The sequence below is a fragment of the Silurus aristotelis genome (genome assembly GCF_946808225.1).
Source record: "Silurus aristotelis genome assembly, chromosome: 1".
Taxonomy (NCBI): Eukaryota; Metazoa; Chordata; class Actinopteri; order Siluriformes; family Siluridae; genus Silurus; species Silurus aristotelis.
Genome location: NC_139574.1, coordinates 36,511,519 through 36,627,948, shown reverse-complemented (window position 1 = coordinate 36,627,948; position 116,430 = coordinate 36,511,519). Strand labels below are relative to the sequence as shown.

At 38.2% G+C, this 116,430-nt stretch overlaps 6 protein-coding genes across 15 annotated transcripts; 4 read left to right on the top strand and 2 right to left on the bottom strand.

The window, feature by feature from the left end:
- The first annotated feature begins 43,672 nt into the window (after window positions 1-43,672).
- On the top strand, window positions 43,673-50,516 carry tomm40 (translocase of outer mitochondrial membrane 40 homolog (yeast)). 2 transcript variants are annotated; one of them, XM_083538475.1, is made up of 10 exons: window positions 43,673-43,814; window positions 45,044-45,252; window positions 45,406-45,473; window positions 45,725-45,817; window positions 46,012-46,113; window positions 47,307-47,412; window positions 48,278-48,400; window positions 48,602-48,678; window positions 48,851-48,953; window positions 49,095-50,516. In XM_083538475.1, the coding sequence occupies exons 2-10, from the start codon at window positions 45,045-45,047 to the stop codon at window positions 49,232-49,234; spliced, it is 1,020 nt and encodes a 339-aa protein (XP_083394601.1). In that variant the 5' UTR covers window positions 43,673-43,814; window position 45,044; the 3' UTR covers window positions 49,235-50,516. The 2 variants fall into 2 exon arrangements, with proteins under 2 accessions (XP_083394601.1, XP_083394602.1); XM_083538476.1 differs by having other exon boundaries at window positions 43,814-43,917.
- Window positions 50,517-50,614: 98 nt separating this feature from the next.
- Window positions 50,615-56,007, bottom strand: nsmce2 (NSE2 (MMS21) homolog, SMC5-SMC6 complex SUMO ligase). Of its 2 annotated transcripts, none has more exons than XM_083539225.1 (7): window positions 55,864-56,007; window positions 55,463-55,578; window positions 54,363-54,475; window positions 54,135-54,288; window positions 51,890-51,984; window positions 51,102-51,208; window positions 50,615-50,955 (listed from the first exon to the last, which is right to left on the bottom strand). In XM_083539225.1, the coding sequence occupies exons 2-7, from the start codon at window positions 55,575-55,577 to the stop codon at window positions 50,844-50,846; spliced, it is 696 nt and encodes a 231-aa protein (XP_083395351.1). In that variant the 5' UTR covers window position 55,578; window positions 55,864-56,007; the 3' UTR covers window positions 50,615-50,843. The 2 variants fall into 2 exon arrangements, with proteins under 2 accessions (XP_083395351.1, XP_083395350.1); XM_083539224.1 differs by having other exon boundaries at window positions 55,463-55,581; window positions 55,864-56,005.
- Window positions 56,008-56,361: 354 nt separating this feature from the next.
- derl1 (derlin 1) lies at window positions 56,362-67,932 on the top strand. Its single transcript, XM_083539103.1, has 8 exons — window positions 56,362-56,715; window positions 63,661-63,772; window positions 64,335-64,399; window positions 64,509-64,535; window positions 65,887-65,982; window positions 66,067-66,119; window positions 66,263-66,373; window positions 66,593-67,932. The coding sequence occupies exons 1-8, from the start codon at window positions 56,563-56,565 to the stop codon at window positions 66,741-66,743; spliced, it is 768 nt and encodes a 255-aa protein (XP_083395229.1). The 5' UTR covers window positions 56,362-56,562; the 3' UTR covers window positions 66,744-67,932.
- zhx2a (zinc fingers and homeoboxes 2a) lies at window positions 66,933-87,019 on the bottom strand. Of its 6 annotated transcripts, none has more exons than XR_014532711.1 (4): window positions 86,708-87,019; window positions 71,545-74,031; window positions 68,517-69,365; window positions 66,933-68,018 (listed from the first exon to the last, which is right to left on the bottom strand). XR_014532711.1 is itself a non-coding variant. In XM_083536716.1 (3 exons), exon 2 carries the CDS (start codon window positions 73,931-73,933, stop codon window positions 71,555-71,557), a length of 2,379 nt encoding a protein of 792 aa, XP_083392842.1. In that variant the 5' UTR covers window positions 73,934-74,031; window positions 84,649-84,801; the 3' UTR covers window positions 68,563-69,365; window positions 71,545-71,554. The 6 variants fall into 6 exon arrangements, 1 of the variants encoding a protein (XP_083392842.1); XR_014532712.1 differs by lacking the exon at window positions 86,708-87,019 and adding an exon at window positions 86,074-86,473; XR_014532713.1 differs by lacking the exon at window positions 86,708-87,019 and adding an exon at window positions 86,418-86,473.
- Window positions 87,020-89,257: 2,238 nt separating this feature from the next.
- On the top strand, window positions 89,258-96,097 carry LOC310724575 (protein lifeguard 1). Of its 2 annotated transcripts, none has more exons than XM_083538809.1 (10): window positions 89,258-89,320; window positions 89,763-90,040; window positions 90,309-90,387; window positions 90,581-90,634; window positions 90,998-91,088; window positions 91,180-91,217; window positions 93,719-93,806; window positions 95,304-95,393; window positions 95,482-95,529; window positions 95,659-96,097. In XM_083538809.1, exons 2-10 carry the CDS (start codon window positions 89,821-89,823, stop codon window positions 95,806-95,808), a joined length of 858 nt encoding a protein of 285 aa, XP_083394935.1. In that variant the 5' UTR covers window positions 89,258-89,320; window positions 89,763-89,820; the 3' UTR covers window positions 95,809-96,097. The 2 variants fall into 2 exon arrangements, with proteins under 2 accessions (XP_083394935.1, XP_083394936.1); XM_083538810.1 differs by having other exon boundaries at window positions 89,264-89,320; window positions 89,782-90,040.
- A 2,643-nt stretch (window positions 96,098-98,740) lies between these two features.
- On the top strand, window positions 98,741-108,290 carry fam8a1b (family with sequence similarity 8 member A1b). 2 transcript variants are annotated; one of them, XM_083538523.1, is made up of 5 exons: window positions 98,745-99,283; window positions 99,476-99,596; window positions 101,411-101,534; window positions 102,659-102,798; window positions 107,478-108,290. In XM_083538523.1, the coding sequence occupies exons 1-5, from the start codon at window positions 98,809-98,811 to the stop codon at window positions 107,620-107,622; spliced, it is 1,005 nt and encodes a 334-aa protein (XP_083394649.1). In that variant the 5' UTR covers window positions 98,745-98,808; the 3' UTR covers window positions 107,623-108,290. The 2 variants fall into 2 exon arrangements, with proteins under 2 accessions (XP_083394650.1, XP_083394649.1); XM_083538524.1 differs by lacking the exon at window positions 102,659-102,798 and having other exon boundaries at window positions 98,741-99,283.
- The last annotated feature ends 8,140 nt before the right edge of the window (window positions 108,291-116,430 follow it).

Here is a 116,430-nt window from a genome sequence, read left to right as displayed (position 1 = left end):
TACATTACATAGTGTAGAGTTGTTTTTTTTTTTTTTTAAGACTGAAGGGTCTAACTAAAACAACCACTGATCTTAAAAATGGTGAGGTCAAACAAAACATTTTCAATAAAATACAAACCCTATTAAGTCTCTTTTTTTTTTGTGAAATTTGACGAATAAAGTCAAACTTTATTAGGTGAAGCTGGAATTTTTGTTTTTGGAGTTGTTTAATCTTCCTGTTTTTCAGTGTCTGAATACACCCATTTGTTTTTATTCACTTTGTCAAGTGGACTTGAAAACTAATGTAGGGAATAGTGAATGAGGGTGTGGGTGTGATTTCAGACACAGTATCTGAGTTTCGACTCTAAACGCTGTTAATTCACAGTATACTGTATGCTATTTACACTTTCTCAAAAAAACAAACCTAAATTACTCAGAATGTATTGTTTTATAGGGGATTTTACTGTGGCCATTTTTAAGCAATTTTTTTTTGTGTACCTTTGTGTCCTGGTATGGTTTAAAATTACATCCTGACTCACAGACCCCACTGATTTCTGTCACTGCCAACCAAATTGCTCCCAAAAGAGTTTCCAAAAGTGATGTCACATACCCTGTTCTCAAAAAAAGAGTTTCATTCATCCCATCCAGACCATCCAAAGCATACAATACATGCCAGCATCAGCAAAACATAAAAGAGCTACATTCAGCTTCTGGGAGAAAAATAGGGGTCTCACGGTAGGAGTCTCAAAGTCACTTGATCATTTAAGGAATTCCTGTTTGCACTATTCTTCCTTCAAATAACCCGGAATTGCAAACCAATATCTGTTTGCCTTAACTTGTGTTATTTTTGCTGATCTACCTGATTGTTTTTATAAATCCAGAAAACCTGCACTTAAATCTGTCTACTCCACCACACAGTGGTTAGTGCTATTCAATGTTAAATAAACTACATTTACACATTTTAAAATACACCCAAAGCAGCTTACATTTGACCAGTTTCACAGGTTAAGGCATCTGCTCTAGAACACTGACAGCTTGGTGCTGGAAATTGAACCCTCACAACCCTCCAATCCATAGGTCAATTCCTGAACCATAGTTCCACCTACAACATTATTTTTGTTTGTAAAATATCGTTACCCTGTTTAGGTGTCAGAATCCAAAAACTTAATTATGAAATGTTAAACTCATAGTGTTAATTAAATCAATTCAAATCACAGTCTAAGATGCATGTACCACCTCTGCCAAATCTTAATGTCATTGCTTGATATATGGAGTCTTGGTGTTATGACAGGTGCTTGAGATGGAGGCGAACAGCTGAGTGCATAACAGAGTCAGCTAAAAACAGAGTTTATAACTAATGCAACCTTTTTCTTTTGTGACAACATACGTCAAGTTATGATTTAAGATGCTGTTCAGGAACTTTATAGACAACTGGGCAAAAGCTTAGTTAGCTTACAAGTTAAGAATGTTTCTCGTGTGTGGTCAGCACAAAATGAAAAAATCACTTAGTTAGCTTAGCTAGTGTTTTTCCCTAGATTTTTCTTTCACAGTATGATCAGTTCTCTACTCAGATTTCTGTTAAATAAAATACACAAACTATAAAACACTATAAAACACTATGAAAAGTCTCTACATAATTACTACTTAATGGTCAGTACAACTTTAATGGTTTACACCTGAAATAATGCACAAAGAACCACGTTAGCCTTTGAAGACTGAATAGGTAAAGCTAAACAATAATCAAATAACTAACCAACTTAACTACTAACTAACATCAGTGTACACAAATACACTATACCCCTGACTGAGTAACATAAATAATAAATACGATTTTATTACAATACTTGCTATTTGAAAATGCTGTATATTACAATAGCTTAAAGCATTAAAGACAAAGGTTAAAAAAAGAATAAAGTTCTATAAACCTATATGCAAATCGAGTTTAAAAACAAAACACTCCCCTTCTTTACATTGCAACCAGTGTAACCCAGTAATATAAGTAAAATATACACTTGTGTTTTAAGCCAATTGAAGAAATTCACAAAAAATTAAAATCAATCAAGTTATAAAATAAATTTTAGTTATTTGTTTGTTAAATTTAAACAATCAGAGATTGTTTTCAACATATTTACTAAACCATTGTACATTTTTTTCTTATAGTCTGTATATATATATGTGTGTGTGTGTGTGTGTGTGTGTGTGTGTGTGTGTGTGTGTGTGTGTGTGTGTGTGTGTGTGTGTGTGTGTGAGACAAATGAAGACTTCATACTCATTATAATTGCCACAAACAAGCTTGGAGGCACTGAGATATGGTCCATATGAAATTACAAACTGATCTGACTCACAGGCTGATGAAACTGGTTCGACCGATTATGTGCCTCTTACGCAAAACCAGGAGAAACAATGCTATAGCATATGACATAAGAGCAGCGTCTCGTGAATTATACACACCACTCATCCGATTAATTTGGATCGGCTACAGGGAGGTCAATAATGCTGGACAGGCTTTGCTTTATTATTAACCAGGGAATCCACATTTGGGGTCGGTGCATTGTAACAGCATACTCATACAGTTCCTGCAGCTGTGTGCATTATGCATTACATCCTTATGAAAAACAAATGAGTTCTGAATAATGCATCTGGCCAGCTAGCATTCGGAAATTTTCAGATAAACATGCCAGAGCCAACAGTTCTCTGGTAGAGGTCACTCTGAAGGCCACATAACTAGTTACAGTACAGTGTAACTGCAGGCACCAGGATTTATTTCTGTATACACATCAGGGACAGTCACACTTACATGTGCAAACAGCTACTGAAGTCCTTGAGCACTAAAGTACAAATATACAATGTTTGAGAATTGATTTGCTGAACTTTTGGCTCTTTAAACAATAGATATCAGTGCCCAAATGCCTGCCTTTCACAGAGCAACGCATGTATTTTTCAGTGACACCTCAAAAACGGTTCTCATTATGCCAAAATATTATGTAGTGTTTAGTGACTAAAACTAAGCTCAGTTTGCTCTAAGGCAAATATACCAGTGCACTGATACTACAATGCAATATATCAGGTGTATTTGAACTAACAATAATCTATCTTACAGATATGAAAGTACAGGGTTTTCCTTATCATTAAAGTCTCAGATAAGACATTAATTGGATATAGGGTTTGCCCTTGTCTTTACTCATTCAATGTCATGCAGTTTACAAGGCACATACAACAAAAATATGACGTACTATGAGTATACGTTTATTGTCTTTGACTTCTGTGCTAGTAACACTTTAGTCCTAAATAATCAAAATGTTGTAATAAATAATACCATTTGTTGCTTCATTCTGTTCAGTTAATTTTTCTTCAGAACATGCATTTTTAGTTATTCACATTTTCAGCTTTTTACAAATAATTATATTCATATATTAGTGCAAAAAACACTTGCATAATCTATGTAAACCTGAGTTATACTTAGGCTTTTTTGTGTCATATTTGTATCAAACATCAGTTTAAATGTTATAACATACTAATCCCCTAAAATCCAAACAACCCTTTTCTCAAGACCCAAAGGCAGCCCAGTACAGTGTTAAAAAAATTTCCAGTGTTGAGAGTGCCTTAGGCTCAAACCCACCTTAATGCAATAACTGCACAAGAAAGCATGAAAAGCAGCGTTGTTTATTGCTATGATTGGTGGGGTGATTTATTGCTTTCACTTGAGAGGCCACAATATTCCAAACACACTAACCCACTCAACGTGCTGCAAATAGGTCACCATCACTGCAGTTACCCCAAGGGAAAGCTAAGCAAGGGCTCCCAAACATATAACAAGAATGAGACCGGCAAAGACCATGTTTTGCTGAACAGGTCATGAGTTATGCATACCAATTATACTTCTCTTTCCAATTAGCTCACCTTTCTTGTCTCCAATTAGTTTACCTCTCTTGATCATTTTTTTTCTTGTTCGTTTGTTTCTCTACAGTAAACGTGAAAGCTGTGCATGATTAGGCTCTGAGCGCACATACCATGGACAGCAGCTGGTGTTTCTGAGTAGAGTAAGGTTTCTCTGAACTCCGATCACATTTCCTGGAACTCAAAAGGGCATTCAGAGAGAAACCAAGACATTCTTACCTTGCTAATGTTACTGCAATATAAAATTTAACAAAGCGCTAACACATCTTTCTATTAAAAGCCAATAAATATTAGCACTGCTTTAATCTCAAGGTGCTCATTGAGAGGTCCAGACTGACATACCTCATGCTTCTAACTATATCATTCCTGTAAGTTTTCTCTTTTGTCACTCAATAATACAATATGTATTAAGAAGAACAAATAAAAATGATTGTTACAATAATAAAGAAAAGTGATACTGTGGAACAATGGGTTGCATTGTCACTCCAGGGTCCTAGTTTCAATCCTGAGCTCAGGTTGCTCTCTGTGTGTTCATTTGGGCTTTCTGCAGTACCCTGGTTTTCTCCCAGTTAAAATATATTGAAGATTGGTGTACTGGCTATACAAAACTGCCCATAGGTATGAATGAGAGTGTGAACTTGTGCATTTCTTTTAAGTGAGAAACTGCTCAGGATGGGTATCAACACATCCAATGTGTCCTGGATAGCTGACTGTCTCTTAGATAGGCCCAAGTTTGTAAGATTGGGGAATTCCCTGTCTGATGTGGAGGTCAGTAACACAAAAGCACCTCAGGGGACTGTTCTTTTTTTATTCCTGTTCACTCTGTACACCTCAAATTTCCAAAACAACTCTGAGTTGCCACCTGCAGAAGTTCTCTGATGACTCTGCAGTGGTGTGGTGTATTAGGGATGGACAGGGGTCAGCTTTGTGGAGTGGTGCATCTGGAACCATCTGCTTCTGAATATCATAAAAACCAAGCAGATGGTAGTAGACTTTAGGAAGTGTGATTAAACCTGTTACCATCATATGTGAGGAGGTTGGGGTTGTGGACAACTACAAGTACTTAGGTGTTCACTTGAAAAGTAGATTAGACTGGAGGACCAACTCTAACGTTGTTCATAATAACGTTATTGAATAGACTTTATTTCCTAAGGAAGCTCAGATCCTTCGATGTATGCAGCAGGATGCTGGAAATCTTTGATCAGACTGTTGTGGCAGGTGCCCTTTATAGTGCTGTGGTCTGCTGGGGAAGTAGCATCAGTGCCAGGGATGCAGGCAAGATCAATAAAATCCTCTGCCTGGCTGAATACATAATCGGACACAAACTGGACAGATTGAAGACAGTGAGGGAAAACAGGTCACTGAACAAACTCCTGTCAATCATGGAAAATCCATCCCACCCACTACATGATCCCATACAGAGGCAGCGGAGTTCATTCTCAACAGACTGATTCAGCTTCGCTGTCACAAAGAACGGTCCAGGAAATAATTCCTACTGTTTGCCATTGCACTGTACAATTACTCACCTCTATGCAACGGATGATAATGGTAACTTATATACATATCCCTTTATTCACTGTCACCTATCTATCTATCTATCTATCTATCTATCTATCTATCTATCTATCTATCTATCTATCTATCTATCTATCTATCTATCTATCTATCTATCTATCTATCTATGAACAAGTAAATATTTTAGATTTTCTTATTGTACAGATTCTGTATAATTTTCACCCACTGTGAAGAGGGTTAAATAAACAAAATGGCTAATATTAAAAATGCCCAATGTATCAATCAGCTTGTCATGGGTAATAAGGACTTTAAAGTTATTTGTAGTTTCAAGTGATGGTCAATGTAGTTTTACTTGCATAGCGCATTTAACAGTGGACATTGTCAAATCACATTTTACACAGATAAATTAAAATAAAGTGGAAATAACACACAAAGTTCATGACATAAGTCATTGAATGCAAAATGTTTAAACCAGTTGTCAGTATCTGTCAAGCTTAAATTTCTGTTAAACTTTTTTTTGGGAAATGTTTCTTGAATTCATGAATTGTGCAGATGAATCTTGAATTTCACTAATGAAGGAGAGTAAACAGCTGTCAGGGAACCACCGGCCACGCCCCCCCTCGGCACTCAGCACACTCGCTGCGCCTCGCCTTCATAATAATCACCTTCACCTGTTTCCAATATACACCCTCCCTCCAATGCACTCACTTACCACCCGATCTACGGTTCATTCTGGCGATCATCCCTGGACTACCTGTGTTTCTGAATATACCCATTTTCCGGTACATGCTGCTCCCAAGACTAATAAACGTCCTATTTGTATTTCGGTTTCCGACTCTTGATCAAAGCGTGACTTCTTCTTCTTCTTCTTCTTTCGGCTGCTCCCATTAGGGGTCGCCACAGCGGATCATCTGTCTCCATACCACCCTGTCCTCTACATCTGCCTCTTTCACACCAACTACCTGCATGTCTTCCCTCACCACATCCATGAACCTCCTCCTTGGCCTTCCTCTTTTCCTCCTACCTGGTGGCTCCATCTTCAGCATTTTTCTACCAATATAATTCATGTCCCTCCTCTGCACATGTCCAAACCATCTCAATCTCGCCTCCCTCACCTTGTCACCAAAACATCCTACATGTGCTGTCCCTCTAATAAACTCATTTCTGAACTTGTCCATCCTCGTCACTCCCAACGAAAACCTTAACATCTTCAGCTCTGCTACCTCCAGCTCCACCTCCTGTCTTTTACTCAATGCTACTGTCTCTAATCCATACAACATCGCAGGTCTCACCACAGTCCTATAAACTTTCCCTTTCATTCTTGCAGATACCCTACTATCACAAATCACTCCTGTCACTCTTCTCCACCCACTCCACCCTGCCTGCACTCTTTTTTTTTACTTCTCTAACACACTCTCCATTACTTTGCACTGTTGACCCCAGGTACCTGAACTCCTCCACCTTCTCCACCTCTTCTCCCTGCAACCGCATCACTCCACTGCCCTCCCTCTCATTCACACACATGTACTCTGTCTTACTCCTACTGACTTTTATTCCCCTTCTCTCCAGCGCATATCTCCACCTTTCCAGGCTCTTCTCAACCTGCTCTTTACTCTCACCACAAATCACAATATCATCTGCAAACATCTTAGTCCAGGGAGACTCCTGTCTGACCTCGTCCGTCAACCTGTCCATCACCACTGCAAACAGGAAAGGGCTCAGGGCTGATCCTTGATGCAGTCCAACCTTCACCCTGAACCAGTCTGTCTTACCTACTGCACACTTCACTGCCGTCACACTGTCCTCATACATGTCCTGCACCACCCTCACATACTTCTCTGACACACCTGACTTCCTCATACAATACCACAACACCTCTCTCGGCACCCTGTCGTACGCTTTCTCTAAATCCACAAATACACAATGCAATTCCTTCTGTCCTTCTCTATACTTCTCCATCAACATCCTCAAAGCAAATAAGGCATCTGTGGTGCTCTTCCTCGGCATGAAACCATACTGTTGCTCACAGATGGTCACCTCTTCTCTCAGCCTGGCTTCCACTACTCTTTCCCATAACTTCATGGTGTGACTGATCAACTTAATTCCCCTGTAGTTACTGCAGGTCTGCACATCTCCCTTATGCTTAAAGATCGGTACCAGCACACTCCTTCTCCATTCCTCAGGCATCCTCTCCCCTTCCAGAATCCTGTTAAACAATCTGGTTAAAAACTCCACTGCCATCTCTCCTAAACATCTCCACGCTTCTACCGGTATGTCATCTGGTCCAACCGACTTTCCATTCTTCATCCTCTTAATCGCTGCTCTCACTTACTCCTTCAGGTTGCATCTCCTACACAGAACATAATCCACCTGTGTGCACCTCCCTCCACTCTTATACGTCACCCTATGATCCTCCTTCTTCTTAAAATACGTGTTCACCACTGCCATTTCCATCCTTTTAGCAAAATCTACCACCATCTGCCCTTCCACATTCCTCTCCTTAAAACCATACCTACACATCACCTCCTCATCACCTCTGTTCCCTTCACCTACATGCCCATTAAAGTCTGCCCCAATCACCAATCGTTCTTTCCTAGGTACACCATCTACCACTTCATCTAATTCACTCCAGAATCGTTCCTTCTCCTCCATCTCACAGCCAACTTGTGGAGCATAGGCACTGATGACATTTATCATCATCCCTTCAACTTCACATCCCACCTTCACAATCATCACCCTATCAGAAACTCTCTTCACCTCCACTACACTCTTACTGTACTCTTCCTTCAGAATCACCCCTACACCATTTCTCTTTCCATCCACACCATGATAAAACAGTTTAAACCCACCTCCAATGTTCCTGGCCTTACTCCCTTTCCATTTGGTCTCCTGAACACACAGCATATCTACCTTTCTCCTTTCTCCTCTCATTTGTGTCTCAAATTCTCATTTGTGATCCGCATATTTGATTTGGCACATGTTTTACGCTGGATGCCCTTCCTAACGCAACCCTCCCCATTTACCCGGGCTTGGGACCGGCACTAAGAGTGCACTGGCTTGTGCCCTCCTAATGGCTGGGTTTTGATCAAAGTGTGACAACAGCATCAAATTAAGCAATAATAAACTAGTTCCCAAAAAACAGGTTGAAAGTGAATTGTGTGAACCTTCAAATGGCAAGTATATACACACAGAGCAAAACACACAATTTCAATTTTCGAAAAAGGATGAACAACCAAGAAACTAATGAACAATCGTACAGTGAAAGTGTGAATCCTGTCTCGTGCAATCAATATAAAGCAAATATCCAATCATATAAATACATTCGTGCTGCTGAAATTCATACATGCCATACAGAAGAAATTCAGCCTTGTGCATTTTTTTGTCATTGTGATCCAAACTGTAGTTTATATCAGGAAATACTGAAACTGTGCAGCTTTATATTGACAACATGACCAAACATTTTGACGACCTTGGTTGTGAACAATGACAAAAGGACTTCTAAAATAAGGGCTTTTCTGATGCCAATTATCTGTTTATTGACCCAAATACTTATACTGAGAGAAAAAATAAGGATTTTGAGAAAAGTAGGGGCTTTTGAAAGAAATCCAATGTATTGTGCTGCTTGTATGAATTGTTTTGAGTATGCACTTAATGGTTTGCAAATATTAAGGATGATTTGAGAAATTGAGAATTTGAGAAACTGTATAGGCTGTTAATGAACTGTTAATAAACTGTTAATGAGCAGAGCTAAAGAGTCACAAGCATGCAAAGCTTTTGCATAGCGATTGTCTGCAAACTGTGTCATAGCTATTAACAGTAACAAAAAATGTATAGACTTAAATGAACTATGGCTAACAGTCTAATTCAACCATACATATCTAATACAGAATCAAATCCAAGTCTGAAATTGAACATCAAGAACAACAGGATACAGTAACCCCCCACCTTACCACGGTTCGAATCTTGTGCCCCCGGTTTATCGCGAAATTGCATTTGCCACATAACTAATTAGTTTGACTGATTTTCCCGGTCTCTGGTGGATAGTAGATAGACCAAAAAACATATAGGAAAATGTTTTTATGGAATTTCATTTTGAAATAATCAAATGTATTAATTAAAATATAATTATTAATTATAAAATGAAGTAAAAGTGTTAATACAGTACAGTACTGTATATATAAAATATTTTTTTTGGGGTGGCGTCCTTTAAATTTATTTGTATATAAACAAGTTTCTCCTTCCCTCACATCCAAAAACACATTTCTTTGGATACATTCTTCTCGAGCGAGTTCTGTGCAGCACTGCCAACAAATTCCATAACCAAATGAAGCATGATGACTGGGTGCCCTGGTTGCTGTGTGCGTGGTAAAGTGCCCTTCATGACATCACAAAGAGCTGTACTCGAAAAAAACTTTCTAAAATTTATAGTAACTTAGAAGAGGTTTATTTGTCACAGAAACATGCAGGAATACATCCAAATAATTTTTTGTACACTTTTTGCCATATTTAACATGATAATTCAACACATGAGAATTACACAACAGTGTATATAACTCAAGATGCTAATGCCTACTCCAAGTTTAATTTATGCCCTTTTGAGGAAACTACCCAAGCAGTATAATTCATTGCAGTAGTGGCATTCAAAAGATTTGGGTGTGTTTCAGTTAATTTTGCTCCAGTGTCTAACAGGAAAGCAGTGTTTATGTTCATATGTATTATTTGAATTTGAATCTGCTTAGACATTGGTATGTTTTCCATTTAATTTTAACCCAAATGTTTAGATAATACAATGTCTAAAAAGGCAATTTTCAAGTTCAAGTTTATTTCTATAGTGCTTTTTACAATAGACATTGTCTCAAAGCAGCTTTACAATATTTAAGAATTAACATTACATACAGTGCACTGTATTTAAAGAGGGTGTTTCCTCACCACATCTGCAAGCAATGATATTGCCACACAGTGAAAGATGCCACCCACGAAATTCAAGCCTTAAAGCCTGAAATAACTGCTGTTTAACCACTGTTCTTCTTTAGCTCACTTGAGAAAAAAACAGCACTGTCCTTTAACAAATTCCTGAAACACATGTTTAATAAGCCCTATTTTAGGTGACTGGACTACTGTATTTGGGGTTTTGGAGATCTATCCTATCCTGAAAAAGTAGTGATCCTGACTCTTTCTCCTCTCTGAACCTGCCTGGTCCATCTAATGCCATAATTCCATTTAATTCTTAAATTCTTTAAAGCTGCTCTATATATTTATTGTGAAAAGCTTTGTAGAAATAAACTTGAACTTCAAAATTGCATTTTTCAAACTTTGTATTATCTAAACATTTGGGTTAAAATAAAATAGAAAACATACCAATTTCTTAGCAGATTTAAATTTAAATGATTCAAATGAACATAAACACTGCTTTTCTGTTAGACAGTGGAGCAAAATTAACTGCAACACACCCAAATCTTTTGGATGCCACTACTGCAATGGATTATACACTTGAGTTTTTTTCCTAGATAGGGTTTAAATTAAACTAGGAGTAGGCATTAACCTAGATCAGTTAATTAAGGAATTCTGTGATTCATCATACTTAACTTACAATCTATCCTCAACCAAATTTCACTAGATTAAATTTTAAATCTCATGTTCTTTTATGGATTAGTGAGATTGTGTTGGATTAAGGTTGCTTTAAAAATCATCAAAAAAAGGCAGGCAAATTACACTGCTTTAATGATTCAGTGCAGGTATTGTGGGAGATAAATCTTTAAAAGATGGTCTAAATCAAACTAATGGGGTATTTAAAAAATACTGCCAAATACTGCCAAAACAGTAGTACTAGGTCCAGATCTGGCACTGACAACACATCAGGCAGCAGGAGAACCCAAATTGTTTTGCTTTCCTTGTCCAGTTTCATTTAAAAGATTTCACAAGCCCCGCTAGTGTGATTTTACAGGTTTAGTGATGACAGAACTTGATGATGACCCTTAATGATGTTCACATGTGTTTAGGGAGAGCCCTTAAGTGGTATAAATGCTGCTGTGAGTCATTCATATAAATGATTGTCATCTAAGTAAAAAGCAACCTACATGGCAATTGGGATCCAAACAACCTTGGCAGAGGGAAACAAACTAGTATATACCAATTGGAGTGGCTGAGGTTGTTTTTTTTGTAAGCTATATTAATGACAGGAATCTATGAACGCTCTTTTGTTAAATCCAGTGTCTAACTGATCAACTTATCAATACAATACCAATACATCAAATATGCATTAGCTTTAGACATCCCACTGGCTATTCTAAAGTCAGTGCAAAGACTCCTATAACCAGTGCTCATCATAGCACAGAGATGGCACTAGTTAAGGTGGTAAATGACCTGTTATTGACCTCTGATCAGGGTTTGGTCTTTTTACTTGTTTTGCTCGACCTTAGTGCAGCTTTTGACACCATTGATCACACTATCCTCTTTGCTAGACTAGAGAATGTTGTTGAAATAAAGGGAACAGCTCTCTCTTGGCTCAGGTCTTATTTGACTGATCGCTATCAGTTTGTTGATGTAAATGGTGAGTCCTCCACACTCTCTAAGGTAAAGTTTGGTGTTCCCGCAAGGATCAGTCTTAGGCCCACTGCTTTTCTCTTTATATATGCTGCCTCTGGGTGAAATTATACATAAACATGGTATTCGCTTCCATTGCTATGCTGATGATACACAGTTGTATATTTCAGCAAAGCCAGATGAGAGAGATCAGCTTAACAATGTTGAGAAGTGTGTAAAGGTCATTAGACAGTAGATGTTTTGATAACTTCCTTCTGCTCAACTCTCTCTCTCTCTCTCTCTCTCTCTCTCTCTCTCTCTCTCTCTCTCTCTGTCTCTCTCTCTCATGGTTGAGTTAAACATGCTCCTGAGGTAAAAGTGACCAGTGTTCCTGCCCCTCTCCTCTCCTCTCCTCTCCTCTCCTCTCCTCTCCTCTCTCTCTCTCCTCAGATCTGCCCACTTCATCCCGGCCTGCCTCTGGATGAGGATCTCTTCAATTGGAGGCCACTCTGTGCAGCTGGGGATATTTCACATCAACGGCCTAGGTATCCATGAAATTATAAAATAAGAACAGGAGCTTTGAGGATGGATTTGGACTGTAGTTAATGTCAGCAGTTTGCTACACTGACCCAGGATACTATAGGTTGCATTTGATCACCATCACTGCCCACCTCAACATCGTTTAGCAGTAATCAATGGACAATTGGTGCCACCCAGATGAGGATGGGTTCCCTCTTGAGTCTGGTTTCATGAGCTTTTATTAGTTCCTGTTTAAAATCCTCAGTCTTAATCATGTAAATAGCTATTCACTCATATACTCACACTTGCAATTTCTCTTAGATTGGATTTATTAAAGTTTTTGGTTCATTCTTTTTTTGTTTTCATCTATTGTTTTTGTTTCATTCTAATCTAAATCTTGTTCAGTTTTAAGTTTATTTCTTGTGCACTTTTCACAATGGATATTGTCTCAAAGCAGTTTCACAGAACGTAAGAATTATAGCAAAAACATTTAAATATTAATGAATTATGTTTAGTTTAGGTTTATAAATCCCTGATTAGCAAGTCTGGGGTGACTGTGGCAGGGAAACACTCTTTTAGATGGTATGAGAAAGAAACCTTGAGAGGAACCAGACTCAAAAGGGGAACTTATTCTCATTTGGGTGAAATCAAGAGTGTGATTATAAATCTTAAAGACTATACTAAACAGTGCAGAGAGAGAGAACTACCATGAGCACTGGAGTGTTTGATTATTTTGTGGAACCAGGAGCATTTAAATGTTCAAAGAAGTCCAATGTCCAAACTCTACATAAAGTGTGGTCCAAATGGCACTCATACGTCTCTAGACAATTCAGAATGTTTGTGAGGTCGGCATACAATTTTTGAAGGTCCATAATCTCAATCTCAGGTGGGACACATCTGTAGCTGGGGCAACCTCGGGATGCCTCAGGATGGGCAGAGAAGAAGAAGCTAGTTTCAAATTATATTCTGTTTTTTTAGTCTTAAAATCTTTTATAGCACTGGTTTTGTTGATTTTTTATTCCATTTATTCAATGTCTACAATCTGACAGTCGCACACCCTTTACCCTTTAGTTTAAATGTCAAATAGCTAGATAGACAAATGTAGATCTACTTGTATAATTATATAAATTATGTCATGCTTTTGCTGTAACATAGCTATTTGTGGGTCTGTAAGGAAGGCTCCGTTTGGTTTTGGCACTGCTCCCAGGACTGTTTTGGTAACAGTTCCTTAAGTTTCTCTACACGTTCCTACTCAGGCACAGCATGCTGATTATTCCATTGTCCCACAGGGCATTTCACAGCCATTTTCATGGTCAGCTTTTTATTTCTGTCTTCGTCCTTAACCTTAATGTATAGTTATTTATTGAGAATTTTTTCTATTTAAAGTTCACCAGAATTTAATGCATCAAGATTTAAACTGTTAAAGAGTTGATATGTGTGATATATTTCTTTTAAAAGAAATACAAATACTTTCTGTATTGTTCATTGTGTGCTAGTTGTTATAGGTGACTTGTACAAAATGCTACATACTCATGTACACAAACACTTCATACAGCACACACACAAGCTGCGTCTCTTTAGCCTGGGACCATTATATTCCTTGTGATGGCTTTGTTACAGAATTTTTAAACCTAATTGAAGCACATTGCTTTTAAAAGAGGAAGTATTAATAGTGTAAGTACTTGGAATACCTTAGTTAATATTCAGTGGATATCAACTTGGTACATTTGGTGAACTAGGATTGCTAAAAGTTCAATTGATGGTTAGATATTTGGCAGTGCTGAATTTAACTGAGTTGAAGCAACTAACATTTGGCTTAAGGCAGCCTCCTTGTGTGTGTATTTTCTGAAACCATGGGCATATATTTTTCTTTTTACATACTTCAGTCCTCCTGCTGTGTGTCAGGTGCAGAAGCTGCTTCAAAAAATAGACTTATGAGTTATTTTCAGAGGACAGTAAATCTATACTGCTATACAAGCAGTTAAGCGCATTAGCTACTCTAAAATGTATACAAGTTTAATTTCTTTAGTATTGTCCCTTAAGAAGATTATACTAAAATGGTTGCTGAAATGTGAGGGGTGCACTCACTTTTGTGAGATACAAAAAAGTGAGATACTAATTTTTAAAAAGTATCTGTATCAAGGATTTATGAGGTTAAATTCCATTTAATTTTAACAACTTTGCCTTGACTAATGTGATCATTTCTGCTAATGTATGCAGTAATCCACAATATGCTTGACTGTTTGACTATTATATTTAAATATATTTATTTATTATGTAAATATATATTTATTATGCCATCATGTTAATGACTGTATGACATTTGGCAGATAAACAGCAACATAAAAATTATAGGCTATGGGCTAGAAGATATTTAAAACCCCTGTCTTAGACACGTTTAGCAAAATCTGCCAACCTGGAATATAAAAAGAAAAAGAAACACGTGATATATGATTGTACAACAAATATAATCATCATGTGATATGTCCCTGAAGTGTGTACAGTATATGGTCCACTGGCATCAAGGGTTACTAAATGTTCATTATGATTTCACCACACTTGTGAAAAGTGATTTTCAATTCAGGACAGATATAAAACACTGTAGTTACTGATATTGATTACAATTAGAAACATACTTGCAATCCAGCTTTTTCGCTACATAGTTTATCAAAACTATTTTAACAATTATGGCCTATTAATTGATCCTGTATTAATTATAATATATTGATTAGCTTGATGTATGTTTCATAAAACTGAGTCAGTTAATTGTACCAATAACTGCTTTTATATAGAAACTCAAATACAGTATGAGCCACTATCAGTGTTCCAAAATTAGGATTTGAATGCATTACAGTTTTTCTGAGAATAACTAATGGAAAAACATTAACTTCACAAACATAAATCACAAATTTAACCTTTCTGTAACGTTGTGCTTTGACTTTAAACATAATACATTTTGACACTGAAGGTTATTTATTTTTCTGGTATTGTCCCTCATGCAGGTATTTCACATATAAACTAATTAGGTTTTATGGGTGGAGCTGTGTGAAAGTTGTGTGTAAAGCATGGGACATGACATGATATACTAGCCATTAATTTTTTTTTAAGCATTTAAGATAAAAATGTGGTGCAGAGCTGATGGCCGTTGTCAAAAGCACTTGGGTTCATTGGGTGGGATGGTTAAAAAAGGATAATACATTTTTCCATAAGAAAGGAATATTATGTGCTTATTTGCACACTGATCACACCCTGATCACAGTATCTTTAATGTTTATGCAACAATAAGGCAGTGGCAGACTGTCATGGCTAGTAAGCCCTTCTCTGCTGGCCTAAACATAGTCAAAATCACTGGCATAAGTTTTTTATAGATTTTTGTTAATGATATGTATTGAATTATTTCCAATTGTCTATTCAATTCATTTCCTAGCTTTTCTCTTGAGTGTAACCAAGTGTCAGTTTACGTTAGAGTTTCTAGCCAATCTAATCTCAGTCATTAAATCTGATGTTGCCAGGTCCAAAAAGAATCTTCCTTAAGGCCTTCAGAATCAGCAATGTGGGCACCTGGTTGTGATGAGAATTAAGCTGTTGCTTTAACCATTCAGATTTGTGACAAGCGGACAATACCATCTGCATCTGGATGGTCAGGGCACTAGTCAGAGTTCACAAACCACATCTGTAACAAACTAACAAACTCAAATATATTTGTGCCGATTTAATAGCCATTTTTTTGTTTTTTTAATTAAACAATGGCTGATGAAAAATGGGAGAAGAAATTGATTTGGTCGCAGCAGTGGCAGGCCATGCATTTGGTACCTGGGCCTTCAGTGAGGACTTACCCGACTTAATCCTTCTCTTAATACCGCCACTATTACGTTGCAATTGTAAAAAACATCAATACTATACAAAAACGCAAAATAACAACGCGTAAAGGGTAAAAACGATTTTACCAAAGCAAGAAACCCAGATATGACTCAAAACCTCTAAACTACAACCACAACTGTGCCACTTACATCATCTGGAGCAGTTAAGAATCAATATTTGTCTAAAACATGACAAAAACATAAAACATGTAAATAAATACAACCTACTCCCCAGAGATGCATACTCATAATGCATACACTCATATAATTTGCACCATTCCACAGAGGCTGTAAGCCAGTGGTACAGCTCATAGGCACTGGTCTGGATGTGGCAAATAAACCCTTTACCGTGCTAAAACAAGCTAGCTAGCTTCGGGGTTGGCCGACCTTGTCTCACGATATCTAGTTTTTCTAGAAAAGTCCGCCTTGAAAGTTTTAAAAGTATTGACTTACAAGTCTGTTGAAATACAAACTTGGTTGTAACAGTTTCCCTCTGACCAACCAATCAAAGGACGGAAAAATGCTGACGCTATTCTGGGCCCCGTGAGAAGAATTTCAAATCTGATTGGTTAAAGAAACAGACCCATTGCTAATATAGGCTAAGGTACATCGGCCAGCAGTACTGATTCTGAAGGCCCTGGGCAGATTGAATTGACATGGCAGCACATAGAGGCTGAAATCTAATTGTACAAAAAAAATCTAACATCCACATACACATACCTGTAGCAGTGCATCCAAGACAAAAGCCACGAAATGAAGGTATGGACTGTTGGGAATAAATTAATACCATTTCATGAAACAAATATTAGGATTTAGGTTGTAAATGTAGGTCAGTGCTTCTGAAAGTCAGCAGAGAAGGCCTTGCTGGCCCTTATGGCATTACTTTCCCGTTGTTAAAGATACGTGTTATGTTTGTAATTCAGTGCTCTTATATACTGCATTTCTCTATCAAATTGATGGTCTCTATAGCTGTGGCTTCATAATAAGGGGTATTAAGAGGTGAATGATTCAAGTAAAACATCTCTGAAGGCCTAGATGTGAAATGTATGGCCCATCACTGCAATAAGGATACCTAAAAGTCCATGTTTCTCTCGATCCTGTTCCTTTCTTTTTTTCTGATCCGGCCTGTATTGAACCTGACATCCTACCTCTGGATGGAGTTCTCTTCATTTGGAAAAACACTCAGTGCAGCTGAGGACAGTTCCACATGAAGAGCCTAAAGATCCAAAAGGTCCTAAATATGAATCTACTGAGCAACTCAAGAACTATGACAAAAGACTTGGACTGTAACTAATAAAAACAGTTTGCTGCAATGACTTGGGACTACAATTGGCATGAACATTTTTTGCATTTAAGTAGCCATTAGTTAATAGTTTATTGAACAGTACACCTCAACAATAATAAAACTATAAAGAATGAACATTTGTGTCACCCAGATGAGGACGGGTTCTCTTTCTGAATGGTTTCTCTGAAAGTTTCCTTCTTATACATCTCAAGGAGTTTTTTCTTGCCATTGTCTCTACTGGCTTACTCATTAGGGATAAACTTATATAAAATAAAATGTTATAACTTACCTTATCTCTGTAAAGCTACTTAGGACAATATCCACTTTTAAAGTTACTATACAAATTAAATTGAATTATGGAATTTTAGATACAAAGTAGGAGCTGAGTAATATAAAGTGACATAGTTGTTAATTTTTACACAATGACTAATGAAAAAGGACAACTGAACAGCTTGTAATCCAATTCTGTAATGCCTTGAAAATGAACAAATACTGTAAATATCACATTGAAATACAGAGAGCTTTAGTCATCAGTTTCTGTGCTTTGCAAATTAAATGTCAGTTAGATGTAAAAAAATAACTTTTATAGCTCTTGGAGTGTAAGAGAAGAATCTACAGAATTTCCCTAGTGAAACTGAGCATGTCTTTGGTATGCAGTGTTGCACTTTACCAAAGATCAAGGACAAATCTTCTTCCACATGAGCCTCTTCTGATTTCCTTTGCTCCCTTTGGAAAAGAGCTTTGTGTAATAAATTAAATGTATTAATTGAGTGAAAGTACAAAAGTACTTTCAAATTTACTTAAGTTTGCAAAGTACTATAATTTATTATGGCAATAATGTTCCTATTATAATTTTTGTCACAAGACTCTTGCATAATCCACTCAGTTTATGTAAAAAAATACTTTAATGTTACTCTCAGCACACCAATCTATTATTAGAATGATATTAATGAGTCAAACACTGATTGATATCTATTGAAATTATCATGAGCCCAAAACCTCCAGCCATACTGCTTCACACAGACAGGACATTCAGGCACATAAAGAACATATCAGATTCAGATGGCACAATATTGGTAGTCTAATATGCTTACAGACATCCACAAATGTATCTTTTCTTGAATAGCTTGCACATAAACATATTATGCATTTTTTCAGAAGGTAAGATTATGCCACCTGGTCTCAGTTCTAAGTTAAAAGTTCTATGGTCATTACAGATGGGTTCTTGAAATCCCTACAGCTTGTTAGTTTGCCTAGCCTTGCCACCTCCTTTAGGTCTGCCAAGATCATCTTCATGACATGTTGTGTTAATCAGGGATCAAGGCACTCAGATCACCTCCAGGTACTGGTCCAGTTCCAAAATAAAGCTCAGACTCTCAGTAAGCCTCACATCTGGTTATCATCCACAGAAGGTGAACAGGTTTGAGGACATTCCATAAAAACTGGGAAGATTGGGCTCAGTTTCTTTTTGGTACGAATACACTCAGGTTTTATTGTGCCACTGAAGTTCAATCATACACACAGAAAAATCAATGTACAAGAATGTACCTAAAAGAGTACAAAGGCTTTGTTGCTCCAGCTGTACCCTAGCAGAGTACAGCAATGTACCTGTGAACATGTATACATTTCTCTCATTTGTGTTGCATAAATGTTCTTTTAGAGGTATAAACAAGCAGGTACAATAATGTACCAGTGTTCAGAGGTACATTGCAGTAACCTGCTAAGATACAGCTTAAGCGACAAAGCATTTGTCTAATGCAGTAACATGCTTTTGCCCCACCCCAATGTGAGGTGGAGATGTAGCCTACAGCAGGTTATGGTCGCTGAACTGCTGGATGTCCAAGTGGTGCTCCAAAAACAATGTCGGCTTCATAAATAATTGAAGCAATTTTGAGAGCAAGGCTGGCCTGTTAGTGCAGGACAGTATCCATCCCACTCGGGAAGGTGCTGCTCTCATTCCTTGTAGTACAGGTCATAGTCTCAGAACAGCACTGGTTAACAAGTGACTGTCCAGAGCCAAGGCCAGGGAGCAGACAGACAGGCTAAACCGACCGTCTGCTTGCTGCACAGAGTCGTCACTCAGGATCCACCAAATTGAGACTGTGTCTGTCCCCCGAGCAAAACCAAAATATAGGAATTCTCGGAAAGTCTGTTTAGGTAACTTGATTAACATTAAATTAAATTTGACTAAATGCACAGCCAGCACCTCTGATCTAAAGATAGGATTGTTGAATATTAGACTTCTCACATCAAAAGCGCTTATTATAAACAAAATTATTACTGACGAGGAGTTTAAAATAACAGAAACATGGATTACATGGTTTGACAGAAACGTGGATTAAACCGAATGAATATGTAGCATTAAATGCGGCAAGTCCTCCTGGGTATAGTTACATACGCCAGCCCCATCTAATTGGCAGAAAAGGCGGAATCGCAGCTATTTATAATAATCTAAGCGTCACACAAAAGAATAAACACAAATGTAAAACATTTGAGGGGGAGTGGTGGCTCCAGCGGTTAAGGTGCTGGGTTGCCGATCGGAAGGTCTGGGGTTCAAGCCCCGGTATTGCCAAGCTGCCACTCTTGGGCCCTTGAGCAACGCCCTTAACCCTCTATGCTTCCCTTACGAGGGAAATATCAAGGTCCGTGACGTCGGAGTGACGTGGGGCTGCCTTCCCGTGGGCTCACCACCTGCAGGAGGGACCGTAAGAGACGGTGCTGTGAGGATTGGGCAGCAGTCGAAGGTGGGGGCCTGCTTAGACTGCTGCCCCCGTGAATTACGGATAAGCGGGAGAAAATGAATAAAACATTTGAAGTTCTTTACACCAACATAAAATATTTAGTGTCCAAAAGTAGGTCTAGTCAGTCAATTCCATTAATTATTATTTATAGTCCCCCAGGGCCCTACTCTGATTTTTTCATAGAATTTGCAGATTTCATCACAAATTTAGCTACTTCTTTAGACAAAGCATTAATTGTTGGTGACTTTAATATTCATTTTGATAATCAGGAAGACTCCATAAGAGCAGCAGTTGTGTCCATTCTAGATTTAGTTGGAATTAATCAGAATGTTATAGGACCCACTCATAGTGGTGGACACACTCTTGATTTATTATTAACATTTGGATAAAAACAATTAATAAAAAATTGTCATAATTGAATTGAATTTGTACTATTTTAGGCTATATTGTTTTTTCTCTCTGTGTGTGAGTGTACTTCATTCATTCATTCATTCATTCATTCATTCATTCATTCATTCATTCATTTATTTATAAAAGCACATTTAAAAACAACCCAGGGTTGACCAAATTGCTGTACAAATTAGTAGTGCTACTTCAGTGTAGCACTATGAGCCAGGGGGGAAATCACTGCACTGCAAAACACGGTAAAAAACTGGCAGTTGTGTTTGCTAAAAATGTGGCGTAAAAAATAAGGTTAAACTGGTACTTTACATTGTAAAAAACTTTTTCCTGTAAGTTAATGGTAAAATACTGTCAGCTCTAACTCATTTTATTTGCAGCAACTGACTGCACTTAAATTGGCCAATAACCATTTTTTTTTATAAACTAATATTTATAATATTTAAATAATGTGAGCATATTAGTATTTTATGTATTTTATTTAAGTCCATGAAAAAAAACTTACAGAATTAAGCAAAATCATTAAAAGTATCAAATCAAGTCAAATCTCTTGTAGATAATAGCAGCATACATTAATGTGTAATCGAACTTAGTAAAGTGCATCAATCCTGAACAGTTGCTGTCTATGTCCATGCTTGTCTTAAACACAGACTCTATGCTGCTACACAATTGTATTCCACAAAACACACACAAAAGGAATATGACTGTAAGGTTTTACTGTATTTTGCAGTTTTTTTTTTCTCTCTTGATTTTATGGTAAAGTTCTGGTAGTAATTTACTGGTTTTTTTTTTTTTTACAGTTTGCTTTCATAAATTAACCTTACAGTATATTACTGTTACAATAAATTTTATAGTGCCTTTTTTAATTTCACACAGTTTAAAAAGAGCACGTATGTGTCCACACAACAGAGTGTTGAAGAAACAGTGAAGCAGTAATAAAATTAATGAGATAATAAAGTGATTAATTAAATGAGGATTGAATTCTGATGAACACCTGTGAACAAGCAGGATCACTGATGAAAAGAGAATCAAGAGCAGAGAAACACAACTCACAGCCAAAGCCAAATATGAAATAAACTAAAAATAAAACAACTCAGCAGAGGATGATTAAACAACCCCCAAAATTGAATTCACCATAATGGAGATCAGTCCTTTAGTGTTGCTCTTGAACCTTGACATTGTAAAATTTGATTATATCAAGTCACATCACTTATGTTCACCATAATACAGTCTAGTAAAATGTCATAGCAATTCACTTAAAAATAAAAACAAGCGAAGAAAATAGTAAGAACTTTCAACTGCATAATTTTTTTGTGCGGCAATGCATGTTGGGAGTTTTGTACTTTTCTGGCACTCAGCATGCATTGTTAATTGTTAATTAGCATGCATTGTTAATTGTTAATTAGCATGCATTGTTAATAATCACCATTCTTAAATTAAGTGTTTCAGGAAGAGTTAGTTCTTCAACCGGTGCTTAAAGATAGTCAGGGATTCTGCTGTATGGACATCTAAAGGAAGGTCATTCTACCACCTTAGTGCTAGAACAGAGAAGTGTATGAAGCGCCTTGAAGTATACTTATCTCTCATTCTTTTTTCTGTAGGTTGGGTGAAGAGTGATAGCAGGAGTGATTTATAATAGAAGAGTATCTGTAAGAATGAAAGGGAAAGTTTATAGGACTGTGACAAGACCTGCAATCTTGTATGGTTTAGAGACAGTGGCATTGAGTAAAAGACAGGAGGTGGAGCTGGAGGTAGCAGAGCTGAAGATGTTGTGGTTTTCATTGGGAGTGATGACGATGGACAGGATTAAAAACAAGTTTATTAGAGGGACAGTGCATGTAGGACATTTTGCAGACAAGGTGAGGGAGGTGAGATTGAGATGGTTTGGACATGTGCAGAGGAGGGACATGGGGTATATCGGTAGAAGAATGCTGAGGATGGAGCCACCAGGAAGGAGGAAAAGAGGAAGGCCAAAGCAAAGGTTTATGGATGTATTGAGGGAAGACATGCAGGTAGTCGGTTTGAAAGAGGCAGATGTACAGGACAGGGGGGTATTGAGACAGATGATCTGCTGTGGTGACCCCTAATGGGAGAAAACAAAAGAAGAAGAAGAAGAAGAAGAAGAAGAAGAAGAAGAAGAAGAAGAAGAAGAAGAATCTTCCTCTTTTTTAATTTAGTTGATTTCGGCTAAAGTTATACTCTTTATTTATCCGCCTTCTTTTTTTCTTTGTTTTATTTTTCTCCCCATCCTATTTCCTCATTTCCTCATAAAGCATTTTACTGCATGTCGCACTCTGTATGTATGTGTATGTGACAAATTAAATTTTATTTGATTTAAAGCTGTGGCTGTAAGTCAGTTGTAGTTTTTTTTCTTGTTCTTTCCTTCACTGATTCTGCTTGTTAACAGCAGTGTTCATCAGTGTCAGAATTCACTAATATGTTTTATTTACTCTTTCAAGTGAACTTTATTAGTAAACTAATGTAGGGAATAGTAAATGAGGGTGTAGGGTGTGATTTCAGTCAGTATTTGAGTGTCGACTCTGAACACTGTTAATTAACATTCATTCTGTTTATACTTTCTCAAAAACAACAAAATTACTCCAAATGCATTGTTTTTTTTATGGGATTTTACTGTTTCAATGAAAAAACAATGTTACTGTCAAAATTTGTTCAATCTATGATTTAGATCCTTTACATCCTTATATTTTTCCAAAGCATTTTACTGATGTTCTGGATGCTGGATTTATGATCAGGGTGTAATTTTAAACTATCTCAAGACATAAAAGTACATTTCTATCAGTAGTGGTGCATAAACAATCTTTTAGTGATACAGACAAGAAGGTACAAAACCGAAGCAATGTTCAGAGGTACATTGTTATTCACTGCTGGAGTACAGCTGGAGCAATAACAAATGTATGCTCTTTTAGGTACATTCCTGTACATCGATAGCAGATCTTAAACACACACAGACATCAACAATCAGTGTTTAAGTCTCAACATCAGTGACAATAAAAAAAAAAAAAGATCAACTCCAAACATCACAGAAAAAGTCTACTGAAAAATCACAACAAACCAAACAACACCAAAACAAAAACAAATGAAGAAGATAGTAAGAACATTCAGCTACATAATTTATTCATGCTGCAATGGTTGTTGGGAGTTTTGTACTATTCTGGCACCCAGCATGCTTTGCAGCATGAATGTTTGTTAATAATCATCATTTTTACATTTTATGTTCTGATTTTTGATCTCTGTGTGTCTAACTAGAGTTACAGTTTGTCAATTTATTTTAAACTCATTACTATTATAAAGAATATGAAGTAAACTAGAAACCACCAAATAAAACAAAAGAAAAGTATTAGGTGATTACATAACTCTCCAAATAAAAATGCCAAATAAACAAATGTTTTGACTTTTCTGCTTTACAAACAGACTCACAACAGTCAGAGAAAAACTAGTTTCAAAAAGTGAAGGGTAAGAGCCCAACTAAAGCAATCACTGATCTCAAAAATAGTGAGGTCAATTAATACATTTAAAATAAAAAATGAACGCCTGTTAAGTCTTAAAGAATGTTTAGTAGATATTTGACCCAAATAAAGTCAAACTGTAATAATTAAAGCTGGTAATGATGTTTTTGGAGTTGTTTAATCTTCCTGTTTTAATTCAGTTAATTCTTTTTTAAATCTGTGGCTGTAAATCAGTTGTAGTTTTATTTCTTATTCTTTCCTTCAGTGATTCTGCTTGTTAACAGCAGTGTTTATCAGTGTCTGAATTCACTCATTTATTTTTATTCACTCTGTCAAGTGGACTTTACTAGTAAACTTTAATGTAGGGAACAGTGAATGAGGGTGTAGGGTGTGATTTCAGACACATTGTCTGAGTGTCGACTCTGAACACTCTAAAATCACATTCATACTGTTTATACTTTTTCAAAAACAACAAAATTTCTCCAAATAGATTGTTTTTTAGATGATTTTACTGTTTCAATGAAAAAAACAACAACAATCTGTTACTGTCAGAATGTGGCTATTCTTTGGTTTAAAATTACATCCTGATATTTTTCCATAGCATTTTACTGATGTTCTGCATGCAGAATGTATTATCAAAGTGTAATTTTAAACCATCTCAAGACAAAACATACATTTCTATCAGTATTGGTGCATAAACAATCTTTTAGAGATATAAACAAGAAGGTAAAACAAATATATATTGTTTTTTTTTTAGGTACATTCCTGTACATCGATAGCAGATCTTAAACACACACAGACAACAACAATAAGTGTTTGAGTCTCAACATCGGTGACAATCAAAAATGGGAAACAGAAACCAGATCAACTCTGAACATCACAGAAAAGTCTACTGAAAAGTCACAACAAACCAAACAACACCAAAAAAAAAAAACAAATGAAGAAAACAGAAAGAATATTCAGCTGCATAATTTATTCATGCTGCAGTGCATGCTGGGAGTTTTTAACACCACTTAATTACAATTGAGATTGTTTTTTCTTATTATAACAAAAGTGCTTTAGAATCACAGTCATAAAAGTCAATGGTCAAGAGCCCAAATAAAGCAACCACTGATCTCCAAAATAGTGATGTCAAACAAAACATTTTTAATCAAATAAAAACTCTGTTAAGTCTCAAAGAATGTTTTGTAGATATTTGACAGAAATAAAGTCAAACTGTAATAAGTGAAGCTGGTAGTGATGTTTTTGAAGATTAATCATCCTCTGTTTTAATTCAATTGATTTTGTTTAAAGCTGTGGCTGTAAATAAGTTGCAGTTTCGTTTCTTGTTCTTTCCTCCAGTTCTGCTTGTTAATGTCAATGTTTGAATTCTTTCATTTGTTTTCATTCACTCGGTCAAGAGGACTTTACTAGTAAACTAATGTAGGTAATAGTGAATAAGGGTGTGATTTCAAACACAGTCTCTGAGTGTCGACTCTTAACACTGTTAATTCACAGTATACAGACTGCCTCCATTACTAGCAAAACAGTCTCCCAAGGCTCTCATCCATGAAGCTTCATGCCAGCTGCAAAACTAAGACCCAGTGTGGCTCATGCACAAAATAAAGCCTGACTTCTGGGGCCATACTCGGCTCCGTAAGCACGAAAACAGCCCCATCGCACAAACCCTCCCACTGCAGACATCTCACAATGGGACCAATAAGCATGGATGCACAAACCATTTTTTCTCTCTACTATACGTCATTCACTTAGGACCAAACTGTGGAAACAACAGCTAACCATGTTTTGTACATCAGATGTCATATATTAGTGTACAGGATCTATTATTTTTGCATTACATAATATTGCATCAATTATAAGTGTGCATCAAATTTCTGTATTAAAGTCATTAGCAAATTAACTAATGACCAATTTAAAAAAATTGTAAATTAAAAATAAATTAAAATTGCTTCAGGGTCTGTCATTGTGAGTATTGTACTTTGGATCTGAAGTTTGTGAGTTCAAATCCCAGCTACACTAAGCTGCCACTCATGCAACTACATAACCCCAAAGTTGCTCATCTCACTAAATGAAATACATGTAAGTTGCTCTGGATAAGTGCATTTGCCAGATACCATAAATGTATATATAAATGTAAATTTAGTAACTTGGCTTTCCAGCTTCAGCTGCACTATAAAAACAGGTCTGCTACAAACAATGTGTTTTGTGATGTCTCCAAATAAAATTTGATAGTACAGCACCAGCTAAAAAACTTTAACTTGACACCACCATTTTATGGTATATAAAGGAACGGCTTGTAAACTGTTCTCATACAATACAAAATATCTATATAAGTTACCATGTTTAAATAGCCAGACTACAGAAAGCCTGCATGCAATGAAAAGTACATTGTAACAGAATGTTGAAATTAATTAAAGTACATCCTCAAAGTTTTTGAGTTGCTGAGTAACTTCATGGATCTTTAGGCTCTTGATGTTAAACCATCCTTAGCTTCACAGAGTGGTCTTCGATTGATTCATCCACAGGCATGGCGTTGGGAAAAATAGGGATTCATTATTGATAATACAGACCATGCTGTGACAATGTTACACTCAGTAAACAACTCTTGAAACAAAGCTTTAAACAAAAATATTGTATTCAATAGCTTTAGTAATCAATTTGTTCCTGGGATAGTTTTTATCAGAAGTGTGGCCTGAAATTCAACAGGGATTTTTATAAACATTTTAATAATGAATTATTTTTGAAATATATACAGTATATGCTATTAGAGTTTCCACTTTTGCTTGAGATCCTGAGGTAAACAGCTATAAAGCATCCTGACAAATAACTTATTCACATTCAAAAACCTTATATTTTTTTTCAAGACCCATCACCATCCACTGCCCCACCACATTACATTGGAGATTGATTCTTCTCCAGGGTATAGTAATGTAGTCAGTGGAATAACCCAGTTCACTGAAGTGTTGCCTCAATATTAACACTGTAAACTAAAGCATCATGTGTTTCTCCACATGGTTCTCAGATCTTTTGTGTTCAATAACTTAAAAAGCTGTTATAGAGTCCTACTGTGAATAAAACTCTTGCAGACAATGACAGGAAATGCATATTTATTTCCACGTCCGTATCCTGTCTTAAATAATGCCTTATGTAAAGCTATTCTTTACATCTGGATATTATTTTTAGATTCCAGTCTGGACAGGAGCCTCCGGGCACAGGAAGGGCTCAGGAGAAGACTCATGTTTATTTATTCATGCAGGCAGGAAATACAGTCCCCTTTACATGGGGTATTCTCTTCCATTAGCTCAAGTCACTAGTCTATAACTAATGCAATCAGACACTGGGTACACTGGGTAGATATTGATAAATTGATACAATAAAATTTTCTAATGTTCTATTGAGCTTTTCTTTTCTATTGTATGCTGTATTTTTGGCTGTATCTATTAATTTTTACTTTTAATTGTCATTTTAAAAAACTAACATGTTTTTATCAAAGCTGCTATTATAATAATTTTTTTTAATTATTATTATTATTTAGTGGAAAAATTGACCTTATTTTTTTTGGCTCAATGGTATATAAAAGAGTTTGCCTTAATGCTCAGGATGGTGAGTACTTAAAGACTATGAGTGCTTTTACAATACTTCTTTTGGCTAGAAGACAAGATGACCAGCAAGAAGCCTGGCAGTGGGGGGGTGGGAAGGGGATGTTTTGTTTCAGCTCTGTAGTCACTGTTGGCATACTCTAAGACACATTTCCAGACACTTGGAGCTTGCCTCCTTGCAACACAATGGTTCCTGTCCAATTTTCATTCAGCTCTCTTGTCCTAGATTTAAGCTGAAACACATCCTCTGCTCCCTGGCACATCAATCCCTAAAGCCCTGATTAGCGCACAGCAGATCCGGCTTCATCTCGGGAACACTGGGGGGGTGAGGCCGCACTGAGCAACCTTTCCAGACTCTTCTTATTACCCACTCCACTTGTTTGACCTTGTGTCCAGCTTTGCTCTTGCTTTTTTTCTTTCTGTTTGCTGCAGTGTTTTTGTTATAATAGCAGTGATTTTCTTATTGCATTTTGTCAAAGACTCCAAAGAGCTTCATTTATCAGTCTTAATTTTATCTATCACCTAGAGCCTTAACAACAGAGCCACCACTGGAGAAATCTCCATGACTGAAATATTTTGGATTTCCTGTTTTTAGAGTGCAGCTCTGGTTTAGCAACTGCACATCCTGCTCCTGATCACATATACCAGCCCTATAGTACAACATCATTAACACAGCTATTTGTGTATGTTTATTTTTGGAATTCCTTCATGCTTGGGTTTTTCAGCATTTCTAAATTATATTTGGTTTATTTTTAAATCACCCATTTTTTTCAGACCTAGTCATCTTTTGCCTGATTAACAATTACACAATAAAATAACACAATGGTCAGTCTTCTGGTTTCCTCATATATACTGTATATTTGCTTGTAATGATGATGAAGCACTTCCCTATGTTACTTCATCCTGCATATATCTGTGCATAATGCACTTGCCAGAAACAGCATCGCAGCCTGCACGACTTCACCTACTGCAGTTACTCATCACTGACATACAAAAATGACATCTTGAGATTTATCTAAAAATAGCATATCTAGTCGATCTCCTGGAGTTTACTGCACACCTTTTTTCTGCAGCAGCAACCTTTAATACAATAACAAAATTATCCTCAATTGAATCACTAAGTTAATTTTATTACATGCTAGACCACACACACACACACACACACACACACACACACACACACACACACACACACACACACACACACACACAAAGCTTTTATCCTCCATTATGGTCAGGTGCTCTTTCATAGGACATCAAACAGGTAGGATCAGATGCTGATGATTAAACTGCTGATGTTTTGAGGAGATTACTACAGGCTACGTAACATCTCAGAGCAAGATATCACGAGAATTTCCAGGATAAGCATTCAAGAGACAAAATATATATATATATATATATATATATATATATATATATATATATATATATATATATATATATATATATATATATATATATATAGACAATTTATACATTCATGCTTTTGATTAAACACCACAGCGTTTCAGCATTGTGTAGTTTTTTTATAGTTTGGTATTGGGGTTCCAATAAAAAATAAAAAGAATGCTACTAGACAGTTATACAGCACACAAACACACACACTTTCTTTTTTGTTAATGTTAATATCTGTTAATATCACCAGTTCCAGGATTGTAATTAGCAGGGAAGAGCGCAGGTCCTGATGAGTGACACCACGAAAGTAAATGAAGTTCTAGCGTTTTCTCTGTAGGCTAGCATGAAAAGATTTTAAGATGAATGTGATTACTGAATGTATAACCATAGATGAACAGTATCTCACAAAATTGAGTACACCTCTCACTTTTCAGAAGTTTTTTGTATATCTTTTCAAGGGACACTGCTGTAGAAAGTAAACTTGAATATATGCTAAAGTAGTCAATGTACAGCTTGTATAGCAGTATAGATTTACTATCCTCTTAAAATAACTCAACATACAGAAAACTGTGTCAAAAGTGTCAATATTTTGTGTGAGCACCATTAATATGTAGCACTGCTTTAAACCTCCTGGGAATGAAATTCAACAGAGCTGCACAGATTGTTGCTGGGATCCTCTTCCACTCCTCCATAATGACATCATGGATCTGCTGGATGTTAGATAAATGTCCCACAGGTGAGACATACTTAACCACTCCATCACCTTCACCTTTTACAATGAGTTGTAGTTTTGTTTCTTGTTCTTTCCTCCAGTGATTCTGCTTGTTAACAGCAGTGTTCATCAGTGTCTGAATTCATTTATTTGTTTTTATTTTCTCGGTCAAGAGGACTTTACTAGTAAACTAATGTAGGGATAGTGAATGAGGGTGTGATTTCAAATACAGTTCAAACACAATACTGTCAACTCTGAACACTGTTAATTCACAGTATACAGACTGCCTCCATTACTGGCACAGCTGTCTCTTTAGGCTCCATGAAGGTTCATGCCAGCTGCAAAACTGAGACCCAGCGTGGCTCATGACCAAAATAAAGCCTTCTGGGACCATACTCGGCTCCGTAAGCACAAAAACAGCCACATCGCACAAACCCTCCCACTGCAGACATCTCGCAATGGGACCAATAAGCATGGATGTACGAACACAACTGATTTTTCTCTCTACTGCACATTATTCACTTAGGACCAAACTGTGGAAACACCACCTAACCATGTTTTGTACATCAGATGTCATATATTAGTGTACACAATCTATTTTTTTTGCATTACTTAATATTCCATGAATTTAATAATTTGTAATTTTCCAAGTTTGCATAACATTTCTGTATTAAAGTAATTTCCTTAATTTTGTCATAGTTTGGTATTGGGGTTCCAATAAAATATGAATGCTACTAGACAGTTAAACGGCACACACACACACACACACACACACACACACACACACACACACACACACACACACACACACACGCACACACACACTTTTTCAAAGGTCTTGAGGGAATCTGCACGAATCGGTCGTGAGGCAGCTGCACAGGTTGTTGCTGGGATCCTCGTCCACTCCTCCATAATGACATCACAGAGCTGCTGGATGTTAGATACATGGGGCTTCTCCACCTTCTGCTGGGGGATGCCCCACAGGTGCTCAATGGGGTTTAGGAAACATACTTAACCACTTCATAACCTTCACCTTCAGCTTCCTCAGCGAGTTTGTTATTATGTTCAAAAACTGCCATTCTGCCCATTTTCCCTCAATGAGCCGCAGCTCCCCAGTACCAGCAGCACTCATGCAGCCCCAGACCATGATGCTACCACCACCAGGCTTGACTGTAGGCAAGACACAATTTTCTTGGTTCTCCTCACATGCTGAAGACCATCTGAGCCAAACAAGTTTATCTTAGTCTTATCAAACCACATGACATGGTTCCAGTAATACATGCTCTTGGACAGTTTGTCTTCAGACTTCCTTTTGGGACTACACCACTTTTGTTGCCAGCTATTTTAACAATAATGGCTGTTAGCTGAGTTATTTTTAGAGGACAGTAAATCTATACTGCTATACAAGCTGCACATTGACAACACTAAAATATATCCAAGTTCTACAGTATTGTCCCTTATATACTAAAATGGTTGCTGAAATGTGTGATGGGTGTGTATTTACTTTTTTGAGATACTGTATATGCAATTTAACAGTGTATCCTGGAAGCTAGGAAACAAAGAGGATTGATTGACTTTCACTAGTGATTGTTAATGGTGATGCATTTAATATAACTAAAATTAAATTTATGTGCATAATGTTTTTAGAACATTGTCACGAATCAGGTTTACAGAAAACTGGATGTTGGTTTAAATTCTTAAGAGCAAGAAAATCTCTGCCCTGACAGCAGGTGAGGAAGAAGTGTTAAGAGGAAGCAAACTAGAAATAGAATCCATTCTTTTCTTGAGTGACCCAAGATAATAAGATTATAAGTCATGCAGGAACTGTATACAATGTAAATAAAATCCTGTAAAATCTATGGGTGAACTGATACTGTTTTGTGATTTAACAGTAAAATACTGGCAGCAGACGTTAACTTATTTTATTGATAAAAAACGACTGCACTGATCAACGGCCATTTGTTTATAAACTAATATTTATTGTATATCTATAATGTGAGCATATTAGTACTGAGAATATATTTTACTTAAATCTGACAAAAAAAATGAATTGTGCAAAATCATAAAATATTAATTTAAGCCGATAACTGCAGCACACATTTATACGTGATTGAAATTATTGATAAGATTCTCACTGCATCAGTAACTACCTAATATCTCCACACAACAGAGTGTTGAAGTAACACTGAAGCAGTGATGGAGTTAATGATGAAGTTAAAATTTTTATTTTTTAATAAAAGTTTGTCAAGATATCTTGGAGGTTCCCTGGTGGTCTAGTGGTTAGGATGCGGCGCTCTCACCGCTGCGGCCCAGGTTCGTTCCCCGGTCAGGGAACCAACCCCAGCCACTCTTTGTGCCGGTCCCAAGCCCGGAGAAATGGGGAGGGTTGCGTTAGGAATGGCATCCAGTGTAAAAACATGTGCCAAATTAAACATGAGGAGGATCCGCTGTGGTGACCCCTAACGGGAGAAGCCGAAAGAAAGTGTGTGTCAAGATATCTTGGACAGTCAAATTACTATCAGAAACACTATGAAATGAACTAAAACACATCAGATAAAATCATAATTCAATAATAATATCAGCAACACTAGTTAACCAAAACCACTAAAAGACTATTTTTCTTTACTTTTCTTATCATAACAAATGTACTTTACAAACACAGTTATAACAGCCAGAGAAAGAAACAAAAAAAAAGTTTAATAGTCATGGGCCGAGAGCTCAACTAAAGCAACTACTGATTTCCGAAATGGTGAGGTCACACTAAAAATTTTCAATCAAATATAAACCCTGTTTAATTTTAGAAATGTATTGTAGAAATTTGACAGAAATTAGGTCAAACTGTAATAAATGAAGCTGGTAAGCTTGGAATTGTTTAATCATCCTGTTTTAATTTAGTTAATTTAATCTAAGGCTGTAACTGTATGTAGTTTTGTTTCTTTTTCTTTCCTTCAGTGATTGTGATTGTTTACAGCAGTGTTTATCAGTGTCCGAATTCACTTGGTTTTCATCCACTCTGCCAAGTGGACTTTACTAGTAAACTTGAATAGTTTAGTAAACTTGAATAGTTTTACAAAAAAATAATGCAAAAAGTATTAAGTTTACTTGTATTTACATTAACAGTATTTAACTGTTAAATAAACAGTAATTTCATGTTTTATAATTTACAGAATTTTACAATTGCTATTTTACATTCTTTCACTGTTAAAACTAAGAAATTTTTTTACAGTGTCATTTCTGGCTTACCCTCATCATCATTAGTCTGAGTGGTACTAACTCATACAAGTGCTCAACCAAGTTGTACTAACAACCACGTGCTGCCTGCTTTTTCCTATAGGGTTGTTTGGCAATGTTGGCTCTAAAAATATTAGAAAGCATTTGTGTAAAACATTTCTTAGACAATAAATAGAATAGATGCATTAACATGTTTACAACTATTTGAAATAAACCTACAGTATGTGCCTTGTATGATGAGATGAAAACCTAAGAATCACAACAAGGAATAGAAGGATGGGTGGGTAAGCAATGACCTCAGAAATGCAAGGTTGTAAATAAGTACAAACTTATTAAGCAGCAAACTGAAAACAGGTGAAAGTAATGAAGACACACAAGGGAGACAACCAATGACAAGACATGAGTGTTGACATGAATCAAAACAAAACAAGGGATGGAAATAAAAACAAGCACATGACACGCTATAATGCACCAAAGCACTGTAAGCTCCTAAACATGAAAAGGTCTCAAGGGGGCAAATTATTGACAGATTCCCCTACCCAGAGGTGGTCCTGCACTCATGGGAAAAATGACCACAAGATGAGCCTATGAGCAGGCATATGGCATAATAAGACCTGGTGGTGAAACTCCAACAAACTTGCCATGGTCAGGTGGTGGGAAAAGTAATGTTTTTTCCAGGGAAAGATGTTGAACTGAAGACATCCTCATTGAAATCAAGTAGTGCAGCAATGATATATCTGTGGAGATGTGGCTTTCTTGCACGTCTGCCTTGTGCATGAGCAGAGTGTGGAATACAAAGCCATCTGCTATGGACATGAACTTTGCTGAGTTGGATGCCATATTGGCCTTTGGAAGGAGCGCTGTGGATGTATTCTGTTTGCTTTTTCAGAGAGCTTTTGTAGGGAGGTTGCTTGGTCGGTCTTGGGATGTGTTTTGCAGGGTACAGTAGGTCATTTTTCATTAATCTCTAGGATTTTTCCTTATGTAGTAGACCCTTTCCCACTAGTGTGTACAGCTGGTGAGCTGGAAAAGCTTAAACTTCAGTCACAGTTCTCTTCAGGTCTGAGGTTCAACAGACTCTCAAAAACCTTGCACTGTAGAAGTAATTGATTTAGTTCCATTAAAAAGGCAGCTGAATTGTTTTGGTGAAGACACAGGGGGAATTGAATTAGTTCAATGATGGGATTGTAATCCTGGAATAACTCCCCCTCACTTACTTTCTGTCTCCATAGTGTCAGTATAGTATTCTGTAATGTATTGTGAGGCTGAGAAGGATGTAATTGTACAGTATTTAGTAAATTTATTAGACTGGCAGACAAATTTTAAAAGTAATCAATATCAGGGAATAGTAGAGATCTACAAACCGTGCTATTGGGGTAAACCAAAAACACAAATAGGTGTAGAATAACACATGGAGAATTTCCATCATGGAACAGAAGTTTTGGTACAAAAAGGTTGGATAAACAGTAAACGAAGAATCTTCAGAGGATAAATGTACAAACTAATCAAGTGGATAATTGTAACAAGTCAGACTAATGAAGACACAAAGGAGACAACCAATAACAAGACAAGAGATGAGACAAGACATCAAAACAAATCACATGTGGTAACGAAAAACAAACATAATTACACGCTAGAATTCACCATAGAATCAGAAGGAGTTTCCAGTGTCAGCACTTTGTTCCAGTCAGCCACAAGCCTAATTCTTTTTACTCTTATTACCTTCAACATTCTTTGAGACTTAACAGGGGTTTATATTTAATTGAAAATGTTTTGTTTTAACTCATCTTTTTTTAGATCAATGGTTGCTTTAGTTGGGCTTGTGACCCTTGACTCTTTAATGTTAGCTATTCTCTGGCTTGTAACATTTTCACAAGGTTGTTGATTTTTGTTGCCAGAATCTTTTCCTAAATGATAAGATACAAAACATTTTTAAACATTCTAAAAATGTTTTTTAAGTTATTTTTATTTTCAAAATGTTGATAAAATTTTCTCACAGATGGAAAGTATAATATAATATTCTGCTCAAGTGAAATTACTGTTACTTCAATGAAAGTTTACTTAGGTACAAGTAAAGTTACCGTCTAAAAATCTACTCAAGTAACAGTTAAATGTAGCTCATTTAAAATTTACTCAGAGTAAAATGTACAGAGTTCATTTTTTTTAACAGCGAGTGTGGGGAATTCTAGTGTAGTTCAAAAAGAAGAAAAGGATATAAATCTCAAACTAGTTAATTTTAATTGAAGGAACAAGTTAAAGTGCAATTTAAAACAAATAATAAACAAACAAATAAATAAAATAATAATAAAATAACATTTCTGTGCATGACAAGTCACAAGTAAGTTATGTGCTTTTACAGCAAAAAAATAAAAATTAAATCCTGCTATAATGTCATTTATGGTAATGAGAGAAAACACAAATGAAGATTCAGAACTCGGACAGTGATCGAAACGCATTGAACAACTTCTGAGCTTTCCAAGGTGATGAAGCAAAACGCTTTGATTGGACACTGCATTCTCAACAAAAGTGTGTGATTGGTTATACAGTAATGCTCAAATCTAATGCAACATCAGAAGATATATTCATTTTATTTCATATGAGGCTTAAATCTTGTGCACTGACATTTTGTCCCAAGTCCCTGTGCTAACCAGCTAGCAGGGAACGGTTCCTGAACTAGCTAACATTCTGTTCAAGTTTGATTAATGGATTAAAGTCTAAACAAAGGTATCACATTTCTACTGAAACATTTCAAGGATGTTTTGAGGAAGTTCTTGAGGTAACAATTTATACAATATTCTTAAAAAACATTGTCACACTGTTTCATGGTAACAAAAGAAGAACATTATCTACTTTAGGAAATATCCACATTTGGAAAATGTTATAAGGATGTCATTGAGATCTGAGATGATGGAAGCATGTACATTCTGGGGAGCCCCAAAAACCTGGTTCCCCAAAAATCATTATCAACTTTCAACATGTTTTCACTGTGACAGCCCTGCATAAGACAGATTCAATGACTGTTAAGTAGAACTGTATGAAAAAAGCCTGTGATGCACTGTAAATTTTATTTGACAGAGTGAATGAAAACAAATGAGTAAGTTAGGACACTGATGAACACTGCCGTTAACAAGCAGAATCACTGAAGGAAAAATACAAAACTACAACTGATTTACAGCTACAGCCTTAGACAAAATCAACTGAATTAAAACAGAGGACGATTAAACAACTCCAAAAACCCCATTGCCAGCTACACTTGATACAGTTTGACTTTAATTCTTTCATATATCTATAAAACAATCTTTGACAATTAATAGAGGTTTATATTTGAGTGAAAAAAAATCATATGACCTCACCATTTTGGAGCTCAGTGGTTGCTTCAGTTGGGATTGTGACTCTTTGCTGTTATAACAGTTAAAGCAGTAAAGCACATTTGTTATAATAAGAGGTAGTAAGGGCCCTTGTAATTAAGCAATTGTGGTTGCTTGTAATCTAGCAGTTGTTTTAGGACCTTGTTTATTAATCTATTGGAGATCAAGCTAGTGTTTGATTCTCATGGAATTTTTTTTTTCTTTAATTTCTTTTTATTTATGAGGGTTGATTTGTTGTGACTTTTTTTGTTGTGACTGATTGTTGATGTCTGTGTGTTTAAGCTCAAAGCTTTAATTTCTGCAAGGTGTACACAGAACTATTTCACAGTTAAGTGCTGCAGTATCATTGGAGCAAATGTATTAGTAATATATAGCATTTTTAATGAGAGTTAGGGGTGGGAGAGATTCTGCAAAACTCGCATACCAGGTAAATACAGGACCAGTATTGCTGATATTGGTATACAGATCAATTTCACTTGTAAAACCATGCCGTTGAAACTACATTTTGCTTGACTTTCCTGTAGAGAAGAGCAATGTGTCAAGATTTATGAGGTTATGAGGTCTTATTATTTATTATTGTAATAAACTGAATTTATAGACATGGAATTTACACAAAATTAGAGAACAACTAATGTTTTAAAAGTTAGATTAGGTGGCAGGTCTTTTACAATCATTTTGAAAGGCTCCTTGCATTCATACAGTAGCTCTTGGGGAGACACCTAGGTGAAATAGGATACAAATTAAGTCTAGCCTGAAGACAAAATATAGGAGTCCCTTTCACAGTTAATACAAAAGTGTTTTCTGTTTCAGGTTTAAGCTACATGTATATCTGTAAAATAATTAATTTACATAACAGGTATTGATTATATGTAATATTAAAATATAGTCCATATTTAATCTGTTTAAAAAAAATTATTATCTAATGCTAAAGTTACAAAATGACTACAATTTTAAATTTCATCGCTATATAGTTACTGCGCCTGGATATTCATTTCCTCTCTGAAAGAACTACGCAAGTGTCTCATTGCCAGCACTGCTGGGGGTCTGTCTGAGGCATTATCCTCCTCCTCTTTTGGTTTCTTTTTCATCTTTGGCCTTGACTGTAAGTTGTGTTTCTCTGCTTTTGTTTCTCTTTTTTTTAATCATTTTATTATCTCATTAACTTCAACACTGACACAAAAGTGCTCTTTTAAAACTGAGGATTTTGCTGTGGGATTGAAGGGATTAAATGTAAAATGGAAAGAAAAGAAAACTGTGAAATGTATTTTAACAGTAACATACTGTACATTTAATTAACAGAAGCAAACTGTTAAAAAAAATGTATAACTTAATACTGTATAACCAATCACACGATTTTGTTGAGAATGCAGTGTCCAATCAAAGCATATTGATTCTTTGTTGATCACTGTGAAAAACTCTGGAGTTGTTTAATGCATTTTGATCAATGTCCAGTTTCTGAATCTGCACTTGCGATTTCTCTCATCGTCATAATCACCAGTGTGACTTTATTTCTGTAATATGTGTACAAAAGCTCTTATTGAGATTTTAGGTGTTGAACTGTACTTTCATTTGAATTCACCACAATGGAGATTAGTGTTTGCTATAGTTGGGCTCTTGAACTGTGACAGTTAAAATATAGTTTTCCCTGGTTGCTGTTATTAATTTTTTTTTTTTTAACTACAGCTTTCAAAGCAAGAAAAAACATAAGCTGTTATGATTGGATATAATATCAAATCCAACATGAGCTAATCTAATTTCTGGCTTTCAATCAAACTATAGCTCATGTAGTTCCATACATACACACACAATAATAATAATAATAATAATAATAATAATAATAATAATAATAATAATAATAATAATAATAATAAGAGCATGTATCTCAACATTGGTGACAATCAAAAAATTGTATTTATTTAGTTCACAACAAATAACGCAAGACTGAAATAAAAGCTGCATAATTTAGTCAAATTATGTCATGCTGCAATGCATGCTGGGAGTTGGTACTATTCTGGCACCCAGCATGCACTGCAGCATGAACGTTTGTTCATATTTACCACTGTTGAGTTTCATGTGCTGATGTGTGCGTGCGTGTGTAAAATTATTATTTTTTCTTTATCCTTCTTAATAGTTTTAAAAAATTTTAATATTTTCTTGGAAAATCATATCACTAACAAAAACTTGAAATTAATTTGCTTTCCCATAAAATCAAATATGGGATGATATAAATATGTATGATAACTGTATAATATACAGTAGGTTTACTGGAGGTGCTATTTTGTGTTTTGTGTATTTGTTCTACACTGTCTCGTCTTGCACTGTTTGCACCAGATTACACACGATGCACTTTATGTGGTGAGGACGCTTACTTTAATCCTTAGCTTTGTGTTCTGTTATGTACCTTTATGTTGTTTAATGTTGTTTTATGTAACACCAGGGTTCTGGAGAAATGTCTCATTTCACTGTGTACTGCGTCAGCTGTATAGGATTGAAATAACAATAAAAGTTTTGTGACTTAGTTGAATTTAGCAAATAAGGTCATCAGATGATGGTTATATCACTATGTGTAGTTAACCATAGATTAACAATCATCAATAGTTCCTTCTAATTTTCCTTGTCAAAACAAAGGTGCATTACAAACACAGTTACAACAGCCAGAAAATTCTGATGTTAAACACTGAAGGGTCACGAGCCCAACTGATACAATCACTGATCTCCAAAAATGGTGAGGTCACACGAAACATTTTCAATCAAATAAATACTCTGTTATGTCTCAGATGTTTAGTAGATATTTGACAGAAATAAAGTCAAACTGTAATAAGTGAAGCTGGTAATTATGTTTTTTGGAGTTGTTTAATCTTCCTGTTTTAATTCAGTTGATTTTGTTTAAATCTGTGGCTGTAAATTAGTTGTAGTTTTGTTTCTTGTTCTTACCTTCAGTGATTCTGCTTGTTAACCGCAGTGTTTATCAGTGTCTGAATTCCCTCATTTATTTTCATTCACTCTGTCAAGTTGACGTTCCTAATAAACTAATGTGTGAACTAACAGTGAATGAGGGTGTAGGGTGTGATTTTAGACACAGTTTGTCCATGTAGAGTCCATCCTTAGTCGCCAGTCTATCAGAATTTTCACAAAAGGACAATCTGAAGTATTTAATGTTGAAAGTTTGTACATGTTATATCACTAACATAATTAAAGAAATTAATGTACTTTCACAATTTTGTTACAAAATATTTTCTAACACAAAGAAGCTGTTTGCTGTTATACTTGTTCATTTTAAATACTTTAAATGTAGAACAGGATTGCTGTTGATTCACACAGTCATGATTAACAAGCAGAAATAAATGTTGCACCATAACAAGACCGTCAGTTTGATTTAAATCCCCCTCATTAATAATACTCTTTCTCAGCCTTATCTAATGCAATCATTTGTCAGAAAGAATTATACTGCATGTTATAAAGATTATTTACACATCTCTACAGCAGTTACCAGTTACACTTTGTACAATAAATCAGTCTCTGTGATCATAGATTGTAATATAAAAAATGGGGAAGTATAAGGTATAATATATATATATATATATATGAGAACGTAACTTATTTTTCCATAGAAATATATTGAGTGTATTCGTGCTATTTCTGGCCTCTTCTTTGTGGCTGTCTGGCTCATGAAGGGAGAAAGGAAGTGTTGAGTCAGCTGATAAACGACAGCACATTTCCTCTTTCAGAAATGCCTGTGAGCCAGCAAGGTGCCAGAGTTCCCATGCACTGATACAGGTTTAATCCTATTTATCATAATCAGCACTTGCTAAAAACATTTATGCTAGATGAAAGCATGTCTTTAATGCAATACTATTGCACTTGCTATCATTAAGTAATTAAAAGCAAATTGCCCCCTTTGGCATATACCTTGGTATTAGCAAAGGATTGTGTTGCCCTCTGCTGGAAAAGCGTTTTTGTCTTAGATACAGCACTATTTTTTCTTTAGTGCTGTAGCCTTGCTTTTAATTTATAGTGTAAACCTTTTATTCTTTCTGTAAAGTGCGGAGACACCGCAAGCCACCAGAGCAGCTTTAATCATATTGCCATAAATTGTACGACTCTACAACTCTACTGGAGAGATAAACAAACAAACAAAAAAATACATTGCACATCTATTATTTTACAAAAGAAATTCTCTCAGCTGGTGTTTTGATAATGATGATGATGATGATGATGATGATGATGATGGAGAATACTGCAGTTTCAGTCCAAAATCTCACAGAGGTTTAAGGTGGTTGAGCTCTGCTGAGTGTAAAAGTCCTTTTCATAGATGATTTGCATAGTTTTTATCCTTATCAAACTACTCAGTGAGATCTTGTAGACTGTTAATGAAAACATTGTGATTTTAACACTACGCTCATTATTACAGAAATCTTTCATCATATAATAAAGGTGATAGTTAGAAGAAATTTATACTGATCCATAATGACATCTATCTCTGTAGTAACAAGTGAAGCTTAACCCATGACAGTAAAATGAATGCTTTTACAATCTTTATTTTCTGTCTCTGTTGTGTAAAGCATGCCCCTGAGCTTTCAGTGAGCAGTAATCCTGTCCTTTTTTTTTTCTTTGGATCTGCCCAGTTCATCTCAACGTTTTACCCCTGGATGGAGTCCTCTTTAATTGGAGACCACTCTGTGCAGATGGGAATAGTTCCACATCAACAGACTAAAAATCTATGAAGATAAAGCAAATCAAGAACTTTGAGGATGAATTTGTACTGTAATTAATATCACCATTCTACTACAATGGCGCAGGACCACAAGTCACACGAACAGTTTGAAATCTAAGCATTTTTTTTTTATTTTTTTTACAAACCTCAACAATTAAACTATAACGTATAGACCTTCAGTGCTACCAAGATGAGGATGAATTCCCTTTTGAGTGTGTTTCCTGTCAATGTTTCTTGCCACTGTTGCCTCCGCCTTGCTCATCAGAAATAAACAATTATAAGGAACAAATTGATAGGCAATACATTTACACATTCTTTAATAAAACCATGAAACCACTTTAAACAAAACAGAAGCTTTATTTTTCATTATAATATACTGAAATGTCTGCTTTCTCCATATTCCACATGGAAGACTGGCAGTTATATATATATATATATATGTGTGTGTGTGTGTATTTGAACACCCTGCTGTTTTGCAAGTTCTCCCACTTAGAAATCATGGAGGGGTCCAAAATTGTCATCGTAGGTGCATGTCCACTGTGAGAGACAAAATCTAAAAAAAAAATCCAGAAATCACAATATATGATTTTTAAACTATTTATTTGTATGATACAGCTGCAAATAAGTATTTGAACACCTGTCTATCAGCTAGAATTCTGACCCTCAAAGACCTGTTAGTCTGCCTTTAAAATGTCCACCTCCACTACATTTATTATCCTAAATTAGATGCACCTGTTTGAGGTCGATAGCTGCATAAAGACACCTGTCCACCCTATACAATCAGTAAGAATCCAACTACTAATATGGCCACGACCAAAGAGCTGTCCAAAGACACTAGAGACAAAATTGTACACCTCCACAAGGCTGGAAAGGGCTACGGGGAAATTGCCAAGCAGCTTGGTGAAAAAAAGTCCACTGTTGGAGCAATCATTAGAAAATGGAAGAAGCTAAACATCACTGTCAATCTCCCTCGGACTGGGTCTCCATGCAAGATCTCACCTCGTGGGGTCTCAATGATCCTAAGGAAGGTGAGAAATCAGCCCAGAACTACACGGGAGGAGCTGGTCAATGACCTGAAAAGAGCTGGGACCACTGTTTCCAAGGTTACTGTTGGTAATACACTAAGACGTCATGGTTTGAAATCATGCATGGCACGGAAGGTTCCCCTGTTTAAACCAGCACATGTCCAGGCACGTCTTAAGTTTGCCAATGACCATTTGGATGTTTCAGAGGAGTCATGGGAGAAAGTCATGTGGTCAGATGAGACCAAAATAGAACTTTTGGGTCATAATTCCACTAAACGTGTTTGGAGGAAGAAGAACGATGAATACCATCCCAAGAACACCATCCCTACTGGGAAGCATGGGGGTGGTAGCATCATGCTTTGGGGGTGTTTTTCTGCACATGGGACAGGGCGACTGTACTGTATTAAGGAGGGAGCTCAAAATCCGTGTTTCTCAGCGACAGGCCAGAAACCTGACTGATCTAGAGAAGATCTGTGTGGAGGAGTGGGCCAAAATCCCTCCTGCAGTGTGTGCAAACCTGGTGAAAAACTACAGGAAACGTTTGACCTCTGTAATTGCAAACAAAGGCTACTGTACCAAATATTAACATTGACTTTCTCAGGTGTTCAAATACTTATTTGCAGCTGTATCATACAAATAATTAGTTACAAAATCATACATTGTGATTTCTGGAATTTTTTTTTTTTAGATTATGTCTCTCACAGTGGACATGCACCTACGATGACAATTTCAGACCCCTCCATGATTTCTAAGTGGGAGAACTTGCAAAATAGCAGGCTGTTCAAATACTTATTTTCCTCACTGTATATATATATATATATATATATATATATATATATATATATATATATATATATATATATATATATATATATATATATGCCAGTCTTTCATGTGGAATATGGAGAAAGCAATTTAAATAAATTTTAGCTACTATACTCATACTAACTTTTTTTAATTATTATTTCAAGATCAACAAACAAAAAAAGCAAAAGTAAAAAAAAAAAAGTTAAAGGTTAAAAACAAAAACAAAAAGATTAAAATAGAAAAAAATCATGTTTTTTTTCCCCCTTACTTTAAAACATGCATAACAATGACAGGGCTTTATAAAAAAGAAAAATAATAGAGTTGCATAATATAAAATTGTAAAAGAAAATTAAATAAAAATAACAGATGACACAGGGACAGTCTTAAGGGCTTTGGTGTTGTTGGAGGTATTTAGAGTGTCCAGATTGGACAGTTCTGGACAATAAATCTTGCTTAAAAATAAATAGGTTTAAATATATAAAACCATAAATATTGTCTTCTTCTGTATGAATCAGAGTCGTGTTCAACACCCTTGAACTGAACGTGTTAACTTCCGGACTCTCTGCTCTTCACCTCTTACCTCTGAGGAAAACTCGGCAAATGACCAGTACGCATACAGCTACGGTCTCCTTCAGCCAATCAGCCTGCAGTTTTCCCATGCGGCGCCCAATCACTTTTAGAGTTTGAAGAAGTGGGCGGGCTAAGACGTTGGTCTTGTATGTTGTCCCATACATCCTACCGGCGCTTCATAGCCGTGGAACTGCACTGCATTGCACAACGTGAGTAGAGCACGAGGCCGTGCGAAGTGGTGGAAATACACGGATTTGTAGTGTTTTAATGGCGTGTAGATGAGTGGTGAGGGTCAGTGAGGTTTCCCGCAGGGTAAGAGGTTTCCTCCATGATTAAAGTAAGTGTGCCCATTGCCAAGGGTTAGCATGCTGGTTATCCAACGTTAGCATTTTAGCTCACCTGCTGTCCTGCCAAGTGAACCGTGCAACAAGCCTTCATCTGTGCTTCTTTATCGGCTGAGCTTTTGTCTTCTGTTTGGTGTTGGAGAAAAGAAAGTTGGGCAGAAAGCTGCTGGCTGTGTGTAATTTGGGGAGGGTGGATGGTAGTTTGGTAGCACAGCGTTAGACTTTAAAACTAGCAACAGTCCTGACCGAGGTCAAGGTTTCAGTCTCCTCATGGCTCCTGCTGAAAAATATAGTTCACTCCATAGGGAGGAGAAGCCTGGACTCTTATATAGTTCACTTATACAGGAAGTGAAAGCCATGAAGGATTCATCTTATTACAGACAGGCACTAAACTTAAATTCATATTTCATAACCTTCGTATCTCTGTAAAGCTTCTTTGGAACAATGTCCATTGTTAAAGTTTATTCAAATACAACTGAGTTGACCACAGTCAATAGCACAACCAAGGAATAATATATTTTCTGTGTAATACATTTGTGTGCAATAATTATTATTATTTTTAACATTTATGATTTTGGTTCTTGCTTTGATTAGACAATGTTGGGACATACATGAGCCAAAAATTCCATAAAAGCGTAGAAATATGCTTCATTTAAAGTATTTATAACCAGTATCTGAAGCTACATGTAGTTATGTGGGCACTGTGATATTGTATGTGTTACATAAGGTGTATAATCCTACAAGCTTAAATTCATATTTCATAACCTCTTTGAAACAATGTCCATTATTAAAAGTAATATACAAACACAACTGAATTGAATATAACCCATGGTACACCCAATGAAGAATAATATGCTGTGTAAAAAATGTGTGCAATTAAACAAATTAAATTTTTGGAGCATGCTTTTGTGATTAGACATTGTTGAGAAACACATGAGCCTGAAAAATAATAAATAAATGCATAAAAATATACATCGCAAAGTATTTATACCCAGTATCTGAAACTATGTGTAGTTAGTTGGACATTGTGAGATCGTATCTGTTACATCTGTTTCATAATGAACCTGAATGCATGTAATCTGTGTGTGCTTCAGCATGGGCAGTGTGTTGGCTGCCACTTCTCCGAACCCCCCTGCTTCAGGGAGTGCCAGCAGCCAGGGGGGTCCAGGCCTGACGGTGCCTCCTGGCTTCACCATGCCCTCCATGCCATCATCTCTGGGCACCAGTGCACAGGCTGGCACAGACACCGAGCCCTCTCCCTCCAACCCGGGCACGTTTGAGGAGTGTCATCGGAAATGCAAAGGTGCAGAGAAAATGTATTTGTTTGACCAGTTTTGTTTTTTGTTTCACACATTGGCCCATATGTGCTGAAATACTGCTAAGAACATACAAATATCACTGTTGAATGCTGGGATATTCTCACTTTTTTAAAATAATTTTTCATTCGGCCCTTCAGAGGTCTTCCCGTTGCAGATGGAAGGCGTTCGACTGGTGGTCAACAAGGGTTTAAGTAATCACTTCCAGGTCAGAGTTCATGCAGTCTATTGGGTTCTAAAATTGTTTTGTATTACAGTGCCTGCCAAAATTTGGAAACACTTAGTCTTTAAATGTTTTTGAGAGACACATTCATGTTTTTTTCTATTTTTAGGGATTATTTTGTCCGAACAAATGTATAAATGAACAGACTTTATTTTCAGTGTAAAATCCTCCCTTAGCAGGAATAACAGCTTAATACCCACGGACCGATAGTTTCATTCCTGCTTTCATTGTTACAGGTGAGCCATACAATTACGCTGAGTACCATGGCAGAATCCGGCTACAAGTTTGCAGCAACGTATGTTGGGAGCAAGCAGACCGGGCCTGCCGAGGTGAGCGTTTTTACTTATAATAAACCGAAAGTATTATATTTCTAATAGTCTTTCTCGAGAGTAGGTCAAGTATGTACTGAAGTACTGACAGTGAAAAGGAATTGTTTTTACACTGCCACAAGGACTAATCTAGATGTCTTATTTAGTAAAGTGTGTATTTATTTATCTAATTATTATAATTTTTTTTAATATAGTCATTTCCAGTAATGGTTGGTGACATGGATAACACGGGCAGTCTCAATGCACAGATTATTCACCAGCTGACCACACACGTCCGCTCCAAAGTGGCTCTGCAGGTCAGTCCTTCACTCACCTTAGTGACATTTTCACTTCATTTCTAAGTATTTAGACAAAATAAAAAAATGTAGTCAAAGTGTCATTAAAAGTATTCTACTATATGATTCCGCTCTGCTTTAGTAGCCTGAGCATATCACTATAAATAATAAAAGCTTTTAACAACTAGCCACAGTTTATCAATTTTTCAAGCTTTTTGTAGCTTGAAAAAATAAAGTATTGATTTGTTAATAAAAGAAAAATGAAATGAAAAAATCATGCGGGCGTTAAAATGAAATGCTGCTTAAAGAATTTGAGAAGTGATCCAAGTGTCTGACCAGCCAAGATACCAAACAGTGCCCAGCAAACTTTTTTAAACTTTCCACATTGGAACAGACCCAAAAACTAAAAACGGCAAATTTTACTAACTGTGAACAAGTAAAGTCAGTAATCAAGTCTTGATTGGGGAAAGACATTGTCATAAAACTCCAACTTGCTTATTTAATCACATCAGATTATAAATAAGAAGCCCGGCAGAAAGTTCTGGTTCAGTGAGTGAGTGAGTTTATATAATTAATAATAATATCATTATAATAATAATATAATAAGAAATATAAAGCAAATAAAGCGTAATAATTATTAAATGAAAAACGACCTATTTTCTTCCAGCACCCCAGGAAGAAAATGGTGAGTCTTCACATTAAAAACCTAATGAACTAAACTTCTAGTACAGACCACGGCCACTCCTGGTTTAAATGTGAACTACGGAGTATTAATACATCTGTTTCACATGCGGACCCCACAGAAGCCAAACACAAAGCTGGAACAACTAAAGAATACAATTGGATTTTAACACAAAGTGCTAAAGTGCTTTACTATTTCCACATATATCTGGATGCATTAAATCCCATTACATAAAGTATGGAGACTGGTCCATGGCCAGTCCAGTGGGGAAATAGTTGATTCTGTGATCAGTATCATTACAGGTGTAAAGATGGCCCAGAGGATCTCTCATTTCTGAAGATATTACAGATTACTAATGTAAAAATTAAACATGCGGATAGTGTGTGAGTAATCAGCCAAACACGGAAAGACTTTCACTAATATGTGCATTATTCAAATAAACAATCCACATAAGTCCTGCATGCGACTCTGAGCTGCGTGTTACACACTGACCCTGGGCTTCATTGGACTGAAGTGTTGACTTATGTTTCAGACACAGCAACACAAGTTTGTGAACTGGCAGTGTGATTCCGAGTACCGCGGAGACGACTTCACTGCTGCTGTAACACTGGGCAATCCAGATGTTCTTGTTGGATCTGGTATTTTTTTTCTTTACTTTCGAATGAAATAAACCGATTAAGTAACGATGCAATTATTGACTACGGCAGCCAGGGGGTGCAGCGGGTAGCATTGACGGCTTAAGGGTCCTGGATGTGAGCTTGGGCTCGGGAAGCTCTGTGTGGAGTTTCATGGATTTCCTCTGGGTTCTCCGCTTTCATTCCATACAGTGTTTACAGCATAGGCTCCAAATCAGCTATGACCCTCACCAGGATAAAGTGCTGAAAATAAATTATTTTATCGTCTAATCATCTCCTAAAAAAGATGTTTCCAATAGAAGTGTAGGCCTTTCACATCCTGACTATTTCATTTAACCGGAAGTCCTAGCACCCTTTAATCTGTATTAAATCCAATATGGGTATTATTCTAATACATTTTTTTAAGTGAAAATAATAAACTTTTACCGTTTTCTGAAAGCCATTAATGAAAAGTGATGTTTTTTGTGCATTGCATTGTTAATTTTTTCCCACAAAAAAAAGTAGAAAGACCTCCATAAGTCCATAAGAATTTAGACAGAGATGGAATGAGCTGTATAGCACCGAAATGGAATAATTGGAATAATGGAAATGGAAACCGTAATTGGACAAAGTGACAAAAAAATGTGAGGTATTTCTAATACTTCATATATGACTGCCTGAAGACTAGAACCCATGCCCGTCCTCTGTTGAGATGCTTTTCTGGGTCGTTACTGCAGCCACTTGTTTCTGGGCCTCCTCATTTATCAGGTCACTTTTGAATAAAAATATACCCGTTGAATAAAAGCTTAAAGTCTACAAACCAATCTCATCCTGATTACATTTCAGATCCATTCTGGTTGTAACTGTGTCTTCATGGTTTGTCTGTTAGGGATTTTAGTGGCTCATTACCTTCAGTCGCTGTCACCTGCCTTGGCTTTGGGGGGCGAGCTGGTGTACCACAGGAGACCTGGAGAGGAAGGCACCGTCACCTCGTTCGTGGGCAGATACACAGGTGAGCGAAGTGTCCAAACTCTAACTTCAGTGAAGTATAACAGACTTTGGGACATGCTGCCATAGAAAAAGAATTAGCTTTCTAGTGGTTGGTGATTTTATATTTAAATTAAAGCAACCCACAAGTGTTTTACTGCCTGCATATAACACCCCCCCACCCACCTCCAAGGACCTATAGCCTTTTTTACTTTTTCCCTCTCAGGCAGCAATTACGTGGCGACGCTGACTGTTGGAGGAGCAGGGGCTCATGCGTCTTACTACCACAAAGCAAACGATCAGGTGACCTTTAATTTTATACCAGATTTATTCCCATAAACTGTAGCTCATTTTAACCGAGTGTATGAATCCATTAGTCCATGCAATAACAGCAGCAGTAAAATACTTCAACTATTTTACTTCACGGAGCAAACGAAACTTTTCTCTGAAAGTCGTAAATGCTTGGTTTCTGTAGTTGCAAGTTGGGGTGGAGTTTGAGGCGAGCGCACGCATGCAAGAAACAAGCGCGACTTTTGGCTATCAGGTGGATCTGCCCAAAGCTAATCTTCAGTTTAAAGGTACAATTGAACTTATAACTTCCAGAGAAAATCCTCTACAGGAGCAATTTTTGGTATTTATATAATTATGAATAGATGTTGTAAAATATATAGTACATTAAGGCAATTGTAGTTAAACAGGTTTCCTGTGAAATTCCACAGGTTCGTTAGACAGTAACTGGGTGGTAGGGGCTACACTGGAGAAGAAGCTGCTGCCTCTCCCATTGTCTCTGGCTCTCGGCGCCTTACTGAACCATCGCAAAAACAAGTTTCAATGCGGTTTTGGAGTTACTATTGGTTAGACTTGCACCAGGAGAGACAAATCGCCTAAGATCTGCATTTCAAGCAGACTGACTGGTGCAGAGAGACCGGAGGACATGGACCAACAACTAAACAGACTCGGATTCTCCCACAATCACTGGGGTTAAACCTCACACGGACTCACGAGGACAACAATAAATCAAGCAGAAGTGAGCGCCATTTCACCTTTGCCGATCTACATCATATGAAAATAAATGGCTCATGATCAGACAACATTAAAATATTTAGAATTTTCTTTTTTATGTTTACTGCTAAAATGGTGCATACAGATTCCATAGAGGTGCAATTTTCATGTGTCCCTCTGATGATTTCTAAAGTTTGTTAGGCTCAACGTCTGCCTTTTGGACACAGTATCCACAGTCTGACTTCTGTTTAAAAGAAAACAAGATTGTCACTACATCCCTGCAACGTATTAACAACAGTTTACTCTCTGCCCCAGTCCACAGCAGTGTTCAGGTACAAAATAAAACAAAAAATTGCCAGTACAATATTTTTCATCTCCAAGTCAGAGCAAACTGTTCTCTAAAACCATGACAGTTTGCCCTTTGTCTCCCGATTATACGAAGCTGTCAGAGATTGGACTGGCCTGAGGTCAAATTTAAATCCTAGGATGATATACAATTTTAATAGCAGGTCAAATCAGGAAAGTCTTTTAAAAGTTATTGTAAATCATTATGGAGTAGCAAGAAGAATAATCATCGTCCTAAACACATCACTGGCAGACTGGTTGACCGGTCACCTTTTCACCAGGTATATGTATAGGTAAAATTCAGCAAATGACAGAGTTCTCACAAATCCCAGGAAATGTAGTGAAGGAAAAAAACTGCAGTCCTTTTCAATGAATCCAGCTTCTTCAATATTCTCTAAACTCTACAGTAAAATTGGGTTCCGATGCCCATGGTGCTTGGATGAGTCACTGCAGTAAATTTGCTCCTTAAAACACACAATTTCCTCCAGTAGTTTTAATAATTAAGTGAGAGCAGCTGAACAATCAGATCTGCACTGTGAAATGTTACGAAATACAGGATTGTTTTTGGAAACACTGCTGGAGCGCTTTATCCAGGCTGTCATGCATCAGATTCATCTGTCTGCATGGAGTGTGTTGTTATGTGACGTGGGGGGGCGGGGGTATTTCATGACTATTGTAATAGATTATTAAAATACATTATATAAAATAAAATTTGGTTCGGATTGAATTTTGTGAATGTGCAACCAATGCTGTTCAGATTTGAAATAAATAAAAACAGTATGATGAGTGTTTTACAGGGACTCAAAATGACTCAAATCCACTGAATAAAATCCCTGCATGCGCCATGTATGAATTTGTCTGGACTGATAAACGCAGATTTGACAATAAAAAGTATGTGTTTAATATTTCATTTATTATAAATGCTAACAAAAAATATACAAATGTACTGTAACCAAATTGATTTACATTAAGCATCAGTATCATTTTAAGTATCAAATTTATTTTTATTTATATATATATATATATATATAGAGAGAGAGAGAGAGAGAGAGAGAGAGAGAGAGAGAGAGAGAGAGAGCGAGAGAGAGAGAGAGAGCGCGAGAGAGAGAGAGAGAGAGATCTCAGCTCTTGCCACCCTGCCTTTTATGGGTTTGTATCATTCTCCTCATCACCAGGTCTAGTTCCAAATCTGTAGGCTTGATGTCTGTGTTCCCACAGCCAACCACAGGACATCTGATTAAATAAACAAGAAAAGGAAATGTTAGTGCTTCTTTTACTATACTGTAGGAATAGAAAGGTCTCCATGTGTTATCTGCTACCTAAAAAAAAAAAAGTGCCCTTTTTACACCAGGGGAGGTTGTTTTTGGAAAAGTGCTTACCGGCATTTCTTCTTGTTGTTTTGCTTCGTCGTAATAAGGGACATAATGGCTTCTTGATCGTAGTAATGCTGGCACTTCTTATTTTTCACTGGATTGACCATTTCAACCTGTCAACAACATACACATGATTTTGATCATCTGTGTTCAGAAAAAAAAAATAGTAGCAAACTTTCCTAATTAACACACACACCAGCTATAAGGATGATCACATAACATGTGAAGGGATTTCGTGTTCTGTGATGAAGAAAGTTCGGCTTCAAGCTTTTAAACCCGCATTACAGTAAAACAGGTGCGAGGTTTCGAACACCAACAGCAGTGTGCAGGTACGAAAAACTAGCCAGTCCAATATCTCTGATCTCCAAGCCATAGCACACTGTAGTCCAACACCATGACAGTTTCTGTTTTCCTTTGTCTTCTAATTAGACGAAACTATCAGAGCTTAGACTGGAGTCAAATTTATATCCTGGCTCAATAATTAATTTCAGTAGCAGGTCAAATCAGCAATTCCTTTTAAAGTTATTGTAAATCATTATGAGGGACTGGAATGGCAAGGAGAAAAATCAATTCCTCCATCGTCCTAAACACATCAATGGCTGACTGGTTCATATGTGTCGGACGCTATAATTGAAAAGCGTGTGATTCGACGTCCAGATTGATTGCTCAGTACACTACACTGCTCTACTAATTCAGGGCCGAGAGTATTAGGATAAGGTTCATTTTCAGATAAAGTCCACTGCAGCCACCATTTCTACTGAATAGTTAAGATGTTGATGGATATGATAATAAACCTGGGAAACAGGGCATGTGAAGTTCGGTTGGCTCTGTGTCACAGCAATGTCTTCATCCAGCTCCTCCTCCACACTGCCAACTGCCTTCTGATTTGCTGCACACACACACACACACACACACACACACACACACACACACAGATTTGCTACATATGTATTGCATACATAAATGCACGTGTATATAAATGTGGGGATACACAGCAGTTCCAGGTTATGTTTCGGGTCTTCCAACAAGACACTGATCTGAAGCCTATGTCCAAATCTATATACAGTGGGTACGGAAAGTATTCAGACCCCCTTAAATTTTTCACTCTGTTATATTGCAGCTATTTGCTAAAATCATTTAGGTTCATTCTTCTTCCTCATGAATGTACACATAGCACCACATACTGACAGAAAAACACAGAATTGTTGACATTGTTGCAGATTTATTAAAAAAGAAAAACGGAAATATCACATGGTCCTAAGTATTCAGACCCTTTGCTCAGTATTTAGTAGAAGCCCCCTTTTGATCTAATACAGCCAGGAGTCTTTTTGGGAAAGATGCAACAAGTCTTTCACCCCTGGATTTGGGGATCCTCTGCCATTCCTCCTTGCAGATCCTCTCCAGTTCTGTCAGGTTGGATGGTAAATGTTGGTGGACAGCCATTTTTAGGTCTCTCCAGAGATGCTCAATTGGGTTTAAGTCAGGGCTCTGGCTGGGCCATTCAAGAACAGCCACGGAGTTGTTGTGAAGCCACTCCTCCACAACTCCTGTTGTGAAGCCACTCCAGAGCACTCTGAAGAAGGTTTTTGTCCAGGATATCCCTGTACTTGGCCGCATTCATCTTTCCCTCGATTGCAACCAGTCGTCCTGTCCCTGCAGCTAAAAAACACCCCCACAGCATGATGCTGCCACCACCATGCTTCACTGTTGGGACTGTATTGGACAGGTGACGAGCAGTGCCTGGTTTTCTCCACACATACCGCTTAGAATTAAGGCCAAAAAGTTCTATTTTGGTCTCATCAGACCAGAGAATCTTATTTCTCACCATCTTGGAGTCCTTCAGGTGTTTTTTAGCAAACTCCATGCGGGCTTTCATGTGTCTTACACTGAGGAGAGGCTTCCGTCGGGCCACTCTGCCATAAAGCCCCGACTGGTGGAGGGCTGCAGTGATGGTTGACTTTCTACAACTTTCTCCCATCTCCTGACTGCATCTCTGGAGCTCAGCCAAAGTGATCTTTGGGTTCTTCTTTACCTCTCTCACCAAAGCTCTTCTCCCCCGATAGCTCAGTTTGGCCGGACAGCCGGCTCTAGGAAGGTCATCTGGTCATCCCAAACGTCTTCCATTTGAGGATTATGGAGGCCACTGTGCTCTTAGGAACCTTAAGTGCAGCAGAAATCTTTTTGTAACCTTGGCCAGATCTGTGCCTTGCCACAATTCTGTCTCTGAGCTCTTCAGGCAGTTCCTTTGACCTCATGATTCTCATTTGCTCTGACATGCATTGTGATCTGGAAGGTCTTATATAGACCGGTGTGTGGCTTTCCTAATCAAGTCCAATCAGTATAATCAAACACAGCTGGACTCAAATGAAGGTGTAGAACCATCTCAAGGATGATCAGAAGAAATGGAGAGCACCTGAGTTAAATATATGAGTGTCACAGCAAAGGGTCTGAATACTTAGGACCATGTGATATTTCAGTTTTTCTTTTTTAATAAATCTGCAACAATGTCAACAATTCTGTGTTTTTCTGTCAATATGGGGAGCTGTGTGTACATTCATGAGGAAGAAGAATGAACTTAAATTATTTTAGCAAATGGCTGCAATATAACAAAGAGTGAAAAATTTAAGGGGGTCTGAATACTTTCCGTACCCACTGTATATATATATATATGGTTTAATTAACCAACACACACACAAAAAAAAAAAAACGATCTGAAAAACGATGAGGGGAAATGAGCTCCCTGGAGAGACTGGACAGAGGAAAGGACTCTCTCTTGCTGCTCTCAGTCATCAGACAAAGCTCAGTGGTGTTGTGTTGATGAAAACGTACAAATTATACAGTACAAAGAGCGACATTGTGGGAGGGACGGTGTACTGTCAATCACAGTCACACTAGCCAATCACCTTTGCCCACACCAGTAGTCAGCTGTTGTACAATAGCAGAGAACTGACTGATGACCGAGTTCCCTGGTCAAACAGAACATGAAGGGACTGAGAACGAGGGAATCGCCCTGTCCCCTGCAGGAATGATGAGCAATACCTTGTTGCAGAGATTTCCTGATGCTGTCCCTGAAGGCTACCACTTTACAGTGGCTTTCGATCTCAGCATCCGACACTGCAGCTGTGAGTTCAGCGAATCGCTCCTTTACCGAGTCTTTCAGCTTGAACATGGCGTGTGGAGGCTCATGTCTCACCTGCAAATCAGTGAGCGTTCGATGAGAAAGTTGCACACTGACGCTGAGATGTCATACGGGGAAGATACACAGACCTGGACGATCATTTGCTCAACAGATTCCACGTAGCAGTTGATCTCTTGATCCAGTTTGGCACATTCCAATATCATCTGCTCCAGTTTCTTCAGACCAGGACCGTCATCAGTAGCTGCCGAAATACAGTGCGGACAACGTTAATACTTTTTGCTACTCAATCTATATAAAATTGCTGTTTACTGTCATACGGTATATTGTATACAGTGGCGGGTTTTACGTCACACCTAAAGGTGTCCTACCTGAATCAGCCCACCTCTTAACACCATTATTTTATAGTGAAATGCAGTATAACAGTGCTGTGTGACAGACAGGAATCTAATACAATGAGAATAAATGCCAATACTAAAGCAAGAAACCCAATAAACACAATTCAACACGTCTCCTTTCACTGCAGCCACAGCTGCTCCACCCAAAACATCATCTCTACCAGAAACATCTATAATAACCTCATAAAAATGACAGTCCTCTGTCCCCTGAAACCCTGGGGATTATGTTTTTTTTTCCTGGGGATTTGAACTAAAGGCAAATCGTGTGTGTTTCTGTGCAAATTCAGCAGGAAGGTAAACGCAAAAGTATCAATGGTTTGTAAAAAAGCTTAACAACTGCTTTGGCTGACGTTTCCTCATGATGTCCAGCTGTTCTTGAAAAGTTCATCTTGTAAAGGTCTTTGTAATTTGATCTGCAAACAAATTAATTTCTTCTCCTCTGTCAGCCGTTGTGGAATGAAAAAAAAAACAGCTCTTAAATTCACACAAATATATAGTAAACTATGAAATGAAGGGAAAAGACTACAGGGAATTATATCCTACATATTTATGGATAGAAAAATATATTAAAACGTAATTCAGTGACCCTGACAGTCCACCACTGAAATGATTCAGTTCCACACCATCAATTGTGTGGGGTTTATCCATTGTACTAACTTCAGGAGAAACCAAGATCATTGTGTTAACTTGTTCTGCAGACATCAGAGGTTAAATGAGCATGAACAGGTGAAGGTGTTCTTTACTGAGGAACATACTGCAAATGTTGAAAAAACAGCTGCAGTATAAAAAACTACCGGTGGCATCACACCACCCTGTCGCTGCTTAATTTTTACCTTGAGCTTCGACCAGGTCCAGGGCGACTTCAGACACGATGTCCATCCCGGTGCTGATGTCCGTCTGACATGTCCTCAGAGAGGACAGCTGGGGCTGGATGGAGTTCAGAGACATCCTGCTGTCAACATAGTAACAGAACCATGAGTTAACACATACACGCACTGCTTACCAGGGCTCCGGTACCAGCGGACTGCAGCGGGTGCGCATGCGCAAAAGTGCGCAATCAGACGCTGTTTACAGGTTAGCGTGATAAGACAGAAAAGCTAACGCAGGCGGGCCGGGGCGGATTATTTTACTGCAGCATAAAAACACAGTAACGCCATGTTTATAATAACACGCCTTGTTAATAATATATGCTACTTAAAAACACCTTTAACTTGAATAACTGTATTTAATTTACCGGCTCACTATCTGTTCAGAGTAACGCGCCACAAGAACAGCTTCCGGATTCCTGGAGTAACGGCACGAATAAAATAAAAGTCTCTAAAATAAGTTGTGATTTTAGGTATTAGTAATACTACAATAAATAATAATATTATTAAGCAAAGGAAAAGTTGATATTAAATAAAAAAGGAGTATTTTATATAGTGTATACAGCACTGAAACATGAAATATTTTACTGTACATGTATTTCTTAATTAAATATAAAGGCACACTTTAAATAAAAGAATGAGTTACAGTTTATCCTCAGTTACTGCTTAATACTGAGCTAAATAAAAAAAAACTTCTATTTTGGAAGTAGGTAGCACAGCTCAAACGAGGTCGGTCTCAGTTTGCTTTTTCTATCCCCACTTGCGTTTCAATAAGCCCCGCCTCCTACTCTGTGATTGACTGAGAGCAAGAGAAGGGCCCCACGAGCTGCTTTCTGATTGGATACTGATTTTAAGGTTTGTGAATTCCGGCCTATGAGCTCGGGAGAAGCGGAAGAGCAGAAAACGATTGGAGTGGAAAGTGACGCTCAGTGCGCAGCCACGTCATTGTAAATGGAGTGAAAGTGCGGTGGAAGCAGAAACGGGTTTCGGCAAAGCGGTTCAGATCACTGGGGCGCCACGCAGAACTGGTTCAAACTATCAGGACGCTCTTACACACATCGGGGAAGATGTCGGACATCGGGGACTGGTTCAGGAGCGTTCCGTTCATTACACGCTACTGGTTCGCAGGGTCCATCCTAATGCCGCTGATCGGGAAACTGGGCCTGATCAGTCCCGCGTACCTCGTGCTGTGGCCTGAGGAGTTCTTCCACAAGTTTCAGGTGGGTTCAAGCTTTTGTGTGTGTGTGTGTGTGTGTGTGTGTGTGTGTGTGTATGAACTGCAGGGCCTTCTATTACTGCTGCGGACGTTAAAAAGCTCACGGCCGTATCCCAAATGCCACTCTTCTCCACTATATAGTGCACGGTAAGCGGCGTGAATCACTAGGCACTCTTTATAAAGGTCAATAACAGAGATAAGACACAAAAACTCTACCATCTCTGCATGATGTTACAGAATGTCTCATCTGCCCTGATCGCAGGATCAGTGATCATGTAGTGCATCTTATCGAACAGGAATTGGGACACAGCCATAAAGACTACTTCCGGTGTTCTTGGCTTGAGCCAAGTCATGTATCAATTTACATATCAAATTTTTTCCAATTTATCACTTTTACTTTTCTGTTTAGGAGACTTACTGAGTGCATAATAATAATAATAATAATAATAATAATAATAATAATAATAATAATAACAATATTTATTATTGTTATTATTAGATGAAGTATATGATTTTAGGAGTTTAGGATTCCCTGAAGAAAAGGTTGAAATTAAAAAGTATCATGTGTTAGAATTATAATAAAATCATATAAAACCAGGAGGTTACAGTAAGTAAACAAATATAACATTGTTATAATATGGTTATAATTGTGCATGAGTACACCGAGCAGCTGAGTTGTTTTTTCACTGAATCACCACTAGATGGCGCCCAGTGCGTAAGCAGTGTATCGGAGAAATCCATTTGAAATATGAGTTTGTGACACCGGGGCCATTTAGCAGGAGTACAATAACACCAACATTTTTACATCCTTTGACTGGATGGCCAGAAAGACACTAGTCAGAGCTCGCAAACCCCATTAGAAGCAAACTGCATTATCTCAAATATATTTGTGGATTTAAGAGCTGTTTTTTTTTCATTTCACAATGGCTGATGGAGGAGAAGATATTGATTTGGTCACAGATACACTTACAGAGACATTTACAAGATGGATTTACCAAGAAGCGCTGGACATTTTGAGAAAATGAGAGCCAAAACTGTTTTATTTACATTTTTACTTTTGCTTTTTCTTTCCTGTAGAATTTGTATGAAAACACTGAATTTGCCTTTAATTCAAATCCCCAGGAAAATCATAATGCATGGCAAAGATGCACAGAAAACCCAGGGTGATTTTACGAGGTTAATGTTGATGCTTCTGCTGGAAATGATGTCTGCAGCTGTGGCTGCAGCGAAAGGAGACGTGTTGAATTGTGTTTATTGGGTTTCTTGCTTTAGTATTGGCATTTATTCTCACTGTATAAGATTCCTTTCTGTCTTACAGCGCTGTTATACTGCATTTCACTATAATATTGATTGTTTCTGTAGCCGTGGCATCAAAATGATGGTATAAATATGTGGACTGGTTCAGGTGGGACACCAGTGTAGGCTTATTGAAGGTGTAGGTGCCACTTCCACCACCACCAACACCTCCTCCACTACCTTTAACCACCTCCAACACCTCCTCCACTTCCACCACCTCCACCTCAACCACTACCACCACCTCCTCCTTCACTTCAGCCACCACCACCACCTCCTCCTGCACCACCACCTCCTCCTGCACCACCACCTCCTCCTGCACCACCACCTCCTCCTGCACCACCACCTCCTCCTGCACCACCACCTCCTCCACTTCAGCCACCACCACCTCCTCCACTTCAGCCACCACCACCTCCTGCACTACCAACACCACCTCCTCCTGCACTACCACCACCTCCTCCACTTCCACCACCTCCTCCACTTCAGCCACCACCACCTCCTCCACTACCAACACCACCTCTTCCTGCACCCTCCACTTCAGCCATCACTACTTCCTCCACCACCTTCTCCACTATCACCACCACCTCCTTCTGAACTACCACCACCTCCACCACTTCCACCACCTCCTTCACTTCAGCCACCACCACTACTCCTCCACTACCAACACCACCTCCTCCTGCACTACCACCACCTCCACCACTACCACCTGCTCCTCCACTTTAGCCATCACTACTTCCTCCACCACCTTCTCCACTATCACCACCACCTCCTCTACTTCCACTACCACCTCCTCCTCCACCCCCTCCACTTCCACCACCACTTACACCTCTGTCACTACCACCACCTCCTCCACTTCCATCACCACCTTCTCCACTTCCACCACCACTACTTCTACTTCCTCCTCCACTTCCACCACCACTACTTCTACCTCCACTTCCACTACCACCTCCTCCACCACTTTCACCACCACCACTACTTCTACCACCACCTTCACCACTTCCACTACCTCCACCACCACCACGTCCTCCACTACCTCCACCACCTCTACTTCTACCACTACCTCCACCACTACTACCACCGCCTCCTCCACTTCCTCCCCTTTCTTTACTGCAGCCCTGAATTTAGTGGCCTGTACCCAGTTGGTTTCTGTCTTCCTGCTGTTCTTTTCTCATTTCGGTTTTGAGAAGTCGTGTGTGTTATTTTCCTCTGCAGCTGAAAGTTTCGACTCTAAAACATTTGCATTAGACGGATGTAGTTAGACTGTGAGATAATATAAAAATCCATTTTTAGAACATGACACACGCTGGAATAAATTGAACCAGCAGTTCTCCAGTTCACACAGTAATTTATAACCTAGTTTGGGCTCTGACTCAAATCGGTTCATATGCACTACTTTTCACAATTAATCGGTGTACACGTGTCTTTGTAGCGCTCAGTGACCGCAGTAACAGTTAGTAGCTGCATCAGAACTGCTACAATCAAAACTTCACCACTCAACTGTTTGCTCAGATAAAATTCCATCTCACTTTATATTGCGTAAAAAAAATACATCTGACTCATTCAAGCAAAGAAAGAATTTCTTTCTGGCACAGGATGTGTAAATAATACTTCTCATCCAACAATATTTCAGATTTCATCATAGAGCCGGTGTCCAAGCCACTGGTCTTAACCAGCACTCCACTTTCTGCTGAGAGATCTGTCTCTCCTCTCTCTCATCCTCATTCCTCCTTCTCTTCCCATGCAGTCCTGTGGTGCGGTTTCTCTATTCGCAGTTTCCTCTGCACTGCAGGCTGCAGCTCGGCACAGAGAGCTGTAGACCTTCAGGACAGGGAGGAGTGGTGTGAGGTGTACGATAACTAAACACACAGCAGTATCACTGGCATGGCTGGAGCAGGATCAGAGCAGAGGTTATTCAATTGTTTTGAGCTCTCAGCTGGAGCTGTAGCAGAGATGGCAGCTCTGGGTAAGAGCTAGGAATCCGTCTCACTCGAGTTTCACACTGGCCAGCGCATGAGGATTCGGTTATCATTAAAACAACTCTTAGTGCCGGTCCCAAGCCCGGATAAATTGGGGAGGGTTGCGTTAGGAAGGACATCCAGCGTAAAACATGTGCCAAATCAAACGTGCGGAGGATCCGCCAGAGCCTATCCTGAATACAATCAGTGTGACACATGAGGTAGAAATATACCCTGGAATAGATGCCGAAATATACAAAATACATACAGTACAGACCAAAAGTTTGGACACACCTTCTCATTCAAAGAGTTTTCTTTATTTTCATGACTATGAAAATTGTAGATTCACACTGAAGGCATCAAAACTAACTGAATTAACACATGTGGAATTATATACATAACAAAAAAGTGAACTGAAAATATGTCATATTGTAGGTTCTTCAAAGTAGCCACCTTTTGCTTAGATTACTGCTTTGCACACTCTTGGCATTCTCTTGATGACAAGGTGTGTCCAAACTTTTGGTCTGTATTGTACAAACACACTCGAACACGCTCATGGATCACAGCTACAGGCAATATCCCTTACACGGTCTGCCATGTTTTTGGGAGGTGTGAGAACAGATGTGTAAGGATGACCAGGTTGATGAGCAGGTTAATGACCAGAATGAAGACCCATTACTGTTTCAAGTAGAGTTTTCTGATCAGACAGAGAAAGAAAACGAGCTGAAGGAAGTAAAGAACAGCATCCCTTTTTGGAACAGGGACTGGTGCACTTTGGAAAATAGATGGCATGGGCATGATGAAGAATATGATCAGGTGGTTGAGTAAGGAGACACACAAACCTGACTGAATAACCATTTCTTTTCCCAAGTTCAGCTTGAATCATACACATGGTGGAAACACTTCCTCAAGCTTATAGAATGTAATATGATCCTGGATTCTGAAATATCAGGAAGTAAAGGTTGAAATTGTGATCTATTCTAGATCTAGAATAGGACCTAGCCATGCCCAGCTAATACTACCAGGCCAGAAGTGCACAAATTAATACATGGGATTTGACAATGCCCCCATCAAATGCCCATATGCCCTAAAGCAAGCTCCATGAAGATATGATTTATATGGGTTGAAGTGGAAGATCCTGGGTGGCCTGCTTTAGAAGACCTGAACATTTATTCATTCATTCATTTTCTCCCGCTTATCCGTAATTCGGGCTTATCCAATCCTCACAGCACCGTCCCTTACGGTCCCTCCTGCAGGTGGTGAGCCCACGGGAAGGCGGCCCCACGTCACTCCGACGTCACGGATCTTGATATTTCCCTCGTAAGGGACCCCCGGAGCATAGAGGGTTAAGGGCCTTGCTCAAGAGCCCAAGAGTGGCAGCTTGGCGATACCGGGGCTTAAACCCCAGACCTTCCGATCGGCAACCCAGCGCCTTAACCGCTGGAGCCACCACTCCCCCTGTTATTTAATGAAGCTGCTTTGAATTCATTTTGCAGGGTCGGTTTGTTCCTTAGTAAACAAGCTGAAGTCCGTGTCACCAGGTTTAACTCCTGCAGGGTTTGTTGGAACGGTCTATAAAGGAAGGAGAATTGTCGCAGCTCTGTGTCACCCTGAACTGAAGTAACTGAAGATGTAGAAAAGGCTGGGGGAAGTGCTTGTTCTTTCCTGACCCATTTTCCATGGCGGGGAGTTCGCAGGCTAAAATGGATGACGGGGCAGATGAATTTGTTCAGATCAATGTGTGATGAATTTGTAGCTCAGAGGTTAAAATTTTGGGTTCAAATTCCAGGACTATCAAAGAGATTGAAACTGCTTAACTGGACAGTGAGGATTTTCTGCTCATCTTGTAATCTGTGTTTGCTTCGGCAAAATGATGAATGAGGAAAATTTGTGTTTTATTACTGGGAAATCAAAGTGCAAGGTGACTAGAGTTAAGCCTTTATCACACTGTGCATTGTGGGCAGTGTAGTGCGAGTGGAATAGATACATACAATACAAAAACATTCTACTGCGTATAGTGCCTTTAAAAGTAGCTTCTCAAAGCACTTTATATAAGAAAATATAAATGTATTTAACAATACATAACAATTAGGGGTGTAAGGGTGCACAAAATTCACGGTCCGCGCTGTACCTCAGTTTTTAAACTCAGTTAAATTTCGAAACGTTAAGGGGAAGAAATGCAAAACATGGACTTGTTTTATTTAATGTAGTTTTATTTATTTTTATATATAATTTGTATAGTGTGTGTGTATATATTTTTATATATATATATAATTTATTTATAAATTTTTTTTTTATTAACGCAATTCATTATTATTAACATTTGTGATCAGTTTACATTTTTTAAACATTCATTCATTCATTCATTTTCTCCCGCTTTATCCGTAATTCGGGTCGCGGGGGCTGCAGTCTAAGCAGGCCCCCGCCTTCGACTGCTGCCCAATCCTCACAGCACCGTCCCTTACGGTCCCTCCTGCAGGTGGTGAGCCCACGGGAAGGCGGCCCCACGTCACGGACCTTGATATTTCCCTCGTAAGGGACGAAGAATGCAATTTTTTAAACAATTTTAAATAAAATGTCTGCTTGGTTAAATAATATATAAATGTAGATTTTATCACAATGAAATCGAACAATTAAATTGACAAATTAAATAAAACTTTATTAAATAGTTCCCATTTGTTAGACCCCATTTGGGTAATACTATAGATATATAATAAAATAGATGTGTGTGTGTGTGTGTGTGTGTGTGTGTGTGTGTGTGTGTGTGTGTGTGTGTGTTACATTTAATCTACTTAACTTTTATTAATTTTAACTGTGGATTTGTCCGGATTTTCTCCTTTTAAGAAAAATTCTTGAAGCTGGACATCTGCTAGCACTATGGATTCTTTAGCATTTTCATGCTTACTCTAATTTATTTTTTAAAAGTGTGAGGCGGAGACTAAACAAAGTTGCCACTTAATACGTTCCTGAGGGAAATCATGAGTTGGAGTGAAAGATCTTGAGTGGCCTGCAATAGAGCTCTTAACCCATCTGAATACCAGGCCTCCTCATGTCACCTGCATTAGAACCTGACTTTACTAACGTCCTGAGTGCAGATCTCCACAAGCACACTCCAACATCTAATGGAACATCTTCCTGAAAGAATGGAGGTTATTATAACAGCGAATGGAGACTAAATGTGGAACGGGATGTTCAAAAATACCAACATACCAATCTTATGGTCAGGAGTCCACAAACATTTGCTTGTATAGTGTATCAGCAACATAATTAAAAAATCATTGGTTAATTAAAAGCCACTATAAAAAAATTTTTCAAGATGAGTTGTAAAACAGTGAAATTTAGACGGAAGAGTTTACTAGCCATTATTTCGTCTGTCTGATCCTTTGCTAACCGTCAGCCAGGAGATAAGCATTCATAAGAGAAAGACTTAAATAAGGCCAATCAACAGAGGCCAGAGCGACGACAGCACAGATCCTAGATGTTGTAAATCACTTTCATGTGTCTTATAACCGTTCACGGTTCATCGAGCCGTTGACATAATGCTGGTGTGGAAAAGAACGTATTGAAAGTATTGTTAGAACAGACGTAGCCTAGCATTCACCACATGTGCATGATGTGAAGTGTTTCCAGTTCAGGACAAAGCCATGATGTGCACTGGTTTCATGGGTCACTAATCATTTGGTCTTTTGGTCTTTCTGCAGCTATGGAGGCCAATATCTTCAACGCTGTATTTCCCAGTTGGTCCAGGAACAGGATTTCTGTACATGGTCAATCTGTACTTCCTGTACCAGTACTCGTCCAGATTGGAAACAGGTATGATGGTGACTCAAGGAATTGTAACAAATGCTATATGGAAAAAACTGCACCTTATCACAAACCTGGAAGCACACAGTTGTATCGGGTAAAATTTTCCTTTCACTTGAACTAGGAGACCCAAAACCTGTTCCAGCATGACAATGCTCCTGTACACAAAGCCAGCTACATGAACATATGCATTATATGGGTTGGGGTGAAATATCTCCTTGCTATAGAGCTCTGAAACTCAACCCTATTGAACATGATGAATGTGAACGCTGACCGCCCCCCCAGGCCTCCTCACCTCACCTACATCGGTACCTGACTTTACTAAATTCCTTGTAGCTGAACGAATATCCCACAATTCTCCAGAATCTAGTGGAACACCTTAGCAGAAGAGTGGAGGTGATTTAAACAGCAAATGGAGAGTAAATCTGTAGTGGGATTTTTTTTTTTAAAAAAAGCACATATGAAGGTTAAGGTTGTATAAGGAAAATAGAAGTGAAAACTGAATTTATAATATCAGAGTCAGTGTTTCTTCAGAAAGTCAGTTGTGTTAAGCTCCTGTTGTTCCACTTAGGAGCCTTTAATGGAAGACCAGCAGACTACGTGTACATGCTGCTCTTCAATTGGATTTGCATTGTTGTATCCTTTTCACATTTGGCTGTGTGCACGTAAAAAAAAAAATAAAATGTTTCGATGTCTGATTTATGTTCTGGATGGAATCGAGGTTGTCCTTATCTACGCGATCCAGATAACAGGACTGATGATGAACATGCAGGTGAGTCGTCTCTCATTTTATCTTTAACGATGTTACGATGCCAATATCAGAACTCCGTATGACTGATGGAGTGCATTTCATCGTGTTAAGTCGTGTCCAGATCAATCTCCCAGGTTACAACTTTGAAAACGTGACAAGCTTTTACATTTACGATGACACGCAAAGGCAAAATACAGAGTGTTCGATGAGTGAGTGTAGAAGAGGTTTCAGAGAGATTCATATGTAAAAAAAAAAAAAAAAAAAGGCTACAATAAAGAATCTGTCCTGGAAAGACGGGACTGTTTATGGCTGCTTGGGTCCACATTTCAGTGCCTCATCATCTTGTGGAAGAACAGTAATAGTCAAGCTAAAGTACCAAATTCAATTCAGTTTTATTTGTACAGAGCTTTTAACAATAAATATTGTCCTGACACAGTTTTACACAGATACAGGTTGTGAAGTTTATATGTATAAGTTTAGTTCCTATATGTTTATCCCTTAAGTGAGACAGTGGCGAGAAAAAACTCTGAGATGGTACGAGGACGAAACCCGGACTCTAATGGGAATCCGTCCTCATCCGGGTGGCACCGAATGTCAATTTATTCTAGTTTTATCATTGATGAGCTGTTCAGTGACTTGTTCATGCCAATAGTAGTCCCAAGCTATTTTAGCAGACTAGCAAACTGCCATATCAGTTTCTCATCAATGCCTTGGGTGGATCCATGAAATTACCGAGTAAGAACATGAGCTTTGAAGATGGATTTGGACTGTAGTTAATATCAACAGTCTCCTACACTGGCTCAGGGCTACAGTTTGCTTCTGATCATCATCACTGCACACCTCAACATCGTATATCTGTAATAAATGGACATTCAGTGCAACCCAGATAAGGGTGGGTTCCCCCTTAAGTCTGGTTCCCCTCAAGGTTTCTTCCTTATGCCATCTCAGGGAGTTTTATCTTCGCCACTGTCTCACTCATTAGAGACAAACTTACACTTATAAAGAACATATTCACTTTTAATCACCACATTATCTGTGTAAAGCTGCTTTGAGGCAATGTTCATTGTTAAAAGTGCTATACAAATAAAAATGCATTGAATATCGGTTATCTGGTTCCCAGATTTGAGTCATTATACAGAGAGAAATAAAATAAAACTCTGTGCATCTGAAAAAGGTGCGAGGCAATTATGTAACGACGTAACGTGTTTACACAGTTCAATAAATAAATAAATAAAGTGTGAAATTAGATAGGAACCAGACACATCGTCGTCATCTGGGTGGCACTGAATGTCCATTCATTACGGTTCCAAATCCACAAGTGTGAGGTTCATTAAAAAAAAAAAAAAAAAAAAAAAACCTGATTGTTTTCCAGCTCCTGATGATCCCGTTGATCATGTCTGTGCTCTATGTTTGGGCCCAAATTAATCGCGACATGATCGTGTCCTTCTGGTTCGGCACAAGATTCAAGGTAGGAATTTTTGCAGATTTATTCTCTCCACTTTTTTTCTAAAACACCTCCAAGCATTCTGACACTCGTCTCTAATGTGCGCAGGCCTGCTATCTCCCCTGGGTCATTCTGGGATTCAACTACATCATCGGTGGCTCGTAAGAACCTTCTTTATATTCTATAACAAATGAGGACGTGTATTTCATACATGCATATCGTTAGTTTTTGAGACTGTTGTTGATAAAACATCTGATCAGTCTGAATGCTGTACACTAAGATTCTGATCCTAATCTCTCCTCAGTTTTGTGAACGAGCTGATTGGAAATTTAGTAGGCCATCTTTACTTCTTCCTCATGTTTAAATATCCCGTGGACCTGGGCGGCAGATCGTTCCTTTCCACGCCAGAGATCCTGTAAGCATCCAGTCTGCATTTACACTCTCCATTAAAACACTTCCATATTCACCAAGTTTGTTTTTCTATTCGCCAGTTATGCATCAGTTATGCACACTGCAGAAATCATATAAACCTCATCGATTTTCAAAGAAAGGTTGGGTAATAAAAACTAGAGCGATGTGCACTTTGAGCCCAGACGATCCTCCAGACTTAACAGTCTTGTTTTCTTCTCAACAGTTATCAGTGGTTCCCGAATCGACGTGGTGGAGTTTCTGGATTCGGCGTCCCGCCCACCAGGAGGCGCGCCCCTCAGGAACAAGCAGGAGGAGGAGGTGGTGGTGGAGGACGTCACAACTGGGGACAAGGCTTTCGGCTCGGTGAAGACTGAGGATGCCGTCCTACTGAAGCCTCCATAGACACTGATGCTCACCAGGCACATGATGCTGCAGAACACAAGTTTGCATACGTTTGGGCTTCAGTTCAGTTTTTCTATCTCTCCTTCCGACTACGAATGAACAGAAGGTGCACAGAGCTCCTGCAACACTACGGCAGCGTGTTTTGTCTACTTTCCGTGATGGTGTCTATCTGAGCGTAGCTGGTTTTCTCAGCGTACACGTGCAGCCCTGCAGAAAGACGAGCTCGGGCACTTGTTTGTGCGAAGGAGATAATTTAGAGGACTGAAATGTGTCTTTCATCAAATCTAGCACACTGTGGCAGTGTGTGATGGCTTCAGATTCAACTCTTTTGTTCAATGCTTCAGGTTTCACTGTTCCTGTTGTTATGTACAGAATATGAACTTGTTTTTCTTTAGACTAGGAAATTTGAAGATCTTGCGTTTATTGCTTTTACTAGTAAATCATTTTGTTTAAACCTGTTAAGCGTAACCTTTTGTCCTAACACATACCTTAGTCAGGACTCGTTTATAGTTAACATGTTTAATGAGGTCCCCTAAATTACTGAAATGAAAGAGCGCTTGAACTCGATCGCCTGTAGGTGTCAGCATATCACCAATCCTGACTCATGACCTCGAGCAGAAATTGAAATAAAACTACAACATCGTGCCATATAAATAAATTGTTATTATTGAAAGCACTTGGAAAGTTCCACTTAACACAAATAAAACCTATAAACCCTCACATACTTATTGCCTTAAACTACTCCCAGGATTTTTAACAGCCACATAAAGCTGAAAGTACACACTGAAATTACGCTGAACCACTGCGTATTATTGATAAAATTATGACGAGGCAGTACTGAAAAGCAAACCGCCACGGTTCAGTAGTTTTATGCTCCAACACATATATTGAGTAAACAATTCATTAAGGAGTGTTTTGTAATGGGGGGTGTCAGGTGTAGGATTGACACTGAATACTGACGTGGTCTGGAAAATGCAGTTATCGAACGGAACAAGGCAAAAAATAACCAGAAAATTACCAAAAATAGTTTTTGAGGGGAAAAAAACAAATGATGCTGCAAATCAACTCTTCGTAGTGTAAATGGTATGTGATTGTAAAAAAAAAAAAAAAAAAAAAAAACGCAACAGACAAACAGGAAGTAAAATAAAACATTAACTGCTGTTTAGTCTACTGTCATTTTTTAATGTGTAGCTTTAGGGTTAAGGGGCATTTGGCCAAATTATTCAATTGATTGCTTAATTTTTATGCTGTTTTTACTAAACTGCAACAAAACTTACATATGATTATGCTCCTGAGGCTCCAGTGACCACTGTTCCTGCCCCTCTCCCCCCCGTGGATCTTCCCACTTCATCCAGGCCTGCCTGGATTGGATGTCAACAGTCTCCTACACTGATGTCAACAGTCTCCTACACTGACTCAGAAATACACTTCGCTTTTGATCATCATCACTGCACCCCGCAACATTGTATACCCGCCACAAATGGACATTCGGTGTAACCCAGATGAGGATGGGTTCCCTCTTGAGTCTGGTTCCTCTCAAGGTTTCTTCCTTATGCCATCTCGGGGAGTTTTTCCTTGCCACAGTCGCCAGTCGCCACCGGCTTGCTCATCAGGGACAAACTTACTCATAAAGCACATATTCATTTTTAATCACCGCATTATCTGTGTAAAGCTGCTTTGAGACAATGTTCATTGTTAAAAGCGCTATACAAATAAAAATGAATTGAATTGAATTGAATGATTACACCACTGTAGACATCTGTAGTGTTCTATTTAACGACAAAGAAAATGTTTGTCATTCGCTTGTTTTATTGAGTTACAGCAGACTGTTTTAAAGAAAGAGCAAGCATGATTCTTGATACCCAATACAGTATTCCTGATACATGTCTGAACATGAGAAGAGTGGCAGGAGGGATGAGAATACACTGAGCTAGCTTAAAGCAGACCACAGCGGAGACGGTGAAATGGAACTGTCTGATACGCAGAAAGGAAAAAATGCAATTCTTCTGTAAAAGTAATATTGCGACGACGAACTACAAATAAACATGTCTTGTGCATCGCTGCATTGATTTCGATTCGGATTCTATGGGTTGTGTGCAGGCGATGCTTCTGTGGTCCAAATCAAGTCCGTATTTTCATTTTAGTATGAGGATTGAGATTAAAACGAGCACCGCTTGTCTTTATCCACTTCAAATATTAAGTGCCTCCAGTGACCGGGTTTATCAGCAGGTCAACCGGTTTACTGTGTCCTTTTCACAAGGAGAAAGCCGAACGGTCCGTCAGGAGCGTTAAGCAAAATGGCTTGGGGACGTCTACAGTATTAGAAATGTAACAAAACTCATTTTCAGAAAATTTTTTTTACAAATCTGTCAAAAACATATTTACATGGGCTCTTCTGCTAAAAAAGAACAAAAAAAATTATAGTAGCATAGCAGTCTGACTTTGGCACTCCATGGTCAGTGCTCACACACACTCTCAGTCCTTCTATCGCTCTGATGAGCTCAGAGTCCAGGCATGAGATCATTGGTTCCAAGTATGTCAACGCAATTATATTCCTTCCCACAGGGTTACTCATAGCAGCCTTTGTCTCTGTCCTGAAATGAAAAACAAACACACGTCACAGTTTTAACAGAGGTACTACGTGGCCATGATGATGATGATGGTTTAGATCACTTGGATGGTAAATACATACACACATTACAGGAATATAGAATCATGTTCATAGCAGCTCTGACTAATTGCTTTACATACTTAATTCACCTAATTGCTGGTCAGGTTGAGAATCAAATGGAATGAATGACCCGAATGATTATAGGTTCCCTTTCCTCTCAAGGTTTCTTCCTAAAAAATCGTCTGAAGGAGTTTTTCTGCACCACTGTCGCCACTATTTTGCTTACTGGAGATTCATTTATAGAGACTCGTTTATTAATGTAAAATTGATATTATTAATCTGTTTATTTCTGTAAAGCTGCTCAGTGAGAATATCCATTGTTAAAAGTGCTATACAAATAAAACTGAATGGAATAGAAAATATTCATAAATATGGGAATTTTCTTAAATGAAGCACATTTGGGGCAGGGGCAGACTGCTAGCTTGGGCACCTGACATAAGCAGATTATTAGCGTTAATAAAAGTATCAGTTGTACACAGGCTTCAGTAGGCTGTTAATATAACCTGGAGTCTTTTTCCTTCACAAAAGTCCTTCTTTGATTTTTTACAAAAGATGCAAAAAACAAAAAATACACACACCAATCAGTCCATTTACTCAGTCCAGGCATAACATTATGACCACCTGACTAATATTGTGTTGGTCCCTCTTTTTGCTGCCAAAACAGTTGTGACCCTTTGAGCATCAACAGCATGAATGTTTTCAGCAGTTCTTCAGCAGAACACTTTTGATAGATACTGACCACTGCAGACCAGAAACATCCCACAAGAGCTCAGTCGTCTAGACGCCACAATCTGGTCCTCGCCGAAATCCTTAGGCTTGCCCATTTTTCCTGCTTCTAACACGTTCGACTTTGAGGACAAAATGTTAATTTGCTGCCTAATAATATCCAACCCACTAACAGGTGCCATGAAGAAAATATAATCAGTGTTCTTCACTTCACCACTCATAATGTTCTGCCTGATCGGTGTATGTCTCATGAATGCTGTGGTGCTACTCTTCCCCAAATCCCAGCACCTGCTGCACTACACACATGAAACAAGGACACCGTGTGAGTAAGATACCTTTCCGGAATCCAAAATATGAAATGTGAGAAAACTGAGCACAAGCAAATACTAGCACAACACTTGCACTTCACATCCCTCGGTCAAGCAGAACATGAGGTTGAGAACGCTGCAGCTCAAAGATTAAACGTTACCTGCTAAACAATTTCTGCCTTTTCAATGAGGGCTAAAAAAATCAGCAGACAATTCAAGGAAAGGAAAGGACAGTGGCTGTGGCCAATCAAAGGCATGCTTTTGAGTTAAATAACGTTACTTGCCACTTTTTAGTCTAGTTTGCAGTATTTTAAAGTATAACGTAACCGGGTAGCACATGCATTTCAATTTGTAGCTTAGCAAAACGAATGAAATAATCGTTTGTCCACCTCTGTGTGTACGGTTTATAATACCAAGCTGTATAACTACCTATACACTGTTAGCTACATATGTAGTCAGCCGTCATCTCACCTACAGTCACCTGAAAGGCTGCTGATTTTTCTCTGAACTATTAAGCTGGCAAATATGTGGTGCGAGGTTAAAGGTCGACCAACACTATTCAGTTCAATTCCATTTGATTCGTATAGCGCTTTAACAGCACAGTGTCCCGAAGCAGCTTCACAGAGATAAACATTATAAAATTGGGTGACTAAAAGTTTCGTGCCTAATGAGCGAGCTGGTGGTGAAGTGGCGAGGAAAAAAACTTGGCACAGAATGTCCATCCATTATAGTTTTATCATTGTTAAGGTGTTGTTCAGTGAAATTTCCATGCTGGTTGTAGTCCCAAGCCTGTAGCCCCAAGCCTGTAGCAAGACTGTAGCAATTACATTCCTCGAATGCTAAATGAACTGAGTAATCAGATTCCCAGATTTGAGTCATTATACAAAGAGAAATTTAATAATAAAATATGAGCATTCGAAAAAACGTGTGAAGCAAATATTTAACGAGGCAATGTGGTTATACTATTCCGAAACAAACAAACAAAAAGGAATTGGTAAATGAGTGTAACATGTGGAATCCTAAAATACAATGGAAATAGCTGACGATGCATTGCAATACTGGACCTACCTTTCTTAGTTCATCCTGTTACTGTGTGCTCTGTGGTCAGGACTTCAAGGTCAGTGGCCATTTTTCGTGCCTCTGAGTCTCTTCTTTCATTCTCAGCAGGCATGGAAACTTTTACCCATCTCCCACTGTCCACCGTCACCAGTCCATGTTGGTCCTTGCTCCTACTAATGTCCTGCATGTTTTGACCTAGCTTACTGGTAACCCAATTAACTATGTCCTGACTTACGAGTTTCGAGCGCTCAGCCAGCTTGTCATCATCCTCCAGGTTTAGTAGCTTTGCCTCTGGGAAATTTCGCTGTAGAACACCCTGGGTTGGTTCTGGGCTCAGCAAGCTGCTCTGCCCGTTGTGTTTTTTGTTGCTCAGATTCTCATACTGCGCCATCCAGTCCAAGGTTCCGTTTCTTAGAGCAGATCGGTTATTCTTAAACCAGCGCACGATGTCCGTGCGAGGCAGCCCTGTCTGTAGTTCCAGTTCACTGTACTCCTCCGGTGATGGCCACTGTGTCTTTGAGAAAATCTTCTTTAAAAGACTAAGAGATTTGCTGTCAATTTCAGAGCAAACAGAAGTTTGAAGAGGAAGGGGAGAAGACCTTGACCGACCTTCCTGCTCATGTTTCCCGTTCAGAGCCCCTCTGTCCAGTCTTTTAAAGCCCATGGAGTTGAGCAAGGCTAGCTCAAGGCTGTCTCTTAGAGCACGGCGCTCCGTGAACCAGCCGTCAATCTCCGTTTGGGAAATTTTAGTGTCATTTGCAAGGTTTTCGATCTCAGCCTGTGAAGGAAAGCTTGTCCTCTTAAAACACTCCTCGAGCATTTTCATTTGCTCGGAAGATTTTCCCTTTACCCATTCCAGAAGCGGAAACTTAGTGGCCACAGGTTTCTGAGGCTGGTTTTCCTTCAGTGGAAGGTCGGCCCTTAATGGCAGCACGGTCTTATGGTTTCCAAGACGCTGATCGCTAAACCACTTTTTAATTTCTCCCCAGGAAAGGCCAGTCACCTCTATAAGGCGATACACTTCTTCATCATCGGGAAACTGGCACTGAGTATAGCTGGCTATCAGCTCTTTAATCTGACCTGGTGTTTTTTTGCAATCTAAAGAAAAACTGGGTGTAGGAGATGTCGATTTATTAGTAGTCTGAACTGTTTGTATTATTGAAGGCCTCTTTACCTCTGGTGAAGCAACCGGGGACATGAGGGGCCTCTTAACAGCCTGTATGGCCTGATTTGAAACTGTTAGTGCAAGAGGACCAGAAGCTGCATTGGACCCGTTGGTGACTGGTGTCAACACCAAGGCGGACTGTCCAAGAACTTGGCAAGGGACAGTCTGTATAAAGGATTGAGAAGCTTTTGTGGATTGGGTCAACTGGGCAGGTAAGACAGTGAATGCTTGTTGAACAGGCTGAATTGTTCCATTGAACATTTTCTTGCGCGCTTCTTCAACCTCCTCTGGAGACCAGCTGATGCCTTGCTTTAGCCGTTGAGTTGTAAACCATACTTTGATTTGTTCTTCTGGGTGTTTCGAAGCTGCAGTGAGCCATGAGAGCTCAGCTTGCGTGGGATATGGAAACTTATTAAAGGAAGTAATGAGAGTTAGGTTTCCGTCTAGGGACGTATTGTATTTCAATGTGTTTAGAGGTACAGCAATTTTTGGCACTAAACTGTAGTTAGGTGGCCGCTGCAAGGACGGCATTATGTGCGAGAGACCGTCTTTGAGTGTTGCATCTGGGATTATTACTGTTCCATTCACATTTACTGCAGTGATCTGTTTTTTGGATAACTCTGGGGTAAGTTTTTCTATTTGACAGTCTCCCAGAGTGCGTTTGCAATCAGTTTTTGGTTTCTTTAGCGCCATGGATTTGCTTGACGGGGAAAGGTCCTCTGCTGATTGAGGACTCCGAACATCATAAATGGCGGCACAGTTGGAACCCTCAATCGTCTGTTCCAGGACGGTCTGATTGTTCAGTTTTATCCTTTTAAACTTGAAATTGCTCTCTCCAGGATGGAATTTTTCGTTGTGTTCAGTCAGGGTGTCAAACTTTTTCGTGTTGAAGTTGCAGACAGCACAGAGATACAGAGGGTTGAGGATGACATTAGGATGGGTGGAATCGACATGTTCTTTGAATTCATTAAGGTTCTGTGTGGAGAAAGTACAATATTTGCACTCATAGCCTCCCTGCACCTTTTTCTGTGGGCGAATTTCTGCCTCTGGTTTTTCTGGATCACTTATCGATGGTATACTGCGTACAACGTTCTTTTTCTCAGTCCAGTTCTCACTGGCAGAAACACATGATCCGTTCTCCACTGCACTGTCCGCACCGTCATCTGTATCCTGGTCCATCAAGTCATTTGGCCGAATCATACAAGGCGTGGTAGATTTCCTTCGACTTGCCATGACCTACTGTGGAACTGTGCAACCTTGATGAGGGACTGTTAGTAAATGCTGAACGAGGATCTTCTGACTTCATGAGACTTCATCGCTGGCCATACGATCTAAATGAATGCAGAAGAAGAAAACAATGCCTCTTGAATACAACAGCTTTTTAATACAAAAACAAATGATTTATTTAGCCAATATCATGTTTAGACATTATCAGTTTTTAATGAACAATTATAAAGCATATATATATATATATATATATATAGTTCTCAAAGTTTTTCATGTGCATTTTCCACCCTATTAAATCATCTAGCTAATGTGAATGTGTAAGTGATTCCACTGTAACATGTGAAGCCAGTCACCATGTCTGTCGACAGACACCACCTCCTAACAAACCTGTGTTGTTTCGCAATTGTTCACTTGCACAGTGGAGCTATTATCTCAGGCTTAATTACACATTTCCTGCTGGACACTTTTCTTTTACAGAAAACAATTGGCTCACAAAGAAAAAGCAAACAACTAAAACAAAAAACTGAGGTAAACAAAACCACTTACTATAAACAGTCTACTTTATCTGAAGGTATTAGGGGTGTAAAGGTACACGCGCTTTGGTTCGTATCTCGGTTTTTGAATCACAGATCGGTTTAATTTCGGGGGAAGAAACGCGAAACATGAAATTGCTAGACACCTTTTATTAACGCTGTTTATTGTTTACATTTGTGAACATGAACAGTTTGCTTTTTCCTACACAATTCGAAATAAAACGCCGTTTGGGTAATACAGTGTGTGTGTGTGTGTGTGTGTGTGTCTGTGTGTTAATATTAAAGATATTTTGTACTTAACTGTTCTACTTCTTTCAGAATTCTTTAACAAATGCCGTCATTTAAGAAACACACAAAATATTTATTCATTTATTCATTCAATTTATTTATTCATAAGTGAATTTATTCCGTTCATCCTTTATGCATTCATTCGCTCCCTCGATATGCGGAATTGTCAGGAATTTCTCCTTTTAAGAGAAAGCGGTACCTAAAAACGTAAAAATGGTGCCGATGTGGAAATGGAAATCTTTTGGACTTTTTCTTTTAGTTCGCGTTACTGCCGGGTGGAGAAAGGGCAGTACTCAGTACTCGAGCTGCAGAGACGTTCTTGATTCGTAGCGGGTCGGTCCTGTCAGAGTCCGAGCAGGACTTCATTAAAAATTGAGGCAGGCCTTATTTTCATGTTGTAGTTATAGCAACTGCTTTAAGAGAGTGACATGCGCTTGTGATACATCACAGCAGCGGATTAAGAAGCCTTTAATTAGGGTGGAAATAGATGCAATTGCCTGAGGTAGGAAATATCTTCTCTCATGTCTGATTGGTTATCTTGTGTTAATCTTCCTCAGGCTTGCACTGACCTCAGTGTCTCAGTACAGTGGAGAGTGATGAAATATGCATGAGCCACAGTCCTCTCGTATCTCAACCTCAACTAACTCCAGCAAAACCAACCAGGAGCACGTAAGGGGTACCAGTTCTTCTTATTTGTTTAAGGTAGTAAATAAACATGAACTTATACAAGACATTTATTTTATCAGAGGATTTGGTCGTAATTTATACATAGAGCTCTAAAAAAAAAAAGCCACCCTGGGTCATAGGAATTTTTTTTCAAAAAATCTTTTTTTTATCTAAATATTTGATACCTCCAGATATTAATCAAAATGTACATAAGGGGGCTTAGGATGCTGCAGTTTTAAAATAACGTCCTCCTTTCCTGTCACACAGGGAAGAACAAAAATAATACTTGAAATTAATGACAAAATCTCGACACGAGTGCAAACTGTGTGCACAAGAGCAGGCATACATCTCGCTGTACTATAACACTGCTTCCTCTCCACTGCCTCTTTTAATACGCGTATTTGACAAGCGGTTGAATGAAACGTGACTGAGACGTATGTTATGCAGAGGTGGCAGGGAGCACCAGCGAGAGGAAGATGAGCATTGTGTGCCTTTCCGCTGGCTGAGCTGCATCCTTCCATGGGAGGACGTAACTGTGTTAGTGCTGTGTGAGGAGGCGGAGACAGCGTCTTGTTAATACTGTGCAGTGCAGCAGGGAAAGGGGCTGAATGTGGGATTGAGGCAGATTTAATTTAAATCTCATCAGATGGGGCCTAGAAACCCTGCAGCACTGCACGGAAACTTGCTTTGGATGCAGAGCTGCTCAAACAAGAAGACAGAACTGTACAAGTTTGTTAGAGTTTTCATGCTTGGGCTATAGAGTGAAATGTCTTCCAAAGTGGCAGATGCCCAGGTTCTAATGACGTCACAGTTCTAACTCAGAAGGTTTGACAAAGCTCTGGACTAGCTCTGTGAAATACTTGAAATTTAACCTGAACCCTTGAACTTTAAATATGAACTTTTATGTAGACAGCCTTCAGAATTTTAAGTCTGCCCAGGTTTCCTTTTTTTTTTTTTTTTTTTTTTTGGGGGGGGGAATGGGGGTGAGACCAGGCTTGTAAAAAAAAAAAACAAGAGAGGCCTCCTGGGTTGCCATGGAAACGGCCCTAGGCACGAGGGTGGGAGGGTTTTCTCACCAGAGGTCCAGATGAGGATCCGCATTATTCCGCATTCCTATTTTTGGCCGAGGCAATTTTTGCGGGTTAAAATCCACACAGAGCAGTTGTATATACACCATTTACACAGTCCAGAAACTACTGATCCACAGACCTGCAACGACCTGCTAACACCCTGTAGACCCGCTGCTGATATTAGTTAGAAGCAAACAAATCACCTACCAAAAAAACTGATCAAACCCCATTCTTTGGCCGCATGCTTCAGCATCCTGTCATGAGCCTTGACCATCTGTTGGGCTTTACCAAAAATTGCGGTATGAACCACGTAAAAACATGCGCTGGGCAATCGACCTAACGTGTGCAGAAAATTAAAGCATGTATTTAGTCACAGCCATGGTTTAGATGTCATTTTGCAACAGCCCACAGAGCAACAGCCCTTTCTGATACACAAATACCACCTCCATAGCGCCATCCTATAGTCATATCGCCTCATCCCAAGTAACAACATACAACGTGCAATCATTTCAGCTGTTCCAAGCCATTACTTCTAATAATCACGGGCCGGACTTTATTTTAATTTAACCCGAGCATCAACACAATGAACACCTTTAACAACAGAACCATTTCCTGTGATACTACAAAACGAGCAGGTCCTACTATATCATACTGAATCTGATCACAGTCATTTCTGCTCCCTTTCTGCTGTAGTGGATGGTCACACATGGAAGACTACACATCCCGAACAGCTTACACACTGCATACGCTGCATCACATCCTTGCTTCGGGGGATAATCTCACCTGGATACAAGCAGACTTGTCCCTAAGAACTGCTGCTGTAATCATAAACACTTTATCCCGAGAGTCTTATTCACAATCTGCTCTCACTGAATTTCTATTCGACACACTCAGCACACTCAGATCTTTACTCTGTTACAGCTGTGTACTGTAATGATTCATAATCACACGATTCATCGTCACCCAGGGGTATTTATATATATTTATATAATATAATATATACTGCATAAACTATAAACAATTATAAATCTTACTCCCAGTGCATGACTCAGAAGAAGATAGGGTTCCTCCGAGTGTGGTTTGTCTCAAGGGATCTCCATCATGCCATTTCTGTTGTTGCCACTGTCACATCTGACTTGCTCGCTTTGAATCTACATCTGAAAGTTTGGGAAAACTGCTTTATGACCATGCCTACTATGGATGTGCATCTCCACAACAATCGCAGATGCGATTCACATTTTCATGAACAGCTGACTTTTTTTTTTTTTTTGCCAATTGGGCAGCTTGACCCATTTAAAGCTTTACACATTGAAAATTAAATAAATCAGATAGGAGGTACTTTTTCTTTATTATACAGGAGAAAATAAGGCGGATCTCTTAAAATGAACGTCATTTGTTTCCTTTTTAGAGAAAATTAAATTTTTATTGCTGAAGTTGCAGACAGGAATATCTGTGAAAACTAAACCCATAAATAAAAATGGAAAACTACATTTCAAAATACAAAAAAAAGCTAACACACTGTAAGGCAGGGGTGGGCCGTCAGGGCCAGAAAAGTCTTCTCTGCTGTCCTAAACACTATCAAAAGCACTGACCTACATTTACAATCTAAACTTGAATATTTGTTCCATAAAATTGTATTCATTTATTCCCAAGTTTATTTTCTTCATTTTGTAGTGTTTCTCTTGGCGGCACTGCTTCCAGTACGTGTATGTGCATGTTAGATTTTTTTGTCCAATCAGATTTCAGCCTCTATGTGCTGCCATGTCAATCTAATCTACCCAGGGCCTTCACAATCAGTACTGCTGGCCTTTTTACCTTAGTCTCTATTAGCAACGGGTCTGTTTCTTTAACCAATCAGATTTCATATTCGCCTCAAAGGGCAGCTAGCTTTTTTTTTAGCATTTTTTTTTTTTTCGACTGGCAAAACACGTGTGTAGCTCTTGACACATTAATACATCTGAGTTAGACCTTTTTACACCTACGGAGGAAGAGAAAATTGATTTGGTCTCAGACATACTTAAAAATCCATTTTGAAGAAAAGCTAGACATCGTGAGGAGGTCGGCCAACCCAACTCTGAACTAGAGAGGTAGAAGTTTGGAGTCCTAACTGAGTTTCTCGCTTTAATAAAATGGTATTCATCCTGAAATGCCTCTCTCTCTGTAATGCCAAACATTGCTATATTGCGTTTTTGTATTGTATTGATGGTTTTATAATTGCGACGTGATAGTGGTGGTATTAAGATGTGGATTAAGTCGGGTAAGTCTCCACTGAAGGCCCAGGTACCAAATGCATGGCCCACGACTGCTGTAAGGTGTTTTCTTTATGTTTTAGTGTGAAATGATCCCGTTTCCACCACACACAAAAAGTTTGCCTTATCCCAACTTTTGTTTTTCTGGAAATTCCGTTTATTTCTCGCAATTCTGACTTTTTTTTTCTCGCAGTTGCGACTTTATTTTCTTCATCTGTCTTGTTCCGTCTCCTCCAGAGCTGATTGTTAAAGGTTTTCTCCAGAGATCTGAGGCTTAGTTTAATACCATGTGATTCTATTGACTGTAGCCGATTTAATTTTAGGGCTGATACAATTCATCGAGTAACTCGATTAAAAAAATTAAACGTTGGATGTTTATGAGAACTAAAGCCGCAAAGGCAGAATTGGGCAAACTTTTTTTTATGAGGCAGAAACACGCTTCCAAACAACACAGGAGACGCTGCAGAATGAAAATGGAGGAACAGAGAGAAAACAGCGAGGGGCGAGGAGAAGATTCAGGACAAAGAAAACGCTAGAAAGTGTGGTTACCGTTTTTAAACTAATTTGAAATTTATTTTTATATTTTTATTTATGAACTTTTAAAAATATATTTTTGTATTTGCATTTTGATGTAATATGGCAATTAAATAGGTTTAGTTTTCACAGATATTTTTGTATGCCATTTCAGCAATAAAAATTTACATTTGTAACATTTTAACAAATATTGAAGGAAAAAATGTAATGGTTCATTTTAAGAACGCTATCTTATTTTCTCTTGTATATTCAGTGTTGCTCTTTAATCAATGGAAAAATCTATAGAATATTCGATTAGTAAAATAGTTGCAGCCCTACTTCACTCCACAGTCACAGAAGGAAGCAGCAGTGAAGGACAAAGTGCAGTACTGTACCTAAGTAACTGTACTAAAATGCTTAACTGCTAAATTCGGAGCCCAGTAAAAAGCCCCTCCTTTTATATTTTTACTTGAATAAATGTACAAAGGTACTCACGTTGGAATGAAAAGTGAAAGTGTGATGTATAAGAACTCTATCTGAATAATTGATGCAATTCAATGTTCTATTCTCCTGCACATCAGACCTTTTTAAGGAGAGACACACACAATGAGAGAAGTCTTACTCCACACACACTCTCAGCAGAACCGACCGCCGGGGTTACGCTTGTGCTCTCAACACCGCTTCTTTTTCTAATGCATTTTACATATTCACTTCAAAGTAGCGAGGAACGGCATGTAGTGGTGTAAAAAAAAAAGAACAATGTCATGCATTAAAATGTAGTGCAGGAAACAAGTACAGATTCCTGAAAAAGACACAAATCCATAGTTACTGTGCACCAGTATGGACTGTAGTGGAATTAAGTTAAATAGTTGATCCTCTTGTTTCTCATACTCTGTACCCGATAATAATTAGATACATCAGCTGTACTACAGAAGGTCTAGATGTTATTAATGAATATTAATAATGATTAGAGGTCGCTCCTGTGTATCTCTGACTCGTGGGTCACCTCACTCAACACAGCCTGCACAGCAGATGGGCAGAAAAACGGCACAGGAAGGCACTTATTTTTAAATGGAAATAAAACACCAAGAAGTTCACAGTGGAAATACGTTGATGCGTGTTGCATAGACAGCAGCGAATAGAGCATTACAACACAGTCGCTTCAGAGAGGTTCCACTCCTACACAATGTGAGATAAAGGAGCACTAAAGACAAATCAAATGTTTACAAATCATGTTCAAATAATCATCACTCAGCTTACACGTGTTAAGGTTGTTTCTGAATTGAGCCCGATGCTGAAATCACTGCTCTTGTTTGCACTACAGATCCAGACATGTATGCCGTCGCTCTCTCTTTGTCCTGCTCAGGGCTTGGAAGACCACAGTGGTATTCATCTTCACTGTCATCCAACTGTGAGGCTGAGTCACAGCATCGAAACCCTTGAATCATACCACGTCCACACATTTATATCTCTCATGTCTTAGAAACTACACTAAAAGGCTATAAGCAGGACAAATGTCGAACGTAAAGCAAAATAAAGACCATCATCTGTCAGATTACAGGCTGGTGTGTTTAATTTATTTCTCCAGTATGTCTCTATGTAAAAGTACATATAGAACCATACAAGACTTCTTCCTTGGATTTGTTTAAATAACTTGTCCCTTCCCAAAAATATGAGAGCATGAGAAAACGTGTGTTTAACAAATAAGCCTATTAAAACACGTCACACAAAACTCAAGGAACAGGTTTCAGTGGTGGCACAAAGCAGGTACATAGTGTGAGAAGGTCAGTAATGTACCTGAGTGACTGATACAGAAAACATCCAATTGCAGGACTCGGAGGGGAAAAAAAGGAAATCACAACCAGATGTCTGAGCATAGAGAATGGTCTTCTGTGTTTCTGGCCAGCGCGCCGATGCCGTCATAATGTAAAATTTCCTGTGACCAAAACTGGACTGAATGAAAGATTAGACTTGTTTTTAAAAAAATATATACCATTTTACACATATTGAATACATCACTGTGCATGTGATATAAATGTGCTATAAATGCTCTATTAATTAGTTGATATTTCCAGAATCATCGTATCCTGCTGTATCTATATGACCGTTTGGTATATTTAGAGCAGTGGATTCGATCTTACAACACGAGACACATCTTGCCATGACTTGTACAGCGCTTTTCAAAGAGGTTTGAACTTTGAAAGATAATCATCAAACAGGGTCCGTTTTGAGTTTGATTAAAGTTTAATTTTAACCTTAAAGTGTAAAATCCAACATGCCTGTGCTTTTCTGGCTCGCCAACTGCTCAAGTTAAACATCCTCAGTTACCTCATAGCCTTGAGTGGATGTTAATCCACTAAATTAAGTATATTATATATATGCGAGTCGCATCTCGATGCATAGCCAATAATGCGATACAGTAAAGATACATATGAGGCAGCTACCGATGCGATACGATTCACGCTGTTACAATGCCGTGCCTTTTGACGTGCGAAAAAAAAAGATTAAATTAAACCAGATGTCCTTTTCCTGTTCTGTGTGCAGAAAGTTACAGCTCTACCTCTGCCATGTTAATCTGTATTCTATGTGACTCTCAGGACAACCCTCGTCTCCGTAGTGTTGTGATACATCATGTTCACGTAGCGGTAGTGGTGCTGAGAGAACGTATATATATATATATATTTTTTTTTTTTTTTTTATATTTCTAAATAACAAAAGTATAAAGCATCTTCTATTAATTATATATAAATAAAACTATTTTTTTATGCAAATCTGTTATACAAAGGCGATACAAATGCCAGCACACTCTTTAAAAGTGATTGCATCGCACCGTTAACCTTTATGCCGATTCACCGATGCGACTCGATGAATCTTACCATCACTAATGTGTGTGTATTGTACTGACACCAAGCGGCTTCGTTCCAGAAAACACCGCCAAAGAATAATTTAATTGGGAGCAAGATCCTGCTAGACGTGACATATACCTGTTTATTCGCAGCTGTTTTACCAGCATGGTGTCAGTGAGACCACTCTTGAGTTAACACACCTGCTCGAACACACATCTTGACACTACCCAGATTTGGCATTGTAAATGGGGGTTGATATAAAAGGTGTGTACCTATAGTGTTGAGCCTGTAATGTTGAGCAAACGCTTTTAAATTAGACAGTCGGAGAACGACCTCCTCTCGGAACAGGGTCTGTGATCTAGAACAGGTCCAGAAGGTTTTTGCTTCTCCGCTGCTGTTCTTCTACTGTAAACCCACATTTACGTGTTTAAGATTCAGTGTCCGACATCTACACATTTACAGTTCATCAAAATACTCCAAGTTTAGACATTTTAATAAAATAAATTAAAAGTATGTAACATTCTTGCACTTTCCAGCAGGTCATCACTTCCCTCTCTTTCCATGGAGTTGACAGAGAACATAATCGCAATGAGCAGTTCGTAAAACACTATTATGTTATTTCCCCATGTAGTAAGTCTTTATAATTTGCCATAACTGTGCATTGTTGGGGGTTTAAATAAAAGCTATTGTAACTGTAGCCTGAGGTCAGAAAGGCTGAAAATCAATCAAAGTCAACAAAAGGCATAACGTCTTTATGAAACAGGACTGCTTGAGAACCGACATCAAAATCACACAGTGGAAACTGGCAGGCCTCATGCAGAACTATAAGCAGAAGCTGGTGCTATGTGCACATCAGGAAAAACATGACTGGCATTCACAAGCTTCTGTCTGCGGCCTGGTTACAAAAAATTAAATAAAAAACAAATACAAGAAAACATAAAGTATATATACTGGTCCTGTACTGACTTAGTGTTGTGCTTTGGCAAAATACTCTGCTCACTTAAGTACACTGAGCAGAAAAGTATTTTACAATCAAAGGCATTAATCCAAACAAGAAGCCAGAGAACAAGTATCACTGATAGTAATATTACATATTTTATGAAGAATGGTAGTAAGCGCTCTGCCTGTTTGACTCCTCTGGGCTTAAAATGACCTTGTAATTAAGCTGTATTCATTTCAAGTCCGAAGAAATCACCCGTGAGCATTTGGACTGTAAATTTTTCAATAAAAATTCTCATAAACCCAAAGATACATTGAATCCAATCGTCATTTGCAAACAGTAAATCTGTACAAATGGTCTAACCCCCTAACGAGACATGATCTAAAGGCTGATTAAACAAAAAAGACACACTGTTGTCCCCATCATGAAAAAACAGCGTGCTGGAGCTTCAATGTAAATTGCTCGCTTCGAACTCCCACGTCATTTTGCTCACGTGACGGGAAAGAATGAATGAAAACGGCTACGATGCGCCAAACTGTCGACTCTTGACCATCTGTTTTTTTTTCCTTTCTCTTAAAATATGCAATTGAAGATCAATTATCATAATGAAGACATCGAATCTGGCAGCGAACAGAATGACAACAGATGCCTTAATAATATGCTTAGTAGCAGCGCACACGCCTTGTATATAAATGTCTTTGGGAAAACAAATATTTTTGTTTGGGGAAAAAAAACAAATATATTGCCAAAAGCAATCAACTGATACGTCAAACAAATATTTGCTTATTACCATGAATAAACTGCTCCCACTTCTCCACGGCATAAGTGTATTAAAAACTAATCTACAGTATAAAGACACTACAACGAGAGGAATAACTAAAGTGAGCGTTTCACAGGAAATAGGCAGGAACATTCATTTGAACATGGTGAAAACTACAACATATCTTATGATGATATTTAGACCTGAATCCATTTTTGGTCTCAGCGTTTAATATCACTGTAACAATCAACAACAAAATCCTTAAGTACATATTTGTATGATATAAATATGTTACAAATAATGTTATACATGTTTATAGATGTATCATATAATGTTATAAATATGTTATAATTGTTTTTAAGATGTTAAACGTTCCACTCACAATTTATTATATATATTTATTCATTTATTCATTTATAAATGGTTGGTTTAGGACGTGAAGGTGCTGTTTTGATACACAATTACGCCTCAAAGATGCTCATCTACATCAGAAACAAACTACACAGTATTAGGAAAAAGTGTTCCTACTTAACAGCAACAAAAATCACAGACAGACCACAGAACCAGTGCTAAACAACTGCTCCTTAGAACCAGTAGAAAGTGAGAAGTTCCAGGAAGGGAAGATATCAGGGGACACCAGAAGCAATAGGAGATTGTATAAAGAGAAATACTCCCAGATCGCCGGTTGTGTATTCGTACCTAATACAACATTATAACATAACCGCAAGTAACACAAACACAATACTACATAAAAAATGTTGTTACATTCGTGTTACATGAAACACTGCAGCTCCAAAGTGGGATGCCGTGTTATTCCACAAACTCCAAAAACATCAACCATCAATTTGACACCTACCATAAAATGTTCAACGCATGCTGGATGAGAACTTGTTGCTCTCCTTTATGTCCATGACATGAACACGTCAGAGGGCAGGAGTGAATAATATCTTCTAGAGTGAACCCTAATGGCTGAAGTAATCAAACTTTCTTTGCAGAGATGAACACAGCAGTAGAATATTTAGAGACTTCAGTAGCGATTAATTATAAATTAAGTCAGACAAGAAGACACCCTCACAATAAACCTTTCCATTCAGTGAAGTCATCACGACCAGCAAGCAGAGAAAACACAGCTCTGAAAGGAGCCCGGCCCACGGCTATGACATCATCGCCTCTACTCGCTTAGTCACCGACGGCCTGGGCAGCAAAACCGCCTCCTCAGTGACGTCAGCACTCTAGCACCGACGCAGGCAGCCATTTTGAATCCAGCCAGTCACCTGGCACAAAAAGCATTTGGTGCCAGAGCTAGTGAAGCTGAATCAGAGTCTAATGTTTAGATATTTATATAGGACGAAGAAGCAGCCATAGTTTTTAAATCTTGATTTTTGGATTACTGTTAAAAAAGTTTTTCTACAAAAATCTAAAAACTCCACACAGAACTTTGACTTGTATTCGCTGACCTCCAGGCCTTTTTATAGTCTATAACTTAAATCAAATATACACAAGGTAACCTTCATAAATCACCTGGATCGAGACTACTCCGAAATGACTGCTTTCCATGCTCATGCATCAAACCAGCATTCGTGCAGCAACATAAACTTAATACTGAATTCACACCCAAACTGCGCCAATATCACAGGGGGGAAATCACTAAACTTCATGATGACTTTGCTGTGCAGGATATGTTATACTCCGTAAAATCGACGATGTTTCTCTGTTTCACGGCTGTGATTCTCTCAAGGCCAGAAAGACCCTTCAAATTCCAGCCACAGAGCTCTGAACTTCCACCAAGAGTGTTTAAGAGGTGATTCGATCTTAAAGATAACACTTATCATCATCATCATCCTCCACACACTTTTCTGTCCTTTATAAAATCTTTCCCATGTAGACATGTCCATGTGGCAGTGATCCACCTCAACATCTGTACTATTCTCCTCAGCATCTGGAGGATTTGTGCTTTAAAAAAAACAGGTCATAAAACACTCCCAAACCTTATAACCTATACGACGTTTAATGTATGGACCGATTTCACCTTAGAATGATGTCCAGGGCATCATCCAGTCATCTGATCAGACCAAAGAGCATCATCATCATCATCATCCTCGTCGTGTAAAATTGATGGGCTTGAAGGAAAAATAATGCTCTGAACAGAGGGATGAAGTTCGTGGTGGAGAAGAGAAGAGAAGAGAAGAGAAGAGAAGAGAAGAGAAGAGAAGAGAAGAGAAGAGAAGAGTTGAACGCAGTGCTGCAGTGAGTGCTGGAGGGGAGAAGAGGCGTCACCTGCCTACATCACGGCCAAATCACAGGAGCTCCACAGCCATTCCTCGAGTACTCCTGAGATGTTTACTCGGTTCATGCGCGTCAGGAAACACGAGCCGGTGACGGAATAAAGCCGGACTCGGACACCTGCTACTAAACCGGCGAACCGGGAGCCCGAGGAGCTCCAGCGTGAACGCCATGTCGACACCGGGAGCCATATTCTGCTGTTTATCTCGACGGAGGAGTGAAGACGCGCTCAGGCGCTCACATTCTCTCCCTCTTTCTCTCTCTCTCTCCCTCTATCTAAACGGCTTTCAGCTAGCGTTTATATCCCGGGCTGGACACGTTCATATGTAAATCTGCCTTTACCGGGACAGGAGCGCGAGCTTCTTGCTGTTGTTATTTTCCCGTTTTACACACACACACACACACACACACACACACACACACACACACACACACACACACACACTTTGTACAATATGGACCAGGCGAACAAAGTTCAAACGATAAGTTAGGACGTTATACGTAGCAGGAGTTACGCGTTAGGCCACGGCGCTGGTCGTCCGCTCGGCTACTAGTTAGCAAACGAATAGAGAGCAGTACGAACTTTTTTTTCGGTTCGGTTTCGCTCAGTTTGAGTCTCCTGCTTGAAATACCTGCCGATTTCGGTCGTGTTCCTTATCCGTCCAGGGCGCAGAGCAAGCCGCGAGGCGACCGCAGACATCCGCGAGCGCGCTGCTTCCCCTGGTCCTGCGTGAATTCAGGGGGCTGGAGCGGAAAAACCTACAGATCCTCCACCGAACCCTATAGACAACAGCCGAAAAAAAAAAAAAAAGAAAAATGCGCGAGCGAGTAGGGGGGGTGCGACGCCAAATGCCACGTGATCGCGTACGTCACAGGCCGCGTTTGCAGGCAGACACACGCTGGAAGAAGCGCCTCCATGCCGCCGTGTGCAGGAGCGTGAGCATGGAGCAGGAGTGAAAGTTTCAGAGGAAGAAGTTACTGAAAGAAAGCCTGCAGAGAGAGAGAGAGAGAGAGAGAGAGAGGCCCGGGGCCCGTCCTGTCGCTCAACTACACGTACAGAGTCAGAGTTATAGTTTAATGTAGATTATACACTGATCTCTCTCTCTCTCTCTCTCTCTCTCTCTCTCTCTCTCTCTCTCTCTCTCTATCTATCTATCTCTCTATCTCTCTATCTATGTCTTTCTATCTCTCTGTCACCGTTACACCACTGTTAAAATGTACAAATGACCAAGAAATGTTGTACAAATATCAATTAAATAAAAAACAAACAAACAGCGAAATAAATACACAATCACTCTGGGCAAAGGTGTCTCTCTCTCTCTCTCTCTCTCTCTCTTTCTTTCTCTCTCTCTCTTCCACTCTCACTTTCTATTCACCAGTTTACATTAAATACTTTTAGCTCTTGAATCAAACCCTGGACTCTGTTTACATATAACTGCAAAGCCGGTTAGCTAGTGAATAAATGATTAAACATAGGCCCATTCTTTTTATTGTAACAGGATTTCATAAAGTAAATAAAAGTAAGAGTTGGTTATACACAATCCATAATGTGAAGCCATTATCATTCATTCAACATTAGAACCAGTATACTACACTATAACAATCACATACTCTTTACATCCCTGCATTGTGTTGTAATAAGCAGTAATAGTGAGCAGGTTTGGGTGAATATGTGCACCAGGTAGAGCTGCTGAAAAGTACAGGAGTCTACAGACCTGCTGCTCTTTTAGTGGTGTAGTTCTTGTTGCCCTCTACTGGATATTTCTCGAAGTGGCGCAAGACCTTTTAATTTGATTATTAGTTAAACTGAAGTTTCTTCACCAAATGGTTTTACAAATGGCTGGTGTAAACAGAACAGGGGAACTCTTCTAGACTCTTCCAGATGTTCATATTCCTCAAGAAACCATAGAACACATATAAGATTTCATTTTGCTATCCGAATCTTCATATTCCTCTCGATTCACTTTTATTATGATTATAAGAAGAAATCTCGTGAGAAACCAAATCTAAAAAGGGAACCCATCTTCATTTGGGTGACACATAAAATCTATTTGTTATAGTTATGTCATTGTTATATTGTAATGTAAATCATTACAGCCATAAGCCATTCTAGCAAACTGTTCAGCAGTTTAGTCAAACTGACTAATTTATTTAGTCAAATCTTTTATCAGTGGGTTTTTCATAGTTAAAGCAGAAGATCTGGAGAGATCCTGGATATAGAGTGTTTGTTGAACTGGTATATTTGTATGCTGTCATACCCCTCATATTCACATGTTCATTCAGGTTTGTTGATGCTTGTGTGGTGGCGTCTCTTATCCTCATGTCTGTGTTACCTTCTGGCTCCTTTTTCAGTTATGCTGCAATAGCGAGTCTTGCCGGAGTCCCAACTACACAGTGTCACAGTAGAATTCATTTACTGGCCTTGATTGAAAAGGTTTTTGTTAATAAATAGAGTGCTTTATTCATCCCAGAGGGAAATTCACTAAAAGATCAAATACAATTTTATTTGTCACACACATTCATACAGAGTATAAAATGCTTGTTACAACTGTCCAACGTATAAACATGTAAATAGAAGAATTATATTATAATATCCTAATTATACCTATATTAAACATATGAAGTAAACTATAAAGTGTAAAAAATATAAAAAATAATGAAATATGTTGAACTTTAAATGGTAATTATTAAAATAATAATAATAAAACTCTTGGTTTAATTAATTAATCCATTAATCATTATATGATTATATATGATCAGCATTTTTTGAGTGTGAAGAACCTTTTTTGACCCTGTCGTGTGATGGAATGGCTTCATGAGTGTTAAAGGTTCATCACCGAACCATACATCATGACACAGCATTATTAAATAACATTAATTAAAGACAAAGAGTGTATGTTTCAATTATGTGTACCTGTGGAAGTAAATGGGAGCAAATACAATAAATTCGTTAAACAGACAATTAATGCAGCACTGCTGATTTATAATAGTGAACGTGAAATTACATTATTAAATAATTAAGTCACAATTGTACCATGTATGTGAGTGAATTTATTTCAGCCGTTGATTATGCACTGGATATGATTGTTAAACGCAGGTTTAAATTTCATGTGGGGAGAACCTTTAATATTGATTGGCTCCCATAGGCTGGTCCGAGTCTCCCAGGAAACAAAGCTATTGAGGGTAGACTTTGCCCTGCATGTAGCTTTTATGGAACAGAGCTGCAGTGAAGCCGAGAGTGAAAGGTAAGAGACCTGAATTAAGCTAAACAGCTACATAATAGCAAAAACGTCTATTAAACTGTGATCATTAACATGCCTAAATCAAATAATAAGACTAATTTTTCATTTCTGGCCTTTTGAAACAGGCCTTAATTAAACGCTGTGACTATCAGAATGATCATATGGTTAACATATGTTATTAGATTCTGTTTAGTGGATTTTTCGTATTTAATTTAATTATATAGAATCTGATCTGGTTCCCACTGTATATTACTAAAATATTAAATTGTATAAAAAAAAAGGCCAGATCCATACTTCGATGCTGAACAGAAATCTAATGAATGAAATTAACATTAACTGGTGAATGGGTTCAGTGTGTGTGTGTGCGTGCGTGTGTGTGTGTATGTGTGTGTGTGTGAGTATCAACAAATCACTCATATACCTTTTTCCATTCTTCTTTATTTAGTTAAATAAACTGTTCTCAGGTTCCCATTATTAAGAGCTCCTTGGATACTCAGACTCACATGGAGAGACCAGAGATGGTTAACGGCGATCAGCTTCCCCCTCCTTACAACCCCACGTGCCCCCAACCCTATGCCCAAGAAGCCAGGAATGCTGGGGAGGCTGGAATTTCTACAGTCACTCAATGTAGTAATAATGTAGGAACAGCAGACGTCCTGCCCCCGGAATACACACAGTGCTTTGAGGATGTAAACTGCTTCTCTGAAGCTTCTGTCAGACGAGGTGGGTTTATAGGCATAGAGTAAATACATTTATACACTCTACATTTTCACTACAGCATTTCACATTAGATTCCAAAAGAGTTTCCAGTAGTGGGTGAAGGTGTTTGGGCCTATAAAATCATTATAGTCCCCAAAAAATTTAAAACATACTAGTTAGATGTGTTCAACATTTAAGTCTATAACTTTCTTATATATGTAGGCTCAGCCCTGTAAATAGATTTTCCTTTGTCACCCTCATTAGTGATTGTGTTTAATACCTTTATTTCCAGGTTTCATCAGGAAGGTGTACCTCACCCTCATGATTCAGCTGCTGATAACAGTTGGAATTATCTGTGCATTCCTTTATTGGTGTGTAAAAATTTGTTCATAATAATATTTTAATTGCTCCTAATAACAAAATATTACTCACAAATAATTCCAAATGTATTCCAAATGTACCATTCTCATTGCTTTCAATATCAGCCATTCTGATTCCCATGTCTAATAACTTGAATATGATTCTCTAGTTATTCTTATCATTGTTTTTGTCCACTTTTGATAGGAATACATTGAAAATCTGGGTTATACGCACAAGCTGGTTTTCCTACACCATGATGTAAGTGTTCTGCATTGCATAAGTGTTTATGGGTTTGCCGATAAAGAATCATACATACTATTGACACCAGGCTGTAATGATTATCACAATAATACAGAGAGCTGTAAACTGGACCTGTCTTGTGTAAGGTTTAATTTGGCTACAGATTGTATTGTATCTTAGCCATCTTATTTTCAATGTAGCAGAACAAAAATGTATAGTTTGCCAGTTCTGGCCAGTCAGTTCTCCCTCCTACAGGTTCCAATGAAGGTCATATTGTGTATATATATATATATATATATGTGTGTGTGTGTGTGTGTGTGTGTGTGTGTGTGTGTGTGTGTGGGTGTGTGTGGGTGTGTGTGTGTGTGTGCATTCCAATAGGGGGGCAACACTATTTCTTGTCATTGTACTCTCCTGCTGTGGCGATGTGCGAAGAAAGGTTCCCTTGAACTTCTTCTTTCTTGGGTTGTTTGTAAGTAAACGTCAGCCTGCTGCTCCCTGTTTAAAAAAACACTAATGTCACATAGGGTATTGTGTTTTTTAACTAATCTATTTCTCAACAGACTGTTGCAGAGGGGATGCTACTTGGATCCATTACTGTGTAAGTAAGATGCTTATATATTATATGTAAAATCTCAGATCCAGAAATCTGAAATAGCTTTATTACCAAGTATGTTTACACACACAAGGAAGGTGACAGGAGCTTCCAGTGCAGGAGAAAGTACAGACATAATATAACAAAACATACAATTAATGCACTATATACAGAAGTAGAAATATTTTTAAAATGAAGGTACAAATGTGTTATTTACAAGTGTGCAGTTTACAAATGTACCATTTGGATTCTATGTATAAATGTGTCAGTTATGATGTACAATGTGTCGTTATGAATATTTTAATTGTTTAGGTTCAGTATAGTATGTGGGAAAAAAACATTTTTGTGCCTGGCTGTTCTGGTGGATGGAGCTCTGTAGCACTGACCAGAAGGCCACAGTTCGAAGAGAGAGTGGGCTGGGTTTGTGGGGTACAAAGTGTTTTTCTTCACCCTTTTCTCCACTCTGGATTATTGGGCAGTGGGGCACCTATAGTCCTTTCAGCAGTCCTGACCGTCCATTGTAACCTCTTGATGTCTGATTTGGTAGCTGAATAATCCATAACTCTGCTTTCACCAATAAGAGCTATTCTTATTTTATCTTGCCCCAAAAACCTACTATAAAATAGATAACACTTTATAACCCTTATATCCCAGTGGATAGCTCTGTATGAGAACGAGTAGTTCTTTATTATCACCTATCGTAAATGTCAAGTACTGCTAGTAAATTACTCAATAATGTAGTAAGAGTTCACTGTTTATCAAGCAGTTATCATTAAACTCTGAGCATATATTTCTTCTTGTGAAAATATTGTATTTTTATATATCTTGTATTTTTACCCGCATAACTTCCAAGTATTTTACTATCATAATAACTACTGATTAATAACTGATCGAATCAAAATAGTAACAGCCAACAGCCGTTCCTTTCTCAAGCAGATTTCCTGTAGCTTTAACTATTCCAGTGCCTCAGTATCTAACATTTTGCAGGAGTAAAAAATGGTGTGTAAATTTGAGTATATTCTTCTTCTTCTTCTTCTTTTTATTATTATTATTATTATTATTATTATTATTATTATTATTATTATTATTATTATTATTATTATTATCTCTCCTTGGAGGAACACAGGGTGGGTGAGTCGTTAAGAGTAAGAGACAGGAATGGACAACAAAATTCTTCAAATGTTTCATTAACTATCCATTAATTTATAAATACTAATTAATTAAAATATGCTTGTTTATAATTAGTTTATTGTTAATCTGATTCTAGTTTATAACATGTTTAATTTTCATATAGCTAAAATATATGCAAAGATGCAAAGTAGTTTTTTATTAATCGGATTCCTGCAATTTTAAGCTGTTATAATTGTACAATATATATATATATATATATATATATATATATATATATATATATATATATATATATATATATATATATATATATATATACTGTATATATTCAAGCTACATTCATATTTACATTCTCATTATTTATATCTCATTGTTCAGAGACACACAATTGTATAGGATGTCTTTGGATGTGGTAGCATTGTGGTAGGACTAGGAAACCCAAACCTGTTCCAGCATGACAATGTCCTTGTGCATAAAGCCAGCTCCATGAAGATATGCTGTACATGGGTTAAAGTAGAGATTTCTTGAGCAGCCTGCCATAGAGATCTGACTTCAACCCTACTGAACACCTTTGGGATGAATTGGAATCCTAACTGCACCCCAGCAATCCTCACATCACTGTCAAAACGTGTCTATTGGCTGCTACATCTATAACTTTATACATACACACACACACACACACACACACACACACACACACACACACACACACACACACACACACACACATGACAAAGTATAGCATTTATGAAAACAATGCAAAGTAATAAACATTTTCAGGGAATTTATTACACAAGTAATACATTCCCTGAATATTACTAAGCCTTGTTCCCCAGATTGTTGCCTTGGTTCTGACTATAAGGTCTCCTATAGTCTCTCACATGAGTGTTGCCTGTTTTTGACCACAGTCTCTTGATTTAGATTTGTTTGCTGTTGATATTAAAAGAACTGAGCTGCACTTTCATCCGCCTGCCTTTGTATTATGTGACATGAGACTCCTTTATTCAAAAAAATGTTAAATGAAGGACTCTTTACATAACCATTGAGTTTAGCGATGATTACACAGTTCTCCTTCTTACAACATAAAGTGTAGATGATGTCCAAGTCCCTGTGTAAGCTTTGGAAAAAGTAATGATTTGATTTTAATCTGGCACTACTGTACCACTTTTGTAGAAATGTAATTAACACCTCCTGAACATTTCAGATTGGGGAAATTCAGCAGCAGTGAGGTGTAATGAACGATGTGTGACATTAATCTAGATTAATACTCTGCGTTTTTTGAAACCCAATCGGAGCCCGCTGTAGGGTGTATATTATATACAGGCTCTTTATTAAGAGAATTCCAGTATGAAAAGTGTTGAATGTGTGTGTTTTAGGTTCTTCAGTGCAGAAGCTGTTCTGTGGGCAGTGGGAGCCACTGCCTTGGTGTCCTTTAGTCTGAGTGTATTTGCAATGCAGTCTAAGGTGGGTCACATGGCAATATATGTAAAAAATTATTATTTACATACTTAATAGATACCTTAAAGAAATCTGCCCCTTTTGCATTTATAAGTCAGTTACACAAATATTCCTGCCTTTATTATTATGTATAATGTCACTATTTTCCCCAAACCTGCTGCACATGTCAATTCTGTTTATTTCTGTTATGAGAAAAAAAAACAATATGTCTCTTTTTTTAGGCATTTTTTAAAGCTGATATTAGGTATAAAGAAATGGACTGATCTTGGGAAAGATAAATAGTTTTAAGTAAAAAAAAAAATAAAAAAAAAATTCCATGGACAGACACACACATCACTGCATTTGGTATGTGCTATTGATACGGTACTTTAGTGTGCAAATATGTTATTGCCACAACTAGGCTGTGATTATTAAGTTACACAAGTTTACATAAGTTACATAAGTTTACATGATAAACCACTTTCTTTCATTCCAAACACAATGATATACACAGTGTCTTGGGAGAACTGAAGGCTAAAGACAATCTTCTTACAGCCACTTGAACCTGTTTATATGATACAGTCACCTGCAGGACATTTCAATGCTAAATTTGGAGTTAAAGTGGCGAATGTTGTGCATTTGATTACCAGTGGTGGACATTAGGGAAGTAAAAGTAATTTGTTTCTCTACTTGAGTAGCTTTTTGCGCATCTGTACTTTATTGAAGCATTTCCATTTGAAGAGACTTCACTACATTTTAGTCAAATATATGATAAAAATCATTTATGAGTGGATAAAAACTTATACTGTTCAAGCACGCAGCAACCCACCAATCAGGGTAGAGCGTGCGCTCTGTTTAAACTTGTTTTAATTGCTGCTTGGTGTGTATCTATTTATTATGAACATACAGTTCAGTGTAAGTTGAGCAGCAAACAGAACATTTTGAGAAGAATAAATAATGGAATAAACTCCAGACTCTAACTTTTTAGTCTTTGAAAAGAAGGTTTTGGGCTCATGATAATTTTAATAGATATCAATCAGTGTTTGACTTATTAATATAATTTTATTAATAAATCGGTGCGTTAAGAGTAACAGTCTTAGTCTTTTTAAATAAAATGAGGTGATTAGGCAAAAATCATGTGACAAAAATAATAATAGGAACATTATAGCCATAATAAATCATAGACCTTTGGATACTTAAGTACATTTTAAGGCAAATACAATTGCACTTTTATTCAAGTGGAAGTTTAAAGTGTGCACTTTCACTGGAGTCACATTTTACCTACTGTAAATGGTTTGTGTATTTTGTAAGGTGTTGTTAAATAACTACTGAGTAAAGTCTGCAGTCATGTGGGACAGTGAATATTAAAAACACAATAGTCGAAATAGTTTTTTTTTATTATTATTTGTTTTATGCAGACTAATATATACAGTACAGAGTTCATGACTGTATGATATTTTGCACGTTGAAGTTGAATGTACCTATAAAAATTGTTTCAACATCTACAAACTCTGTTGCTTACAGTGGGACTTTACGACTGTAAGTGGAACCATTTGGGTCCTGTGCTGGACTCTGTTCTCGTTTGGATTACTCTGTGCTATCATGAGGTCCCAGGTAAACAATATGACCGACACGGAACATGAATGATCAGCTCTTAGTACTTTATTTTATTTCATGGGTTATTTTTCTGTACTTGTAACAGTTTCTGTACATTGCTTATGCATCATTGGGGACATTGGTCTTCTCTATAGTAAGTAACTCTTACAAAGTTAACACAGAATAATGTTTGTCATACATTACTATGTTCAGCCATATAGGCATGTAGTAACTATTGTAATTACTAACACAAATCTCTCACATCTCTGACTCTCTTTTGTAGTACCTGGTGATGGATACACAGCTAATGCTGGGCGGGAAACACAAATACACCATTAGTGCAGAGGAATACATTTTTGCTTCATTGAACCTCTACCTAGACATTGTAACAATTTTCTTATTGATACTTCAGATGATCGGGCTCTGCCGTTAACGCAAACAATAATCAACCAAAGTGAACATTTATCAAAATCCCTGCACTCTTCATCCACTATTGAATTCTGCAGTACTGCGAAAAACTTAACATTTATACATTACATCAATTCACACAGTGATTCTGGACACACATGCTACTTTGTAACTCAGGGATTTTTATTGCTGCATGATAAACAAATATATGACTTAAATAATTGAATGTGTAACATTTAGGAACATATCAATCACACACAGCATGTAGATTACAGAAAAAAAAAAACTAATCACACAAATAAACCTCTTATATGGATTCAATGTTATTTGCCAGAAATGTTGAAGTCTCAAATTCTAGTTGTTATAGTATGGACAAGTGGTAGCTCAGGGGTAAGATTTTGACCTTTTGACCAGAAGGTTGTGAGTTCAAATCCCAATAATGCCAATCTCAATATGTTGCTCTAAAGGGTGCAGTGTCTAGTGTTACTGCCTTGCAGCTGCAGTGTGATCTTGCTGCCTCCAGGTTGAAGAATGTGGGCTTCGTGTGCATGTTTCTATCATTTCACAAGTGTGTATTCATGGTGCTCTATGACAGAGAGGTTTCAATGAGGGTTGTGTTCCTTCTTTTTGTCCTAAGTAGGCTCCAGACCCACCATGGCCAGGATATGGCCCAGGAGTGGGCCACAGATTCACACATCAGTGATGTCCTAACAGAGCCTCTTAATACCATCTTTATGATGCCATGGCTATTAAAACCATCAATATTATTTAGAAACACAATAGAACAGAGCACTGCTTCACAGACAGGTATCTCATGCAGCCGGAATGAATGCCATTACAAAAACAAGAAACCTGATTAACACAATTTAGCAAATCTCCTTTCACTGCAGCCACACATGCATACATCATTTTAAGCAGAAGCATCAATATCAACCGCATAAAATGACCGTGCATTTTTGTGCATTTACTTCGTGCATTATGGTTTTTCTAGGGATTTGAAACGAAGGCAAATTGAATGTTTTTGTGCTAATTATATGGGAAAGAAAATGCAAAAGTACAAATAGTTTGTGGAAAAACTTAAGAACTATTTTGACTGTCCTTTTTTAATGATGTCCAGCTTTTATTTAAGCCTGTCTTAAAAATGTCCTTGTAAGTATATCTGTAACCTAATCAATCTCTTGTCCTCTGTGGAATGAAGAAACACCTAATTCTATCTAGTGCGCTCTCTGACCATCCAATCAAAGGGAGTGAAAATGCCGACGTGATCAGGTTGGGGTAACGCGTTACAAGTAACGTGCGTTACGTAATAATATTACTTTTCTGGAGTAACGAGTAAAGTAGCGCGTTACTTTATAAATTTACACATTAATATCTGAGTTACTTTTTTAAAAAGGTAATGCGAGTTACTTTTCAGTTAAATTATTTTGCATAAAAAATAAATAAATACTGAATTAAAATGAACGTAGTCACGTAGAATCGCGCAGTCATACGTGCGAGCAAAGGGAACAGAAGCTGGTCAGAAGCGGAGATGGCAAACCAGAGCATTACATTACTGTGATGGAAGTATTCTTATTATTTTGAAATAGTCGAGGAAAAGGAGAAAGGAATAATGGTTAAGTGTAGATTATGTGTTGGTGAAAAGCTCTTGTCAACTGCAAAAAATACCATTAAAAAAAAAAAATAAACATCTGCATGCAAAGCACAGCACTACAGATGTGTGTGTGTGTGTGTGTGTGTGTGTGTGTGTGTGTGTGTGTGTGTGTGTGTGTGTGTGTATAATGTTGAATATATGCAACATTATGCAATGTTGCATATATGGAAATGGAGACAGAAATATAGAAAACTTTTGCCGACTTTCCAGCACTGCAGCTCTATGGACTGCTCAGAATAAAAGTTCTCCGTAGGAGACACATGTACGATGCCATCGCAGCGGAGAAAGAGAGCAAATTCACAGCTCATTTGCTCTTTGTGGGAAGATAAACTGCCACGGTCACTGATAATAGCGCAAACTTTGTAAAAGCGTTCAGAATGTTTCAAGCTGATGATGAAGCAGAGAATGATGTAGACGAGGACGAGGTCATATTTACAGAATTGCACGATGTTTTACGTGATGACAGCGAAAGGTATGTTCTCCCTCCACATCACCGGTGTGCAGCCCACACCCTTAACCTTATATACACGAACGATAGTTACATTCCTGATGGCGAAGGCAGATTGCAAAGCAGTGTACAGAAGTGCGACTGGAAAGTGTTCAGCCTTGTGGTCAAAATTTAGTCGATCATCTTATTGTTGTTCTCTGAGGTTATTAAACATTTTAAATGTTTAAGACATTTTTCTTGCTCTAATATAACATTTCTTAATGGCAATTATCTATATTACACCTGTTACACCTGTAAGGCATGAAAGAGATACAAGTAACGCAAAAGTAACGCAAAAGTAATATAACGCATTACTTTCCATAACAAGTAACTAAGTAACGTAATAAGTTACTTTTTTGGGGAGTAACTCAATATTGTAATGCATTACTTTTAAAAGTAACTTTGCCCAAATCTGGACGTGATTAAACGCCTTCTAAAGGGCCTCAGATTAGCCAAAATGCAATCTGATTGGTTAATGCAACAGTTTTAGGATTTATAGGATTTACTCAGTCATGATAGGATTTATCCAGCCATGCTTGTTTGAGCACTGGGCCGTTAATATTCAGACACTTTTGTATAATAGAATATTTATAGTCTACTTTGGTATAATAGACCGCCTGCAGTATCATACTGTATGTAGAAGGTGCAGTGTCATTTGTCCTGCCTGCTCCATGGCGCCCTCTATGTGTCTGTAGCGGTACCCCTACAGCAGGGCCAGAAATCACCAGTTTGCATGGGCTGAATCTCAAACAGCACGATAGTCCCTCTCCACGTGCACTTCACTGGATGAGGAAATAAAGACTACTGCGCCCAATGTAGTGCACTATGTACTTTACGGGAAGCCGTTTGAGATTTAGCCGCCGTATGCTTAGGATGACAGAGCTGTCATGGCGGACTCCCTGGACGGAGGAGTACACGACGTGAAGAGAACTGTTTCCCTAAGCGACAGTGAGAAAGAGATGAACGGCTTTTCCAGTCCCGGTTCAGAACCGGTGTCTGACCTAATAACCACATCACAATATTGTGAGAAACTGCAGGAATGGATGTGGCAGTATTACTGGGGATATATCAGCTGGCAGAGCTGGGCCAGTGTGTTTCCTTTTCCGCCCTGTCTACCAGCACAGGCAGCGAGCGGGAGCCTGAGAGTTTCAACTTGGGGGGCGGATTTGACTAACCCAGACCTACGCACCTGGATTATGCATTCGTTTGGTGTCCCCTTGTCTTCTTTTCCGTCAATTCATGTCCCTTCTGCCAGTCCAGCTGCCAATAACACGAGTGGTAGACAGGTAGAGTTAAATGGCCAGAGTCAGAATGTTCCTGTCCCCCAAAACCTGCAACAAAATGGAAACGCCCAACAACCAGGTACCGAAACCTGCTGCTCGGTTATTCATGTACTTTCAGTCCAGTCAATTTAGAACAAGGTTAGAGAACTGTGCATGTTCTACCAGGATGCTGAACACCAGAAGTTGGCCAATAGACCTCATTCAACATGATGTCAAAGTTTACTAATTCTATACGTGAGCTGCTTTTGTAATTCTTGTGGATCTGATTTAGGTCGAGAATATCTGATTCCTTCTCCACTCCACCGCTTCTTGGCTGAGATGGTGGACTTCTTCATCCTCTTCTTCATCAAAGCAACCATCATCCTAAGCATAATACACCTCAGTGGAATGAAGTGAGTTGAGTCCAGGGGTTTGCAGTGGTGTAGGTTCCTTTCACGATTTTTACCAAGTTCACACGCACTCAGCACTCGATGAGATCTGACTCCAGCTCTTTCCTAAATAGTGCCAGTTTACAAATGGTCTACAATTCTGGTACGCATTATGGCTTCTACCTGCATGAGAAAATATATATACAGTATCTCACGAAAATGAGTGCACCGCTTACGTTTCAGCAACGGTTTTATTATATGTTCTGAGGGGACAATACAATAGAATGAAACTTGGATATATATTTTAGAGTAGTCAATGTGCAGCTTCTATAACAGTACAGATTTACTGTCCTCTAAAAATAACTCAACATACAGCCATTATTGTCTAAATAACTGGCAACAAAAGTGAGTACACCCTGAACATGTCAAAATTGTGTCCAAAGTGTAAATATTTTGTGTGAGCACCATCGTTATCCAGCACTGCATAAATCCTCCTGGGTGTGGAATTCACCGGAGCTGCACAGGTTGTCGCTGGGATCCTCTTCCACTCATTCATAATGACAGCTGCTTTTTGTTAGACACATGATGCTTCTCCATCTTTCACTTGAGGATGCCCCACAGGTGCTCAATAGGGTTCAGGTCTGGCCATCACCTTCAGCTTTCTCAGCAAGTCATCTTGGCGGTGTGTTTGGGATTGTTTTTATGTTGGAAAACTGCTGTTCGGCCAGTTTCTGAAGGGAGGGCATCAAGTTTTGCTTCAGAATGTCACAGTACATGTTGGAATCCATGTTTCCCTTCATTGAACTGCAGACCCCCAGTACAGCAGCACTCATGCAGCCCCAGACCATGATGCTACCACCAACATGCTTGACTGTAGACAAGACACAATTTTCTTGGTTCTTAATTTTCTTGGTTCTCCTCACCAGGGTATCTTAGTCTCATAAGACCACATGACATGGTTTCAGTAATTCATGCTCTTGGGCAGGTTTTCTTCAGTAAACTGGGATGCACTTTTGTTGCCAACTATTTTTACAGTAATGGATGTTGAGTTATTGTCAGAGGACAGTAAATCTATACTGCAGTACAATCTGCACAACTGTAATTGTCTAAGGCAAAAGCAATGCTATTATTCTTATATATCAGTATATAGTGTGTGTGTGTGTGTGTGTGTGTGTGTGTGTGTGTGTGTGTGTGTGTGTGTGTGTGTGTATATATATATATATATATATATATATATATATATATATATAATGTGTGTATATATAAATCTGCATTACTCCTGTGCCAGTCACTTTAATTCAACTTTTTTTTTAAAGCGCTTTTAACTATGAACATTGTCTCAAAGCAACTTTACAGAGATAAAGAGGTTATGAAGTTGGAATGTATATGTTTAGAAGGAGGAAAAACTCCCTGAGATGGTATGAGGAACCAGACTCCAGAATCTGGGTGGCACCAAATGTCCATTCATTACAGTTCCATCATTGTATAAGTGTGCTTTTCAGTGATGGGTGCTTAAAACCCTACATATAAAGTCCTACTGAGATTTTCACAGTGATACTTGAATGAAGACAGGGCTTGAGCTGACATCAGATCATGTAGCATGACAGCCTGAAATCTTTAGCTAATTAATAAGACTGACTGTAAAGTGAAACTTTAGTGTAACATCAATAAATATTAGTTTCAGTATTTTTCATTATTCGCAAAAGGGAAGAAATGGGTGTTTTTTTAATCCAATACAAATACATAAAAACATAGATATTTAGAGATGAGAACAAAAATGCACATATTTCCTGATGGCTTTCATGCTCATGGCGTACTGTATGTATTGATGATTTTAGGGACATCTCAAAATTCGCCATGCACTTCATTGTGGAGGAAATAGATGAAGACACGTCAATGGAGGAGCTGCAGAAAATGATGCTCGTGGCTCTTGTGTACCGGATATTGGTGTGCTTCTATGAGGTCAGCATGAACACAGTTGTAAGAGAGAGTGGATTTAATTTGTTGCCGATCTAAAGCATTATAAAATATATCTTTTATAAGTATATATAGTATAAGTAACATGTACCAATGATAAACTTTTATCTCGCAATTTTAGCAATTACCAAACATTTTTTCTTGAAACCCGTCCTAATCTCTTGGGTTCAAACCCTAAACCCAACCCTAACTGATCACGGTCATTCAAAATTTATTTTATACTGGTCACATTTCTTCTTTGAAAATAATGGATTTTGCCTTGGGGCTGATGATTCACCACTTTTCTTTAAGGATTTAGATTTGGACAAGGAGCATGTATATTGTGAATTCTTTTATATTGTACTTTTTTTTAATTCCTCTGTTGCATTTTTATTCTGAAACTTTAAATTGACTCAAAAAGCGCTGCGCCCTACTCCTATATTCAAAGTCAGAGTGAACTTTATTGTCAATCAGCCGGCCTGGCTGATTGACAATAAAGTTCACTCTGACTTTGAATATAGGAGTAGGACGCAGCGCTTTTTATGAGTAAATTTAAAGTTTCAGAATAAAAATCGTTGCATTGGGCAAAGCAGAACGAAATTGCATTTCTGTAGATGCAGATGTGCAGATGTAACACATAACAGTCATCAGCCAAGACAGGTAACAAAGTCTATACAGTACCAAAAAAAATAAAAGATTCAATGTAGATAACACAATAGAGACACACAAAAAAGGGGAAATATTGCACGATAAATGTTCACACATTGTATGGTTTAGTGCACAAGTGGCAAGAATTATCTGTGATAAATATAACGTGCTCAATTAATGAGAATGAATTAATAACACGTGACCACGTGGAGGAAAAAGCTTGGGCAGAGTCTGGTCGGTTTGCACCGCATACTACAGTGAATTACTTGGTACATTTAACAGTAATCACACTCGATTGGCCTGAGCCGGAGTAGCTGCTGCCATACAAACCAGATTTATACTGTGTGTGGTTATGTGTGTGACAAATACAATTCAACTTTAAACTGAATGGAACCACTTTGCCTCGATGCCAGTCTTGCTGTGTATGGCAATGTGCATATACCCACTTATCCGCATGTCTATATGGCGCTCACTCTTTTTAGATTATATGTATTTGGGGAGCTGGTGGAGCCACGCCAGGGAAATTTCTGCTTGGTCTGCGAGTGGTCACATGCGACACTTCTATGCTGGTGCAGCCCAACCGGGTACGAGTGGTGCCAGCAACTAACGTCAGTCTGTCAGCGTAAGTCCTGATGTTTAATTAAATATACCGGATAAATATTTAGGAATTTTTCTTTCGGCTGCCAGTTTCCATACAACTCTGTCCTCTACATCTGCCTCTTTCAAATTAACCACCTACATGTCTTCCCTCACATAAACCTCCTCCTTGGATTTCTTCTTTTCCTCCTTCCTGGTGGCTCCATCCTCAGCATTCTCCTACCGATATACCCCATGTCCCTCCTCTGCACATGTCCAAACCATCTCAATCGCACCTCTCTCACTTTGCCCCAAAACATCCTACATGTGCTGTCCCTCTAATAAACTCGTTTTTAAACCTGTCCATGCTCGATAACCTCAACATCTTCAGCTCTGCTACCTCCAGCTCCGCCTCCTGTCTTTTACTCATTGTCACTGTCTCTAATCCATACAACATCTCAGGTCTCACCACAGTCCTATAAACTTTTCCTTTCACTCTCGCAAATACTCTTCTATCACAAATCACTCCTGCTGTCACTCTTCTCCACCCACTACACTCTGCCTGCACTCTTTTCTTCACTTCTCTAACACACTCTCCATTACTTTACACTGTTGACCCCCAGGTTCTTAAACTCCTCCACCACCTCTTCTCCCTGCAACCACATAGGATTTTATTATGTCATTGAACAAAAATAATCTGCCCTTCACCAGCCACTTTAACAGGAACCTGTTCACCCACCCGGTGGTGCGGTTACCCACTCAGCCAAAGATTCAGGTTAAGCGCTCCAGTTAATGGTCACATCATGATCACAATGACTTTTTACCTCTGAGCAAAACTAGTTTATTAAAGATTAGAAAAAGAGCTGGTTAGATTTCCAGACTTTATTCTTGGCTGACTGAAGTAAAACCTGAAATAGTGCCCTATCTACCGCAAGGTTTAAGGTTTATTCTTGCCACCACAGTTGTAAAGAGTGGTCATTTCAGTTGTTATAGTTAATTCTTGCCTTCTCTAACCAGACGTGCCATTTTCTTTCTTCTGACCTTTCAATATCTGACTAATATCTGATCTCTGACTCAACCCCCAGTCCAGTGACATGAAACCAACAGCTTGACATGTGAACAGTGTAGAAATCTTTCAATTAGATCAAATGCATATAATTTGTTTTAGATCAATCAACAGACAGACATGCTAACTTAAATCTATAGCATTGGAAATATAAGGAAAATATACTCATCGCAATTAGCTGGCTAGCTTGTTTCTAACAAAAGATGAATGATCAAATCTGGGTTTTTTTTCCTCACTTTGTAGCTTTGTGCATTGTGGGTTTTTTGTTTTCTGCACTATTCTGTTTACAACCATCCCTGGGTCAAAGGAAAAAAGTGATAGATAATTGCAGGAATGACCTTGTGTACATATGTTCGCAATGAAGTGGCTAATAAGTGTACAGAATGATGTTACTGGGGGATGGAGGGGGCTATAATGAGAGATAGAGAGAAAAAAATATACTGAATGGGTGTCAGAGTGTGAGAGTTATAGTATGATAATGCAGATAAAGTGAGGATCAGACAGCTGCATCATACCATTAAACATTCACTTTTTATTCACCTAGCAGAGGATTTTATCCAGACGTCCCTGAGCAGGGCAGTTTAAATAGCCCGGGCGCTCAAAAAACCCGACTGTGGCAACTTGGTGTGACTGCAGGTTAAACTAAAAGCCGACTTATCAGTAATCTGGATACATCACTGACCAGTGATGTACTTACTCTTGTTTATATAAGGGATGTGCATCCTTATAACTGAGGCCGGTGAGATTCGCATCTCGATGCACAGCCCAACGATACGATACATTTAAAGATACATATGAAGCAGCTACCGATGTGATACGATTCACTCCTATACAGATGCGGCGTGACCCGATTTTGATATGATTCTACACAATGCCATATAGTACAGATAGTTTGCTTTATTATTTCGGTTCAGACAGACAGAAAATTATCAATTTACTTAAGTGCTTTCTAAATTCTTATGCATGGCCCTGTTTACAAACAGTCCTTTGTAGATAAAATGAAACCAGACGTTCTTTTCCAGTTCTGTTTCCAGGAAAATCCAGCTCTACCTCCATGTCAATCTGAATTCTATATGACTCTCAAGACATGCCCCCAGTCTCTGAAGTGTTGAAAATGCACTTGAGAAATCAATCTACCTATAAAGTATTGGTCAGTTTCTAAATAATGAAAGTATAGCACATCTACTAATAATTACAGTGAGGAAAATAAGTATTTGAACACCCTGCTATTTTGCAAGTTCTCCCACTTAGAAATCATGGAGGGGTCTGAAATTGTCATCGTAGGTGCATGTCCACTGTGAGAGACATAATCTAAAAAAAAAATCCAGAAAACACAATGTATGATTTTTTTACTATTTATTTGTATGATACAGCTGCAAATAAGTATTTGAACACCTGAGAAAGTCAATGTTAATATTTGGTACAGTAGCCTTTGTTTGCAATTAAAGAGGTCAAACGTTTTCTGTAGTTTTTCACCAGGTTTGCACACACTGCAGGAGGGATTTTGGCCCACTCCTCCACACAGATCTTCTCAAGATCAGTCAGGTTTCTGGCCTGTCGCTGAGAAACATGGAGTTTGAGCTCCCTCCAAAGATTCTCTATTGGGTTTAGGTCTGGAGACTGGCTAGGCCACGCCAGAACCTTGATATGCTTCTTACAGAGCCACTCCTTGGTTATCCTGGCTGTGTGCTTCAGGGTCATTGTCATGTTGGAAGACCCAGCCTCGACCCATCTTCAATGCTCTAATTGAGGGAAGGAGGTTGTTCCCCAAAATCTTGCAATACATGGCCCCGGTCATCCTCTCCTTAATACAGTGCAGTCGCCCTGTCCCATGTGCAGAAAAACAGCCCCAAAGCATGATGCTACCACCCCCATGCTTCACAGTAGGGATGGTGTTCTTGGGATGGTACTCATCATTCTTCTTCCTCCAAAAACGTTTAGTGGAATTATGACCCAAAAGTTCTATTTTGGTCTCATCTGACCACATGACTTTCTCCCATGACTCCTCTGGATCATCCAAATGGTCATTGGCAAACTTTAAAACGTGCCTGGACATGTGCTGGTTTAAGCAGGGGAACCTTCCGTGCCATGCATGATTTCAAACCATGACGTCTTAGTGTATTACCAACAGTAACCTTGGAAACGGTGGTCTCAGCTCTTTTCAGGTCATTGACCAGCTCCTCCCGTGTAGTTCTGGGCTGATTTCTCACCTTCCTTAGGATCATTGAGACCCCACAAGGTGAGATCTTGCATGGAGCCCCAGTCCGAGGGAGATTGACAGTCATGTTTAGCTTCTTCCACTTTCTAATGATTGCTCCAACAGTGGACCTTTTTTCACCAAGCTGCTTGGCAATTTCCCCGTAGCCCTTTCCAGCCTTGTGGAGGTGTACAATTTTGTCTCTAGTGTCTTTGGACAGCTCTTTTTTTTAGACTATGTCTCTCACAGTGGACATGCACCTACGATGACCATTTCAGACCCCTCCATGATTTCTAAGTGGGAGAACTTGCAAAATAGCAGGGTGTTCAAATACTTATTTTCCTCACTGTATATATAAATAAATTGGTTTTTTACATATGCAAATATGTTCAAAACAAAGCATCACGATACAAACTTTTCTCTTCTCTTTTTCGCACACTTCAGTAAATATTGACGTAGGTTCTTGTGCATTAGTGTGATATGTAAGGAAAAAAAACAGAAGAGCATGTTGTTCAGTATGCAATAGGTTTATTTATTAAGTGAATGTTGCTATTTCATGATTTCAAAAGTTAATCTGCATTCTTCTGAGCATTTACCCCGATCAGGCAAAACATTATGGCATTTTAACATTATGACCAGTGAAGTGAATAATTCAATTCAATTCAATTCAATTCAATGCATTTTTATTTGTTTAGCGCTTTTAACAATGAACATTGTCTCAAAGCAGCTTTACACAGATAATGTGGTGATTAAAAGTGAATATGTTCTTTATAAGTAAGTTTGTCCCTGATGAGTGAGCCGGTGGCGACTGCAGCAAAGAAAAACTCCCAGAGATGGCATAAGGAAGAAACCTTGAGAGGAACCGGACTCAAGAGGGAACCCATCCTTATCTGGGTTACACCGAATGTCCATTTATAATAATATTAATGAATAAATATAAAAATAAGAATAACACTGATTATCTCTTCATCTTGGCAGCTGTTAGTGCGTGGGATTTACAGTATTAGGCAGCAAGTGAACATTTTGTCCTCAAAAGTTGACGTGTTAAAAGCAGGAAAAATAGGCGAGTGTAAGGATTTGAGCGAGTTTGACCAGAGCCAAAATTAGGCAACTGGGTCTGAGCATCTCCAAAACTGCAGCTCTTGTGGGATGTTTCTGGTCTGCAGTGTTCAGTTGCTATTAAAAGTCTGAACCGTGTGGTCCGATCCAACAGACGAGCTCCTGTAGCTCAAACCGCTGAAAAAGTTCATGCTGTTAATGTTTGAAGAGTCAGAACTGCCAGCAGAACACCATATTAGGCAGGTGGTCATAATGTTATGCCTGATCAGTGTATCGGTGTAGATCAATGATTGTATTCTGCCTTCACAAATCCTGATGATTACATAGACTTAAAAATATATTCTAACCTTAAATTTGAATATGTCTGTAATCCATTATATTATTGTATCTCTTTTTTTCTTAGGTCAACCATCCGAGCTCTAAACAAAAATTTCTCCATTGCATTTTTTTTCCCGGCGTTTATCACGCTGCTCTTTTTCCAGCACAACAGAACTGTGTACGATATCGTGGCAGGGACTATAGTGGTCAAGAGAAACCGACTCAGGTGATCGGTGATCAGGATCTTAACATGCTGAGGAAACAACTCCACACGTAGAACCGATCCAAAGAGCTGCTGGGTCACAGGAAAAAGCAAAATGAGGGAATCGTCTGAGGAAATCGTCGAACAGAGAACTGTGACATCAAGCGTTTTTCACTCCAGGCGCACAGAGGGAAGAGTTTCAATGAATTGCTATAGCAAGTGATTTCTTTTTTTCTTTTTATTTATTGTATTTACAAGAATTTGATCATATGCAGTGCAATACACAGCATGCAATATCCAATAAGTGTAAGTTTTCTATGCTGATTACTGCATTTAGCATGCTCGGTGTCTGATCGATTGAACAAGCAAGTTAGTCGAAATGATCTAAACGTTTATGACCCTGAAAGACAGAATAACACGGTGGTTTTTTTTTTTTTTGTACCTTTTGTGTCGCTGCCTTCATTAAGAATCAAATATACACTGGACTGATGGCTAAATACTGTACATGTAATTCTTTTTTAAACATCATTCTCCAGCCGAACCATTCAGATCAAGATCTTAATTACAGTAATTTCATTAAAAACTTACACAGTATATTTAACCCTTTTCATTTATTTTACTCAAAATGTTGGAATGATTTGTGCCTTTATTGTGCCTTTAATAGAAATGCGCTAATAAATTTTTCCAGGATGTAAATAATGATTTCGTGTATTATTATAGTCATCTTTTGAGTTTTTCAGTGATGCCTAGATTTGTGCAAATCATCCAAATGTTTTGCAAGTTGGAGTGAAATGTCACTACGCTGCTGTTTTCGTTAATTCTCTCAAGCATTTTTAACGAGATGACAGCTGAATGAAAATCTGGTGAAAAACAAACAGCCAAATGGAGACCAGAAGACACACTTTCTCTTTATTACAATTCAGTTCGATCAACATAGTCATTTACACTTCTGCACACTAATTATATAAATAATGCACACAGTTCCTTACAACGTTTTCAAACAACTTTTATTGTGTTTGAGAAAAGTTATGTTTTTTGAGAGGCATGTGCGGTTTTTTTTGTTTGTTTGTTTGTTTGTTTTATTAAATACAACATACTAGGTCATTTAATATTATGAAGATTTACTTTTACACAAAATGCCCGTCCAAAAAATGATCTCTCTAACACACTAATATTTTGTTGGACCGCCTTTAGCTTTGATTACGCCACGCATTCGCCTTGGCATCGTTTCGATAAGCTTCTTTCGCTTATGAATCTTTTCATGCTAAGGAAAAGATTTTTCCTTAGCATGAATCACAGCTCCAGTCTTGTTGTATGGTCAAGTTGGTTCCGAAAATTGCAGCCATGTTGGTTCAGTATCCCTTTCACCCAAAATAAGTCTCCATCCTTCCCTGCACCAAACATTCCCAAACCATTATGCTTTCACCTCCGTGTTTGACCGTGAGTATAAGGCAGTCTACTAACATCTTCTCTCCTGTTCTATGTCGTACATAAGTTCTTGTGTTAGAGCCAACATGCCACTTTTGAACTTGAGGCATTATAGACATAATAGTTTCTTGTGTAACAAAACATGGTTTCATTCAGGGAGTGATATTTCACTAAAATTTCATTAAAAAGCAGGGGCCATCTCATAGTCATGGTTAATTTGGGTTACTGTCCAGGAAGTGGTTATATTTGTACAGCAAGATAATATATAATAATATATAATAAAATAATATATATTTGCAGTGAATAATTTTTTATTTAACCCAGATAATTAGTGCATTTTTGACATGTTTTTGTCTCTGCATTTTCCTCATAACTGAATAACCAAATGTAACTGATAATGTTCATTACATTTGACCTTCTATCATCTATTCCATCGGTTAACATTAAAAACCTCAGCTTTATGTTTATAGAAAAGGGCATTTCTATGATAAAACAATGGAACAGAGATTTTTCTACAACAGATTCTTCAACTTCAGTACACCATTAGGTGACAAATTCTTATATATTTATGTTAGGAGATGATTGTGTGAGAGATGGAAAAGCAACCATGCCTGGAACAAAGATAATAAAATACAGCACACAGGCTGAACTGCATTTCATTAAATCAATGAGGTGAACACATCACGCTAAATAAACAGCAAGACCTTCATGGTCCTGAAAAAGTCAGCAGAGAATTGCTTATTCGAAATGAAACAATGCGTCAGAGCTGAATATTATCCACCTTGATAATATGATAATATGAACTACAATGCGTCAGAGCTGAATATTATCCACCTTGAGTGGTGGATAATATTCAGCTCTGACGCATTGTTTCATTTCGAATAAGCAATTCACCAGTCTATGCCTCTGTATTGTACACTACAGTATATCGCAAAGGTTGTGTGATTAATCTCACCCATAGGAGCCTGTTCAACATTTTATTACAGACATACCCAATCTCTTCCTTCCTGCTGTTATGCTAATACACTGTGAATGTGACAGATCGGTATCGCCACCTGCTGGTTGTTTCTTACGAATTGTGCAAGAATAAGACAGGAGTGATGCAAAAATAATGCAGGAAGTATACGATACTGTTTCTGGAATAATGAAGAAATAATGACGTTGTGCTTAATTAAATAAAAAGTGATACAGGAGTGATGCAGACATTATGCATAAATATTGCAGAACTAATGCAGCAATAAGACCAATGCAGGAATAATTCAGTACTGATGCAGGAATAATGAAGGACTGATGCATGAACAATTTAGAATTTAGGAATAATACAGAAGTAATGCAGGAATAATACAGGAATAATGAAGAAATTATGCAGGAATAATACAGAAAAGATGCAGGAATAATACAGGAATAAGGAAGAAATAATGCAGGAATAATACAGGAATAATGAAGAAATAATGCAGGAGTGACAAAGAAATAATGAAAAAGTGGTGCTTAATTAAAGTAAGAGTGATACAGGAGTTATACAGAAATAATGCAGGAATAATACAAAAATAAAACAAAAATAATGCAGGAATAATGCAGGAATAATGCAGGAATTATGCAGGAATAATAAAAAAATAATGCAGGAATAATACAGAAATAATGCAGAAAAATGCAGGAATAATACAGGAATTATACAGAAATAATGCAGCAATAATACAAGAATAATGCAGGAATAATACAGGAATAATACAGAAATAATGCAGGAATCCTCTCTATAGCAGACTGCGCCTACACAGTGCATATGAATCACCAGGAGATGGAGCAAGAACGCTAATTATTCCCTTCATTTTCTGAATTTACCTAATTTACAATGTTCATTACAGCAACTGGCTTTCAGGAATAGAAAAGTCAAAGTGACCAAAGCAATATTATTTAATGTGACAATCAGACTGTGAAACTTCATAACTGAGATTGAACAATTAAAGGAAATGCAGTAATGTCACAGTCAGGGCTCTTTTTAATTTTTATATGAAGATTATATCATTTTAGACAAAAAAATCGACCTTTTAATTTTACAATTTTAAAACCAAAAGTTGCAAATCTCAACTCCATTTCCTACCTAAAACAAGTCTAAAGATATGTAGATCCATTCGCCTATGAAGTAACATTGCTATTATAATTGTAATGTTTTATTCTGTTACCATATGTCGTTATTTATATATGTCAACATTACGTATTATTGTGTTGGGTTTTATCAACTTCGAAAGCAAAGCCGACAGATGGTTCTCTCTCATAAACATACCCTAACTCCCCATAGTCCTCTCTCTCTCTCTCTCTCTCTCTCTCTCTCTCTCTCTCTCTCTCTCTCTCTCTTTCTCTCTCTCTCTCTCTCTCTCTCTCTCTCTCTCTTTTTACTTTGGTGAGCAGACCTCAGTTCTTCACCAACTGGCTCATCTTCATTTGACATCTGACATGGGCCTGTTAAGTCCTCAGTAAAATGTCATTTGGTAGGAAACAAGTTCGTGTTTTGAGTTTATAATCCTTAAAAAAAACAGGAAAGCTTTTTTTTTGGATGTCTGATTGTGTTATAAATGTAGAGCTGGACAGATTCCACACTCACAGGACCTGTTGTCTTTGAAGCTTTATGAGGTAAAAATATTCTCTATTCCCTGGTGTTCATCTAGTTCCTCATGAGTGTGTGGAAATGTTTGTATTCTCACCTAGTTTTTTTATATTAGTGTTTTCACACTGAGATTTGTCTTCATATCTTGAGTTACTATGTGTACAAAATGCAGGCATGTATGTAGTAGCAGTAATAGTAGTAGTAGTAGTAGTAGGAGGAGGAGGAGGAGTAGAGTGTGTACGTGTGTGTATGTGATGCAAACACACACTAGTGTATATATATATTTATGTGTGTATGTGTGCCAGCAGCTGTGTAAGACAAAAAGCCGTTTGGGAAGGAAGGACAGAGTCAGGTTGTGTTGTCAAGGGCTCCCTCTGAACAAGCCCATTGGCTCATTGTGCAGCAGTCCTGCATTAATTGATGATGCATTTGGCTTGTTGTAGTAATGATGTCATCTGCAGCCTATCTGAGACCATAGTGACTGTGATTGGAGCATCCCGATTGGCCATTTAGAGAGAAGGGGAGGAGGTATTGTTTTCCATCAACCCACACTCCTCTACTCGATGAGAGTAGAAGAATGGAGTAGAAGGATGGAGTGTGTTCTCACAAATCATAGAATATTCTATGATTATATCTAACAGAAGCAATAGAACCCTGTTAATTCATAATGCAGCGGTTTCCTTTTTTCTATTTGATTCATCCCAACAATTTTTTTTGACATGATCATTTTGCTACAGCCTCATATTCTCAATTCATGTTGAATTATAATCCATGTTTGCTGGTCTGTAGTGTGGCAGGCTTGAATACTTCTGCATTTCTTTGCAGGAAAAGCTGCATTTGTATCGGTCCTATTCGCACCTGTGCAGTTTTGTTTTATTTATTCTCTCCTTTTTGCTCTTCTGCTTTAGCTGAAGACACATTCATCTAAATTATTAATGTTATTTAGTTGTTTGATTATCTTTTTATTAATTTTGATAATTAGTATTAACATATTCTTAATAATTCTTAATACTTAACTTCCTGTGCTAGACAGTTACTGAAAGCTCTAGCGTCTGGTTTGATCCCGAGCGTTGGGTTACTGTAAATCAACCAGAAAAATCTAAAAATGATGCAGAAAAGTGAATTTGAAAATCACCCTAGGCATGAATGAGCATTGAGCCCTTCACATAGAGTAAAACCTGCCTTTCACACAGTGTTCTAGCACTGTGTATTTACAGGCTCACAATGGACCCAGAGGCTGTCCCAGGGACACTAGGCATGAGTCAGGAATACACTCTGGATGCGACTCTATTCCCCGGCAGAGCAACGTGCACAAACTCATTCACACTTTGGGGCAGCTACGTCAACCAACCTACAAATGTATTTTTGACAGGTACACCTGTAACCCTGTCCATTCAGGTGTAACAACAAGGCTGTGAACAAAACAAAAAAAATAGTGGAATAATATAGCATGTAGCAGGGCAGCAAAAGATGAAGTCATACATAGTTGTTTTTTCATTTGGCATTAAAGGCAGTTAATTGGCACTTTGGATCTGCCTGGCTACATGCAGTGTGTACCAAATACATTTCCAGCCCTGATGCACAACACCAACAAGATTCTACTGATGCAGTCTGATAGAGTGGAAAATAGAGCACAAACGAAAAAACGGGGGGAAAAAATTTCTGAGCATGGATCATCTGCTTAGTAATTTGCAATGTTATGAACATCCTGTTGTCAAATAGAAAAATAATAAGGATGTGTGTGATGAAAATGTTTAACAGCAACCATACTTTAACCAGGTTTAGGAAAAATTGTTGGCATGCTTAATAGCAAGAATAATTGTGTTGGAATTCATGCTAATAAAATGTTGGACTTCTAATCCCACATATTGAACATTTTAAAATGTTACAGTTTGGCCATAAATTAAGATTAAATTATTTCTTTGGAAGTGTAATCCATAAGCCAAGATTTGCATTATATGTTTGTTTCCTTATTTTTGCTGTAGGTACCAAGTAAAGGTAGCTCATGCGACTAGTTTAGCATTTCATCCCTAAATAGAGTGACTTTTGTTTTCGGCTGAGCGGTTACATTAAACATCATTGGCCCTTGAACATTAACAATAAGCCTTTCTGAGATTACGCCTATAATTTTCCATTATTGAGTAATTCTCCTACATTTTCACTGGGACCAAAATGAATGAGATCACTTAACCAAAACTTCCACTCCTTCCACTCTGGTTGGTTGCCAAACCACTGGCAAAGCTGGCAGTTCTTTCTGCCTTGTGCTCAGCACTGCTCTTTATATGACCAGCAGAAAAAGGAGCTGTTATTTCTCCTTGCCAGCAGAAATCCCCTAACCAGCCTGGATTCAGTGTAATTCAGAGTTGTTATGCCAGAGTGCATTTGATGAGTGTAACATGTGGGGGAGTGACTGCAGGGTTGTGAGAGATTGTGGTAGAACGTTTTAGTCAATACTTTTGTTTTTTGTTTCTTTTTTATCTCCTTCTGCTCCTTGGATTGCATTCTTACAGCGCTGTGCGTAAGCAAAGCCAGTCTATTTTTGGGATGAATGGAGCTCTTGGCTCTGATATACATGGGAAAATGTTTTAGTTGTGAAGAACCAGGCCTGTCTGTTGCTGTGGTCATGCTGGGGTTTGTTTTTCTTTCAAAAGGAATTCAGCCTTTCCACAATTTTACAGTTTCGCTCCAGGTCTTCCACATTGCAAACCACTTACGAATAATTGACATTTCTGACATTCAAATCATGTGTAGGTTCTATTTTCTGAAACATCTTGTATCTGAATTTGTTCAATTATTATTGTACACTTGTGCATATTGTACGACATAAAAGCATATTTCTGTTTTATGCATTTTGCTGACAGACAAGTCACCCTAAGCATTTATTAATATATTTCCAGCCATTTGGAGCCATCTCCAATTGCCATAATTGAGCAATTCTACCAAAATCCTAAATATCCCAACCCCACATGCCCTGACCTTTGGTTGGGGTAACAATAGATATTTATGCCATTTGGCAGACGCCCTTATTCAGAGCAGCTTACATGTGTCTCATTTATACACTGAGCATTAGAAGGTTTAAGAGCCATGCTCAAGGGCCCAGGAGCAGCATCTCACAATCTTCCGATCAGAAGTCCAAACTTCTTAACCACTAAGCTTGCATACCTTTAAATCACATGACCTGTATTTTGCACACTAAACATCATTTCACTTGTTTAGCTTTGTTCAAAGGCCTACCCAAAGTGTACTCAGGCCCACTGCCAGTGTTTCCAGTATAGGATCCAAACTTACTGTGTCTCTGAACCAAATAAAACAATTTTCTAATTTAATTATCAGTACTCTCTGTTTCTTTAAAGAATGCCCCAGAGCCTCTGAAGGGACATTTTTTGTTCTTTATCCAATCTGAACATTTACATTCAGTCTGCCAAGTGGACTTATTTGGACTTACTGACTTTTACCATTTCTATGATTTTGTGTGGTGTTTGTGTTAATGATAAGAACATAGAACTCTGGTATATTTTTTCACCCATAAAACCTTCATTTATAATGTTGAATTGTGAATGCTAATACTGTGCACTATATCAGAGTCCATGGCATAAGGGTCAGTGATAAACAGATATGTTGGCTCGTGCCAACTACAAACGTGCCAACTTCAAAAGTTCTACAAACGCCAACTCGCCTTCATTATATTTTACTACTGACCTCACCTGTACTCTGGGTTTACAGGGCCTGCTGAACTCATTACACACAGACTTATACTCACTGGACTCATTCCCTGTGTCATGCAAGCTCTTGTAACTCAGGCATACAGTGCAGACCCACAACTAAGCACAACGCGTTCGACTGCCAGTTGCATTCAAACATTCAATGTGCACTTACACAACCTAACGCACATACAGACCGACTCACATAATCAAACACAGTTTTTAAAGAAACCCATGTTCCTTAATGCATAGCAGTCGACCTGTGTTACCTTGGCAACCCAGGTTTTATATTCTTCATGCATACTATAAAAGAGCACGATGTTCATCTGAATTAGACTGGTATTTTTTCTTTCTCTCCATCTTCTTTTCTTTTTCTTACAAACACACATGCACATTTCTGAAACTGAGTGAATGATGCGACTGCAAACATATCAGCAAGTCAGTGAAGCTGTGATCTATTGATCCGCAATTATGTAGTGCACAGAGGCATCACGTGTGAAACTTTCTCTATGTGGACGTGGCCTTGACTTTTTAACCAGCATCTTTGTAACTAACAAATGAACAAATTAAACTAGAATTGTGAGTGAAATTGAAAATGAATGTTGGCGCATCTATTCGTACTGCCCGGGTCATCCCTGTTTTATTCGGAGAACCATCTATTTATTTATTTATCTATTTATTTATTTATCGATATATTTATTTAGAGCCATCTAATGTCAAAATAATAAAGACTGTGGTTTGCAAAGATCTCAGAAGGTTTCCAGTCACCTAGGTTTATTTGAATGTGTAGTGATAGTAAATCAAGGCAGCAGGACTTGCATTATCACCTAAAAGAAATTTCTCAGAACTGTCCAGTTTAGCCCATTTTATAGGCATATCTACAGAATCTTTTGCTCCAATTTACTAATGCTAGCTTTTACAATAGATACAAATTATTTTGTTATTTTTTATAAAAAAATTTCTGAATCTAATCATTGAATCAATCAACGTCCATAAGTGTTTATTTGAGCTTGCAGCCAGAAAACAAGGGGATGTCTCAGGATGCTAGGCTTTTCATTTAATGCTGAGATTGCAATACATCAACAAACCAATAAATAGTAATTAA

What these genes read in the sequence shown, in the direction of transcription:
- tomm40 (XM_083538475.1), top strand. Translation starts at nt 45,045, where the DNA reads ATGGGCAGTGTGTTGGCTGCCACTTCTCCGAACCCCCCTGCTTCAGGG. An exon ending in GTTCGTGGGCAGATACACAG is followed by an intron (nt 48,401 to 48,601) that starts GTGAGCGAAGTG and finishes TTTCCCTCTCAG; the next exon opens with GCAGCAATTACGTGGCGACG. An exon ending in ACCACAAAGCAAACGATCAG is followed by an intron (nt 48,679 to 48,850) that starts GTGACCTTTAAT and finishes TGGTTTCTGTAG; the next exon opens with TTGCAAGTTGGGGTGGAGTT.
- nsmce2 (XM_083539225.1), bottom strand. Translation starts at nt 55,577, where the DNA reads ATGTCTCTGAACTCCATCCAGCCCCAGCTGTCCTCTCTGAGGACATGT. An exon ending in TTGAGCAAATGATCGTCCAG is followed by an intron (nt 54,289 to 54,362) that starts GTCTGTGTATCT and finishes ACTGATTTGCAG; the next exon opens with GTGAGACATGAGCCTCCACA. An exon ending in CAGGAAATCTCTGCAACAAG is followed by an intron (nt 51,985 to 54,134) that starts GTATTGCTCATC and finishes GTGTGTGTGCAG; the next exon opens with CAAATCAGAAGGCAGTTGGC.
- derl1 (XM_083539103.1), top strand. Translation starts at nt 56,563, where the DNA reads ATGTCGGACATCGGGGACTGGTTCAGGAGCGTTCCGTTCATTACACGC. An exon ending in CTCGTCCAGATTGGAAACAG is followed by an intron (nt 63,773 to 64,334) that starts GTATGATGGTGA and finishes TGTTCCACTTAG; the next exon opens with GAGCCTTTAATGGAAGACCA. An exon ending in CTTTCCACGCCAGAGATCCT is followed by an intron (nt 66,374 to 66,592) that starts GTAAGCATCCAG and finishes TCTTCTCAACAG; the next exon opens with TTATCAGTGGTTCCCGAATC.
- zhx2a (XM_083536716.1), bottom strand. Translation starts at nt 73,933, where the DNA reads ATGGCAAGTCGAAGGAAATCTACCACGCCTTGTATGATTCGGCCAAAT.
- LOC310724575 (XM_083538809.1), top strand. Translation starts at nt 89,821, where the DNA reads ATGGAGAGACCAGAGATGGTTAACGGCGATCAGCTTCCCCCTCCTTAC. An exon ending in CTACTTGGATCCATTACTGT is followed by an intron (nt 91,218 to 93,718) that starts GTAAGTAAGATG and finishes TGTGTGTTTTAG; the next exon opens with GTTCTTCAGTGCAGAAGCTG. An exon ending in TATTTGCAATGCAGTCTAAG is followed by an intron (nt 93,807 to 95,303) that starts GTGGGTCACATG and finishes TGTTGCTTACAG; the next exon opens with TGGGACTTTACGACTGTAAG.
- fam8a1b (XM_083538523.1), top strand. Translation starts at nt 98,809, where the DNA reads ATGGCGGACTCCCTGGACGGAGGAGTACACGACGTGAAGAGAACTGTT. An exon ending in TATTGGTGTGCTTCTATGAG is followed by an intron (nt 101,535 to 102,658) that starts GTCAGCATGAAC and finishes CACTCTTTTTAG; the next exon opens with ATTATATGTATTTGGGGAGC. An exon ending in ACTAACGTCAGTCTGTCAGC is followed by an intron (nt 102,799 to 107,477) that starts GTAAGTCCTGAT and finishes TTTTTTTCTTAG; the next exon opens with GTCAACCATCCGAGCTCTAA.